This window comes from Carassius carassius, chromosome 46 (genome assembly GCF_963082965.1).
Source record: "Carassius carassius chromosome 46, fCarCar2.1, whole genome shotgun sequence".
NCBI lineage: Eukaryota > Metazoa > Chordata > Actinopteri > Cypriniformes > Cyprinidae > Carassius > Carassius carassius.
The window spans coordinates 8,544,901-8,689,079 of record NC_081800.1 but is presented as its reverse complement, the minus strand read 5'-3'; the positions used below and the strand labels follow the sequence as shown (position 1 = coordinate 8,689,079).

The following is a 144,179-nucleotide window of genomic DNA, read 5'->3' as shown; positions in this document are numbered from 1 at the left end:
AGATTCAGATTCAGAGTATGTCTCGTAGTCTACTTCGCCTGGTTGCAATATCTACAGTGCACAGTTTAATTCAACAATTTTTCAGTCATTGCATAATGACAGTTTTAATCATGAGACTGGGCTTGGGACTGGAGAGGGCTTGTTTGCTTACATCCTACTGAGGATTTGCAATCAGTTAGTACTCGTGTAGACAATGGCTAAGAAGACAGAGTTATCTGAGCGGACGGGACGGAGACCTGTCGAGACTTACTGCAGGGGGTTCAAAGTGTAAATGAGGTGCCAAAGCAGCTGACTGCAGCAGAAGGATTCGCTCTGTTCTGAGGAGATAGAGCCACAGGAATTAAAAGAGCATCTGTCAGACTGAATGAGACCCGACAGAAAGCTCTTAAAGCTGGCAGATGATTATAAAAATCCATGCGAGTTTATGCCACCCTGGGCATTTTAACCCAAACTTTTAAACCTGGATATACAGAAAGTTCAGCTGTGTGCTTTGGACATCAATGTGGAACATTGAGGATGAGTCAGTACTGAACAATATCGCAACATACAGTAAATATCATGCAATATGTGATAATGTCAGAAAAAAGGAATACAGTGACAACATGTATCTCTTTTGTTTCGTTTGTAAGACTTTTCTTCATAATTAATCACAATTTAGCAGTGACATTAAGTGTAGCTGTAAATATATTTATTGGGGCATTAGCACTGAAAGTGAACGAATAAGCTAAATGAGTTGAGATGCATGTTAATTAGAGATATGTTCATTCTGGGTTTCTTGATAACATTGCTACTCCTTTTCTTAAAATCATCTTCACTAAATATGTGTGTTATTTTACTGTTTTCCCAAAACAACACTAAAATAAGGTTGTTATACATGAGCTGATTTCAGGTCTGAACTAAGAGCAAGGTTTCAATGGAAATCTCAAATAGTTTGTCTCCTAAAAAATAGAGAATAAATCTGTCAAACATGGAATTTGCATATCATAATTTTGATTACAAGTTATATAAGAAAATAATTTTAGTAGAAATGTTCCAAGGTCATATTATTGGAAAATATATGAATAAATATATATAAGAATTATATAAAATATGAATATATTTTTGTAATATTATTACTATTAAGAATATCATATGTGTTGTAATTATGCTAATCAAAGTAGGCCATAAACATATGTACTTTTGATTGTAATATAAATTAAAGCCTATGGTATTATATCCACAGACAATGGCTTTGATAAAATAAAATTAATAATTTATTTGTGTCCTTTGAAAGAAAGTGGAATGATCTATTTAATTTGTTTTGAGTGGAAGTTGAGTTGAGCGGCTTGATTTGCTCTTACTAAGGATGCTTTGCAAATTGTGTCCTGGGGTTAGAGCTCAATGGTACAAGATTCAAAAGTCACATTTATAGACAACATCTATCTATATAAATCCTATACACATCCTTTATTTTGAGCCGAATTCTAACTCAAATCCATCCCAAACCAACACAATAGCTGACCTTCCTTTACTGTTGCTTTTTTAGTATATAGTCTGAGTGGATTCACTCTGTTTTATTCCCCACAGAGATATCTGCAGATAATGTCAACTGTCTTGTGTGAACATCTCACCATAAGTGACACATCTATATCAAGATGTTGTTGTTGGCAGTGATTCCTTTTTTAACACCAACACAGGCTCTGTGATAGTCGTAAGACTCTGATCTCAGTGTGTCTAAACATTTAAACAGGATTGTCAGACCAGTAGCCCATAAGCGCTCCTAAATGGGTAATGGGTAATAAAGTCTCATAGAAGTGATTCAAAATACTCAGAATCCTCCAGGCAGTTTTTAACACCCTGCCTGTATTAACTCTTATGACCGTACACTCAGCAGAAGCACACTAAACCGCTGATGACACTGCAGTTATCGTCCACAATAATGACAAACACCATGAGATAAGTAGTCAGCAGATTTGACCGCGAGGTACAATTGTGCAAATGGAGAATAAAGTTTTTGGAATCTGATTACATTGGATGTGATGTACAGCAGTAAACTTGCAATGAGTTTAAGGACACAAGTTGAGCCTTGGCCTGAAGGAAGGTGCTCTTCAGTCCTAGTGGCTGTGATCAGTGGGATGGGGAGGGGGACTGTTTGGACAATTGAATATCGGTGTAAGTGCAATTTCATTCATGAAATATTCATCAGCAGTATTGGAAAGAATGTACAAGTGTTGGATGATTTATACTCCCAAGCAAAATGGTAATGCGACTCCCAGCATGTCTGTGACGCCCCAGAGGAAAGTATCATTTTGGTACAAAACAAAGCCTTTTCATTGATTATGCTTAAAGCAGTAGAACTTCAAAAAGGTTGCTAACATGGAGGCAAGATATGAATTTTCATCAGCTAGCTCTATGTGAAATATTTTTCCAATATACTGTATCCCATTTTATCTCAAACAAATTGAGATCTTTTCATGTTCTTGTTAGCAGACCCAAGAAAGAGTAAAGTAGTGAATTATACCAGTTTTTAAAATTCAGCTGCAGTTCATTTCTGTGAATAATATTATTCAAGCCTGTTTATGATGAAAAAAATCCTGGCAGGTATCCATGACAGAAAAACAGTTATTCGAGATTAATTGTCTAAAACCTTGCAGGGAAATGTGTTAAAGTAGTCATGAAATGCATTTTTTAAATTATTTTATTTTTAATGAAGTGCACTCATAATCTGTAAAAAAAAATGTTCATAATTAAAATATGAATGGTAATTTTCTACCCTGAATTAAACTTCAGATTTGAACGCTCTGTTGGAAGAGGCGTGTCTGCCGAGACTTCAGTGTAAACACCCACTGCTATGATAGGCTAACATCTTTTCATGATATGAGCATTAAGATCTTCTCCATGATATGAGCATTACTGTATTTTCACTTTTAACACTTGCCACACTTAACTGATCGTGTTGATTGTAGCACTATATTTAGAGCTACTCCCATTGCATCTAAGGTTGTATAATCTCAATTACAGAGACTACAACTATGTTAAGAATGTTTTTGAGTCTTTACTGATCACAGGTCATGATGACAATGGTATGCAGTTTCAGTTTCAACGTTTTTTGCACCAAAAAGGTCTCTGTTTATCTGGCAGTATCACTCTTGTGATCGATCGACCGTTACACCTTCTTGATTACACATGACAATGACGCATGTTTGTGCTGATTACAGTGATATTAGACTTTAGCCATTTAGATTCTTATAAGCAACTGGAAAAAGCACAAATGTCAGGGCATGACAAAACGTCTCCAGGCCCCAAAAATACCCTTAGACCTGTCTCGGTTCTCCCAATTTCTAATTCTGACATATCAGAAGGGTAGAAAAGAATAATTAATATTTTCCTGCTAAAATCGAATATTAAAAATAGCCTGTCTTGTCACATATACATATACATATACATATAAATACTTCATTCATTGAAATAGCTTTGGAGTGAAGGAAAAGTGGAGTGACTTCACATTAAACATTTTTGAAACAGGCAGAACAAATAAACTAATTTGAGCAGCACAGCATGAAAATGCCTACTGTGCTTTGGTACTCACTAGTCTGTAAAACTACCCTCACAGTTAGTCTTTGTTGCTACTGCAAAGCATAACACATCTATCAGAAGTAATATCCACATTATAAACAGAGCACAAATGCACCTACTAGAATTAAGCAGGCCAATGAAATGAGCTGACACTAAGGAAGACACAAACATACAGTATTAACCCAGCGCAGGATACTGCAGTATAAATGCCATTACTGCACAAAGCCCTGCAAGTGCCATTTCTACTTTCACGGTAAGTCAGCTCTGCTGTCTGTCGAGGTTGAGTCACAGCTCCTTAGAGTCTGTGAATGAGAGCGAGCTGCACTTAAGTACAAATAAGACTGATGTCTATGTACACAAACGGTGGACTAAAGATGTTTCATACCACTATGAAATGCACAGTCCAGCACAAATGCAGCACACATGCTTCTAGTGGCTTCTGGTCTTTAAACATCTATAAAAGCACATTTCAAACCAGCTGTTTCAGTAAACCATAACAGTTTTAAACTTGTAAATGAAGACATATAAATGTTGTTTAAAATGATGAATACTGTACCACGGTTGGGCAAAATACATTTTTTATTTAATTATTTAATTTTTAATTTAGAATTTAAAAAGAACTATTTAGTTTAAGATATAATAAGATAATTATTATATTTTAATACATGTTATATCATTTATTTGAAATATTTAGAAAATAATTTCCAGATAACTTTATAAAAATAAGTTAAAAGTAAAATTATTCAAAGTTATAAGTAAAACAAAGATTACAGGAATGCGTTTCACTATTTCAGACTTTCTACTTCAAAATGTCATATTTAATTCAGTGTGTCTCTAGAAATTTACTAGAAATTCATGAATTCAATTTATTTCTTAATTTTTTTTTAGTGCAGTAAGTTTCCATTAGTTAATTTAGTTAATGCATTAACTAACATTAACTATCAATGAGCAATACATTTTTTACAATATTTAAATCCATTAAGTATTTACAGACATAACTTTTGACTTTAATAATACATTAGTCAACTTTAAGAAATTAACATTAACTAAGATTAAAAACCTTAATTGGAAATAAACTGTTCTTTAAATGTAATATTAAAATCTAAATTTATATCAGTTTTATGACTTTTCTATATATTACTTTTTTATATTTAATTCTACTTTCTTACCTTTAAAATTTATTCTGCAAACTGCTAAATTCAGTTCAAAGTCTAAATTAAAAAATATAATTCAATTAATTCAAATTCTCAATCTTAATTCAACCCTGTGCTGCATTACAAATATTGGATACTGTTGGTAAATTTGTTGTTAAAGCTGGTAATCTAAAAAGTTCAGAATCCAGAAAGAATTATCCATGAATTTGAGTCTGTTAGTTTCCCATTACGATCATCATTGTGCCCTTAAGTAAAGGACTTAAAAGCAGGCTGCTTTGGGAGAAATGTACCTCTAATCAATAAAGAATTACCCACTAAATTAAGAAAAACCAGTTTAATCAGCATATCATTACATACTGCACATAATGCTCATTACTAGTACATTAATTAATATAATATACAGATGTTCATTTCAGAAAGATCTGTAGTTTTGAATTCGGACTGAATTTTAAAGGTCATATGGGCATTGTGAATGTAAGAAATATGGTTTTACATGTCTATGAAAAGGTTCATATTAAATTAGAGTGAGTCAATACCACAAACGCTGTAAAAAGAGGGCACCGGGGTGATCTATTGTAAGAAAGCACTTGAGTGAGGAAGCTACGACAATATTTCACTGGAGCGTGAGATAAGTGTTCACTCTTGGGGCCCTCTTTCACCGTGCATCAGCTAAAATGCTCGGCAGATGCGATAAGCTACTTAAGTGCTATCAATGTTTAACCCTGCCCCCATTCTCTCAATGCACCATGAGATCTTCTTACAACAAAGGGCCAGATACATTCTCAATCACTGCCAACAAAAACTCAGCAGAGCCTTCACTCTGGGGAGCCATCACTGTCCATCAGATGCCCTCAGCTCAGTTCATCATTACCGCCCTTCAATTTATAAACCTAATGTGCCGTATCTGCTTCTCAATGCTTATTTAGCTCCTTTCACTGCATCCCATCATAGCGAGCGAATGACTGCATCAGGTAGGGCCTTTAAAATGCCATGCTGTAATCTGCTCCAATACTGCCAGTTAAGTGAAGAGCCCATTATGGACCAATTCGTGATTGTACCGCACACAGGTCAGTTATCATTGATTACATGGAAGGAAAAGCCCACACCCACACCCACTCTTATTATGGCTATAATTCCAAAAGGACCAGTAGGATTGGATGTGCTGGCCATATAAAGTTATGATAGATCTACAAATAAGACTTCTACTCATTCACACAAATATTGCCATAAGCAAGGAGAAAACACTAGGCAGGGCAGCCGTTTGCGAGCGATTCATGTGTCCCAGGGGTCTTGGTTTGAGTCGAGTTGATTTGTATGTGTGTTTGTTCTATGAGCACTGCGGGGTAGGATGCTGGGATTTTTTTCCCCTTGCTGGTTTGCATGTTGCCGAAGATCAGTAGATCTCAACGTGACGTGTCCCTGGAGGCCATGACAAAGATACGAAAGACTCCAGAGCTTAAGATGATTTAAAATTGGCCATTTCAAAACAATGGTTTTTGTTTATTTAGGTTAATAATAGAAAACGTAATCTGAATTCTGAACTTGTGACCAAAAATAGGTTGGAATTACCTTTGTTAGGAAACTTAAGTCAAATGAACTGGGAAAAACAAAAAGTGACATTCAGAAAGAACATCAGAAAAGGAACCTGTCATGCTTTATTGCTCGTAATGAGGTAAATGTGCAGCGCACCCAAAGGTTAATTAAGTCTGAGAATGATACTTTTGTTTCTTCAAAGAAGAGCTAGGCTGAGTCATGTACTATAATTACATAGTGAAATATCAAAGCCACATGTCCTTGAGCAATGCAGAGACCTTTTTGACACAAGGGATGGAGAAGAGGGCATGTTGTCATCATCATTTCTGTTATGGTTTGATAGCCTATGAAACTGTTTTAATGGTAACAATGGTAATGGTAAGCATCCCAAAGCCCCCTTTTGCATATGGAACAACTATCTTATACCACTGATTCAGGATCAAGCCTCAGTTACAGGGATGCAAACTCATGATCTGTGAAAAGGTAAAACAATTACAGATCCGGGGGAATTTTAATAGATGAATAAGCTTTAAGTTCATATTTGTATAGGATTTAATAATGCATGTTTTTCATTTGTTTCACTGGCTCATTTTTGTTCCCTTTCGAGAGTACTCTCGTACTGCGTAAGCTAGCTTACGCTATGGGAAAAGGTCCCCTTTTCTCGAGAATATGAAGCCAAAAATTATCCTTAATTTTTAAATAATGTAAAACACAGTGCTGCAGCACAGCAGACCCAAGCGAAGCGGCTCGCGCGCTTATTGGCTGTGCTGCGGCAACTGCAGCAACCTATGGTGAGGCGGCGGAGAGTAACGAACCAATGGGGGCGCTTCGCGCCCATTGGACGTCAGAGCGCGCCAAAATAGGCGTGGCTGGAACTATATAAGCCACCGCTTCACCATAGGGATCAGATTTCATCTCCTTCAGCGATCTCACCTGCACTTCGCTGTCTTCTCCGGAGAAGCCTCTACACGCCGTCGAAAAGCCTCTCAGCGGGATAGCACTGCAACGCAGATCTGAGGACGCCGGCTCGTGCTTCATCTCGACGCCGCCTTCAGCACTCGCTTCCTGCTGCGCCATCCGGCGTGACTATATCCTTTTCAAAGCTAGTGTGTTTGCTGCTGCATCACACTTTTTTTCCTCCAGAATTCGAGGCGTTGTTTCAAATGCCTCTGGCCTGCGCTTCCTGCCGAGGCCCTCTGCCCAGCGAGAACCGCCACATCATCTGTGTCTCCTGCCTGGGCCGCGAGCATGCTGAGAGCGCACTCTTCAAGGGCGGCTGCCCTGAGTGCGACGACATGGCTATATCGACCCTGCGGGCTCGATTAGCTCAAACCAGCCACGATGCTCCACCCGCTCCGCCTCTTCTCTCTCAAGTGCCGCGTAAGAAACGCCGCGATCAGAGAATGCCTGAGCATACTGCTACACGCGAGCTCACGCCGGAACACTCCCCGCGTGCCTCGCCCGCTCTCTCTACTTCGCCTGTCCTCTTCGTGGACGAGCAGCGCCAGTCCCTGCTCACCAGCGCCCCCTTCTCCTTCGGAGCGCCTGAGGCGGAAGAGGACAGACACGACAGCCTTTCTCTCGCCGCGTCCAGTAGTGAGGAATGGTCGGGCTCCATTGCGGACCCCCCCCCCCCCTCTACAGCACCCAGCTGCACCGGACAACGCGCCGATATCGACGCGGAGCTTACTCGCGTGCTTACAAGGGCTGTCAGCGACCTTCAGCTCGACTGGTCTCCTCCAGACGAGCCCGCTAAAAGCAGGCTGGATGAATGGTTCCTGCAGGGGCGCCCTTCGGCCCCTCCGCAAAGAAATGCCCCCTTCTTCCCGGAAGTTCACAATGAACTCACGAAGTCGTGGAAAGCCCCATTCTCCGCACGCTTGAAGACTTCTGTCTCGTCAGCGCTCTCCTCTGTCGACGGCGCCCGAAACCACGGTTACGAGAGCCTCCCCCCTCTCGAGGAGGCTATTGCTGCACACCTCTGCCCGCCCTCAGCCGCTGGATGGCGGTTGAAGCCTGTGCATCCATCCAAGCCGTGCCGCACCACCTCAGCTCTCGCTGGCCGAGCTTACACCTCCGCTGGTCAAGCTGCTTCGGCTCTACACACCATGGCTGTGCTGCAGGTTTTTCAGGCCAGACTTCTCCGTAACCTGGACGAGTCTGCCCCAGATACCTATGACTTTAAAGGTCTCCGCAGCGCTACTGATCTAGCCCTGCGTGCGACAAAGACCACAGCACAAGCGATCGGCCGAAGCATGGCAAGCCTCGCTGTTTTAGAGCGACACCTCTGGCTCACGCTCACGGAGATGAAAGACGCCGACAAATCCGCCTTTCTCGACTCTCCTATCTCGCCTTCCGGCCTCTTTGGCCAGTTGGTTAAGGGTTTCGCTGAACGCTTCACTGAGGCTCAGAAAACGTCACAGGCAATGAGACACTTCCTGCCGAAACGCTCTAGCTCTGCTGCGGGACGCCGTAGAAATGCGCCGCCCCCTCAGACCTCGAAGCCATCGCAGCCAGACTTACAGTCTCGCCCAGCGACCAAAACCCAGCACCGCTCTCGCTCTACGAGCCGCAAACCGCCAGAGAGACGGGGACCTCGGCCCAGGATTGTGCTGAACCCCGAGCCTCCGAAGCCCTCCTGACCTTCGGGCTGAAAAGACCGTGGTTAAGTCCCGCTGCGGCCGGACCACCACACAAGAAACCTCACATGCTTCCTCCAATCCCCTCACTAAAGGCGGTTGGAGATGTCTATACTGCAGTAAACGAGCCTGTTACAATGCACGCACGCCTGCACACAAACGCCGTTTTCACGGCGACCTCAATAAAGCACAAAAAGAGCTTTTTCTATGTAGGCAGTGTGCCCACTACACAGTACGCACCCCTACATGTATACACACTCCCCCAAGTGTCACAAAGACTCACTCGGGTCTCCTTTCATGCCCACCTTCCCGCTCGCGCCGGAGGTGCTCTAAATGTAGCGCGCGTGCCCACTTCTCAGTGCGCAACCCTACAAATAAGCGCTGTCACCACAGTGTCACAAGCACAGCATACTCGAGCTACTGGTCCCCTCATAACAGGCGGCCAGTGCCCGAAGCACATTCAACCCATAGCCGCACGAGCCGCTGCATGGCAGGCCATCCCCGGCATATCAAATTGGGTTTTGAATATAATAAAACGAGGTTACTCGCTCCAGTTCGCTCGCAGACCGCCGCGCTTTTGCGCCGTGGTCGAAACAAAAGTGAAAAGCGAAATGACACACGTCCTTCGCGCCGAACTGATAAACCTTCTTGCAAAAGGGGCGATAGAAACTGTCCCCCCTGCGCAGCGCGAGTCAGGCTTTTACAGCCGCTACTTCCTCGTACCAAAAAAGGATGGCGGTCTCAGACCCATCCTAGATCTCAGACGTTTGAACAAAGCGCTTATGACGCGATCGTTCAAAATGTTAACTACCAAACAAATACTCGCGCAAATTCGCCCGAGGGGATTGGTTTTTCTCAGTGGATCTGAAAGACGCTTACTTTCACATTCAAATAGCACCCCATCACAGGCCATTCTTGAGATTCGCCTTCGAGGGGCAGACTTATCAGTACATGGTTCTTCCATTCGGCCTCTCCGTAGCGCCCCGTACGTTTACACGGTGCATGGATGCCACTCTCGCACCCCTGAGAATGCGGGGAGTGCGAGTATTGAACTACCTCGACGACTGGCTAGTTTTAGCCCATTCCGAGGAACTACTGACGACACACAGATCCTGGATCCTCAGCCATTTAGAATGCCTGGGTCTCACGATCAACACTGTCAAGAGCGCTCTGTCTCCCAGCCAGAGGATTTCCTTTTTGGGGATAGACATAGACTCTGTGACATGTACAGCGCGTCTGACGTCACAGCGCGCTCTCACTATTCAGCATTTAGCTGTGTCGTTCAAAGCCGGGTCTCTTTACCCGCTCAAACGATTTCAGGAAATGCTAGGTCTGATGGCATCAGCCTCTGCGGTTCTCAAACTGGGCCTGCTGCGCATGCGCCCACTACAGCGCTGGCTGAGAGACCGTGTTCCAGTGCGCGCCTGGATTTCCGGCCGCGCGCGCATCAGGGTGACCCACGGCTGCATCACAGCTCTGGCCCCTTGGAAAATAGCCAACTGGTATCAGTTAGGCGTAAGCACGGGCGCTGTCTCGAAATGGAAAGTAGTCTCGACAGATGCATCCAACCTCGGTTGGGGCGCCCTGTACGAGGGCAGGTCTGCCTCCGGCCTCTGGTCGAGCCCGGAGCGACTGTTACACATAAACTGTCTGGAGATGATAGCGGTCGAACTATCCCTGAAAGCTTTCCTCCCATTTTTAAAGGGCCACCACGTTCTGGTCAGATCAGACAGCATGTCAGTGGTGGCCTACATAAATCGCCAGGGTGGTGTCAGGTCAGAAACCTTGCACACCCTGACCGAACGTCTTCTGACATGGGCACATTACAATCTGCGCTCGCTAAAGGCAGCGCATGTACCTGGCATCCTGAACCGGGGCCCGGACATGCTTTCCAGGGCGATTGTTCCCCCTGGGGAGTGGTCTCTTCACCCACAGACGGTTCAGTTGATGTGGAGCATCTTCGGCAGGGCAGAGGTCGACCTCTTCGCCTCAGAAGACAACGCTCATTGCCCAATATATTTTTCAAAGAGCAGGGACGCGCTGGCCCTCGATTGGCCCAGACGCCCGCTTTATGCCTTCCCACTGGTCGCGATGCTACCGCAGGTCATCGATCAGGTCAGGAAGAGCAGATGTGCTATGCTGCTAGTAGCCCCACTCTGGACGACCCAACCTTGGTTCTCCGAGCTGATGCAGCTGTCCAGTACAGCCCCATGGCCAATACCGCTGCGGAAAGATCTCCTCACGCAGCTGAAGGGCGCGCTCTGGCATCCCCACCCCAAACTTTGGGCCCTTCATGTATGGCCCCTCAACGGGTACCCGGGAACCTCCCTGAGGGAGTGTTAAGGACCATTACGGAAGCCAGAGCGCCCTCAACCAGGCGCCTATACGCGCAGAAATGGTCAGTGTTCTCCACCTGGTGCGGGACACGGAACCTAGACCCTCACTTATGTGATGTGACGGAGATACTCTCCTTCCTACAGGAGCGTTTAGATGCGGGCAGATCCCCGTCTACGCTCAAAGTGTATGTGGCAGCCATTGCAGCTTCTCATGCTCCGGTGGCCGGCCTATCACTGGGAAAAAACGAACTGGTCATTCGTTTCCTTAAGGGAGCTCGTCGGATGAACCCTCCCCGACCCCCTTCAATCCCTTCCTGGGACCTGTCTACGGTCCTAGAGGCCTTAAAGGGCCCCCCTTTTGAACCGCTTCAGTCTGTCGATATGAAGCTTCTTTCGTTCAAAACCGCTTTTCTACTGGCTCTGGCCTCAGTCAAGCGAGTGGGGGATTTACATGCGCTATCTGTAAGCGCTGACTGTCTCGAGTTTGGGCCTAATGACTCCAGAGTCATTCTCAGACCAAGACACGGCTATGTCCCCAAGGTGCTCTCAACACCGTTCAGAGCGCAGGTCATCTCGCTGTCAGCCCTTTCCTCGCAAAGCGACGAAAGCAACGCGAGCTTCATCTGCCCCGTCAGGGCTCTTAAAACCTATATTGCGCACTCCGCCTTATTCAGGAGGTCGGACCAGCTCTTCATATGCTTTGGTGGGCGCACCCGAGGTCTCGCCACCACGAAGCAAAGCCTATCGCGATGGATAGTAGACACTATCTCGCTGGCTTACAAATCTAAGGGCCTTCACTGCCCGTTCGGCATCAGAGCCCATTCCACCCGAGGTATGGCCTCGTCATGGGCGTGGTCCTGCGGGATACCACTGGATGATATCTGTGCGGCGGCAGGCTGGGCCTCTCCGTCCACATTTATTAGATTCTATAATCTGCAAGTCCCTGCCCTGCAGGCCAGGGTACTTTCTATATAGACGTGCTAAGCCTTATCACGTCCCCCTTTTTTCGTTCCATATATAAAGCTCACTAAGGTTGGCTGTTGGGACTGGGATTTCTCCTGCTATAAAGCCCCGAGCTCTCGCCTCGGGCTGTGACAGGTCGAAGTTCCCGAGCACGCACAGCGTTTTACATTGTGTTCCCATAGCGTAAGCTAGCTTACGCAGTACGAGAGTACTCTCGAAAGGGAACGTACTCGGTTACTAACGTAACCTCGGTTCCCTGAGATGAGGGAACGAGTACTGCGTAACCTGCCGTGCTATGTGCTCGGACCGGGTGATCGCTTCAGTCGATTTAAAACCTGATCCCTATGGTGAAGTGGTGGCTTATATAGTTCCAGCCACGCCTATTTTGGCGCGCTCTGACGTCCAATGGGCGCGAAGCGCCCCCATTGGTTCGTTACTCTCCGCCGCCTCACCATAGGTTGCTGCAGTTGCCGCAGCACAGCCAATAAGCGCGCGAGCCGCTTCGCTTGGGTCTGCTGTGCTGCAGCACTGCGTTTTACATTATTTAAAAATTAAGGATAATTTTTGGCTTCATATTCTCGAGAAAAGGGGACCTTTTCCCATAGCGTAAGCTAGCTTACGCAGTACTCGTTCCCTCATCTCAGGGAACCGAGGTTACGTTAATAACCGAGTACGTTTTCACACATTGGGGAAACAAAGAAGAAAAGGGTCAATTATTGAAGCAATTTTTAATGAATTACAATTATGGTAATATTTTATGTAATATTTTAGCGCAATTTAATTTGGAAGTGTTTTCAAAAGTAAACCACTTAATAATAGCATTAGAGAATTTTAGAGAAATGTAACCCATTTCACTGTGGTTATCAACCAACTTTATGTTTGTTTATGTGCATGTTGTATAATATATTAATATCTTCTAAACGTAATTCATATATTAATCAAGAAGAAAAGCTTCTGGAGTTATTGATTTTGCAGCTTGTCACTTGTTTCTTTTCTAAATGAGTCTGCATTTTTTAATGAACCAGTTGAGTGAATGAGTCAAAAGACTCCCCACTGCCTTACCAATGTAACCAATGCATCACTGAAAAATCCCCACCTCTAATATACATTCCAGCATGAAGCATGTCAGTTGCTGTTTATTAGGCATGTGGTTTACTTTTATTTTTGGTTTTGTGCCCAATGAACCACAAGCATTTCTCCATCAAATGCATTTATCACATGAGCCGTTGTTATTTACAGCAGAAAAGCAAGGCTATCCAAACCACTGTGAATTTGGGTAATTGATGCAAGCCCATTAGTAAGTGAGCAGGGTAGGTGTGTGAGCACAGCTGGACATTTCAGATGATCATCCCTGGTGGAACCATGCTGGTTCCTCTGTTCTAGGATGCCTTCTTTTTATGAACACTTCAATCTAAAAAAAAAAGAAAACTGGCACAAAAAGAACATAAACAATTCCCAAGAGTGAGTGTAAATACAGAAAGAGTGCAAGAAAAAAAGAGATTGTTATTGCATGCACCTTGCAACATTTTTACAGTGAAATCATGTTACATTTTGAAAATAAACATTAAACATGTTGCACAATATAAAAGTGCCATATATGGTTACCTTATTAGACATAATTTGTTTATAATTTAGCAGAACTGGTAGATTTAGTTGTGCATGCTTGTTATTGTTCATTTTTAAAATTATATTTTTATTACAAGTTTGTAGTTATCTAATGCTCACAATCACTAAAACACTAATAATTTAATAACACTGTTAAATGTAATCTTTAACAAAATTTTATATTTAGCTACTCTTAAAATGAAAATCCATTTTCATACTCTTTTCATACTGTAAATTCTTCCCCCACACACACTCAAGTGTGTGTGTTCACATAGAGGTTTTCAAGGGCCACAGTGTGAATAAATCTATATTTAAATTCAAACCGAAAAGATTTTTGAATGCATGTCTCTCATGCATTGTATGTTTCATTCATACTCTGAGCCGGAGGACACGCTTGCACAGAAAGGCCAAAACTGACTCATAAAAGTTATAATTTCTTATGATGTGCCAGGAAATCGCTAATATGGACAAAATCATCCAACTATCACTTTAGCTGAGGCTGAATAAATAGAAGGAACATTTTGACATGAAGACAATAAATTTTAAACGATTGTGACAATATATGGTTTATATGCAGGGTGCAGGATGCAGGGCTAATTGACATATAATTTATAACAGTAAAGAAACTATAAAATATATTCTCTGCCTTATTCTGTGATAAAAGTTTTAAAGTATATGTAGTTTATTAACCAATCAGAAAATTGTCTTAAGGAAAATATAGACAAAAATATTATAGAATGAAAAAATTATTATTATTATCATTTAGATAAAATCGAAGTTTCGAACTGTTTCTATTCTTTAAGTATGCAAATATGGAACTAGTGGTGTGTCTATGTTGCTTCTGTTTAATGCATTATAGAAAAACGTGTTTGAGATATTTCATGCTTTGTTCAGCTCTGAGCCATCTGTCCCAGTTAATTCATCCTAAAAAAATGGCTCTGAGATGTATCCTACAAAGTCATCTGGACAATTTCTATTATTGTACAATGTTCTGTAGTCTGATTTTTATATGCAATTTAGTATTTATTTATTTTCTCTTACTTTGAAAGCTTAGGCTCATCATGATTTTGACAGACAATCCAAGGCCAACCCCTTTATCATAATTCATAATTTTTCCTTTATATTTATCTGATATTCAAGACAACAGCGACCCGTTTGGGGAATATCAAACTCCCTCCTCTTGTTTCACATTCATGATGACTATGTTTCCTCTTTATCTGACATAATTCCACTCATTGTATTTTCTGTATTTTCAGTTTTTCTTTCATTGTTCATTTTGATAAGCACATGGTGATTTCTCCAGGACACTAATTGACTTGCCGGAACTAATTAAATGTGGGTTGCAAGGTTGCGATAACTTGTGTAATGGGAGGGGAATGTGAGGAAGACACTGAAAATTGCTGTGCTAAAATTAGACCCGATTAGATGTTCAACACATTGTCTAAGGGGAAATCACATTTAAAAGTATTTTGATGAACAGATGGTGACACTGACGGTGCAAATAAATTACAGCCTTATGTGTGTTATCCTTGATTTTTGGGTCAAATTATTGACATAGCCAAAAGTTTTGTTTGTACATTTAAACTTTGTACAGTTTTTTTTTCTATATATATATATATATATATATTTTTTTTTTTTTTTTGATACTTTTTGAGTTAGACTGTAAATATAATTTGCATGCTTTTGGAAAATCTTTGTTTTTCACATTTTGGAATAAACACCAACTTTTTGACTTCATCAGCACATCACTTCATTTTTTTTCACGTCTCCATGGGGCCGCGGCCACATTTCAAAGGATGATGGATAAAATCCTCCATGGTACAGAGGACTATGCTGCAGCTTACCTTGATGACATCATAATATTCAGCCAAACCTGGGAAGAGCATCTGGAACACCTTAAGGAGGTGTTGAATCGTATCAAGCCTGCAGGACTAACCATCCGCCCTGATAAATGTGCCCTCGCCAAGCCAGAAACCCAATACCTGGGATTTGTACTGGGACACGGTGTGATCCGACCTCAAGAGGGGAAGGTGGAGGCCATTAAAGGAGCAGGACGGCCTGTGACAAAGAAGCAGGTTAGAGCGTTTCTTGGACTTGTTGGCTGGTATAGGAAATTTATTCCAAATTTCTCAGCCAGGGCAATAAACCTAACAAACTTGACAAAAAAGAGCCAACCCAACAATGTAGTATGGACTGAGGACTGTGAAAAAGCCTTTGAAGACTTAAAGAATGCACTATGTCAGGAACCAGTTCTTCAGAGTCCTGACTTTGGGAAACCATTCACAGTACAGACTGATGCCTCACAACATGGCGTTGGTGCTGTACTCCTTCAAGAGGAAGAAGGTCAACTCAAGCCGATTGTATACATCAGTAGGAAACTCCTGCCCAGAGAGGTAAACTATTCCACTGTTGAAAAGGAGTGCCTTGCTGTTAAGTGGGCCCTGGACACTTTAAGGTATTATTTGCTTGGACGAAAATTCCGGTTGGAGACTGATCACAGAGCATTGGCCTGGTTAGCCCGCATGAGAGACACTAATGCTCGCATTACTAGGTGGTTTCTGGCCATGCAGCCGTTTGACTTTGAGGAGTTGTATAGATCAGGGTCACAGAATTACACTGCAGACTTTCTCTCGAGGACACCACAGTCGGTGTCTGGAGAGGGAGGGGTAAATATCACAGTGGGCCACTGTGACTAGAGACTTTGACACTAGACTTAGAACACAACACACTAGGCATACATACACTTTTCATACAACAACACATATTTGTTTTGCGCAATGTAACATCAGTTAACACTAGGTATGTGTGTGTGTAATTGATTGTGTATTGTTTAAGTGTTGATCCTGTTCTCACCATTTTTTTTTAAGTTAAGACTTTGTGAGTCAATAAGTTTATTATGTTCATTTGTGTATTGTTGAGAATACAAACAAGACCGGTTGGCATGTTAAACGTTTATTGTTTTCAATCATCCACTTACATAAAGTAAACAGTCATACTTACGTACTGGAACATTTCCTCATAACAAACAGAAGAAACCCGGGCACCACATTGCCACCATTTATAAATACCTGTTTCCCGCCAAAAGAAGGCACACTTAATTGGTCTCATACCGGAGGGGGAGATTGGTGTTTGTTTGATGCTTTGGTAAACCGTAATAATGAATTTAGCTGGTGTTGTTTGAAATGGTTGTATATTTCTGTATATTTTTTGGTTCTAATATTTATGCCTTTGTTACAGTTAAATCGCTATTTAATTGTTTTGTCTTTCGTGAACTTATTTGTTACCATCAGTTATTTAATGGTTTAGTCCTAGTGGGAGGGGCTTATACTTTTTAAGTGTTTCTCTCAAGCGTGCCGCACAAGCCCTGAAAAGTGAAGCCAAAACGTCTCGATCGCCCCCTGGTGAGTGGTCCTAGTATAGGTCATAAACCCCGCCTCCCCATGTTATTCAATGGGACGCGAGACCAACTAAACAATTAAATTACCCTTCAAATATCTTTTTTCCGAAGCTGTTTTTTGTCATTTACTGTAGTTTGTATCACGCTTATGTAAATTCAAGTGTTCGTTTTTAAAATAAGTTGTTTTTAGATAGTTATTTAATGCTCTAAAAACGGTGGTGTGATGTCGTGATTGACAGCTGTGATTGACAGCTCTCTGAGCCGGAGGCACTGAAGCGTCAACAGGCTTTTTTCATGATCTTCGGAGGACTGAGGAGATTGTATTTACCTTATTTTAATGAGATTGGAGTGGAACGGAGCAGACAGAGTTCACAGGAGCAGGACTCCACTTCCAAAACAGTGCAGATTACGGTATGTGCATTCTGCGAGGGAGAGTGAGGGCGGGGCACAGGGGCGGGGCCGTTGATTTCGCGGCTTTAAGGCTTTACTTCCTGCTTGCTACTGCGCATAGCTACTGCGCAGAACTGGTCCCTAGATCGCTATCTGCGCAGGCGCAAGTCCAAGATGTCCGCGCCATATCGGGACACTGGCGGCTTCAGTTTTGACCAATGGAAGAGAGCGAAGGTGAGTCGTCCATCTTTTTTTACAGTCTATGGTTTCTCTCAGTCTGGTAAAGGGGGGCTCGTAGAGTGAGTCGGTGAAGTTGCTTGCTTGATTTTTGGGTCAAATTATTGACATAGCCAAAAGTTTTGTTTGTACATTTAAACTTTGTACAGTTTTTTTACTATAGTTTTTTTAGTAATATATATATATTATTATTATTATTATTATTATTTTTATTTTTATTTTTTTTATACTTTTTGAGTTACACTGTAAATATCATTTGCATGCTTTTGGAAAATCTTTGTTTTTCACATTTTGGAATAAACACCAACTTTTTGACTTCATCAGCACGTCACTTCATTTTTTTTCACGCCTCCATAGGCCGGTACATCCAGAGCAGGGGTGCCGCCACTGCTTGAACACCTTGTAGCAGTTGGCACACCACTGTCTCTATTACACATATCACATGAAAATGTGTGATAAATAGAAGATTGATACGTCACAGCATGACCTCGTATCTGAATTAAAAGATAAATTTAAAACAAAGTGGAGAAGATTGTATGTATTTCCATTTAGGGTGTGTTATGTATTATTATTTACATTTCTTATGTGTTGAATTTAAGTTTTTAAAAGACTCTGCAGAACGTGATATCATATCACGCTAGTCGCAGAATCTGAATAAATTTTGCATGCTGAATGTCTAGTGTGAAAAAAACACACCTGTCTCCACTTTCTGATTTAATTATTCAACCTACAAAAAGAGTCACAAAAAAAAAGTCTGCAAAGTCAAAAAACAAGTGGAGTCATACAAACAATGAGTGCTAATGGACTGTACCTGCAGTTGTATAGACCAATCAGATCTGAGGAACAGAACTAACTTTTTAAATGATTATCTCTGCATTTGAGCACATGTTGCAAGTGAAAAGACTTGATGGTGCTTAGATCGAGTAATTATGCATTTAAGTTAAAATAGTTAATCTCTTTTTATATGTGCATAAAAGGATGTGAGTGGGTGTATTTTAATTATTGAAATTTTTTATGTAATTAACCATAGAAGGTGTGAGATCTTCAGTAGCATGCATGAGTAATCTAAGCATTGTCTCTATATCAACAGCTGTGGCGGCACACTTGATTAAAAATATGTTACATTTGGTGTCAAGAAAATAGAATTTATTCCATTTTTTGGAAAAAGTATTTGAAAAAATGAAGGAAATGTTAACTTTCCAAAAGGTTTCCTAAAGAGCTTTTACATAATTCCCAAAACTATACTGAGCATGCAAATGCAATCTAGGCTACTTAATGCAATAAAGTGAAAAGGTTTAGAGAAAATCAAATGTTTAAACTGTTTTCAGATGCCAGGCATGACCAGATGTTTTCTGCAGAGTGCTTATGTCAAACAGAATTGAAGATTGTATGAGCAATTAAGGATAACTGTGCATGTATAAGAACTGTGTACTTGAAGATGATACTTTACCTCAATGGAACATGCTAGACATATGGATTAATGCATTTCCTGTGATAGGGAGAAATGTTACTCGTGGAGCTGCAGATGGGGGCTTATGGAGTACTCTACACTAAGAAGGCTTAGTCAAACATGGATTTAACATGGAGATTTTCAATACATGTTAAAATAGACTGGGACTTCCAGCTCTTTCCAGAGTGAGATGTCAGATTACACACTATTTTAAGAAACTTAAATTGGAAACCTTAATAAGATGAAATGTCATTTTACTTACTTATTGAACATCTAAATGTGAAATAAGTCAAAAAGCATTTTTTTTTCAGCAAACGGTCCACCATTTCAGCAAAAATGGTCAAAAAGGAGATCTTACTGATAATCATACTGAGTGGCTACATGGAATCTGCATATACACCCTGGTCTCATTGTTCATTAAAGATAAACATGCTACACAAATACAGACATACCACAATTTTGAAAAACAGTATAAGCCTATACACAACTAACATACTGACAGATTTTGACTATATCTATCTATCTATCTATCTATCTATCTATATATATATATATATATATATATATATATATATATATAATGTTTACCTATACGTAAGCTAAAAATTTGGCATTTGGCACAATGTTCAGGCAGAAAAATCTCTTGTTTTCACAAGGAACACACTGCCATTCAAATATGCACACTGACTCATCACATGGGCAAACACCTGTCACACATTTTAAGAATTAGCAAACAAAGCTTTAGCATAAAAGGGCAACAGGTGAGCTCTTCTGTTTTGGAGCAATGGATGCCAACAATGGAAACAGAGGCAGATCCAGAGCCAGAAGAGTAAGAGTAAGAGTAAGAGAATGAGGAAGGCCAAGGACCGTAATCTCTAATGAGATCCGAGCCACTTTGGTTGACCAGCGCGGAGACCTGGACAGCGCGGAGGGAACATCACAATGTGTGCAGCGATTACCCACCACGGTGTCATCCATCACCATGCTACCCTTGGCCCCTACAACACTGCCCATCTGATCACATTCCTGGACACTCTACACAACACACTCATTCCCCCAGATCAGATAGACAGCCCAGAGCAGCTCAGGTAGGTTGTCAATTGGGACAACGTAAGTTTCCACCGGGCTGCTGTGGTTCATAACTGGTTCACTGCCCACCCACGCTTTTTAGTTGTTTATCTCCTTCCATATTCCCCATTCCTCAATCCCATTGAGGAATTTTTTTCTGCCTGGAGATGGAAAGTGTATGGCCGAAATCCTCCAAGCTATGGAAGACGCATGTGGAGATATAGCAGTTGATGTTTTCATGGCTGGACTCGCCATGCTAGGTGATATTTCCCCCGCTGCTTGGCCAGGGAAAACATTGCATGTGATGTGGATGAGGTGCTGTGGCCAGACCGAAACCGAAGAGAGGATGCAGCATAGTATTTTTTTTTTTACTGTAACTGGATACCGTAAATTCTTCTGTTGTTTTTTATGTCGACCACTGTATGTGCAACTTTGCGTCGGTTGGGATGTACATTGTAAAAACACTGTACATAGTTTTTGTTGGAAAAATAAAATATATTTGTTACCTTGTGTGACGAGTGGGGCGGGGCCGAGGGATGTGGGAACGAGCGAGGCCGGTGGAGTGATTGGGAAATGAGCGACACCTGCGACCCACCACTGGTCTCGAGTCCCACAGAGGAGATGGAAGTATATAAAACTGGAGCGACGACAGTGAAGGACAAGGAGGACCAGGCCAGGGCTTTATTTTATGTTTTGGTTTTTATTTGTGCGCATCAGTCGTCCGTGAGGGGCTGATGCGCTGTTTTGTTTTTATTTTGTTATTAAAATCTTTGTTTGATTGTCCGCCGGTTCCCGCCTCCTTCTTCCAGATGAATATGAAGGTTTTATTATTACAGTGGTGCCGAAGCCCGGGAGAAGGAGGGACGTGCTGCTGAAGATCCCTCGCCGCTGTGGTGAATCCGCGGTGCCATCGAGCAGGCGAGGAAGTGTGCCGCCATGGACGCTTGAGGCGGTGGGCTGGAGTGAGTTGCCGGGGACTGGCGAGCTCGCTACCGGCCGCCCTTGATGTGGAGGGGCGGCTGCCGTCCGTGAGAGAGTGAAGGAGTCGGCGCCGTTCGCCAGGGGGCCGGAGCCTGCTGCCTCTGTGAAGGTATCCGGAGGAGCCATCCACCGGGCGGCGGAGGAGTGTCGTGCCATCCGCCAAGGGCTGTCCAGTGCCACCACCAGGCACCGCAGAGGAGATCACCCAGCTGGTGGAGGGCCGAGGAGTAGTGCGTCGGGGAACCGGAATTTTTTTTTTTCCTCTCTCTTCTCTCTCGTCTCTGTCGCTCCTCCTTCCATCTCCTTTTCTCTCGCCTCGTCTGTCCTACCCCCAGGTTCCTGCAGGTCCCCATGAGCGGGGGGGGTAGAGCGCAGTCTCGGGAGTATCCCCTGGCCTGCGAGGGGCGATGGGGGTATGTGCCGAGTGGGGCAGGGCCGAGGGTTGTGGGAACGAGCGAGGCCGGTGGAGTGATTGGGAAATGAGCGACACCTGCGACCCACCACCGGTCTCGAGTCCCACAGAGGAGATGGAAGGATATAAAACTGGAGCGACGACAGTGACGGACGAGAGAGGACCAGGCCTGGGCTTTAATTTATGTTTGCTTTTTATTTGTGTGTTTTGTGTTTATTTTGTTATTAAAGTCTTTATTTGATTGTCCGCCGGTTCCCGCCTCCTTCTTCCGGATGAATATGAAGGTTTTATTATTACACCTAGTATTTGTGTGTTCTGATTATAAAAACTATTATATTTTATATATATACTACAAATATTTTACAACACACTTATGTATGTACTGCCTGTAGTAAGTGTAACACTGAATCAAATGGTTTGTGTGTGTCATTTGAAAACAAAATACCATTTTGAGAAAGAAAATTGTTTTGAATGTAAAGGTTCATTTTGCAGGAGAACTGAGGGGTTTTGGCCATTGTGTTTTTTTTTTTGTTTTTTGTTTTTTTGTGAAGAGTTCTGAGAGTATGAGGCATGCTTTCAGAAAATGTGTGTAAACAATCAAGAAGAACTGTAAATATACTATATATATGTTTACCTATACATAAACTAAAAAATACAAACTATACAAATGCTACACATAAACAGTTAGGTCACAGGCCTCCTCCATGGCTTGAATGAGGGGTATCCTGACACAGGGCTGGAAATCTTTCACCTCCATGCCGAAAAAAAAACTCTTTGATGGGGTTGAGGAAGGGAGAGTATGGTGGGAGGTATTGGAGTGAAAATTGTGGATGATCATGAAACTTTTGAACCAGAGCAGACAAAGTGAGATGATACATTGTCCCAGATGACAATGTATCTCATCTGCTTTGCATCCATTTGTTTTTCTGCTATGACAATGTTGTGAAGACTGTCTAAAAATGTGAGAATGTGGGCCGTGTTGTAAGGTCCTAATTTGGCATGGTGGTGGAAGATCCCATTCTATGTGACTGCAGCAGACATTGTGATGTTGCCTCCACGTTGGCCCAGGAGATTCAAAATAGCTTGATGGCCATCGATGTTTCTCCCTCTTCTTCTTACTTTAGTCAGGTTTAACCCAGCCTTATCTATGAAGGTAAATTCATGTGGGATTGGATAAGCAAATGGCACTCAATAGAGTGGTTTCATCTGTATGTGATGTTTTTTAAGGATTCGCCCCAGTGTTGGATGGACATTATTGAAAACTGTGCAGTCATTCAGGATGTTTGTCTGAATTTCTCGGCGATGCATCGCATTATTGGCCAAAACCATGTTTATGATAGCTCTCACTTGTTCCTCTGTGAATATGGGGATCCTTCCTCCTCTACGTTCTCGATCCTCAATCCTATGTAGAATAATTACAGTTTTTCTCGATTGCTTAAACACTATAAGCAGGCTTTTGAGCTTAAATTTCCAAGATCCTAACGCCATTTTTCAGAAAGCACACCCATTTCTCTGAACTATAAACACTATTCCCCTGCTTTAACACATGAGTCAGATTTGATGAACTCTTACTGCAAAACTCTACACACAAATCTCTACTTTTGGAACAATGGATCCAGAGAGACATGATTGACAAGGTCGAGGACATCAGAGAGGAGGAAGAGGGTGAGAAGGAACAGTAAGGAGTGGAGGAAGAGGTGAAGGAAGAGAAAGAGGAGGAGGAACGAGGAGGAGGATGATGGGCAAGGAGACAAGGAGTCTCAGATGAAATTCGTGCCACTAGTGGACCATGTCCTTGTCCATGGTATGACTATGAGGGAGGCTGGGCAATGAGTCCAGCCAAACTTAAGTTGCTTCACCGTCCCCTTGATCATAGAAACATTCAGGGAGGAAAACAGGTAGTTGTACCTCAGTGTACTCTACTGTAACTTTTGAAAGCTTTCCTCTGTTAAAACACATTCATCAAATTGCCTTACATGTACAGTAGAGGGTTTCTGTCTGCTTCCATTTTGTAAAAAGGATGTGTTCCATTTACAGTAATCAGTATTTTTATTTTTGTAGGACACAGAGACGATGGAACGGAAGAAACCTGACTATACATTACAGTTGATGTGTGACAGGGGTGGATCAGTCATGCAAGAAGGTTTTACCCCCGCTGCCTGGCTAGGTCCAGTATAGCCTGTTTCTCCAGTCTGTCCCAGACCAAAGGTGTGATGCTGGGGTAGAATGTTTGTTGTTGTTTGGTGTGTTGTACTGTGAAAATTATCATGTGAAAAATTCCTTGAGGGGGAGAACCACAAGGAACACAACTTATTACTGGTTTTGTTTTTGGAGTATTGTTTTGAATTTATCTCACCAGTGTGTAAGACAATGTTGTAGTGTGTGTGTTTTTGAGGGTTTGTGTTTGATGTTTGTGTTTTATTGTCTGAGGGCAAAGTTTGGTTTTTCAGCAAGAGTGAATAGTTTTGTGTGTAGAGCTTCATTTATACCTGAAAATAGGTTGTTTGGGGAATTGGGTGAGAAGTTATGTATTTGTGTTTACTGTTTTGAGAATATGAGGCATAGTTTCAAGAAATGTTTAAGCAATCGAGAAAAACTGTAAAATACATGTTACAGTAAATGTCACAAGACAGCATGCAAGACATCTTCTAAAACATGGAACACAGTGAATGGTACCAAACAGTACTGATGGAGGTCATATAGTAGGATATATTGCACTGTAGACAGCAGAGAAAAGTAGTTTTTTTACCTGTGCTCTTGTATAATGCCTGAATTACTGTAGCAACAGTATATCTGCTGAGGTTGGGCTGAACTCTCTGTTCAGTCTCTCTCAATGTCAACCCATGGTTTACAACATGGTCAACCAAGGTTGCTCGAATACCATCTGATAAATTTGGTCCCAGTCTTCTTTGTCCACATCCTCCAGTTCTACCTTTTCCTCTCCCTCTCTATACCCACCTTTCTCCATGGGCTGCCCCTATCATCCTAATGCTTCCTCTTCCTCTTCCTCTTGCTGCGACATTGCCTTCATGACATTTTTGTTGAAGAGAGGTAAATTCACCTGTTACCTTTTCATAGTGCTTACACCTGATCGTTGAGATTACAGTTAAGCACCTAAGTGTCTTCACACCTGACGGCCATGTTTAATTAATAGGTTTATGGGGTGGTATTTTGGAAAGCAGTGTTTTGAAAAGGCAATGAAGAGACATTATGTTAGATTTCTGTGTGTAATATAGAGAAGTCCATTTAGTGTTTTGCAAAACAATGTGTGTAGTGACACTGAGAATGTTTTTATAGTTGTGCAGATCTGGGCTGAGGTCTTTCTCCTTGAGTGTAAGGTTTTAGCAACTGTGTGTTATTTTCAATTTTAGTGTGTAAGCAATCCTAAAAAACTGTAATGAGCTGTTGAGTACTGAATTTATGGATCACATATAAATGATATCTATACCCAACACAGAACTAAAATCAATTATTAGATTCTTAATTTGTTTAAGGTTTCTAATTTGGCTAGCACTTAGCCAACCAAGTGACGGATGAATTTGCACAGATGTTAAATAAATAAATAAATACATAGAATAAACTCAAGGTTTGACTGGATATATAACTTTAGATTTTAACAATGAAAGATTTTGGCATCATGTTTTTTTTTTTTGTCTGCTTGTTTTAAAGTCATAATGACAACATTTACATTTGCATTCTGCACACATCTGTTTACATTTGGTTTCCTTTACTTTTATTGAATGTGTACGTGCATGTGTGCACTTTTGAATGAGAAAGCCACATTTCGTTCTACAGCCTCCATGGAACTCCTCCACACTAACACAATCAAACTGTCAAACAGAAATATGATGTGCTGTCACCTCTGGTGTCAAATAAGGGAACTTCGTGGTGGAATAAGCCCTACATCTGTCATCTGACTTCACAATCAAAATCGTCATCTGATGAGTTTGTGAAATAAGCATAAGACAAGATGAGACAAAGAGATGTGACTCACTAACAATTGGAGATTGGTAAAACCCCTGTCCATCACAACCTGTAGAAATATATCTGCTTCTGGAATTGCACTAAAAGTGTTTGTCTGTAAAAAATAGTTCAATTAGATTAGAATTAAAATTTGTTAATTCATAAATAGAATAATGGATAAAGTGTACTCAACACCTGTTGAGTAAAAATAAAAGCCTTCACTTTCATTTAATGACATTTTACCTTTTCAGTAAACATGTGCCATTTTATGTTTAACCATTGGTTGTTGCATGAATATTTCATTGTTTAGACATTTTGCTTGACATAACATTTACAGACAATGACAATATAATTTACAGACAATGTCATAGTTGTAAATGAGGACACACAATGAACTGAACAAATAAGCTGAAAATAAACCAAAGCAGTCACAATGACTTGCATATTTCTATCTTCAGGAACAGTGTGTAAATGACAGATATAATAATGAAGCAGTTTGAGTGTGTTTTCTTTTTTTACTTGTGTGGCTTAGTAATTCTCTATCTTGTTTTATCTGATTTAATCAGAGGTGGGAGCAGAGAAGTCAAAGAGGAGGACTGGCACAGCAAGTTTTTGCTGAACAAACAAATTCAGCCTGTTTCCGCCTCTTTTACTCTGAGCAAATGCAGTCACTTGACCACTGGCACAAATCGAAGGATAAGAAAGAGAAAAATGGATTTGTGATTTTAACCATTTGACTGACTGGCTGCAGAGAGCTTTTCATTTGCCTGAGACCGCATCCAATAAAAACAGTAAGACAAATGTTTTATTGGGAAATCGATAGACATTCATCATTTTTATAGATGTTATTGTATGGATAAATCTTAACAGAATGTTACGATTTTTTTGCAGGTTTGTCTATGCAAAACATCTTCAATGCTGTGGGTTGGTCCATGTCCCTTCATCAGGTTCTGTTGCCTATATGCAAGCCACTCCTATCTTTTTTTCTCTCCTGTACTCTTCCACACCAGGCAGGCATTTGTATGTCTTGCGGCGTTGGCATACTCGTTCCCATAGCGTTTAGACCAGGTGTGCCCAACCCTGCTCCTGGCGATCGACTGTCCTGCAAAGTTTAGCTACAATCCTAATCAAACACACCTGAAGCAACTAATTAAGGTCTTCAGGCTCACTTAAAAATTAAAAGGCAGGTGTGTTTGATTAGGGTTGGAGCCAAACTTTGCAGGACAGTCGATCGCCAAGAGCAGGGTTGGGCACCCCTGGTTTAGATGCAGCTCGAGTTACTGAAGGGAATGTCTCCAGGTTATGTATGTTATCATGGTTTCCAGAGGGAATGACATGCTACGTCTCAGTGCCATACTTCCGGCAATCCTGCCAGTGACGTTTCGCCCCTTCCATTGGTCTGATTACACAGATGATTCAGTGCCTGGTCATGCTGAAAGTGTTCCCATAGCATTTTAATGCAGCGTCTCTTTCCCTTGGGGGACCATGGTTATATGCGTAACCTGGACACGTTCTTCATGGTCAAAGTAGCGGTGCATAACTAGTTATTGGTATATTTCACATCACCCTCCGTTGGTGAAAGTAATCATTGTTTTGAATGTGCTGTAAAATGGGGACATTTCTGGGGACAGCTCCAGTCAGGGTCAGGACTCCAAAAAACAGGACTGTGCCTTGGAAACGGGGATGTCTGGTCACCATACTATACACTCACCTAAAGGATTATTAGCAACACCTGTTCAATTTCTCATTAATGCAATTATCTAATCAACCAATCACATGGCAGTTGCTTCAATGCATTTAGGGGTGTGGTCCTGGTCAAGACAATCTCCTGAACTCTCAACTGAATGTTAGAATGGGAAAGAAAGGTGATTTAAGCAATTTTGAGTGTGGCATGGTTGTTGGTGCCAGAGGGGCTGGTCTGAGTATTTCACAAGCTCCTCAGTTACTAGGATTTTGTAACGACTGGGTGAAGGAGTGGCAGGAAGCAAGTGCGAGACAATGAGACAATACAAAACTGAGACACAAATAACGCTGGGAGGAATGCACAGTCCAAGATGGTGGTGAGGAATGACGAATCCGGAAGGCGGAGGTGAGTTGGCAGCAGGAGAGGGTGACACAGGAACTGTGGGGAAGCGAGTCGAAGGTAAGTGGTGTTGCTTGGTGGTGGGTTGCGTAAAGTGGACGGGGTTCCGGGGAGACATGGACATCCAACGCAGAAACACACAAGAAAGCAAGGCATAGGTTACAAACATGAAACAACGCTCTCACGAACACAAGACGCTAGACAAGCCAATATATAGGGATGAGTAATGAGTTACAGCTGTTGCTGATGACAATTAACGGAGACGCCCACAAACTAATCAGTGCTGACTCGTAACACACAGACTTCACCTACAAAGTGCAAAAACCCAGAGATCACGGTTTACTACCCCCCCCCCCCTTCCCTCTCTAAGAATGCCTTCTGGAGTTCCCAGAAGGGCCTACCTGCTGATTGTAATCATCAATTAGGGAGTGATCCAGTATGTCCCTAGCAGGTACCCAACTCCTCTCCTCCGGACCGTAACCTTCCCAGTCCACCAAGTACTGGAATCCTCGTCCCCTCCATCTCGAGTCCAGTATACGATTAACCAAATAGGTCGGTTCCCCATCTACGAGACACAGCGGCGTGGGAACCGGGGTAGGCGGATTAATATGTGAATACAACACGGGTTTAATTTTGGCCACATGGAAGGCGGGATGTATCCTCCTGTACGCTGGAGGTTGTTTGAGGCGGATTGTCACCGGACTAATGTTCGTAGAAAGCCACACCTTTTGACCCACGACGTAAACGGAAGGCTTTGACCGGTGGCGATCGGCCTTGGCATTAGTCTCGCGGGCTCTTGTCCAGGTGCGGTGGCACCTTTGGACAAATGCGGAGGGGACCGCGACTTCCGATTCCAGGCTAGGAAAAGCTGGTAACCTAAGCTGCACTGAAACGGAGAGAGGCTGACACTGGTAACGAATTGTGAGCGTACTCCACCATAGAGAGTTGTTGGCTCCAGGAAGAAGGATTCTTGGAGACCAAACATCGCAACGTTCTCTCTAAATCTTGGTTGGCTCGCTCAGACTGCCCGTTACTCTGGGGATGATAACCCGAAGACAGACTAACCGTCGCTCCTAGCAATTTACAAAATTCCTTCCAAAATTTGGATATGAATTGGGATCCCCTGTCAGAAACCACGTCTACCGGGAGGCCATTTAACCGAAAGACGTGATCTAGGACAGTGACCACTGTCTCCTAGGACTACCTACGCTGTAGGTAATTTGGGCAAGGGAATGAAATGTGTCACCTTCGAGAACCTGTCCACTATGGTCAAAACGACTGTCATGCCATTAGAGGGTGGCAGGGCAGTAACAAAATCTAGTGCGATATGTGACCAGGGTCTTGAAGGGACAGACAGTGGTTGAAGAAGCCCATCAAGAGGCCGGCTAGACGACTTACCACTGGCGCAAACTGAGCAAGCCAAAACAAAATCGTGGACGTCACGAGCCATAAGTGGCCACCAGAATCATTGTTTAACTAACCCCTTGGTTCGGCTTATCCCTGGATGACAAGCAACGTTAGAGCAGTGACCCCACTGAATAACTTCGGACCGTAACTCTTCCGGCAAAAATAAACGATTTAGTGAGCAACCGGGCGGAGGCGTTACCCCTTCTAAGGCCGTCTTGACCTTCGATTCGACCTCCCATACGAGTGCTGAGACGACTATTTTCTCAGGTAAAATACACCCGGGAGTCACCGGGCGGGCGGAGGGATCAAAAAGACCTGACAAAGAATCGGGTATGACATTCTTGGAACCCGGGCGGTACGACAGAGTAAAATCAAAACGACCGAAAAAAAGTGCCCACCGAGCCTGCCTGAAATTGAGTCTTTTGGCAGTTCTAATGTACTCTTAATTCTTGTGATCGATCCAAACAATGAAAGGTACCCCTGACCCTTCCAACCAGTGACGCCACTCCTCTAAAGCTAATTTGATGGCCAACAATTCTCTGTTACCAATGTCATAATTGCGTTCAGCAGGAGATAAACGATGAGAGAAAAACGCGCAGGGATGCATCTTATCGTCTGAGGCAGCACGTTGGGAAAGAACTGCTCCTACCCCCACCTCTGATGCGTCGACCTCCACCACGAACTGCCGTGTGGGATCAGGGGCTACAAGGATGGGAGCCGAAACGAAGCGGCTCTTGAGGTTGGTAAATGCAGTTTCGGCTGCATCCGACCACCTGAACAGAGTACTGGGGGAGGTCAAGGCAAACCCCAGAAACCGCTGTAGGGCCTTACGGGAATCTGGAGATGGCCAATCTATCACAGCCTTAACCTTGTCAGGATCCATACGTATTTCCTCGGACGAGTCGATATACCCTAGGAAGGGGACAGACTGTGCATGGAATACGCATTTCTCCGCCTTGACAAAAAGCCCATTCTCGAGTAATCTCTAGAGCACTCGTCTGACGTGTTGAACATGTTCCTGGAGAGATGAAGAAAAAATCAGTATGTCATCCAGGTAAACATATATAAACTGATCTACCATGTCTCTCAACACATCATTAACGAGTGCTTGGAAAACCCCTGGTGAGTTGGAGAGCCCGAACGGCATCACAATATTCAAAGTGCCCTCTAGGGGTGTTAAAGGCGGTTTTCCATTCATCCCCCTTCCTGATGCGGACCAAATGATAAGCGTTACGTAATTCCAATTTTGTGAATACGGATGCTCCCTTTAACCTCTCGAAAGCTGAAGACATCAATGGTAACGGATAGGTGTTCTTTATCGTGATGTTGTTCAGCTCTTGGTAGTCAATACAAGGTCGCAAAGAACCATCCTTCTTACCCACAAAAAAGAATCCTGCCCCCGCTGGAGAAGAGGAAGGGCGGATGAACCTCGATGCCAAGGAATCAGAAATGTATTTCTCCATGGCCTCCCTCTCCGGAATAGAAAGAGAGTAAAGCTTGCCTTTAGGACGGAGACTTACCTGACACTAAATCTATAGCACAGTCGTAGGGACGATGCAGAGGAAGAGAAGTAGCATGGGACTTACTGAACACCTCCTTCAGGTTCAAGTCCTCTGCGGGCACGTTTGATAACACCATGGTCTCTTTCTGAAAGACAGAAACAGGCACAACAGGACAAGCAGAAACCAGACAAGACTCATGACAACTTTCACTCCACAAGGTGACTGTGTTCGAACCCCAATCCACTCGTGGATTATGTTTGATTAACCAGGGGTGTCCTAAAACAATGGTAGCTACAGGGGAGTCCATGAGGTAAAAGGATATGGTTTCACTGTTGTTGCCTGAGGTGAGCAGAGTTATGGGTTCAGTGTAGTGGGTGACGTGGCAGTTCCGGGCCATTGAGTGCGGTGACATGGATGGGATGAGACACAGGAAGGACTGGAAGGGTCAGGTGACGTGCAAGGAGAGAGTCAATGAAATTACCTTCGGCCCCAGGGTCCAGAAGGGCGTGACAGCCATGAGTGTGGTTCTCCCACCGCAGTTTCACCGGAAGGAGAGTCGATGATGTGGTTGAGGACTTCCCAGCAGAGATCCCACCCGATAGTAGTCTCAAACTTACTACCTGGCTGGCTCTTTTTACCGGGCAGGAATGGATGGAATGCTCCGAGCCACCACAATATAAGCATAGTCCTTGGGACCTCTGCCGCTCTCTCTCCCTCCGGGTAAGCCGAGCTCTACCCACCTGCATGGGTTCGTGATCGTAGATGGGACCATGTTCTGACCATGAGACACAAGTGGTGTTGCTTGGTGGTGGGTTGCGTAAAGTGGACGGGGTTCCGGGGAGACATGGACATCCAACGCAGAAACACACAAGAAAGCAAGGCATAGGTTACAAACATGAAATAACGCTCTCACAAACACAAGACACTAGACAAGCCAATATATAGGGATGAGTAATGAGTTACAGCTGTTGCTGATGACAATTAACGGAGACACCCACAAACTAATCAGGGCTGACGCTTAACACACAGACTTCACCCACAAAGTGCAAAAACCCAGAGATCACGGTTTACCAACCGTGACAGATTTTCACACACAACCATTTCTAGGGTTTACAAAGAATGGTGTGAAAAGGGAAAAACATCCAGTATGCGGCAGTCCTGTGGGTGAAAATGCCTTGTTGATGCTAGAGGTCAGAGGAGAATGGGCCGACTGATTCAAGCTGATAGAAGAGTAACTTTGACTGGTATTCGGCAAAGCATTTGTGAAGCCACAACACGCACAACCTTGAGGCGGATGGGCTACAACAGCAGAAGACCCCACCAGGTACCACTCATCTCCACTACAAATAGGAAAAAGAGGCTACAATTTGCACGAGCTCATCAAAATTGGACAGTTGAAGACTGGAAAAATGTTGCCTGGTCTGATGATTCTCAATTTCTGTTGAGACATTCAGATGGTAGAGTCAGAATTTGGCATAAACAGAATAAGAACATGGATTCATCATGCCTTGTTACCACTGTGCAGGCTGGTGGTGGTGGTGTAATGGTGTGGGGGATGTTTTCTTGGCACACTTTAGGCCCCTTAGTGCCAATTGGCCATTGTTTAAATGCCACGGCCTACCTGAGCATTGTTTCTGACCATGTCCATCCCTTTATGACCCCCATGTACCCATCCTCTGATGGCTACTTCCAGCAGGATAATGCACCATGTCACAAAGCTTGAATCATTTCAAATTGGTTTCTTGACCATGACAATGAGTTCACTGTACTAAAATGGCCCCCACAGTCACCAGATCTCAACCCAATAGAGCATCTTTGGGATGTGGTGGAACGGGAGCTTCGTGCCCTGGATGTGCATCCCACAAATCTCCATCAAATGCAAGATGCTATCCTATCAATATGGGCCAACATTTCGAAAGAATGCTTTCAGCACTTTGTTGAATCAATGCCACGTAGAATTAAGGCAGTTCTGAAGGCGAAAGGGGGTCAAACACAGTATTAGTATGGTGTTCCTAATAATCCTTTAGGTGAGTGTATATGCAGTTCATTCACTCAGTAGCTGTCTCCAAAATGTCGTTTCTACATGTTAAGTGGGAGTGTAGTATTTTGTGTGGTTCATGGGGAATATGTGCATTCGAGGTCTAGGTTTCCCTGGCGTGTTTTTATTTCTTTTTCTTTTGTTACACTCAGTGTAATGACTGCTAACGAGTTACCTGATTGGTGACTGGAGTGATTGGCGCTGTATTTAAGTCTCCTGAACCATGGATCTATGGCTCCCTGCTCTCATGGCTTCCTTGATTGAAAGACAGATGTGTTCTTTATGTAGCATTGTGCCCATAGTATTTGTTAAATGATTGCTATGAGACATTTGATGTAAACCACTATCTTTTGCTTAGTTATGATTATTTTTGTTAAATCCTGATCCTTATCTAATTGGGGCATTGTAGGGAGGTGGGTGCCTTTTTAATTTATTATCCATTTTCTCCTGGTTATGATAATTAGGGAGGGAAGTTTTTATACTTTTTTTCCATTTATTTTAATTCTAGGTTAGTATCTTTTAAATCAGTTAGCTCTGTTTTGTTATTTGTTTTGGCTTTTCCCCCATCTGAAGCTTATGTTGCTCCTTATCTACTTCTGTTTAATATATTTACCTTTTCACTTTAAAGCATGTTTTTGGTGTTTTGACGTCTTGGGAGAGAAAGCGGGGACTTCAGGGAGTCTGTTTATTGGCTCCCTGTTTATTGTTATGAATGTTCAACGGGTCAACGTCATACTAATTTAAATATGCTGCTAACCACAGGTTGAGAACTGTAGTTCCAACCACAAAACTTTACAATCCTGTTTACAAATGTTTGTTAGAACAAAACCCCTTAAATATGTTGATAATGACAGAACTTGCAACCTGGCTAACTATGCTTTTGGGTGCATTTCCCAAAAGCATAGTTAGCCAGGTTGCAAGTTCTGTCATTATCAACATATTTAAGGGGTTTTGTTCTAACAAACATTTGTAAACAGGATTGTAAAGTTTTGTGGTTGGAACTACAGTTCTCAACCTGTGGTTAGAGAGCAACACTGACCCAACCAATGGACTGAGCTTTTGGTAGGGCCTGTTTGTTGACCAATGACAGATTAGAATCAGTGTTCAGGAAACCCGAAAAAATTGCTAGTTTACTTTATATAAATTGTTAAAGATTTCACGAACCACAACCTGAAGGTGAATGTTTTTATAGTTACAATAAAAGGCTGTTTACTTGGTAAAAAAAGTCTAAACTACTAATCAGATGACAATAAACGTAATAAAGTGTGTACACCACGGGTTTCAGCCATTGCAAATTTACTACAAACAGTAGGCTTTGTAGGTTTAATAAGTTAAATTGTAGTTCAAGCATCTTGCATTTATCTCATGCGCAAACTTAAAGGGTTAGTTCACTCAAATATTAGAATTATGTCATTAATAACTTACCCTCATGTCGTTCCAAACCCGCAAGACCTCCGTTCATCTTCGGAACACAGTTTAAGATATTTTAGATTTAGTCAGAATTCTCAGTCCCTCCATTGAAAATGTATGTACGGTCTACTGTCCATGTCCAGAAAGTTAATAAAAACATCTTCAAAGTAGTCCATGTGACATCAGAGGGTGAGTTAGAATTTTTTGAAGCATCGAAAATACATTTTGGTCCAAAAATAGCAAAAACTATGACTTTATTCAGCATTGTCTTCTCTTCCGGTCTGTTGTGAGCACGTTCGCTGCAGTGTAGTGATATCCAGTTTGCGAACGAATCACTCGATGTAACCGGATCTTCTTGAACCAATTCACCAAATCGAACTGAATCGTTTGAAATGGTTCGTGTCTGCAATAAGCATTAATCCACAAATGACTTAAGATGTTAATTGGCCTGATCAATTACTTCAATGTTTCACCTAACCTGAGCACTCCATTAGGACACATCACACTTTTATCTTTTCTAAAACATCACAATGCTCAAACTCTTTAAAAATTCATGGGGCAAATGATGCCAGTAATTGGCACCTAAGCTTCTTAACAATAAACTTTACCTGCTGCTTTTCGATTTTAGGTGGGAGCTTTTGCCTTTTTATCAGACTGATGTAATTGAAAGAGACAGAACATGAGAGAGAGGGATTGGGATGGGGACTCGACACATGACACTGACGTGCACTACAGTTTAATGTTTTAATCTCACTAACTGCTGCAACACTTTCTGTGTTTTTAAGTGTAACATAGATAAAGGCAACAACATTAAAAGCACATAAAATGTATATGTTAGTCCAACACACTTTATAGACAACAATAGTTAAATTTTTATTTTGGATGCAGTATTAAAATGAATAAAACAACAGCTTTAAACTGATTAAAAGCCACTGTGGCAGTACAATTGTTAAGCTATAATAAAAAAAAGTTTCTTCAAGTAACTTTTGACATTCTGCCTAACTCATGCTCTCACTAAAGTGCATATCAAATTAACCTTATTGTCCTCATTATGTCATCTCTGACGTTCCTAAACCCTTCTGCACGTTGTTGTTCACAAGTTGTCTTTTTATTGTGGCCTCTTTCTCACATGCCACCCAGTGGAAGGAGGATCATTTGAGTTTGTCACTATCAAAGCTTACTGTCATAGCGCTCTGACACACATCAAAGGTAAAGCTCACAACCTTGGGCTGCCCCGCTCTTCATCATGCACAACAAATCATGGATGCATTTGTTTAATTCTGTGAGAACAGCATGTCGTATTACAACAAAAAAAACTGGCTTTGTGTTTTAGTTATTTTACCAAGGTAAAGTATGCATGCTCCAAGGAACAGTGTAAAATGAATAAACCCCCTTATCCATAGTGTGCCATCAGAATGAGAGTCTAAACAGCTGTTTGTAAGAAACAAATCAATCATTAAAATGTTTTGATTTCAAACCACTGCCTCTGGGTGTCACGATTCACTACGTGCAGGAGTGAACAACAATATAATCCAACACAAGGGAACCACAAAAACACACATAGCTGATAAAGTTCAGATAGATAGAATACCAGACACTGAAATCAGAACAGGACTAACTATAAATACACAAGAACTAATGGGACACACCTGGGAGCCAATAAAACTAAAGGAGGGAACACAGCTGACAACAATGGAACATAATGGGAACAGGAAGGACCAAATAAGGGCATGGAACCACATGAACTAAAACACACACAAAACATGGAACGTCTGAAAACATGGAACATCTGAAAGTCTGACACTGGGTAAAATATGAGTCACTGAAAAAAAGCAGAACAAAAGAGGTATCTCAATAAAATTTGTTTTTATTATACATATACAAAAGTGAAAAAGTGCAAAATATTAAAAACAGACCAAAGACCAGGGATGTATTCCAGAAAGCACGGTTAACTATACCCTGTACAGTTAACTATATGGTCAGTTATACCCTGAACCTTGCTAACTCAAGGTATGTGTACGTAACAACAAAAGTAAGTTAATTCAACTCAAAATATGTTCCTGGCTTCTCAAGACATTCTCAACAGAGAGAGGAATCTACAAATCACTTTGGAAACGGATACTAAGAAAAAGTGTGCCATGCTGTTTCTTATTTTGTTCAGTGGTCATTTATATGCTTGGTGCATATTGCCACCTAATTGATGGTTGTGCAATAATAGATTTTTTCGTTTACTCTTTAATCCTTGAGAATAAGTGTTATATTGTTTGTTTGATGCTAATTATATATTAAGTCATTTCACATATGTATTTATTATATAGATACATTATAGAAAATGCTGATCCATGTGTGAGATGATAATATACAATGTACTGTAATATATATTAGTTAATTAAACATTACCTTGTCATAATAGTGTTTTATAATTTATACAGATGATAAAATTTATACAAACTGATATGCCAATAAAATATAATAACCATATGAGTTCGGTACAATACAGTTATTTTATATTGTACTAATATATTGTACCAATATATATATATATATTAGCTGTATTGTACTAATATATAATATTGTGTGCTATCTGTCATGCCCACTGAAGGCTCGTCAGTAGATCATGTGCTGATCATGCATGCGCTGATAGTGCTGAAGTGAACCAACCCTGCAACACAGCCTGCTCTGGAGCAGGTTATCTTCAGAGAGCTAGTTGCTATGGTTACTTACATAGCCTGAAAGTTACCACCAATTTTGGAACCGTTACCGATGGTAGCTGAACAAATTTTAGAGTTACAGGATTAGTTATGAGATGACAAAGCCAAACCTCTCCAATCCACCTTTGCTGGTACCATGATGCTGATCATCAACTTTCTTTGTCAACTCAGGCTTTGATCCAGAGTTTGTGGAGCATGTGCACATGAATGTGTGACATCAATGGCGAACAGCAAATCATGAGCCTTGCAACTCAAAGCAAGTTTGATTTACTTCTTGCGAGAGACCCAGCGAGATTCAAAACTAAAGGTTAAAGGTTTTGCTAAAGGTTAAGAGATTAGATTAGATTAGATTAGATTCAACTTTATTGTCATTATGCAGAGTACAAGTACAGAGCTAATAAAATGCAGTTAGCATCTAACCAGAAGTGCAAGAATATAGTGTTATATATACATATAAGTGCAGAGTAAGAGAAGCTATGATTTATAGAATGTACAGTGGAGTTGCTATATATGGTATTAGGCAAAGTATGTACACAATATAAATAGGAATGCAATGTAGGATTATATACATTATGAACAGCAGCAATGTAAGAAGAGTGGTAATAAATACAGTTGGTTGAGTGTACAATAGTATTGTTAAACAATGTATTCTATGCAAAATAACAGTAGTGCAATGATATTTTTTATAGAAATAGTTTACAGTGCTTTGTACAGTAACAACTTTAGACAGTTTACAGTGTAATAGCTTGAACAATGTGCAGTCTGTGCAAAATATGAGTAGTGCAATACATATACAGTATGTAAAGTATGTATGTTTAATTTAAGATTGAAGAATATGACAAATTAAACGTTATATGAAACATGAAAGAGGACAAATAAAACACATGATCTTGCTCTATCAGTGCAGTCACAAGTGAAACTTTAAAAAAGTTAGTTTATACATTTGAAAATATATAACAATAGAGACTCGAACATGGCTATGTTCTAGGGTTAGTTGACCTTAGCGCTATCAGCACATCCATGATCAGTGCTTGATCTACTGACAAGCCTTCAGTGGGTGTGACATATAGCACAGAATGGTACAGGCCATTGATCTTAATCAATGAGGGATAATTGCCATACCAACCATTTTCCTTTACAAAAAAAAAAAAACATAAAACATACAATATCCATCTTTTCATTTAATCCAGTCGTAGTTAATGATTTCTACTCAAAAATCCCCAAAACCTGGGGTCATGGAATGTCATGATTCATGATGTCGCTGTCTCTCTCGGCTTGTTTAGTGTGCAGGTGTGTGTCTGTGGGCATGATCCTTGATCACGTCTGATTACAGCACCACCTGCGTCCCATTGTGTGTGTCTATTTAAGTGCAGTTACTGGTGTCTCATGTTGTCAGATCGTTGTGGTTCTTCCCTGTGTTCCGTTCTGTCCCCTGGCTGTGTTGGATTGTGGATTCCCCCTGTTGTTCTTCGTCGTGTCTTCTTGTTCCCTTCACCGGAATCACGAGCACCTTCAGTGGGAATTCAGCACTGGATCACCGAGGATTATCACTGTTGTCCACAGAGGTCCCTGCATCATCCACCATCAGAGCTTGTGATCGTTGCCAATCTCCATCTGTGTTCCTCATTCATTGTAGTCTGTTTGTCTGACCTATTACATATCTTGTCATTAAATCGCCTTGCACTTGCATCCTGCCTCTGTGTCATTATAGAATGATCTGACCACACCATGGATGCAGCAGGCGCTACTAGCTGGAACGATTTCGCTTCTCGCAGCATGGCGAGGATGGATAAACAAGAGGAAGGCATCGCCAACACAGGTCGGGCGATCCAAGCTCTTGTGGCGCAGGTGTCCGAGCTCACCCTACAACTCCAACATCTGAGAATCCCCACTGCGCCACCCCCACCACCAATTCTACCAGTTTCCCCTGAGCCTCCTCATCAGCAAGAGCCCCGTTTACCCACACCAGAGGGATACTCAGGTGAGCCCGAGTATTGCAGAGCATTCCTTACCCATTGCTCGATGTATTTCTCATTGCAGCCTCAGACATTTCGTCAGGAGCAAACCAAGGTGGCGTTTGTCCTCACCCTTCTCCCGGGCAAGGCGGCTCTTTTAGGCAAGGCAGTGTGGGGAAATCAGGATCCATGCTGCACCTCGTTCCAGGCACTCTCATAAGAGATAGAGATGAGGAGGGTTTTTGATCGTGCGGTGGGCGGTTAGGGAGGCAGCCAAACTACTCCCCGATCTTCGCCAGGGGGAGAGCTCTGTGTCGGAATACTCCATCCAGTTCCGCACCCTGGCTGCAGAGTGCCATTGGAACGAGGAGACGCAGTGGGACCCGTTCCTCTATGGGTTGGCTGACCGTGTCCAGAGGGAAATCTACATGCTGGACCTTCCGCTCAAACTTAACGGTCTCTTTGAACTGGCATTAAGAGTCGACACGTCCATCAGCGAATCCATTCTCGTAGCGCAGAGGACTCACGCATGGACAGAGAGGACACGGTCAGCCCCGTCTCTGATCCCTAGCCTATGCAGGCAGGTAGAGCTCGACTTTCCCAGGAGGAGAAGGAGAAATCCCTAGGACTTTGCCTCTACTGCGGGGGGCCACTTCATCCACTTCTGCCTGATAAAGGGATCAGTCCCAGTCAATACTAGGAGACTACTATCGGGTGGGATCTCTGCCGAGAAGACCTCATCCACACGCCTCCCGGTAAGACTAAGGTGGGCAACCCATACGCACGACACCAAGGCACTACTGGACTTTGGGGAGGAGGGTAACTTTTTGGATTTTAAACTGGCTCAACAACTCCACATACCCATATTCCCCCTCACTCACAAGATATACATCAATGCTCTTAATGGACAGCAACTCCCCTACATTTCTCATGTCACCGGATCCATAAACCTCATTACTTCTGGCAACTACTCCAAGAACATTACATTCCTCCTCATGGACTCACCTGGCACACATAGTTCCTGGTCACCCCTGGCCCACTCTGCACAATCCCAGTGTCGATTGGGTACACAATTCCGTGTCTGCTTGGAGTACCCCATGTCATAAGTCTTGTCTTGTGTCTGCTTGTTCGTCTGTGCCGGTTTCTGTGTTCCAGGAAAAGGCAATGAAATGGTCTAACGTGCCCGAGGAGTACCAGAACTTGAGGGAAGTGTTCAGTAAGTCCCAGGCTGCTTCTCTACCTCTGCATCATCCTTACGACTGTGCAATATACTTAGTACCAGGTAAGACTCCGCCTAAAGGCAAGTTATATTCACTTTCTGTTCCAGAGAGGGAGGCTATGGAGAAATATATTTCTGATTCTCTGGTATCCAAGTTCATTCGTCTTTCCTTATCTCCGGCGGTGGCGAGGTTCTTTTTTGTGGAGAAGAAGGATGGATCTCTGCGACCGTGTATCAATTACCGGGGGCTGAACTACATCACGGTAAAGAATACTTATCCTTTGCCGTTGATGTCTTCAGCCTTCGAACGGTTACAGGGAGCATCCATTTTCACAAAATTGGATTTACGTAATGCTTATCATTTGGTCAACATAAGGGAGGGCGATGAATGGAAGACCGTGTTTAATACCCCTAGGGGGCACGTTGAATACTTGGTCATGCCCATCGGGCTGTCTAACTCCAGCGGTCTTCCAAGCACTCATCAATGACGTGCTGAGAGATATGGTTGACCAGTTCATATATGTTTACCTGGATGACATATAGATTTTTTTATCTTCTCTCCAGGATCTTGTTCAGCATGTCACATGAGTGCTTCAGAGGTTGGTAGAGAATGGGCTTTTTGTCAAGGTGGAGAAATGCGTTTTTAATGCACAGTCTGTTCCTTTCCTAGGGTATATCGTCTCGTCTGAGGGAGTGCGTATGGATCCTGACAAGGTTAGGGCTGTGATAGATTGGCCAAGTCCAGATTCCCGTAAGGCCCTACAGAGGTTTCCGGGGTTTCCAATTTCTATCTGCATTTTATTCGCAACTACAACCAACTAGCCGCACCTCTGAACGCCTTGACCTCCCTCAAAATGAAGTTCAGGTGGTCCGATACAGCAGAGGCTGTATTTTCCAAACTCAGTAGTCTTTTCGTTTCAGCTCCCATCCTCGTTGCCCCTGATCCATCGTGTCAGTTCGTGGTGGAGGTCGACGCATCGGAGGTGGGGTAGGTGCAGTACTTTCCCGATGTTCTCCCGCAGAAGACAAGATGCATCACTGCACGTTTTTTCTCATGGTTTATCACCTGCCAAACATAACTATGACATTGGTAACAGTTGGCAGTCAAGTTAGCGCTGGAGGAATGGCAACATTGGTTAGAAGGCTCAGGGGTACCTTTTACTGTATGGACCGATCACAAGAACTTAGAATATATCAGAACTGCCAAAAGACTCAACCTTAGGCAGGCTCGGTGGGCACTTTTTTTTGGTCATTTTGATTTGTCTCTTTTGTACTGCACGGGTTCCAAGAACATCAAACCCGACTCTTTATCTCGTATTTTTGATCGTTCCGAGCCCACATCTACTCCAGAGTGTATTTTACCCGAGACTCTAATTGTCTCCACTCTCAAGTGGGAGGTCGAATCGAAGGTCATGACGGCCTTAGAAGGGGTAATGCCTTCACCCGAGTGTCCACCGAATCGGTTGTTTGTGCCACAGGGGTATCAGTCCGATCTTGGCATGAAATTTGTAAATTACGGGGGGCGAGTGTCTGTTCATCTTCAGGGGTTTCATCCCCAAAGCAATGGACAAAGTGAGAGAGCCAACCAGGATTTGGAGAGAGTGTTGCGATGTTTGGTTTCCAAGAATCCTTCCTCTTGGAGTCAACAACTCTCGATGGTGGAGTATGCCCACAATGCGTTACCAGTGTCATCCACGGGCCTTTCTCCATTTGAATGTAGTTTAGGTTACCAGCCACCAATTTTTCCCAGTATGGAATACGAAGTCGCGGTCCCCTCCGATCATTAGTCCAGTGGCAGTCCGCCTCAGTCTTCCTCCTGCATACATGAGAATTCATCCCGCCTTCCATGTATCAAAAATAAAACTTCCATTCACATATTAACCCGCCGGTCCAGGTTCCTCCCCCGCCGCATCTCGTAGATGGAGAACCCACTTATTTGGTTATCTGTATTCTGGATTCGAGAAGGAGGGGATGCGGAGTCAAATACTTGGTGAACTGGGAGGGTTACGGTCCAGAGGAGAGAAGTTGGGTTCCTGCTAGGGACATTCTGGATCACTCCCTGATCGATGATTACAATCGACAGGCAAGTCCGTCGAGGAAGGCGTTCCTAGGGGAGGGGGTACTGTCATGGTTCACGAATTCGCTGTCTCTCTCTTGGCTTGTTTAGTATGCAGGTGTGTGTCTGTGGGCGTGGTCCTTGATCACGTCTGATTACAGCACCACCTGCGTCCCATTGTGTGTGTCTATTTAAGTGCAGTTAATGGTGTCTCATGTTGTCAGATCGTTGTGGTTCTTCCCTGTGTTCCATTCTGTCCCCTGGCTTTGTTCGATCGTGGATTTTCCCCCTGTTGTTCTTTGTCGTGTCTTCTTGTTCCCTGCACCGGAATCACAATCACCTTCACTGGGATTACAGCACTGGATGACAGAGGATTATCACCGTTGTCCACCGGGGTCCCTGCATCATCCACCATCAGAGCTTGTGATCGTCGCCAATCTCCATCTTTGTTCACCATTCATTGTAGTCTGTCTGTCTGGCCTATTATATATCTTGTCATTAAATCACCTTGCACTTGCATCCTGTTTCTGTGCCGTGATAATGAAGGCTTTGCAGACTCAAAATGATGAAAAACTGGAGAACTTTGATCTTGTCTCCTGATAGCACTCATATGTTCAACAATTCTAGTGCAATGCACATTTTTTTTTACCTAATACAGTAAAGGGCAAGTTATGTATCACATGTAAAACAACTCATTTTTGTAAAGGGAAATTATTTGCATGACAATTATCCCTCATTGATTAATTCCTCATGAGCACTGAAGAAAGCATGGGTTGAAACGTTGTTTTTTTAATATTTTGCACTTTTGTCACTTTTTCACTTTTGTTTATGGATAATAAAAACTACATTTTTGAAATAAATTTTCTGGTCTGATTTGATTGTTATTTTTTTCAGTGTGCAGACAAATTCAGTGACTTGTTGGACTAAAGATTTTTCCTTTTTTGCTCTACGCACCTGAGAACTCATTGATCTTTGTGAGCACACACAATTGTTTGATAAAATGGGTCCTCCATTCATAGAAATGATGTTCTCATTAACAAGGTTCGGGAGGAGCGCGACAGATATTTAGCCAACACAGGTGGACCACAACACAGGTGGACCACAATCTAGTAATCAATCCCACAGTATAAATATCGCTGACTTACCTCTATCCATTGACGGTTAATCAGCATTCGATTCGCTCTGTCTGTCATCTTATCACAGACCCAGTCTTCCTTCCAACGAAGAGATCTGTACCGGGGATTTTTCAGATCTGCCACTTTTTCTGGACCCACGATCACTCCTACCTCGCCAAACACGGCCGCCGAACACCATTAAGCGTTATCGCGACAGCTGCTCTTCTCCCAAAGCCACACGTTGTGGCCAATAGGCCTTGCAAAGCCACGAGCCTGAGCTCGCCTCGCTCCCGCTCAAGACCAGGCTCTCCTCGAGCGCTGGATCGCAGCAGCAGGCATTCAACCAGCCAGGGCCGCACCCCAGTTCTCACCGCAGCAAGTCTCTCTCGCTTCCCGTCGCGGCTCAGCCTTTTCACCGCGGCTTTTCCGGCCGTAGCGCAGTTTGAGGCTGCCTCCTCTAGCAGCGCAGACCGCCGGTTGTAAATCAATACATTCTTCAGGTGAAGACCTGCACATTTCGTACACAATAGTAATTCAAAATGCTTAACATAAAACAAATTGAAATAATTATGAAGGGAAAAAATATAATATATTTAATATAATATAATAAATAAAACAAGCAATTTTTTTACTTTTTACAAATTATTTAAAAAAAAAAGTACTTATTTAAAATGATTTTAAAAACTGTTAGAAACAGAAAATGATTTTGCCAAAAAAAAAAAAAAAATGTGGAAAAGGCTTGAGGTATTTTCAAACCAGGCAACCATTTGCTAAGCTGGCAACACAGTAGGCTACCCAGGCACTTTTTATTTATTTATTTATTTATTTATTCATGCCCCATCAATTGTTACTAACCCTTCTACTTTTCCTTCAGCCAACAACTACAGCAGCCAAAGCAAGCTCAAGCCACAGGCAGCTCAAGAAGCTATCCCTCCCCACTGCCACAGAAGTGTCTGCTCCCGCAGGAGCCTCTATCCACATTTCTCCACTGCCGCAGCAGTGTCTGCTCCTGCAGGAGCCTCTATCCATATTTCTCCACTGCTGCAGCAGTGTCTGCTCCCGCAGGAGCCTCTATCCATATTTCTCCACTGCCGCAGCAGTGTCTGCTCCCGCAGGAGCCTCTAAATAAATTCTCCACCGCTGCAGCAGCGTCTGCTCCCGCAGGAGCCTCTATCTATATTTATCCACCGCCGCAGCAGCGTCTGCTCCCGCAGGAGCCTCTATTTATATTTATCCACCGCCGCAGCAGCGTCTGCTCCCGCAGGAGCCTATCTATATCTTCCACCGCCGCAGCAGCGTCTGCTCCCACAGGAGCCTCTATCCACATTTCTCCACTGCCGCAGCAGTGTCTGCTCCCGCAGGAGCCTCTATCCATATTTCTCCACTGCCGCAGCAGTGTTTGATCCCACAGGAGCCTCTATCCATATTTCTCCACTGCCGCAGCAGTGTCTGCTCCCGCAGGAGCCTCTATCCACATTTCTCCACTGCCGCAGCAGTGTCTGCTCCTGCAGGAGCCTCTATCCATATTTCTCCACTGCCGCAGCAGCGTCTGCTCCCGAAGGAGCCTCTATCTATATTTATCCACCGCCGCCCGCAGCAGCGTCTGCTCCCGCAGGAGCCTATCTATATTTATCCACCGCCACAGCAGCGTCTGCTCCCGCAGTAACCTCTATCTATATTATCCACCACCGCAGAAGCATCTGCTCCTGCAGGAGCCTATCTATATCCTCCACAGCCGCAGCAGAGTCTGCTCTCGCAGGAGCCTCTATACACATTTCTCCACCGCCGCAGCGTGTCTGCTCCCGCAGGAGCCTCTATCTATATTTCTCCACCGCCGCAGCAGCGTCTGCTCCCACAGGAGCCTCTATCTATATTTCTCCACTGCCGCAGCCCGCAGGAGCCTCTATCTATATTTCTCCACTGCCGGAGCCCACAGGAGCCTCTATCTATATTTATCCACTGCTGCAGTAGCATCTGTATCTCTTTTCTGTATTTTCCCTACTGTCATAGCAGTTCTCGCTCCCGCAGCAGCTTTAAAATAAAAAATAAAAAAATTAATCATACTGTTCCATAGAACAAACTTAACGTAACGCATCGCTAACAATTTAACGTACATGCTAATCATATCAAAAGCCTTCAAGGGCCCAAACGTTCCCGACAATAGTTTCTACACGTCACTGTACAACTTAGTCCTCGTTTTGCTAAACATCTAATTCAAATGTACACCATTTAATATTGGACAATTCTTTACAACAGGCATGCTACAGCAATCATAAGTCGTGACCTCAAATGTTGCTATATACGTTTCAGCTATTCTCCGAAATAATCTGTTCAGATTTCCCCTATAGGTGGCGCAAAAAAAAAGCTGCTCTCGTTTTCTCATTAACCCACTTGAGTGGTTAATCTGAAAATTCTTAACCAAGAATTTGAAAACTCTTAATCAATCTGTCAGCTCCATATAATTTGCCTTTTAAAAACACAATCACCTCGATGGCTCTTGATGAATTCTCTCTCACAACCATAGAACAATGATCAAGCAATCAATATGGAGAGAGAGAGAGAGAGAAAAAAAATAATAATAATAAATAAATAAATAATAATTCTCAAGCTCTGGGCTGGGAAGGATGACATCACCTCTGCTTAATCTATGCCCATGCATCCAGATTCATGGCACTTATTCGAGGTACACTGACCGGACAGGGAATTCCATTTTGTCATACGCCTAACTTGGAATGCAAGCCAATCAAAGATTTTCTGACATTATCAGAAGCAGCGTATGGATTTGCTAATCCACTATGCAAGTAACTGTCATAGCATCCCCTTTAGACAACTCAAATTGCTCTGAGTATTGAACTCTCCGCCAGGTGCTGCAAAGCGCACCCAGAAAAAAAAAAAAAATAATAATAATAATAATAAAACAAAATAAATACATTCTCCAACTACCGGCAAGGCTCACCCATCCAATACATTGACTATTGAATTCCCGCCAGATTGCCTCCCGGTCAAACAAACCTTGCCTTTTCCGACAAACTACCGGAGCAGTTACCCGTATGATGCCGCGAGTATTTAAATCCCGTCAGATGCTGCAAGAGATGTCCCGGTCGAGTGGATGTTTCCCTCCAACTAACGGCGTTGCTTACACGTCCGTGCGCGAATATTGAACTCTCGCCAAAGGCTGCAAGAGCTTTGGTCAAGCATCCTTTGCCTTCACTTCTGACTACAGGTGTACCCATTCAGTGCCGCAAACATTGATCTCCCACTAACTCCTCCCTTACGGTCGTCGAGACTTACCCATCTGGTGCGGGTGAGTTTTGAGCTCCCACCAGGTGCCGGCGAGAGCCTCCCGGCTAGACAACCTTACATCTTCTATTTTATGGCCAGCAAGGCTTACTCGTCCGATGCAATGTGCTCCCATCGTATGTCAGAGAGCCCACCAGCTACATCCTTAACTTCCTCTTTACAGTCGTTGAGACTTACCTATCTGGTGCCGCGAGTATAGAGCTACCACCAGATGCGGGCGAGACTTTCTACTCTACAGCCAGCAAGGCTACCCATTCGATGTATGTGCTCCCTTCGGACGTCGGCGAGAGTCTCCAGGCTAGGTAAACCTTACCTTTTCTTCCTACGGCTGGTGAGACTTACCCGTTCGATGCACGTGCTCCTATCGAATGCCGGCGAGATGCTGGTGAGAGCCTCCTGACCACACTACTTTACCTAGTCGGAGGCTTCATGGGCCCTCTTAGTCAGCCACTTGCCCATCGGTCTCTGAATAGCAGGGGCTTATCAGCCAGTAGGGCCCATATGCCGACACCGTGACCTATTCCAGTCGAGGCAACTTGGGCCCTCCCGGTTGGGCTATACAACCACGCCGCTCCTCCTCATCGGCCGGTAGGACTCACTGTTCCAACGCTCCCCGCCAGTACTCAATTCTATTTTGGGGGGCGTCCTTAATCTGGCGGCTGTCCTCTTGTCCATTTGCTTTTTGGGGGGTACCCTAGGTTCGGGCCATTCTCGAGCTTGGAGCCCTTCCCCGGACAGCACGCCAAATACGCATACCATACCTAAGCTAATTATATGTAAGAGTGAACTCATGAAATGATGCTCTCGTTAACAAGGTTCGGGAGGAGCGCGTCAGATACTTAGCCTAATAAACACAGGTGGACCACAATCTAGTAATCAATCCCACAGTATAAATATCGCTGACTTACCTCTTTCCATTGACGGTTAATCAGCATCCCTCCTCCACCCCATCTCCTCACTTTGAGTTCACTTTATAATTAGACGGGGAAGGGGGGGTACTCTAGGTTCGGGCCATTCCCGAGCTCGGAGCCCTTCCCCGGACAGCACGCCAAATACGCATACCATACCTAAGCTAATTATATGTAAGCGTGAACTCATGAATTGCTTTCTCTAGTGAAAAAGTTGTCTGCATCAGAAGAGAAATATACACAGATCAAGCATCGTTTACAAGCGAAAACAGTCCCAAACAGTTCTAAGCAAATATGTTGTTTGAATTTGATATGAGAGGACAACAGGGGATGCATTTTTTACAGTAGAGGAAGCGATTATTGATTTGAATTTTGGCCAGAAGCAACAGTTTACTTTAAATGCCATAATGATGTGCAGCCCCACACTGCTGATGGCTTTGAATGTGAAAATGCCAGAGTCAGAATTATCCACCTTATTTAAAAAGAAATGATCCACTCGTTTGGGAAAAACCAGAGTGAGCTGAAATATTTAAAAGTTCTGAAAATGCACCCAAGTAGTTTGCTTTATTACTAACTTTTAGAGAAAGATGTGAGATTTGAGATCCCACTTGACCCTGTGATGTGCCTATATGACATCAGCAGGGATGTAATCACTTACATAAAGGAACTGTAGAGAGATGTCATATCCAAGATTAATGTCAATCAAACATTATTTTAGCTCATGAAACAGGTTTACCTCCCATTTGGTATCTGGTTATGTAACATACTATTTCAATAGGAGTTGAAAGGTGCAATTTTGAAACTTCTGTACATTTGCTTAAGTGTAAAGGTAAACTTGCATGGGCTTGTCACATGCAATGAATGATCTGTTAAATATGATTTAACATGGATTCACAAAGTCACTTTCAAAGCTGTTCCCACAATTTTATTTCCCTTCTGTTTTCTTCATTCCTTTTTTTCATATAGTGATTTTTTATTTCCATCTCTATATGTTGTAGTGACTAGCAATAGAGAACAAAAACCTTATAAATGTGCAAAGCACAGGAGCAGAATGACTTTTCTTACGCTAAAAAGAGAAAGCATACAATACACCTATATAAACCTAAATTGATAGTCCTGGTTGATTGGAATGCTGTTCCAGGACAAAGTGTGTTTTTTTTACCCAATAACATACTGTACATTGCCTCACAAATAAATGGAAAAGCTATTATTCAAATAATCAATTACTGGTATACAATATTCTGGTCCACTAAATGGCTCTTTGCTGTAAGAAATGTCTGGCCTTCAGACGCCACAGAATTTGGCCAATAATAACGTTTTTCAACCACTTCTTCAAATGTACTCTTAAGCTTTATTTAACATTGCACTATAGTGTAAGAAGATGTGAGTGTTGCAAATTCATGATAAGAATTACAAATGTTTAATGAAAATGAATCACAAGGGTAATGTAAAACCTGGGGCGGAATGGGAGTGGAGAACACTTATAGAACGTTATAGAACACTTTAAAACTGCGGTCATTTCACTCAAAAATCTCTGCTGGATGTGTGAGTGCATCTTTACTGGCAATAGTGATTACCTGTTCTTAAGTGAAAGATAATAAAAAAACCTCTGAGCCAAAAACTCTGAAGACACTGAAACAGCCCCAAAAATTTATATGAGCCATTACTTTATTGATATTATTCACCCATGTGCACAAAACATGTAACACTCTTATGCCAATACACTTATTTCTAATGATTCATCATTAGCAGAATCTAGAAACAAATTAGCGCATTATTATTTATCACAAGCTCCAGATGGAGTGCCCATAAACTCCATTAAAAGGGCACTCTATCCCTGACTCTTGCCACTCTCACAGACTACATTTCTTATAATCATTTGTCGGACTCAGCATCTCTGACTGCATTCACCTGTGTCTTGTTATCTCATCAGTTTCACCCTATGTTTAGCCTGGTTACCCATTCATTCACTGCTCAGTATTGTCTAGCCTGTTCCAGTGTTTTTCCTTCTTCCTTGTTACCATGCTGTGCCTTGCCTAGTTTTTGACCATGGACTTTTATTTGGTTTTGTGATTGTTTTGCTGACTGCCCTGACCATTGCTTTTTTATTGGAATCCTCTTTTGGATTCCAATTGGATTGTACCTGTATGCTGCTGTTTGACCCACCTGTTTTGTCCCATCTTCTAAAAAAAAAAAAAAAAAAAAAAGCTTGCACTTGAATTCTCAACTATGTTTTTCACGTCTCCACAATGTTACATTATTTCTGTCATGGATAAAAATATAAAAAAGGTTACTGAAGTTTATGTCTCACAATTATATCTCACAATTTTTCCTCTTGGGATTATGACTTCATATATGACATTGTCATTATATATATATATATATATATATATATATATATATATATATATATATATATATATATATATATATATATATATATATATATATACAGTGTTGGGAAGGTTACTCTGGAAATGTAATAGGTTACAGATTACAAGTTACCCTGTTTAAAATGTAATAGTAGTGTAACTTTTTCAATTACTTTATTAAAGTAATGTAACTAATTACTTTTGAGTACTTTTTGATTACTTTTCTAAATTTGTGAAAATTAAAGAATAATAAATAAAAGCATATACATCAACTTAAATACAGTTATCTAATAAGCATGTGACGTATTCTGTGTAATAAACTCCTAAACATTGGTGTTTTTTTTAAACTGCTGTCTCTGTATATGATAGTTTTCTCAAAATAAGTAAAATGCACATGAAGTGACACAGAGCAGTTCTAGAAATTATGTTTATGTGCTCGTGTACTCCTATATTGAGGCGGCAGAGGTTGAAAACACTGCAAGCTTCAGTAGGCCTATGTGTAGAAAATAAAACCATGTCTTTGCCATTAATTTACAGGAGGGGCGGACTGGAAAAAAAATTCGGACTGGAAAATTCAAACTCATACAAACAAATTCATGGACATACTATTTTTTATCTATTTTAAATCTTTAATTTGGGGACATGCAAAATAATTAAAAGTTCTCTCCTGAACTGCACCTTCACTTCCATTTTTCTCTTCAGTTTCTTTATATTGCCCTGTTATGCATCTCTCTCATGACTTTAATACTCAAGATTGAACAAAACTATACTTTACAATACAATACTCTACAATACTACAATATCTTTATAGAAAAATCCTAATACTGTACACGAGTCATATTTTTCCCTTACAAAAATTAACCATGCCTTTATTAGCCTATATAAAAGTCAAATAACCTTGTTTATTTTTTATATTTATATATATATATATATATATATATATATATATATATATATATTTTGCAAATGGATTTGTATTTATTTTTAAATAAATACATTTGTAAAATAATTTTACATTTTTGGTTATCACAGTTAAACAATAGTAAAAATTTTCTCTGGATTTATAGTTAAATATTAAAATGTTAATTTTCGTAAGGGTTGTGTTGTTGTTTGTCGTAGCTCCCCCTAAACCTATAAAAAAAATCTGAATTTTTTTCAGCTAAATTACTACTGTAACATTACAACAGATAATAATGATGTCCTTTATATAGTATTTTGAGTGATGACTGATGAGCAACGTGCTGCTGCTTGATTAAATTTAAAAAAAAAACAAAGACAAAAAAGCAGATTAAACTGACCTGAAACCCTGAACAGTAGTTCTGCTTCTCTGCTCCAGCTGTGCGCTTCCATAGTCTCTCTCTCTCTCTCTCTCTCTCTCTCTCTCTCTCTCTCTCTCTCTCTCTCTCTCTCTCTCTCTCTCTCTCTCTCTCTCTCTCTCTCTCGCATTGATTACTCTGAGTCTGATCCAAACCGTTTGGCGAAGGCGCGGAGAGCGCGCGAGTCACGACTAACACTTCATGACTTATTAGAGATTTAATTATCAAATGGCGGATTCGCAAATGATCGCTTTAGTACATTCGGCAGGCAATTATACAATAATGATATTACATAGTGGGGCAAAATCGGCTGCCAGGTCACCGGTAATTGTCCCGGTTCTCCCGGTGTCCAGTCCTTGCCTGATTTCCACAGACACGCGGAATGTGCAGGAGTCATACTGTATATTGCATTTTTGGGGCTTAATATTCACAGACACTAGTCGATGTCATGTTTTGATTCAAGTGTACTACTGACCTACTTTTGATTTAGTCATCCAAAATGTGGCATATTCCGTCCGCGTTAGGCATTTCGTTTTTATGACTGGATTCTACGAACCAGACTGTATTTCCGCATCCCGGAAATTATTAGGGCGGTATGTCTCAGAATAATCAGTGCAATTTGGGAAAGAAATCAGTTAAAACTGTATGTGGATGTGTGTAAATATTCAAATGTAATCCCATTTGTAATCGTAAAAAATTTCATAAATAACTGTAATTTAATTACTCATTTTTTCGTAGTAACTGTAACTAATTACAGTTAGCTACTATAATTTTGTAATTAAATTACGTAACGCCGTTACATGTAACTAGTTACTCCCCAACACTGTATATATATATATATATATATATATATATATATATATATATATATATATATATATATGATATGATATGATATGATATGTATATAATGTTTCCAGATGATCCTACATGCATTTTTCTCAAATTCTTTTTTTCTTCTTTTTTTTCTTTGTCATCTTGTCCTACTCTTGGCTTTGCTTCAGGGCATTTTGCTTTTTTTGTGTTTTATTTCCGTTACAGAACCTTTGCCTAATTGAGCGTCACAAGCATTTTCATACATTTGCTGGGCTGGGACTGACAGAGCTCTGTTCATCTGAAGCATTTTCCTTTAGCGTCCATGGCCTCAGGCTAAGCCCTTCCTCAGGAGATGCTTTGCACAGCTATGACCTATAAAGAGATTTACTTGACCCACATCTCCTTTGAACTCTTTAAAGAGCTCTTTTTTGACAAAGCGACCCTGTCAAACCTCATTTGATACGGGTTTGATGCACATGCATAATGGCTAAGTTTATTCGTTTTTTTTCTCAGGACTTTGACCTTGTCCAGGGGTGTCCAAACTCGGTCCTGGAGGGTCAATGTCCTGCAGAGTTCAGCACCAACCCAAATTAAACACACCTATACCAGCTTTTTAAGGTCTTTTTAGGCATACTGCAAACTTCCAGGCAAGTTGAGGCTGAACTCTGCAGGACACTGACACTCCAGGACTAGCCTAAAGGATGCCACCACACCATAGAACACTGTTTGTTAAATTACATTAATTAATTCATACAGTATATTTATATCCAACTGAGTTCTTCATTAATTGTAATTCCTGTAATATATAGGTTAGAATGTGAATGTGGACATTTCTACATTGGTCAAACCAAAATGAAATTAAGTTTTAGAATGTCTGAACATTAATATGCTATTCATTCAAAAAAAAAAAAACTTTTTGTATCCTATGGCGAAGCATTATAATGAAGTTATAAAGTGATCTTTTAAAGTGATCGTAATTGAATCTATGCTATATTAAAGAGGGAGAAATAAACATAAATGGCTTTTACAATGAGAAACTTTCTGGATTTATACACATATTTATACACTTTTTACCTTGATGATGATTTGATGATCAATTAACATTTCTTATTTACTATATACTAATGTTGAAATCAATTACGCTGCTTAATATTTTTTTTACACATTTTTTTTATTTAAAGAAAAATATTTATTTAATCAACGTATCAGTGTAAAAGTATTTACTGGCATTCATTTAATGCATCTTTACTGAAAACAAGTATTAATTTATTTCGTTTTCATCTGTCACCCTACCATAGAACACAATTTAAATATTTAATTGTTTAATTAAAGGTATTTATTTATTCTATTAAATTTATGTATTCATTTGAATTTGTTTCTTCTTGTTCTGTAAGTGTTTAGTGTCATTATTTTAAGATGTTATTTCATTATAATATTATTATGCATAATCTGGTATTTTGTAAAGATTTGTAGGTCTGGAATTATCCTAAACAATTAAAATTATTTACAATGGAAACAATGTCTAAGACATTGGAGACTTGATACATGCACTCAGCTCTGCATGTTTAAGTCTTCTTCTCCAGTGTGAAGTACTTCAGTCTGTCACATTCATAAATTATTAATCCCACTGTTATTAGAACATGTGGTCAGTTTGTCTACAAGAGCCCAGCTATTAATATGATAAAAGGGAGTTATTAGGGGACAGCAGATCACGAAGTTCCCAGTTGATTATGGGATGATAATATTCTGAGGATGGAGATAATGTCATAAAATCCATGTGATGTTATCTTCCAACTCACTAAACTCACACTGAAATTTTCATTAACATATATTGTTTTCTAGCCTTCATTGTTACTTATTTCCAAAAACCTGCATGTCAATTATTTCAGTATGCCATTTGCTCCTCTCGATTAAATGGTTTAGAAATCCCACACAACGCTCCAAGAGACATGTTTCCTCACATATTGCAGTCCTGACCTTTTCTTCCTTTAGTCTGACAGCATGCCTCTGCCAGGACTTACTGTGATCCAAGCTGCCAACATCCCCTTTCAGCCATACAAAGCCAACAGTCTATTCAATCCATTTGGAAATCAACAAAGTTAGAATTTGCAGGGGTTAAGAAACACAATTTTACTGAAAATAGCTGACATAATTTAATCGGTCCACCAAAAATTTGGATTTAGCTCAAACTAAACCACTCACTCAACCGAACACACACACACAATATGCAACTTATCATTTAAGATTTTTTAAGATTTTTTTGTTTCTATTGTTTCTATCTGTTTCCCTGGTTATGCAGCTCCTGAAGATCATTGACATTACATTGTTTGGCTGTTGCATGTCCACATTGCATTTTAATAATTTGCTGAGATCTTGAACATTTTAATAGCAGGTCATGCGTTATCTGTTGGTCATAACAACATAAAGGCAATCGCTCAATGGACACTGAATTCAGAAACTCATTGCACAGGAAGAAGTGTATCGCTGAGCCATGCTTAAGATGTGGTAGCTGCCAGTGGAGTATCCTGCAGTGTAGCCTCCATTAGCTTACAGAGAGCCCATTACCCTGACTCTGTTATCACACAGGGGACACATCAGGAGACAGCAGAATGAGAGAAAAGCATCAGAGAAGGAAAAAAAGCGCTCACAATTATTCTGTCTTCTGTAGTAAGCATGTTGACATACCAGTCATAGCTCTGGTGAATATTTTCCCACTCCCTCACTGAAGTTTTATTTTGTTGCAAGCACACCTTGGCCATTATACACATATTATACATTCTGCAGCTAAGAGGGAGCTGAATATTTGCTGTCACTGTATAATATTTTCCTCTTTGGAACTATTTTGCTCTGTCACTGCACATTTGAATGTGGTTTTGAGGCTTTAATGACAGTGAAAGTAAATATATTGTATTGTGAAGTCTACACAATCTTGCTTTGATTAAATATTGATTTTTCTTTTTCGTTCGAGAGCCGAGATGAAAAATGCTGTCATATTACTGTCGCTAGGCTGGGTGTCCTTCTCTGACTCACAGAGAGAAAAACATAAAAACACACAAACACTATGATGGGTAGAGATGCACAAGTAGAGTATCTCATTAGGAAGAGAAGCAAAATGAGTCAAACATTTCAAGCATGTCTTTGCATACAGTACCTACTTTATATATTTTTTTAAATCTCAAAAAAAAAATGCAGGCTAACTATACATACAATTCACTGATTAAATTAGCAGTAAAACGCTAACCAATGTATATATTTTTGCACAAATTAAAGTGTGAACCGGCAGATAAAAGGTAGTAAAATGTTTGGTCGCTCACCTGGTACAGTTCAGCATTGTGCTTGCAATGTTGTATAAAATCTATATTAATATCAATGCAACAGGTCAGTTTTCAGAATGTCTTGAATATCTTGAATAAGCAGAATTTTACCTGAGGGCCCCTCAGTGCCACCAATATGTAAATAATGTTAAACTGTTATCAGCCTCAAGTTTATGAAACAGAAGCTTGTTTTTATTATATACCCTTGAAAGTAATTTTTCACACAAAATAGAAAAACCTTTAATCACAAACTAGCTAAATAAAATATTATAATGTATTAAGATGTAAAGGCTATTTATAGATGAACCAAGTAAGTTACACTGTCAAAGTCCAGAAAAGTACGAAAGACGTCGTCAATATCCAGTCTACTACCAGCAAAAAGATGGTTGGTGACAGCAAACAGCCCCATCTCACTCCAGTCCACACTTCAAAAGGTTCTGTAAGTTTTCCTTGGAAACATGACCTGGGATGTAGAGTAGCTGTACAACTGCTAATGGAGACAAACTTTGGTGGAAACCCATAGTATGCCATTAGCTTCCAGACAGCTTCCTTGCCCACACTGTCGAAGGCCTTTTCAAAGTCCACAAAGACTGTGTAGAGTGGAGACTACCATTCCGAGACCTGTTTGATGATAATGCGCAGGGTGGCAATGTGGTCTGTGCAAGACTTATCTAGTCTGAACCCTGCCTGTTTATCTCTCAATTGCTTGTCTAGGGCCTCCTTTAATCTTTTAAGCATGATGCGTGTCAGGATCTTGCTGGGGATAGATAAAAGCATGATGAAGCTTTCTTGGGGAGTTTTACTAGACGTCATTGCCTCCATTCTATGGGTAGCAGATGGAGAAGCATGTTGGTTGTTATTAAAACTTCTGCTTTTAAGGCCTCTGGTGGTATGCCGTCTGGACTTATGTCCATCGAAATAATATATAAAAATAATATATTTCACAAAATAATATATTTCATGTACTCTTGGGCTCACTAAGGAGCCGCTTATTTCACTTGTGCCTTGGGCTGGTGTCCTGACATTTTATCCTACCCGTCAGATTTTCCTACCAGGGTTTACTATCAATATTGTATACTTTTTCTCATGCTGAACAACATTATTTAATGTATCTGCATTACTGTAAAGGTAGCTTTAGTGTTGAGGTAGGTGTAGACATTAATAAAACACAATCTAAAAGGGAGACAAAAATATTTATTGTTGGTTTCCTATAGCTGTATCCCTTCTAGCTACAACCGTGAATATAACACATAATTATTGTATTTGCATTACTGTAAGGGTAGGTTTAATAATTTTACAGTAGCATTTTTCGTTGTCGAATTGTACTACCCACTGTTTTAATAGGAGGTACAGTAGCAAAATCTGACAGGGTAGGACAAATCGACAGAACACCGGCTGTGCTTTTTGTGGCTGGTTGCAATACACTGCCATTATATGAAGGAGTTCAAACAGGATATTTTCCCTCAATTTTCTCCTTTGATTGTATTTTCATTTTGGTGTGAACTATCCTTTTAATTACAATAGTCGTAAAAAAGTTGTGAGTTTGAGAAGTTTCATCTAGTGCAAAGATGTCCACCAAGCTGCCATTAGGGTCACACTGAGCTGTTCTCTCACACTATGAGTCAAACAATCCATTATTCCCTTGTAATTCAGTTTTTGGACATGTTTATGACTGTAATTGTATGCTGTAGATGTCCTCGTCTTTCATTCTGATTTGCATGAAAACCTAATAACTCCTCACTCTGGTTAAACAATGGGCAACAATGCCATTACAGTACATACCTCTAGCTTAGTTTTTTTTTTTTTTTTAAGTAGCTTTATTCAGTTGCGAATTAGGAAAAGGGATTCTCTTTAATTCAATCTGAAATTGCCAAATAAATGGCAGATGGTGGCTTCAGTTGGAGAGAAGGTTGAAAATTTAATTTCTGTGCAATCTATAATCCCTTTCCCTTCAGTTGCCTCTGCAGCCCTCCACTCTAACCCCTTCCAACTCCATTAAGTTGTGAAGCCACCTAATTCAGCCACACAGAACACAACATAAAAATCAAGGGGAAAGCCTTGGTGCGTCTTATACTGTCAACCCCTTACATAAGCCATCGACTTTTTATGTAATGGCATAATGCTAGGATGATACTAGATTTCTATTCTTGGATCAAAATAGCTTTGGGCATTACAGTGAATTATCTGATTTAAGATTGAACATTTCCTTGAAGACTACAAGGTGAGCAATGCATTTTCAAAAGAAGTTATACAAGCTGTAGTAGCTTAGTTTCCACTTCAACCAGACCTATTATATCCTAATAGACTTATTTTAGTCCCAATATAATCATGCAGCTCATGCATAAGTCAGTCTTGCATTCTTTATGACTAACAAGGGGAACATTCGCAAATTGTATTCTTCTTATTTTCAAGCATTTAGTGAAATCAACCTTTTTTGTGAAAGCAAGGTGAAAGAAATGTTGATACGCCTTTTTTCTGCTTGTTCTTGAAGTGCTGACACATGACAATTGATAGTCATGCTGTATACCTATAGGGAACCTTATTGTTGTTGAGTGCAGGTGGTTTTAATATCTCATCTTTTTGCAACCCACATGCTCTTATTAAAATAGATGTAACGTTTCCCCAGGGGTAATTGATGTTCTTCACTCTAATGTATAAGTGTTTACACAGGTGCGTAATGTAAGATGTAATAATCTTTCTGTGATCCTCACTGGCAGAGGTTATTAATAGTGCATCAGAGAATATTAATCGAGATGAATAAGTTTTAGAAGTATATTGTTGTTATAATCATGTTCCATGACAGCGACGGCAAGTTTTTAATGTTTTATTTTGTTTTACAAGAATAGAATGATTGACAATATTGTGTTTGATTTGACTTTCTTTGTTTTGATTACTGATAACTAATGACTAACTGGTTAATTATTTTCTGTTTGTTATTTTCCAACAATACTTTTACAATATGTTTTGTGTGTGTGCACACGCACACTACATGAGTATAAATACATTATACACATGCAAATTAATTTAATATTTTTACTGTCATTCATACAGATACATATACAGTTTGGAAGTTTATTTATAAATGCTTCTCAGATGCCTAACCCTCGGAGAATAAGCACTGATATTGAGGATGTATTTTCTTTATTTCCCCTTAGATGTTTTTAGAAACTGGTTATAAAAAAAACATGTTTATGCACATTTTTGAGGGAAAACATTGCACCAATGCAATCTCAAGGTAGTAATGAAGTACAGGCATCAGCTTTGAATTTCTTGTGAGTCTTTCTCTGCAAGCCAGGAGCCTGAAATATTAATATATTCATGTCAGAGAAGTCATCTGACACTCTCTGAAGTTTCATGATTCTGGTCTATTCCTACACATCACTGACCCCCTGCAAAGTATTTGAAATGTAAATTTATATTGGTCTACACTACAGGTGCTTTGACCATTATAAAACCCTGCACTAAAATTCCTCTGAGACTCTTTAAAATTTCATTACACTTTATTGAAAATAATTTGGAATATTTATGTGTGATTTACTGAATGCTCTGAATGACAATTGATGGCAAAGGTCCACCATTGCATTTTTGCAACATTCAGTTTGTATTTATAAGCTTATATATATATATATATTGTATCTACTAACATGTTGAGAATAGTGTGTGAGGGGGAACATAAATTCGTAAATAAAGAAGTGGTGTCACGAAGCAGTTACCATATTTTTTTACTTCGGCATGCAGGCAGATTCAGTTTGTAAATAAGTTCCTGCCAAACCTTCTTTTGGCATTCAGAAACTTCAGTTTTCTGATTTAGACATTTTATATGTGTATATTTTTTTATGTGTATATCTCTACAGCACCAGAAAGATAGACGAGGGAGGAAATCAACGCTGTTGAACAAGGGTTTTATCAGCAGGAGTTGAGGGTCTCTCTGAGTGGATTATTCAAAGGCAGCTACAGACGTGCACTCTGAAGGAGGGGTCAGTGCTGTGAAATGCCTGCCTTATCACCCAGCTTCTCAAACACCTCTCCAGCCCTCTGATACTTGGATTTAGACCTGGTGGAAAAAGAGGCCAAGGTACATATCATGACAGCCTCAAAGACTGAAACAGAGATGTAGAACACACATTGGTGGGGGAGATAAACTACTGTAAGAGGAAGAGAGAAAACTTCTCATTCTTTTGCAAAGGTGCAATGTGATGCAATGTTAAGTGTGTGTGTTTTTTAATATGGATCACCAGAAGTATTTCTTATGATACTTAATGCAATTCATGACATGTTCATTAAGATCATTATTTTAAATTGAACTGAACTCATTGTCTTCCAGTGCACTCCTCACTGCTATCTATTCATCATTACCTTTAGGAATCAATCAATTTCAAGAATAACACATATCATAAAAGCCCATTTTTTAATAATTTCATAATAATGGATTATATTGATGATAGTCAGTGATTAATTTGTGTGAATGAATTGCTACTGGGCTTGTTCCAAAAATACAGTTAAACCTTAGACAAAACATGACAAGAAATTACACAATCAACCAAAAATTGCTTTCAAAGCTGGTTCATAACAAAGAGGCTAAATCAGACTTATGCCAGAGCTGCACATGGCCTCTTCATATTGAACTTCTTCAATACAGCTTGGTGTTGTTACATAATAAACACAGTGGTTGAGAACTACTGTATTCGCTTGCATGAACAAGTACTTGTCAGTCCATTCTATTTGGAGCTGATGGTTTTCACAGTCTGTTTGCGATTTGGACCTTTTTCTGGTTTGGAGAATGAAAAGAAAATGTAAAAAGCACCACAATGATTTTAAAACTGAATGATAGACATGTGAAACCCTCCACAGTAGGCTTGGTGTTTGAGTTGTCAGTAATGCATATATAATACTGACTATTTGGAATATTCTCTTACTGTAAACACTTGTTTTAGCACGATGCTTCCCCCACACTGCTGCCAGTATATTCCCACATTCATAAAATACTGATTTCAACAAGTGTCAGATAATGACAGGGTTCCTCACAGCCTTATGGAACCTCCCCAACACATGATCTTTAGTACAATACAACAAATTACAACTATATAGATCTAAATGTTGATACTAATAGTTAAATAAAATGAAACTAAAGAAAGAAAGAAAGAAAGAAAGAAATAAATAACTTTTTCCTAGTCTTTTGAAAGCTACCATCTCTGACAAAATGAAAAATAAATTGCAATCACATTGTGAGAACATTTTATTGCAGTGACATAAAAATGATGTATTCTCCCTGTCAAAAAGAACAAATAAAATCCTTATTCAATGTAATGAATGCATTAAAGTGGTGCAAGATCATGTCATGTTGCAAAGTGCTTTAACCTTGTGCTGTGTGCTGACATGACATACAATTGTTGTGTCATCCTCAGGGAAGTTCTTTTATTTACTTTTATAAAAGATATTGCGATACATTTTGATCTTTAACTACTGTTTCAACTGACAACATTGAGAAACATTGCAGAAGCTGCTATTTATAGAAATTCAAGCTTTCAGACTTTTGGAATGCATAATGCAAAATCTATAACAGTTTATACAAACGTAAATAATTCTAGTGATGTTACATGATTTAAAAACCATGAGCTATATTTCCCCTTTTCAAAGACACAGCTCTGATGTTCATTAGCAGGCTCATGTGGAATCTGTACAAACAGAAATCTATAGAAGATTCCTCAGATTTCCAAAGATTCAGTATAGTTCAAAACGTTCTAAACATTTCTTGCCCTTATTTTGACATAACTACTATACTAATAAATGTATAGTACTCAGTTTAACACATTTTAACTTTTGAATTCAGTTAATCAAAATTGAATAAAATATCATAGAAAATACTTTTAAAAAACTTGTATTAGTAATTGACAAACAGTGTGTGCGGTGTGGTTTTTGACTTTAATGTCTGAAGAAAATAATATACTAAAGACCTCCAACACTTCATCTCAACAGAGCCATCTTGGAATGTTTTTGAAACTTTTGCCAAAATGTGACATTCCATTTCTCTGTAATGAAACATGATGCGCTGATTAAGCAGGTCTAAATGAGAATGGAAAGGTGTAAAGTCGAGGAACAGCTGCTAAAAGGCTGAGGCAGCCTCTGATTTTGATCTCTGATGGCTTGCTGAATATCAGTTTATTCCTGAAATTGAAGTGAGGATGCATTCAGGATGCAGAATAGTATTTTGAAAGTAGATTTAAAATGGAGTGAAATTAAAAGTATAGTTTACCCCCTCATAACACACTGCTGAGTGACTTTCATAATACAGCACAGCCTTGAGCCTTATTGCTTATATAAAATTATTATAATATAATACAATAATTGAGGATTGAATAAGGCTCAATAAGTATGCAAGTTACGGAGTCAGTGGTTTATGAATAGAAGTGTGAATGCAAGCAGATTTCTATTCAGTGTTTATAGCTAAATAAACAGCTGTGAAAATTGTTTTAAAGGACAGAGCTTAGTTATTCAACATATCAGGAAATAAATAGGCATAATATAGATATAAATATAATTATTTAAGCCGTATTGCACAACCTTCCAAAAATCCTCAATTCAATTCAAATGTACACTCATGAATTGAAAAGGAGCCAATTCTTCAGTTGTGGATTTTGCCTAACGCTGAGGGATATTTTATTTTCTCATTAATTCATGAGATGCTTTAAAATGAATAGGTTTTCTAAATGTTTCTTATTATTATTTTAAAGGAGAATAATACTGCTCTTAGTAGGCACTTTCCCGAGTTTTACCGAACAAGCAATGCTCATATTAGTAAAGGTCTCAAGCACTGAGGACATTTTAAACCTGATATCATGTTTTTAATCCATTATTGATAGAGCTTCTAACACTTTTTACTGCTCAAAACGTCTTTTTATTTCCCTCCCACTCTCTTTCCACGTGCTTTCTTTCATCTTGCTGATGAACTGACAGCAGATCAAGTGATGTGAAGTTTGTGTTGCGTCACAGCGGGGGTGTGAGCGCGAGCGGCTCCACACACGTTGACGCGTGGCGCAGTGTGGAGTGGATCCGCGCATTCACCTCTGTCTGTGTGGGTGAACTGAGGATACTCCATGCGTGACGCGTTTGCTCTACTTCTCATTTGCCGCACAGTAATCCAGCGGGGCATCACCCGCGCGTTTTACCGTCTCTCAAGGAGTATCTTGGATTTCCGGAGGCAGAAAAAAGCAGAAACAATTCCTCTGTGGCAGCTGCACCTGTGAAGAGTGCTCGATCGTCTTTGGCATTTTGGAATGGATAGAGAGATGCTGCTGTTACACTGGCAGACGCGAAGAGGCTGAAAACTGTTTGAAGTCAATAAGGTAAACGAGTTTGAGAAGGAAACAACATTAATAGTTTAGGGCTATTTAAAAGAAGAAGAAGAGATATATGACGCTTTATATTTAGTTGAGATATTATTCTGCAGCTTGGTGTTTTATGGGCTGTGAGAAATGTGCTGGCATTTTTATACTTACAAGAGCTTTATTTTGGTAGACCATTCAAATAAGCAGATTATAAAACAGATAAATGTTATTTGAATTTGTGGTTATAAATAAAAATAAAGGTTGCAATTAGAACCAGAAAGGTTTTTACAGTCTAATGCTATATACACTCATAAAAGGATTCCAAGCTCCATAAAGTAGTTCAATATTCTATATTCTTTAGAAAACCATCTATATAAAGAGCCTATAACCAAAATTGCTCTGAAGAGCTGTTTCAATCTTCAAAAAACCACATAACCGACACAATAACCTGTTGCAAACGCATTATTCAAGATTAATAATTACGTCTACATTCCTCATTTAATTTCATTAATATTGCACAATTCAGTGGTTGTCACTTCCAGTCGTTCCACCGCTCTGCACATTAAGTCTCTCTTATCACTTCAGATGCTTGTTCTATTTGACCGTATAAGTGGACCTCACAGGATACTGCATCATGATTCCATTTCGAAGGGAGTGTATATGTTCCATTCAAATGGCATTTAAGTGTGCGAGACATGAATTTAAATTGTATTTATTTACAGTGGAAATTCACATTCCCATTTCTCTAGTAAGTTTCGTTGGTGTGTGAAGATGCTGCAGGCCATGGCGTATTGAAAATCCATGAATGGATGTTCCAAATTGAAGAAAACTTCAATGGATTTCCAGTACTCAGAGAGTAGGGAGCAAAGAACACTGTAGGGACCATGTCAAGCGGAGCACAGTTCATGCATGGAGCTCTCTTCTAATGAGCTGGAAATCTGAATCAGGTATGTTAAATAGAGAGTCATGCAAAATATGCGCGAGGACTGGACCACTGGCATAATATGTCCACATTTTTAGCTTTCTATTCTCCTTTTTTCCAACCATTTTCGGTCAGTGAACACTGCTGCAGCTTCTGGACCTCTCTCAGTTATCCATCTGTGAATGAATTATAAAATATAGTACTTGGAATAACTGGTTGGAATCAGTTCCAGTCTATCTTACCACTAAAACACTGAAATATATTTATGGAATATTATTAAAAATGTATCCTGTCTGCTAAATTACTATTCCACTTGTGTTTATGATGCCACTAGAGATTTGGGTTGAGAGGAATCATTATTTTAATGATGTGAGTAATTGCAATAAAATAACTTCACAACCCTCTTTGAAGCAATATGGATTGGATGGATTACTTATTGTTTGATTTTTTTTGTTGTTGTTGTTTAAATGGTCTAATTGACGAACGGACTTCCCTCATGGACAAACATGCTGTATTTTGATTCAATGTTTTTGAAACAGATTGATTTATTTCACAAGAGGATTCTCTTATATCAAATTCATATTTTTCTTGACAATGGGCTTGATTTAAGTATTTCGCAATGCCTCTTACTGTGTTGGCCTATGCACCTCTCTCCCATAGTTATTCTGAACATTAGAGAAGCAGTGACATAAGACATCTTACTTATTTAAAAAAAAAAAAATTATAAATAAATCAATCATTTGACATGATGTGGTTTAAGTGTTAAATCTGCATTTTGATCTTTATACAATTAGAATCTCTAATAAAAGTATTTATGTTTTAATGTTTGGTTTTATTTTCTTGAGTATGTTTAAGTCAGACATTGTTTTAAAGAAAGAATAAAATTCCAGACTAAAATTGAGTACTCATTCAAGCAATAATTGGCACTAGAGGTAAAGTTTTTGCTGCACTCTGCTGGCTTGTCAGAGAAAAATAATAATAATAGTAAAAACACTGGATGATTTCTCAAGGCATCATTAGAGAAGCCAGATTGTTTGCACACACCTCTGTGTTGATGCAAGTCAAGGTGGAAGAGACAAGGAGAAAGGCTTGTCTTCTGTGACATATTACATTTCCCTTTTCTCCCAGCATTGCTGGTTGAGTCATAGAGAGCTGATGTTTATATGCAGCAGGTCGAGGCTGATTTGTGAGATGTGCTGTACCTGCTGGATGCATGCTTCAAATCTCTGCACCACCAATTTTACAGCCAAATAATATTTGTCAGAAACTGCATGAATCGTTTCAGTCTGTGCACGCACCTCTGTCATTACAGAGAGAGAATAAACAAATATTCAGGATCCCGTTCCACAGATGCTGCCGAATACTACAGAAAAATACTTTCACTTCATCCCTACTTTGATAACAACAAGCAAAAAAATCTGCTGATGCAAATACATTTACAATGGAAGTCTATGGGGCAAGTTTACTTGCATATAAAAGTTTATAACTATGAGTGACAGTGGTATAATATGAATAGAAGTGTGAATGCAAACCAGTAGATTCTCTGAAGTGCTTCATTCAAAATTCAGTCATATCCAGCTAGATAAATCTGGTAACTGTGGTTTCTTGGCTCTTTTGGATACTGAACATAAATTTTTCATTCACACCCTCTAGATTAAAGTTCAGTCAGAGTGCACAATACCAGCTGGAGAATTTTACACACTCCTCAACCGTGTTGTCAACCGCTACTCTCAAATGTTCATGTCAGTTGAGGTTTTAACAACACCACAGTTCATTTTGCACTCTAAAGGGGCCGGTCGCCTATAGGTGAAATCATGCTTGGGTTTGCAGAGAAACTCTTCTCAAAGATGGTGTTTGTGGATCAAGTGAAGTCCAGGGAACCAGATAAAAGAATAGAGTGTTACTTTCTAACAGAGATCTTGCCAGATTTGGGAAGAGTGGGTGTCTGTCTCATTTTTGTTTAAAAAGTAGAGAGCATGCATACTGTACATTTTGTGTGACTCTCACCGTCTGCACTTTTTTATAATGTCAGCCATTGCATGCTTTCCGGAGTCTTGCTCTTAGGCGTGTTTTTGTGGTGTACAAACGGGAGTTATGTGCCTTATTCTTGCTCTCGTTTGTCCTATTGCAGTGCAAATGTGAATGTCTGCAAATATTCCAGACAGATCCCCTTTTAAAGCATAAAACATGCCATATTTTGCCTTTTATTATGGCATCAAGCAGAATTTAAAGGACAGAGAAATTTTCTGTGGGCTCATTTTCAGCTCAGATTGTGGGCTGTGAGCACTCAGTCTGCAGAGAGACATAAATTGTATGTCATGTTCACAGCTTTGAAATGCATCCACAAGCCGTAATGGATGAACTGCCAATCACACAAACAAAGCAAACATTTAAAAAGCCAATAGCATGCATAGATCCTGATAGTAAAGACATGTTTTTACAAAGGTGTGTGATAGTTATGCTGTCATTTTCTAGGTTTATGTTAGACCCATTTATTGATTTCATGTGAACACACAATAGATGGTTAATGATGCTTTTCTTGTTTTTGTGTGCACAGATTTGTAATGTGTCAAAGTGTTATTTAATTTCTCCAGCAGCTCCAAATTTGGTCTGATCAATTTACCCCTGCTGTTAGGAAATGGCATTTGGCAACCGTATGTGTGTCCATTGCCAGCTACTGAAAAGTATTTTAGCAAAATAAGATTTTGGCAACATATGATTTGCAACTGTCTGAGATCAATAGCAATGCTAATGGCTAACTCTCTCGAGGAATTGTATGCTTGTTTGGATGTGATCGATGAAGGATGTTTTATTTATGTCCTCCCAAAAGACTTCATTGGGTTAGGTAATGTTGTGTCGATATCATGGCACTTGTTGGCTGAAAACTAGTTTTAATATATCCTTCATTTTAGTTTCTGCTAATAAGTCTGCACTTGGTACGCATTCAAGTATTTGATATTTGTATGGGTAATAAATTCATATTCGTTGTGCTGCGTAAAGCACCTGCTTATTGGATGACCATTGTGAGGTGAAGCCCCATTAACCATAGTCATTTTCAGCCCTTACCACTTGCACTTGTAAGGGCTATGGTAAAATAAATAGTAATGTTGCCATATGATAATCAAGAATATCCTTTTAGAAATTATATCATGGATAAAACAACCTATTAAAATACCACATAAAATTAGAGACAGTTTCCAAAACAGTGTTCAGTGGATTAATAAAGTACACCAAAGCTGTTTCAATGTATACATGTGTATGTTACTGTTGTTATGAGTTGTTTGAAAAGCGCTGATGTGCTTTAGTAATATGCAGTTTATGTCTCTTTCACTTTTTTATATAACAGACATGGTCATATACATTGATCCACATTTTTCTTGCTTATACTGTTCATGTGCTATTGCATTCAATCCCTTAGTTAGGAATTTTCGTAAAAGTGTACTATGAAAGTCACATGACATTCCACTGTTTGTTTTACTCTACCTGATAAGTTCTGGATCATGTTGTCACGAACGTACACACAGACAGAGAGATCCAATAGCAGTGTTTAATAGGGAGAATCCAAAAATCGTAATCCAGACAGGCAAGAGGTCGATAATAACAAAAGCAGTCCAAAGACAAGAAACACGAAAAACACTAGGGAACACGAGAAAGCAGGGTGACATAAACCAAGGACTCCTTGAAACAGATAGAAACAGACTGGGTATATATGGAAAGGTGAAAATGACAACAGCTGAGTGCAATTAACAGGTGTGCAATTAACAGTGATGAATCGGACAAAGGCTTGTAGGAAATGTAGTGCCTGCAGTTGGGTGACTATGGGGAAGTGAGACCACTAGTGGACTCCCAGGGATACACAGACCAGACACTTTGACAGTACCCCTCCCTCTAAGGAGCAGCTACCAGATGCTCCTCAGAACACAAAAACAAACCAAAGAACAAAGAGACCAGGACAGAGGTGGACTGGTGGAGGATCAGGGGGAGGGATGGAGGGCCAGGTCCATAGAGGGGAACAGAAACAGGAAGTAAAAAAAATAAAAACAAAGAGACCAGGGTGGATCGGAAAGTTCAGGGGCCCAGGGCAGTGCCGACAGAGCAGGAATCCAGGGTGGAGGACCACCACAGCAGAGTAGATGAGACAGAAGCCCCCCAGGGTGGAGCAGAGGACCACCACAGCCGTGCGGATGAGACAGAATCCCACCTGGGCGGCGCAGAGGACCACCACAGCCGTGCGGTCGAGACATAGGCCCACCAGGGCGGCGCAGAGGACCACCACAGCCGAGCAGACGAGACAGAAGCCCCCTAGAGCGGAGCAGAGGACCACCACAGCTGTATGGACGAGACAGAAGCCCCCCAGGGTGGAGCAGAGGACCACCACAGCCATGCGGACGAGACAGAAGCCCACAAAGGTGGCGCAGAGGACCACCATAGTGGGATCGATAGCACAGGAGAGCAAGTCTGGTCAGGTAAGGCTGAAATAGAGAACATGAACAGGTTAAGGGTGGCCTCCGTGGCCATGATGAGATGGTAGATAGCCTCCATGGCCATGACAGAGCAGGTGGTGAGTTCATGGATGGCCTCCATGGCCATGACAAGATAGGACGAGCACTCTGGAAGTTCAGCTGAGATGTGACGAGGTTTGGAAGTTCAACTGAGACGTGACAAGGCTCTGGTAGATCCGTGGTGATTTGAATGGGTTCAGGAATATCAACTGTGGCTTGACTTCATTCAGGAAGATCAACTGTGTCTTGACTTGACTCATGAAGATCAGTGGTGACTTGACTTTGCTCATGGAGATCATTGGTGACTTGACTTTGCTCATGAAGATCATTGGTGACTTGAATTTGCTCATGAAGATCATTGGTGATTTGACTTTGCACATGAAGATCATTGGTGACTTGACTTTGCCCATGAAGATCAAGAGTGACTTGACTTTGCCCATGAAGATCAAGAGTGACTTGACTTTGCCCATGAAGACCAAGAGTGACTTGACTTTGCCCATGAAGACCAAGAGTGACTTGACTTTGCCCATGAAGATCAAGAGTGACTTGACTTGACTCATGAGGTCTAACTGTGGTTTTGCTTGACTCATGGGTGTTAATGGTGACTTGACCTGACTCTGGAGGGTCAATGGGGGACCTGACCCGACTTTGGAGGGTCAACGGGGACCTGGTCAGTGGGGACCTGACTCGACTCTGGAGGGTCAACGGGGACCTGACTTGACTCTGGAGGGTCAACAGTGATCTGACTAGACTCTGTGAAATCAGCAGGGACCGGGTCAACGGGGACCTGACCCGACTCTGGAGGGACCACAGGGACCTGACCCGACACTGGAGGGACCACGGGGACCTAACCCAACTCCGGAGGGACCACTGGGACCTGACCCGACTCCGGAGGGACCACGGGGACCTGACCCGACTCTGGAGGGTCAACGGTGATCTGGCTCAACTCTGGAAAGTCTCCTGTGGCCGCCATCTTGTGCAGTGACGCCTTGCCGGCAGCCATCTGGTGTAGTGGCACTGGGCCGGCGGCCATCTTGTGCAGTGGCGCTGGGCTGGCAGCCATCTTGTGCAGTGGCGCTGGGCTGGTGGCCATCTTGTGCTGTGACTCTGGGTTGGCGACCCTCTTGTGCCGTGGCGTTGGGCTGGCGGCTATCTTGTGTGGAGACTCAGGCCTAGAGTCAGCCATCGTGTCTGGAGAGACAGGTGTGGCTGGGGTATACCATTGAGAACGATGGTGTAGATACCTGGTGAACCCCCAAATGTCCAGGATCTCCAGCCCCTTCATCTCCCACTCAGGCACAGAATCCCACACCGCTGGATCTGGGCATGATGGAGTCCTTCTGCCACGAACGTGCACACATACAGAGAGATCCAATAGCAGTGTTTAATAGGGAGAATCCAAAAATCGTAGTCCAGGCAGGCAAGAGGTCAATAATAACAAAAGCAGTCCAAAAACAAGAGCAAAACAAAAACAACAACTGCCTGCAGTTGGGTGACTATGGGGAAGTGAGAGCACTAGTGACTCCCAGGGATACACAGACCAGACACTGTGACAGTAGCCCTCCCTCTAAGGAGCAGCTACCAGATGCTCCTCAGAACACAAAAACATGGACAGGTGAAAATGATGAAAGTGGAAGAAGCTGAGTGCAATTGACAGGTGTGCAATTAACAGTGATGAATCGGACAAAGGCTTGTGGGAAATGTAGTGCCTGCAGTGGGGTGACTATGGGGAAGTGAGACCACTAGTGGACACCCAGGGATACACAGACCAGACACTGTGACACATGTGCATTATTTTGGGAGATTTTCAGAGAGTCTCTCTGCAGGTTAAGTTGTTGCACCAGCAGATGGTGATAAGTGACTTTGTCAAGTGTCTTTATGAGTGAGTCATTGAATTGTTCACTTAAACAATTCATTCAAAACACCTATACCCTCATTCCCTATCGCCTACATTACTTCACTGGTATAGTCGACTGAATGAGTGACAATAAACGTGGACCAATTTAGACACTGAGTGTGCTAAAAGTGCTGTGGATGCCATACTCTAGCGAGACTTCATAAATCATTCAGCGTGACACACAGTACATGAATTCTTGAGTGACTGAGTGTACATTGGTTATACACTCGTTATCGCAGTGCATTGTAGGAGTAAAGCCTACAAAAGGAGTTAATAACTTATACATTAACTTCTTGTTTATTGAACTAATACAAGCAACATCTCTATTGGAATGGTTCGCTGAAACTCTCTGTGAGTCTGTATTCTATTTTTCCTGCTTTTGGAACTATTTTGTTGACAAAACAAAATGAAACAAAACAGATAGTAATTTTATCATAGGTACTTGATGTAGAGTACTGCAGGGATTGTGTATTTTGTTGGCAAGAAACTGAAATGGTTAGCATTTTAACACTTCCGGTTCCATCTTTCTGAAGTCAATTACTTTTTTGGTTAAATGCCTGAAATTAGATCTGTGGTTAACTCATACTCAATATATGTTATGTTTTATTTGTAAATTTTTATTTGTCTTGAAAACAGCTATTGTAAAAAAAAAAAAAAAAAAGTTAAATGGTACATAGGTTGCCAGGTTGAACAGGTAAAGCCATCTAGGTTGTGTTCATTTGTGAAGATTATCATGATAAACAAAATGTTTAAAAAATGTTTTAAAATCACAGAGCTTATTGTCTGCAGGTTTTTCTCAAGGAAACCAGTGTGATGCTAACTTTCTGTATAAAAATACTGTACATCATCACTGCAGCACTCTTCTGGTTTGCAGAGCTGTTTAACATCACACTTGCAATTTTGCTGTTGTACTTACAAAATCTGATTTTAATTTCACCTTCAAAGAATATAGCCTACTGTACAAAAAACAAAAAAAAAATGAAATACTTGTGATTTCACTGAGTGTGTGTACTGGAGCGCTTGAGTAATCTTGTGTTAGAGCAGATGTGTGAGAGCCAGTTGCCTGAAGTGTCCCCTCTAGATGATCAGAGCTGTGGAGGCCAGATAATGGCATAAGGGGATTTGTAATTTGGGCCAAGTTCTTAACTCTCCTAAAAGCCTTGTGTGATGTTGGCAGAAAGGGTTGATTTAAGTAAAGGCTCTAATTATAGCCGTGAGTAATATAATTGTAGATATGCCACATTCTCTGTCAGCTTTTATTTTTTATGATCAAAGATTAACAAGATTTTTCACAGTACCTGCAATAAAGTATGTCTAAGACATTGCTTAGACTTTTCAAGGTTCGTTTGATGGGTATTGATCTAAACACTAAAACATTTTTTTATTTTTTTTATTTTACATTTACATTAAAGTAATAGCTCAACCAAAAATGATAATTTGTGGAAAATGTTGTGGGTTATCCAAGATGGAGTCTGTTTCTCTTTATCAGAACAGGACATTCTAAAACGCTTAATGTGAAAAATGCTTAAAGTGACTTAATGTACTAATACAGTGATATTAACAGACCAAACTCACTAAACATCATACTAATAAAGTATACTATCTACAAAAAATCAGATGAGCCATGAATATGAATGCGTTTTCTTATAATGATTTTCTATGGGAGGTAAAGGCTTAACGTGTTATTAAATGCGTTGCTTTTATATTCAGGGCTTATCTGATTTTTTTTATAGATAGTATACTTTATTATTATGATGTTTAGTGAGTTTGGTTTTATAAAATCACTGTCTTAGTACATTAAGCCACGTTAAGCGTTTTCTTCTAATGGTTTTCTATGGGAGGAAAAGGCTTAGCGTGTTATTAAACGCATTGCTTTCATATTCAGGGCTCATCTGATTTTTTGTAGATAGTATACTTTATTAGTATGATGTTTAGTGAATTTGGTCTTTTAATATCACTGTCTTAGTACATTAAACCATGTTTATGTTAAAGCCATTTATTTTGCGTTTTTCACGTTAAGCATTTTAAAATCTCCCATCAGAACAGATTTGGAGAAATAGCATTACATCACTTGCTCACCAATGGTTCCTCTGCAGTGAATGGGTGCCATCAGAATGAGAGTCCAAACAACTGATAAAAACATCACAATAATCCACAAGTAATCCACACCACGCCACTCCATCAATTAATGTCTTCTGAAGGCAAAAGTTGCATGTTTATTAGAAATAAATTAATTATTTTTAAGATGTTCTTAACTTCAAACTCTTGCTTCCTCTATCCATTAGGGATGTAACGATTCACTCAACTCATGATTCAATTTGATTCATCATACAGATTTCACAATATGATTTTCTCACGATTCTTTTTAAACAAAATTACATTTAAGACAAATTATAAATGAAAAGGTGTCCTTTTATTATTTCTTGGACAAATTGATGCACATTTCTTTCTGAAACAGAAATATGTCAAATAACAAAACTAAATTGACATTTTAAAACAAACCCCAAATCAAATCAAATAAATAAGACAAAAAAAATTCTCTACATATAAACAAAGGCCACCTATGCTTTTTCCATTCAAAATCAGAGACAACCATTGCATTTGAATCACAACCCAAAAAAAGATGCTGAATACATGCAGCATGAGCAGTTTTTAAAATCTAAATGAAATTGTATAATTTGACATTTTTAAACAAAAACAGAATGCTCTGACTTTAGTTTTGTGAAACTATACTAGATAAAACATTTGCACGAAACAAAAAGCAGAAGCTCTGAACGAGATGCAGACTCACTCTCTGACAGCAGGAGATGCTTATGGAACAACAGTGATACAATGTTTCTTTGGTTATTGCTGTAAAGAAAGCAGCGCAGAGCTTCTGAACGCTGCTTTAATATCAAAGTCCCTTTAAGGCAAGTCATTTCACTTGGCGGCCATCTTTGAAATGCCTCTCTGGTAATGCAAGTGCAACTCTTATCTTTCTAAATGGGGCAACATCGAATTCTCCAAAACTGTTCATCCAGATTATGATTTAATTTCAAATTTGAAATCACCAATTAATTCCGACAATAGTTGTGTAATAAATGTTGTTTCTTATGCCACAATAGCATTTTCTTTTTTTTTCTTTTTTTAAGTGTATTATACGTGTAGACCAGCCAGCGTGCATGCGCAGTCTCAGAACGCTGATTCCCTTACGAAAATTAACCATGGTTTTACTACAAATAAAACGAAAACCATGGTTACTATAGTTAAACCATGTTTACCACAAATTAACCATGGTTTTGCTATATTAACCATAGTTTAACTGAGATACATTTATATAAACTCCTGCCCCCAAACGTATCTCCATTCGTTTAACATCTCAACTGATTTGAATCATCACGTACCTGTATTTGTATTGATTTTCAACCGGCTCGTGGTGCATCGTTACATCCCTACTATCCATGTTATTGCTTTCTCCAGTGAAAAAGTTATCTCGTCTGAATCAGGAGAGAAATATGCAGAGATCAAGCACTGTTTACAAGCGATAACGGTCTAAAACAGTTCTTAAGAAAAAAGTCAGTGAATTTTAATATGAGAACAGAGGATGGACTTTTTCGAAAGAGGAAGTGTTATTACTGATTATGGAATCCTGTTTTGGCAGTTAATACACCTTACAGTTACTCAATACAGTTAAAACGTTAAAACGAGATGTTAATTGATGTACAGGAGTGGTGTGAATTACTTGTGGATTGCTGTGATGTTTTTATCCGCTGTTTGGTCTCTCATTCTGATGGCACCCATTTAACTGGAATTGGTAAGCAAGTGATGTAATGCAAAGTTTTCTCCAAATCTGTTTTCATGAAGAAGCAAACTAATTTACCTGACACACAGCTAGGAAATGTTGCTGAACATGGCTGCTTTAGTCTGGCTAACTCTTTCTAACTCTTCTCATCTTGTCTTTTGATTTCAGGACACAGAGGATCAAGTCTGGACAAAGACGGCATTCTATTTATCCTCAATTGAATGTGAGCTCTCGCTGACCTCCAAATATTTAAAATGGGGTTGTCATGGAAACTGCTGGTGCTGCAATTATTCATAGGATGCCTTTCAGGTAGGCATCCTAATAACCTCCTCAATAGACTTTCCTGTCTGTTTCTTTGGCATACATTTGTCCTTGTCATTTACTATTATGGGCAGACCTCTCATTCAGGGATGTCTCTTATCTTCTGGAACCAATTAAAGGTTTCAATTTGTTTGTGAAAGCTAAAGCCATCCAACTCTTCCGGATGGGCGCAGTGGTGAGATGAGCAAAGACACAATATGTGTGACAGTCATGCCATGGGGTGGCGGTTTTATATTAAGCAATATGTATTACATCATATAAAGAAGGAAGAATAGGTGCTTTTGCATTTATGGCAGCGGTAAGGAGGTGTTCTCCGTGGCAACACTTTATTCCTTTCTGGAATTATGGGATTCGATGCTTAGGCTTTATACTCATCCATCTTGGGTAGAATATACATTAGACATATTTCCATCGTCACTGGACTATGCCTCTTATACTCAGAGCATTATACCATGGCGGCAGACTTCTTGATTTAAAGGCCACACTGCTTTGTGTCAAAGTTGGAGAAAAGAGGTGATAGTATGTAATTTAACCAGCCCTTTGAAAGACATGAAAAGGTTAATTTGCAAATGAATCTACCAGCCATTATTTTATTGGAGAGCACAATTTATGTTCTCATTTAGCCTAGTGGAAGCACAAAAGCCCCTTTATTGATCTCTTTTTGATGAAGCAGTTACATTGTCTTTCAGTCACTGGGAGGGTAAGACTTAATCCTCTCACTTTTAAGTCTTTGATTTAAAAAGGCTGTTTGCTCTTTTGCATGATCCCTGTGAGGGAACTCCTGCTGTGAGGGATTTTTGAAAGCACTCTTTTCTCCGCTACCAGGTTGTGTTATGTTGTGGAATTATTCTGAAAAAGAGGTTCAGTTCATTATAACAGTAGCCTGGTGTGTTCACCCAATAGCGGGGCATGTTGTCACACTATTATGTTTAGGTTAAGACATCATAACGCATTTTATAGTTGACTCTTGTCTGCATGTATGCAAACTAGGTTTGAAAAACATACAGCTCACTGCTAGAGAACACATATGTTTGACATTTGATTGAAAACCTTTTAGTTACTGAGCTATAGCCCTTGTGACAACTAGCCCTACTCCTCTTTATTTAAACAATACTAAGTAGTACATAGTGTAGAGAAAGGAAAAACACAAGTAGTAAAGTATGCTCTAATGAATACTGAAATACATTTCATTAAATGTCAGTTTTATATTTTTCAGTCTGTTCAAAGACACTTCTGCCAGTGGTGTTCATGATTTAAAAAAAAACATTAATAAACGTTAATTGTCAATAATTGATACTGATAAAAGAAGATCTTGCAGGATTATGAAATGGTAATGTTATTCATCCACTCCAAACTAATACTAATTACATTAACAGCAAACCCACTAGAAATGATTATGTGTGATTTAATTGCCAGCACTCTATACACTCTTGAAAGTAAAAAAATAATAATAAAATAATACAAATGTATTCTAGATGTTAAAATAACTGCATTCATTTGCTTTGTCTTTTTGAAAGTTGACTAAAAACCAGTGAACAGTTACACCAGTTAAACAGTTTGTTTCATTTCTGTCTTTTGAGCATATGGCGGCAGGTAATTGCAACTGCAGTAGAATATAATAGGCGCAGGATATAATTGTGCTTGATTAAATGTGCTTTGATTGGGGAGTAGAGACACAAAACACAAACTACACAATCAAGGGAAAGTACTAACACATCCAATTGTTGGTTAATTCAGCTTCAATTCAAAATAGGCACAAGTTTTGTTTCTCAAAAGCTGCTAACTGAATTAGATTGTTAATGATTTTTACTCAATTTTGGGAAGCTAATTCCCTTTAATTTTTATCTGGGATCAGATATATTAAAGAGTGTCAGGAAGATAATGATGCAGGTGAAGGGAAATCTCGACTCCACAGCTCTACATTACATAAAAACATATGTCAAAGCTCTTACAAATTAAAATCATAGTGAAACCATATACAAAAATATGTATTAGATAACAGAGGACCCTAAGAAGTACACTCCAGCATTCATTTTAAAAGTGTACTTAATAAAAATAAATTAAAAATGGCTTTGAAAAAATACACTGAATATAATGTTCAAAGCACTTAACTTTAGAGTGCTTAAGTAGGTCTTGGGACTAAGTGCATTCTTATATGAAATATCATAATTACTTTTATTGTTTTTGCATAATGCACTGACCAGCATTTATGGTAAACTAAAATATACTTTTTTTTTCTATCAAAATTTGTATGGCATGCAAATATATATTTGTACACTAATTACATTCTAAATGCTAAAGTTTGAATTAAGTACATTGTAAATAGGCTACAGTATATTATCTTTAAATGTAATGTTGAATATCACTATTATTAATTAAATCAAGTACTTTACATGTGTTTTAGTATTTTAGTCAACAACAAAAATTTAAAATTTGCTTTGCCGTTTAACTTAATTTGACGTTTTTAAAAAGCACATTTTTGTAAAAGTGTACTTAAGTGTGTTAAGAAAGTCATGAAAGTGAACTCTAAGTACACCTAAGAGCCATTTTATTAAATTAATATCTCAATAATAATCTGCAAGTACATTTTTTAAAGAATACTTGATATGATGGTTAGGTTATACTTATGATCCACGATGGTACAGTACAATGTTGCCTAAGAGCAACAGCTGGATATGAAATGTTACTTTTTATTAAATAGGAGATGTGTAATACATTATAAACTCGATACTTTTTTAGCTGGAAAAACATCACAAATACTGTTTTCCTCATTGATATCATATTCCGTATCATACAGGCTTAAGATTTGATGTACACTACAACTGCACATTGAATAAAGTTTAGCGCACTTCTTTTTGACAAGGGTATGTATTTAAACAATCATTACATTTTATTTTTGACTGTTTTTGACACATAATTGATACATTATTTGTCTTTCAGGGACAGCATTGAAGAACATTTTTTTAATTTGAAAAAGACCAAATTCATAAATACACTTATATTTATACATATAAATATGCAGCATAATTGATCCATTGTGATATATTTCTTTAACTTCCTTCAAGTCTGTTACAGTTAGCAGCAAAGTTAACCAAATTAGCTGCATTTAATTCATGGTTCTCTACACTTCAGGGCTCGTTGCTTGTGCACGTATGTGTGTGTGTATTTGTTTGCGTGGGTGAGTACAGGTGTGTATTTTAACTTACCAAGATTGGCTTTTTCATTTGATGAATAAAACCCTTGATTCAGAATCAAATGAATTGGAGGGCACACGGACACCTAAACCCTTTCCCTCCCTCCCTCCCTGTGCGCCCTGTCTGTTCCTGGATATTCATGCTGAGGTAAGCTGGTCGAATTCATTGGCTTGTCAGATGGTATTGAATTTGAGATTAGTTTTTATTTGGGCCTCCAAATTGCTCTTTGGCTTTTCCCTCCAGCTCTGGTGCTGCTCCAGGGGGCAACACTGCCATATACATTTCCCCCCTCAGGTAGAAAGAGAGAGAGAGAGAGAGAGAGAGAGAGAGAGAGAGACCTGCTTTCTCCAACTTCCTTCATAATGACCTCCCTTTTCACAAAGGTGGGCTTTTGTGTTGTAGTATTCTGCGCTGAAAAAGGGATAGATAATTTCTCAGCGACTGTGTGTCTCTTTGGACACCTGTGGTCTGTTGACAGAAATTGCAGCACCAGTAAAGCCCTAAAGCAAAATCTTCGCAACATAATATCAAACCGTAGGCAACAACATGGTTTCAGATTACTCCCCATCAATATTTTAATAACATATTGTAATATTTGCAGCATCACCAAAGCTTGTAATTACATGGTGTTTCTGAAATAGACAGTTCCGTCCTCGTATCCTCTGGCAAATATGAACTGTGATTGCAGCATTAATTCCTCGCATGATAGAAATTCACTCTCGGCTGCATTTCTCAGGTTTGCATCAGCTCCAAGCTTAACCTGACATTTTGAAATCTTTCCCACCCCTGTCTTTATTTACATACGCCTTATGTCTTTTGGTACCAGATTTTTGGTATGGATATCTCATTTAGCTGTTCTGTGGAAAATTGTTCATGTTGATTTTGAACAGCTTGATCGGATACAGACAGATGCTTTAGTGCAGTGTTAATACTGACGCCCACACTTGACGTGTTCCAGAGCCTTGATTATGAGAGCGCTCTTTGTTTAGCGTGAGTGAGTCACTTGATAATTAATGCGTTTTAGCCTTTGATAGCATCTCAGCGGGCTGACTTTCATGTCCATGTGCATCAGAAGATTGCATAAGAAGTTTTTGGCAGGTACATGTGGAACACACTATATCTACTAATCCCATGGGCGTCACTTTAGTTTAAAAAGTAGTCGGGTGGTGGGAGGTTATGAAGTCATTAATTTTTTTTTATTACAAATTAAAGGTAAATTCTAAGAAGTTCTCAAATATTTTCTTAAGAAAATCTTGGGGGTTAAAACTCACTGTTGACTCTCTCACTGATCAATGAAAAAGTGTGTTTTTGTGCTACTTGCAGATTAAAGGGATAGTTCACCCATAAATGAAAATTACCCCATGATTTACTTACTCTTAAAACATCCTAGGTGTATAAGACTTGCTTCTTTCAGACGAATACAATCAGAGTTGTATTAAAATAATGTCCTGCACCTTCCAAGCTTTATAATGGCAGTGAATGAGGAGTCCAGATTTTGAAGCCCATAAAAGTGCATCCATCCATCATAAAAATGTACTCCATACACCTCTGGGGGCTTAATAAAGGCCTCCTGAAGCAAATCAATGAATTTGTGTAAGAAAATATCCATTTTAACAAATGAGATAAGGACATTATTAAGGTTTTTTTTTTCAGTAGTATTTGCTCATTGTCAAGTCAAAAATCATTGAAACTATTGGGTGACCACCTGGTTATTGCTGTGTTGCAGAACAGCAGATATGATGTTGTGGGAGAATGTGGGACACGTGTGAGAGAGATAAAATTACTACTAGACTATGTCGAGTCAAGTCAAATCACCTTTATCAATATTTCACTTTATACAATACTGATTGTGTCAAAGCAGCTTTACAGTGTCAAACAGGAAAATAATTTGTCAATAATGCAAGAAGACAACAACAAAGTCATTTTTCCAGCTAAAGTCAGTTCACTGATGATTCAGTGATGTCATCATCCAGTTCAGATCTCTTCCAGTAGTGTCTGTGCAGTCAGTCAAGCGTACACAACTGAGCAAGCCAAAGGCAATAGTGGCAAGGAACCAAAACTCTAACGTTGACAGAAATGAAGAAAAAACCTTGGGAGAAACCAGGCTCACTCAGGGGTGGGGGGTGGTGGGGGGTATGGGCAGTTCTCCTCTGGCCGGATGAAAGAGACTTAGGTCCCTGCAGAACAAAAGTGGGCGTTTATCACCATGTGGGTGTTTTTAAACTGCTCGGTGTTTCTAAATCATGCAATCTAAATGATCCCCCTTACCCAACCCCACCCCTAAACCTAACGTCACTATTACGTCAACCAATCAGGTATCATGGTGTAAAAACACCCTGATCAGGTAACTCCCATTACTTTCCTGCAGAGACCTATACTTGAGATGAAACAAACACAACGTGGTTTATTTCCAGGCTACAACACAGATCAGGTTGTGCAGTGTCAGACTATGTCAATATTGATTTACAGTATTTGGAAAGCAACAACAATAAATTCTAGTTTAAGTGATGCAGTGCAATGAACTGATTAACAGTAGGTGACTAGTAGGTGAAATAACATTTTTAATCCTTTGTTAGACTATATATAACCTCTCACCCACACGGCCCTACCAGCTCTGAGGCAGACTCGAAGCCAGATCGCCAGCATTAATCTTTTGTTGCATCTAACAACATTTAGCATGATGTTCTTATCCAGCCTGTGTGTATAATAAACCTGGCTGCTGTAGCTGAACAGCCTTCACCTGGAGTTCACTTTTTTAGGTCTACGCTGATTCCTTTGCTCTGTGGTCATTGGCTGGAAAAAGAACCTCTCTACAGATTCATTGGTTGACAGCTGTGCAAACTGATTTTTTCATGTCAATAACACTACAAATACATTTTGTAAAATAAATAAATAAATAAATAAAACATTCCTGTGGACCCCTGGGGGTTCTTGAACCCTTGTTTTAATAGCACAAGTTGCTATTTTATTTATTTATTCAACATTTTACACTTAACTATATTGATCTAAGGCAACAATCAGAACTTGGGCATATCATTAGAAAACCTCCTTCCCTATCTTTTTTGCTCCTTATGAACTTTTAAATGTAATTAACTGATAACATGTAACATGTTTGCTGCTTATTATCACAGAACTGAATATGTCGCCTCTGTATTAGCTTTGGAAAAACATGTAAATTACATCTTTACTGAATTCTACTAATGGGGATGAGTTTATAATTTCGTTTTTAAGTTAAAAATATCACTGCATGTATGTCAGTAATTGTAGTAAGTGCTACAGATGTTTTGTTCAGCTGCACTCTTTTTTTTTGTAATAGCATCAGCACAGTCTGCACATTTTAATCTAAAAATAAAATCATACCAGAACTGACAATGGCAGGAGGCCGGGCTTTTGGAAATATGGATCAGCTAAACAGTGGAAAGCAATGTGGTAGCTAATGGGAAATCTGAGTCAATATTATGGTTGTGAAGTATCAATTTATCATTTGCTCTCACTCACGTCTTTTCATCTTCTCATGTTTCCTTTTGCATTTAAGAGTTAAAGCCCTTGTTGACAGTGAGATTGAAATTAGCCCTGGTGCAGTGTACAGTATTCCCCATTTAATAGATTTCAGACACCTCCGCTGAGAGCTCTTCTGTGCTCTATTATCACCCAGAATCACAATGAACCCCGCCTCTCCTTCATTAGTGAGATTCTAATTGAAGACTAGGTAGACCAATTTAGAGTTTCTGGCATGGAAAAAAAAACCTGTTAGTTCAGAATTTTCAGATGCATTAATTCAGTTTGCACCCCTCTGGAACTTGATATCTGCACAAAGTAAATAAACAACCAGCAGTATGTGCTTAACATGAACTAATTTCTCAAGAGGATGGTTTCCTCTAAAAAGTTAAAAAAGTACTTGGTGAGCCGTGACTGCTGCCTCAGATTGTATTGAAGAAAGAGATTTCTGTAGTGCGTCTGAATGCATCGGGGTCAGAAATTAACTTTTCAATATAAGGAAAAAACTGATTTGAAGAAATGTAGCATTACATCACTTGCTCACCAATGGATCATCTGCAGTGAATGGGTGCCGTCAGAATGAGAATGAGTCCAAACAGTTGATAGAAACAGTATCTCAGATATATGTATTTCAAATATTACAAAACACAAGTACATAGCAAATAAAGGCAATAACCTCCAGTGAAAAAGTCCATCAAAATCCATTTGTTTAAAACCATTTTGGACTATTTTTGCTTGTAAATAGTGCTTGTTATGTGCATGTTTCTCTCCTGATTCAGATGAACTGACTTTTTCACTGGACAAGAGGATATTATGAAAGGAGGACTCGTATGTTAGAAGCAACGGTTTGAAGTTAAAAATTCCTCAGTGGATTTTTTTATTATTATTTATTTTTTATTTTTGTATTGTTATTACAAACACAGCTTTTTTGCTTCACAAGGTGTTAATTGATGTACTGGAGACGTCTAAGGGTGGGTAAATGTTCATTTTGGGGTGAACTATTGGTATTGCCCATTGGTATTGATTAAATAGGGGAAGTTTTTTTTTTACTTTTGTATGGACAGTTTTTATAATTCCCTATTATATGTACCTGTGTTGTCTTTTAGGCAAAATTTTAAAATTTATCCAATTACTTTAATCATTCAGATTATTTTATTAACATCCACAAAAGCCATCTTCACACTTCAAATGTGGAACAGAACATTTGACAAAAATTATTGTTAATTATGGATCTTGATAAAATTATTAATGTTGATTAATAAAATATATATATTTTTAAATTGTTTGGGGAAATTGCATGTCATATTTAGGCTACACAGACAAAGACTAAGAACTGTATATAAATTAGTTTACTTGCTAGAAAATCTAGATGTGACACTGGTTACTTTAGTAGAATGAAAAAACTAAATTAACTACTAATATCTCTGCATAACATGTTTTCAAGGTTATGAAAGTCATGCAGTATCATTTAAATACCCCAAAATTATGTTTATCGACATTTTTTAAACAAAACATGGAGATTTTTTTTGGTGTATTGGGCACACTGCGTAACATTAGGCTCTATGTTGTGTTAATCTGCACACAATGAGTTTTAGATTATGCAAATTGCCTTCACCCTCGCATTAAAAACTCTCTATTCTGCTCATTGTTGGGTGGATGTCTCATCTTGCTGAAGGCCATTTGTGCTTAATAAGACAGGACAAGTGGTTTGCACTAACCATCAACATGTAATTACGAAGAATAATAAACCACAAAATTTCTAGACTTTTAAGTGTTTACACGATACACACAATTAAGCTACTTTACAGCAAGTTAGTGTCTTTGGTATGATGAAATCACATTAGCGAGCTTAATGGGTCACCATGTGCTTCTTGGAAACTGAATAAGCTCTTATTTCATCTGACTTGATTAGTCAAGATAAGTACTAGATGGTACTAGATAAGGAGTACACAGTAAGCTATTTAAAGAAATTTACTGTCTCAAATCAATAATTAAGCTCAAAAATTTTGTATTTTAACTTATGTGTTGCTCTTTTGGTGTTTGTGATCTCAGCATCTTGAACTTATCATAGCTAACATCCTGACAACAATATTTTCAAGTGTTGCACGCCAAATTTACTCTACCCACTTGACAGCTATTGAATGACAGCTAGGCTTTCATCCAATGAACAGACGGATCCCTTTCACAACAGCTTTGCTCTAAAAGGTAAGCAGTGCTAATTTTAGCATTGACTAACAGTGTATTTTTGTTCTTTTCCTCCTCACCTTTAGAAGGCAGTGGTCCTCTGAGGCCAGTATTCACCAAACAGCCAGGAAGTATTGTATTCCCTCTTCATCTTAATGAGCCCAGCAGGGAGGTCACTTTCAGCTGTGAAGCCCAGGGACATCCGCCCCCGTCCTACAGGTGAGATCCCAGTGTAACAGTGACAAGCTTTATTTGAACTTATTTTGTCAGTGGCAAAGACAAATAGACAATCAAAAATACCTGATTAACCTGTTCAGTCTAGGCTCGAGTTTGAGTGTAAGAATCTTGGAAATTCTCCTGAGCTCTCAGCACATGTTGGGTATTTCTAACATGAAGGGAACTCTTTTTCAAACCGCAAGGACACATTAATTTATCACAGAGGGAAGCTCTCCATTGCCGCCATTACAGAGAGCCCTTTATATTGTTGCTACAGTCCTTGATTTGACTCATCTTGAGTCAAAACCAATCTGAATAGTATCAGCTGGTTTGGCCTTTCTGTTTTATTTATTTATTTATTTTATTTTTTTATTTTATTTTTTTGTGGGAGTCCCATACTGAGTCTAATTGGATTTAATTTGTCTTTGAAAAACTGTTCTCTTCAGCCACTTATTTTCTGTGGCTGCGCTCTTTCTTTGACTCCCTCCTGTTTTTGTTTGATCTCTGTGAGTTTAATTGAACTTAATCTTATTTTAACTGCAGTATATGTATCAAACAAAATATTGGATGTTAAACAAGGTGGCAAAGTAATTTTAAGGCTTTTTTACAATGACCATAAAAGTATATATATATATATATATATATATATATATATATATATATATATATATATATATATATATATATGTTACAGGTCCCGGGCAGTCGGGAAGACTGTAAGCAGTAATCAACTTGACATTAAATGAGAGAGAGAGACAAGAATTAGTTGTTTCCTTAATGGTCCTCTTTGTTGTCTTTTAATACGCATACACATTTGTATTTCAGAGTCAGTAAGACTCTTTGAATCACAAAATTATTCAGAAACATGTTGGTAAAAAATAATACACACTGTATAGATCAAATAAACAATAAATAAATGAAAGCGACCTTACCCGAATGTACAGAAATGCCCTAATTCTTACTTCTGGTCTGAATTCAGGTAAGTATCTTAAGAAAACAACTTAAGTAAGTATTTCAGGTAAGTGATACATGAGTAAACTTTTCTATGACATACTGTAAGTGTCTTAAAATTATTAATAAAATAAATAATAACAAATTGTTTGAACATTAAAACATGTAAATTACAGTTTGGTATGACAATTAATTAATTTAACTAACCTTGACATTAAATGAGAGAGAGAGACAAGAATTAGTTGTTTCCTTAACGGTCCTCTTTGTTGTCTGAGGATGCGCTGCAATCGTCATGGTAACTCTACTCTCTCAACTGTCACCCAGAGTTCAGAAAATGCAGCTGAACTACATAGTGCAAACTCATCATATATTTAAGTAATTAAAATAAAACTTATATACATACATGTAAATAGAAAGTAATGTGTAAACATAAAAATGAAATATATATAAATAATTTAATTTGTGACCCAAACTATATGTAGGTGTGTATATATATATATACACACACATATAAACATACAGGTGCTGGTCATATATTTAGAATATCATCCGCAAGTTGATTTATTTCACTAACTCCTTTCAAAAAGTTAAATTTGTATATTGCATTAATTCATTACACACAGTCTGATTTATTTCAAATGTTTTTTTCTTTTAATTTTGATGATTATAACTGACAACTAAGGATAATCCCAAATTCAGTATCTCAGAAAATTGGAATACTGTGAAAAGTTTCAATATTGAAGACCCCTAGTTCTGTAGGCTACACAATCATTGGGAAGACTGCTGACTTGACAGTTGTCCAAAAGACGACCGTTGACACCTTTGACAAGGACGGCAAGACACAAAAGGTCATTGCAAAGAGGCTGGCTGTTCACAGAGCTCTGTGTCCAAGCACATTAATAGAGAGGCGAAGGGAAGGAAAAGATGTGGTAGAAAAAAGTGTACAAGTAATAGGGATAACCGCACCATGGAGAGGATTGTGAAACAAAACCCATTCAAAAATGTGGGGGAGATTCACAAAGAGTGGACTGCAGCTGGAGTCAGTGCTTCAAGAACCACTACGCACAGACGTATGCAAGACATGGGTTTCAATGTCAATGTCACCTTTATTTATATAGCGCTTTAAACAAAATACATTGCGTCAAAGCAACTGAACAACATTCATTAGGAAAACAGTGTCAATAATGCAAAGATGATAGTTAAAGGCAGGTTTCAGCTGTCGCATTCCTTGTGTCAAGCCACTCTTGAACAACAGACAGCATCAGAAGTGTCTAAAGACAAAAAGGACTGGACTGCTGCTGAGTGGTCCAAAGTTATGTTCTCTGATGAAAGTAAATTTAGCATTTCCTTTGGAAATCAGGTTCCCAGAGTCTGGAGCAAGAGAGGAGAGGCATACAATCCATGTTGCTTGAGGTCCAGTGTAAAGTTTCCACAGTCAGTGATGGTTTGCCGTGCCATGTCATCTGCTGGTGTTGGTCCACTGGGTTTTCTGAGGTCCAATGTCAACGCAGCCGTATACCAGTAAGTTTTAGAGCACTTCATGCTTCCTGCTGCTCACCAACTTTATGGAGATGCAGATTTCATTTTCCAACAGGACTTGGCAACTGCACACAGTGCCAAAGCTACCAGTGCCTGGTTTAAGGACCATGGTATCCCTGTTCTTAATTGGCCAGCAAACTCGCCTGACCTTAACCCCACAGAAAATGTATGGGGTATTGTGAAGAGGAAGATGCGATATGCCAGACCCAACAATGCAGATGAGCTGAAGGCCAGTATCAGAGTAACCTGGGCTCTCATAACACCTGAGCAGTGCCACAGACTGATCGACTCCATGACACGCCGAATTGCTTCAGTAATTCAGGCAAGAGGAGCCCCAACTAAGCATTGAGTGCTGTACATGCTCTTCATGTTCATACTTTTCAACTTTTCATGTTCATACTTTTCAGTTGGCCAAGATTTCTAAAAATCCTTTCTTTGTATTGGTCTTAAAGGGTTAGTTCACCCAAAAAGGAAAATTATGTCATTAATAACTCCCTCATGTCGTTCCAAAGCTGTAAGACCTCTGTTCATCTTCGGAACACAAAGGCAATAAAAACATCATCAAAGTAGTCCATGTGACATCAGAGGGTCAGTTAGAATTTGTTGAAGCAGCGAAAATACATTTTGGTCCAAAAATAACAAAAACTATGACATTATTCAGCATTGTTTTCTCTTCCGGGTCTGTTGTGAGAGCTGTTTGGATGTTTCAAAAAATTCTAACGGACCCTCTGATGTCACATGGACTACTTTGAAGATGTTTTTCTTACCTTTCTGGACATGGAAAGTAGACCGTACACACAGCTTCAATGGAGGGACTGAGAGCTCTCGGACTAAATCTAAAATAGCTTAAACTGTGTTCCGAAGATGAACGGAGGTCTTAAGGGTTTGGAACGACATGAGGGTGAGTTATTAATGACATTTTAATATATGGGTGAACTAACCCTTTAAGTAATATTCACATTTTCTGAGATACTGAATTTGGGATGTGTAATGAATGAATATAATATACAAGTTTCACTTTTTGAATGGAATTAGTGAAATTAATCAACTTTTTCATGATATTCTAATTATATGAACCGCAAAGGAAATCTGCTGCGAACAGAGAGATTCGCGCTGGTGCATTATTTTAATGTGCTTTCGCGTTACAATAACGCGCTCTCGCTGCTGCTTTTGCACCACTAACACATACTGTATACACACTGCTAACGGAGTACATGTGAACCTGTATAATGTATAACAAATCTATTTCAACACCTGAGGCACCGCATGGCAAAAAAGAAAAAAAAGTCCCTGGACACGGTATTTATTTATTTATATTAATATTTATTTGGGTGGGGTTTGGGGGCAGTAAAAGCTTTTAATGTTATAAAAGACTTCCATTACAAATAAATGCTGTTCTTTCGAACTTTCTATTCTTCATAGATTTCTGTTCTATTTTGAACACTGATAATGACATTTAGCTTTGCATCACAGGAGTAAATTACATGTTACTATATATGTAAAATATAATTACTAAGCAGTTCTTTTAAATGTTAGTAATTTCACAATATTATTGTTTTTGCTTTATTATAAATGAAATAAATGAAAATTAAAATGAAAGGCTTTAATAAGAGCGTAGTCAAACAGGCATGGTCAACAACAGCAAACAACGATGGCAGTGGCAAGGCAAAAGAGTAATCTAGAGAATCCGGCAATGGTCAGGGCAGGCAGCAAGACCATCATAAACAAGAAAACAGTCCAGGAATCAAAGCACAAAGGCAAGGAAACAGAGAAACTAGCATCATGGAATCTTAGAAACCACAGGAGAGCAATACAACATTCAGTCACCAGCGAAGACAGAGAGTGTGTGTGTGCTATTGTTATAGCCCTACTAATGTGAGACAGGTGTGAACTGATAATGAGATATGATGAGAGACAGGCGATGCACTTGATGATTCTGGGCAAAGGATTATCAGAAATTGAGTCCCGAGTGAATGGCAAGGTACAGAATAGAGTGCCCTCTAGAGCTCATGGGCACTCCAGATTGAGATTTATTACAGGGTAAGTGGCCATAAGAAATGACCTTCTTAGCTGTAACAGGATAGGCAGAGAATTCACAGACAGCCTCCATAGCCGTGACAGGACAGACAGAAAGTTCAAAGACAGCCTCCATAGACGTGACAGGACAGACTGAGGGTTCAGAAACAGCCTCCTTAGCCATAATAGGACAGGCAAAGAGTTTACAGACGGCATCCATAGCTGTGACAGGACAGGAAGAGTTTACAGATGGCCTCCATAGAGGTGACAGGACAGGCAGAGAGTTCACAGATGACCTTCTTGGTTATGACAGGGCAAACGGAGAGTTCAGGAGAGTCCTCTTTGACTGGGACTGCATTGAGTGAAATCAGAGGCTTAGCAAACGTAATAGGCAGGGCTGAGAATTCATGATTGGCTTCTAAGGCTGAGACTGGTATAACAGGGCATTCACTGATGGTCTCCATGACCTCGTCAGTACAGACAAAAAGGGTTCATCAGTGGGCACCCCTGTCTTAAGAGGAGCTGAAGCAAACACCCTTGCCAACTCTGGAGTTTCTGCAGGGGATGCTGGGACCTCTGGAGGTTATACAGCAGTAGCAACATGAGCATCTACAGACACAGATAGTTCAGAAACGGCATTTGTGGCCATAATGAAGGCATCAGGTAACAGGGAGAGTTCGATAATAGTGTCCGTGGAAGAGTCAGAGGTGACAGGGAACATCATGAGCTCGAGAACAAGTCCTGCTTTTGTCAGAAGAGGTTCTGCAATGGAAGTTGCCACCTTGGAAGGAACAGGAGCGAACTCTTGGACAGTTTCAAGGACTGGAGTGAACTCTGGGGCAAACTCTGCAACTAAAGTCATCTTTGTACTGTGCTCAGGGGCTGAAGGCCTCAATAGACTAAGGTCAAAATTTTTGTCATTCTGTTCAGCTGATAAATTTGTAAAACTGAAATTCTTTCAGCATTAGTAAGCATAGTAAGCCAGTTTATTTATTTATTTATTTATTTATTTATTTATTTATTTATTATTTCTTAAAGGGCATCGTTGAGTTTGAGTGACAGGTAGAGCTAACAGTGGGCTGTTCATGCAAACACAGTATCTCTCCCAAGTACCATGCATTAACTTGTGCAGCAAGGTACAGATTTCTATCAATATGGAAAGGTCATAGACGTGGCCTTTAGTGTATGGTGGGGAAACGTATCATCATAGTATCTTCAGTTTTTTGTGCGTTATATTGATTTCCATTGTGCATATAATCAGACAGGTAATTGATGTGGATCATGTCTTTCTCCACATTATAAAACCAGATGGCCATTATAGTGCCCTTCTCTGTTTTCTCCAGTCCGTCAATTAAAATGGTCCTTATTTGCTGAGGGATTCACACAACAGACTCATTTGTTCTCATTTGTATGCCACATTGACAGAGAGGTCTGTTTTTTTCAGTGATTACAATTTAATAATGAGATAAGGCAGTGATTACATTTCCTAAATGTATTGATTAATTGTGTGATGACGTAAAGACGAGACTTTTCTATGTGCGTCTCTTGGGTTTTGTGGTTTCTGAAATCATGGGGTGACTGGTATGGGCCATCGATCTGTTGTTAAAGTCCTGTCTTTCTACTTAATGGCTTTCTACTTTGTTATTGCTGGTGTTTTTGTCATGTGGCACTCACTGTATGTCCATGCTCAGAACTATAGTATTATTTTTAAATAGACTAAAATAATTTTATTTTATTTTGGATTTTGTTCATGTTTGACTAATGTTGATTATGACAAATAATAATAAACGATAAAATACAATTTTTTAATTATTCTTATGTAATGTCTTTGCTAGAAAATCATAAAAGTTATGGAGTTGCAAAACTTTCAGACATCTTGAATGAATGAATAACAAAACATGATTCGAAATATAAAATATCTAATTTCTAATTTTCTAGCTAGATTGTTATTTTAGCATTATTTATATTCAATTACAATATTTATTAATAATTTGAATTAACATTTATTTCTATATTTTCCGTTTTCGTTTTTAGTTCAGGTTTTAGTAATTTTAGCTTTAGTTTTTTTTTCAGTTTAGTTTTATACTTCAATTTAAACTTTATTTATTTCATTATTTCAGTTAGTTCCCAAGACAACATTTCTAATTTGTAATTTTTTTGGCTTTAATTTATTTTAATTTTGCTTTATTTCAATTAACAATAACAGTTTTTAGTAGACTTAGTTAAACAACACTGCTTTAGATGGACAGTCAGAATTTCTTTTCACTGACCATTTTTTAAAGATTCAGATCTTATTTTGTATTCTATATGTGCAAAGTCCCATGTACAATATATTACAAATAACAAACAAATGTATTTCACTATGTTTCAATTTGAATGAAGAGAAAAATATCTTCTAGTATGCCAGAATCTCCTTTCACTCTCTGCTAACTATGCCTGTATTTTATAGGTGGAAAATTAATGACAGCTTCATTCCCCCTCAACCTGGCTCTCGATACAGCATCTCAGGAGGAACCCTTCGAATCAGCCAGCTCAATAAGGAAGAGGATGCTGGTATCTACCAGTGTCTGGCCTCCAACTCGTTCGGGACTATTCTCAGCAGAGAAGCAAGTCTTCACATTGCTTGTGAGTCTGTTTAAATCATTTCTCATATGAAAAACTCAAGCACTTGAAAGTATGAGTGTCTATAGATCTAAACCTGAGATCAGTGATGCTTGGTTAGTCTTTTCCACATCATTTGAGGTGGTTTTAGTGGTTTTTCATGACACCTTTGTGAAATTGTACTTCAAAGTGGATACATATGCAGTGCATTGGCTCAGAATGTAGTCTGAGTTAATATTGCGGACTGCACTGCATACAGCAGATGATCCATATTGCATAAAAATGACTCATTAATGATGACTCAAATTAACCATAAACTAAATGGTTTATATTTCTTGAATTAAAAAGCATTTGCTCTGTATCTTATGGTAAAAAGCTCAAGTCATGATGAATCACATTTTCCTTGGTCTTCTTAGTTAAAATAACCATTAATGAAAGCTAAACATATTTTTCTGAACTTCTACCACTTTCTAAAAAGTTTCAAAACATTTTGTGATCAGATAAATCAAACCCCATTTAGAAGTAGTCAAAATGCATGTAAACACACTGACTTTTAGTATAAATGCTAAATCTGCCTTACATTTTAAAATAATCTAATCTAATCTGTTTAACATTTCAAAATATATTATCATACACAATAAGCGTAGCTATAGTGAGCATCATAAGAGATTTCTTTCAAAAACATTGAAAAAGCATCTCAGAGACCCATACCTTTAAATGATAGTGTAGTTCCAGACTAAACTAATAGATTAAATATCTCAACAAATTAGAATACTTCATAAGACCAATAAAAAAATAGATTTTTTTTTTAGTGAATTGTTGGCCTTCTGGAAAGTATGTTCATTTACTGTACATGTACTCAATACTTGTTAGGTGCTCCTAATGCTTCAATTACTGCCTCAATTCAGCGTGGCATGGAGGTGATCAGTTTGTGGCAGTGCTGAGTTGGTATGGAAGCCCAAGTTTCTTTGACAGTGGCCTTCAGCTCATCTGCATTTTTTGGTATCTTGTTTCTCATCTTCCTCTTGACAATACCCCATAGATTCTGTACGGGGTTCAGGTCTGGTGAGTTTGCTGGCCAGTCAATCACACCAACACCATGGACATTTAACCAACTTTTTGGTGCTTTTGGCAGTGTGGGCAGGTGGCAAATCCTGCTGGAAAATGAAATCAGCATTTTCAAAAAGCTGGACAGCAGAAGGAAGCATGACATGCTCCAAAATGTCTTGGTAAATGGGTACAGTGACTTTGGTTTAAAAAAAACACTGGACTTGGGCTATGAGTTTCTGCAACCTTCCTCCAGACTCTTGGACCCTGGTTTTACAAATGAAATATAAAACGTGCTCTCATCTGAAAAGAGGACTTTGAATGTCATGGACTTTGAATGCCAGTTCTTCTTCTCCTTGGCCCAGGTAAGATGTCTCTGACATTGTCTGTGGTTCAGGAGTGGCTTAACAAGACGAATACCACAACTTTAGCCAAATTCCTTGACACATCTGTATGCCTTGAACCCAGCCTCAGTCCAATCTTTGTGAAGTTCACTCAAATTCTTGAATCAATTTTGTTTGACAATCCTCATAAGGCTGTGAGAATGGTTGTGCATCTTTTTCTTTCACACTTTTTCCTTCCACTCAACTTTCTGTTAACATGCTTGGATACAGCACTCTGTGAACTGCCAGCTTCTTTGGCAATGAATGGGTTGAGCACGATGAAATGAAATTCAGAGCACAAATTCTGAGTATGGATCACCATTCTTGGCTGAATGTCAGGTCACTGAATGTCACATCACTTGTGGTTTACCCTCGCTGTGAAGGGTGTCAATGATTGTCTTCTGGACAACTGTCAGATCAGAAGTCTTCCCCATGATTGTGTAGCCTAGTGAACCAAACTGAGAGACTATTTTGAAGGCTCAGGAATCCTTTGCATGTGTTTTGAGTTGATTAGCTGATTGGCATGTAACCATATTTTAATTTGTTGAGATGGTTTGTTTTTGTTAAATGTGAGCCAAAATCATCACAATTAAAAGTACCAAAGACTTTCGGTCTGTGTGCATTTAATTTATTTAATGCACAAGTTTCACAATTTGAGTTGAATTACTGAAATAAATGAACTTTTCCATGACATTGTAATTTATTGAGATGCACCTGTATAGAAATTGTATGATAAGATTCATTAGTAAAAGCAAGCAGAGCAAAAGTTTGTTTTATTGTATCGAATTTCGAGTGTCCAGACATCATGATCCACGTCATATTCATATAAACTGATGAGATCTTAGCAGGGCTTCTGAAACATTTTTGTGAAAAGCAATGTAAAATCAGTTCTGCATTTTGTACACAGAATTCTAACCTCAAAACTAACAAAAGCTACTTCGATTTGTGCACAAGAGTGAATGTACTTTTTTATTTTGTGTATAACAGAAAACACTTTTCATGAACAAAATGAAATGAGGATGTCACAAAATGCCTTTGTCCACCAAACACAGAATATCTGAATGAGATACATAATATATTTTGTTCACGAAAGAGCAAACACAATGCACATTTTGTTTGTAATTCCTTCTATCCAAGATAGTAGTAGCCTAAGAGTTGCCAAGGGTTATATTGGGCCAGAATGGCTATCTGCCACCTTTTAAAAGTAGGAAAAATACTGGGTGCCTGGGAACTGTGTGTGCAGGGCATTTAGGATTCCCCAACCTCCAAAATCTCAGCTCAGCCTCAGATGACGGTATATCTACATTAAATAACACACCGAAGTTGCTGTTATGGTTTAATTATATATATATATATATAGATGTGCAGATTGTGGCTTCCTTTTGCTGGATTACTTTGCACATGCTCCAGATGCAGTATTTGTGCTAATCTAGAATGTTCTAATAGCCATTAATGTTATCTTAATTAGATATTTTAAGCACTCTTAGACACTTGGTGCAGTGTAGCCATTCTTATTTCGCCTAATCGTGTTGATCTTTTGTGTTTTCAGCTTCATTTGGTTTGACATCTGTATCTATGGTTGCTAGCAAGCTTTGGTTGTTAAAATGCTTCACAAGCTGATGATTCCCTGGTGAATCTGCTTAATAATTTGAGACACAAATGTTTGCATCTGCATATCTTATTATGGTACACTAGTACTCTTATAATTCATTTTGTCATGATCGTTCATGCACAACCTGAGAATGCATTGAGGAAAAACTCAAGGCAAGAGAGGGAGATTATATGGTACAGTAGAAAATGCTTTTGTGGACCATTTTTAAATCATTATAAGCTTATGGTGGAAATGGAAGGCTATGGCGTTTGAGCCACAGCGATCCATGCTTTCTACATTACAACTGCTCTAAATGTTAAATGTAGATGTTTACTTGAGGAATATACATTTTAAGACTGATAAATCTAAAACTAAAACATTAAAGTGTTAAATCACTTAAGCTGCAGTGCATTTCCACAGCTACTCTAGAGACAATCTCCTGCATGGGCCACCATAGCTCATTGACTCAATATATATATATATATAATTTTTTTTTTTTTTTTTTTTTTTTTTTTTTTGGTGTCTGGAAACAGCAGAGGAAAATCTGTGAAGGACTAAAGCTTCTTCAGGGTGCAGATATAAATTCTGGTTGTTTTAAAATATTTTTTGCATGCCCAATCTTCAGTATAACAAATTTTAATTTGGAAATGGTGTCAACTTGAGTGACATACATTGAAACATATATTACTTAATAATTTACTTAATTTTTTTTTTTTTCAATTTACTTACATTTCACAAAATATTTAAGTAACATTGTGAAATACTGAATAGTATTTTCTGTATTTATTTTTTTACTTATTCACACTAAAAAAAAAACGGAAATTGGTAATAAACTTATTAATTTCACAGAAACTGCCAGCAACACACTGAATTACATCTGAAATGTTGAAGTACAAAGACTCAAATAGTATATTCTCTTGTAAAACATACAATGATAATATTTGTTTTAATTATTTATTTATTTATTTTTCATAATGTTCAAATAATGTGGTGATCCATAAAATACCTTTAATGATTTAAGATTATTAGCTTACTGTTATTGGCCAGAATTTTTATATCAGTACATCTTCAGTTACCTAAGATGTTTCATATGTCAGTGCACTGGAACCTTAGAGACAACTTTGAAACATTTCCAATGAATGTTTTAGAGTTCCTGTGAAATCAGATTCTCTACTTTGAAACTGATTTAGCCATAGTCTATTTATAGTAAAGATTTGGCTTTTTTTTTTCTCGAGTAGTGCATTGAATGAGAGGCCTGAATAATAATCAAAAGAGATACTTCTCCTGCTGCATATTTTTCAGTATGCCTAAGGCTGGTTTAATCTGAAGATTATGGCTCTTATAAATGACTATGAATGTTTAAACCAAAAAATGGCCTCCTGTGGCCAAGAACTATGTTCCCAAATTTGCTTATTTTATTGCGGTATAAGTAGAATTTGTTTTTCTTATGCATTAGAACGCTTTTAGATCATTTTGTAAGGTTTTAAAAGAGATATAACCTCAAAGTTAACTATGCACATTTATTAGATGATTTATTTATACTATCCAAAAATAATTTCCTATCCTGATAACTGTAACTGAAACATCCCATCAGCAGCACTGGCCTCTGTCTGTGTACTGTTGATTTAATGCATTTCCAGAAGCATGCAAAGATAATCTTAAAGGGTTAGTTCACCCAAGAATAAAAATTCATCAGTCTTCTACTGACCCTCAAAGCATCCTAGGTGTATGTGACTTTCTTCTTTCAGAATAATCCAATCAAAGTTACATAAAAAAATTGTCCTTGCTCTTCCCAGTTTTTCAATGCGGGTAAACGGTTGTTGGTTGTCAACAGTTCAGAAGACATGAAATAAAGTTCGCGCATCTGTAATAAAACATTCCTAACTCCTAACTCCGGGGGGTTAATAAAGGCCCCCTGTAATGAATCCATGTGTTTTTGTAAGATAAATATCCAGATTTCAAACGTTATAAACACTTTTTTTCACATCTGTTGACTGTTTGGAACCGGAAGATGTGCAGGCGGAAGATGGAAGACGTATGCATCACTCACGCGCCTCTGGGAAATGTAGGAGCAAAGGAAACAAAGTCTCCTCTCGGCTTATTTCGAAATTCTATGACATTTTTCTTTACAAATCCTCGTTTTGTGCTTCTAATTCGTGACCAGCATTTTATTTTGTTCTCTCTCTGTGCTAGTCACCCACACAGAGCTAACAAACTATGAAATCTGCCTGCATGTCTTCCGGTTCTTAACAGTCAGCAGAAGTGAGTGTTTATTACATTTGAAATCTGGATTTTTATCTTACAAAATCGCATGGATTCACTACAGAGGGCATTTGTTCACCCCCCGGAGTCGTGTGAGGGATGTTTTATTACAAATGCGCGCACTTTATTTCACGTCTTCTGAACTGTTGACACCAAACACCCGCTTAACCCCATTGAAAGACTTAGAAGAGCAAGGACAATTTTTTACGTAACTTCGATTGGATTATTCTAAAAGAAGAAAGTCACATACACCTGGGATGCTTCGAGGATGGGTAGAAGATGGACAAATTTTCATTCTTGGGTTAACTAACCCTTTAAGATTTAACTTTACTTAAATATGTTTTTAATTTGTGCTGAATTGTTTTCTATTAAACCTATTTGAAATGTTGAAGGAATACTGTGGCACCTTTGACCGCTTGGTTTTCTCAAATTCATTGTTAACATATAATTATGGGGATGCTAGAAAAAGCATTTTCCTTCACCCTATCTTTTACAAGTCACAAATTCATTACTTTCAATACAATACGGTATTCAATCTCAGCAGCTTCACAAGGGCTTATGGTGTTTACTTTGCCGAGAGCAATGAATAGAACACAACGTATAGTTGATAACCGAGAAGCCAATTAGAGGCAGTGGAGTGTGTCTTTCTCTTGATGAATGCTTTATATGTACAGTATCGAAGAGCAGATGATTGTATTGCATATGTATAGAAGAGAGTTGTCGGTTTATTTATTTTGGCCTTATAGAAATGTCGTGTAAGGACTCTGTAATGAGATATTATGTGAACTGAAAAAATTGTCTACAGAACATTCTGGAAGAAAACCTTTCCTGATGTGGGTAGTTCAGAGGAACTTATGTGCAGAGCACAAAAAGTACCCCTCTCACAGACACATGCTTTAAAGCCTGATCAAACCCCTGCTTTGTGGATGGTGTCGAAATAGTTTGTATCATGGAGGCGTGTGGGGATTGTCGTGTTTTGAGTGGATGTGTTGTTCATGCATATTCTGTTTGAATTTGCCATTCTCTAGACACAACCCTCTCACTGAATTCAGTGCAGGTGAGGTAAACGCAACCTCCATCAACTTCAATTTTTGTTGCTGTCACAGAATAAAGTTAATGATTCACAAATGAAAGTATGCAGTTTATTTTATTTGTTGGTTTATTTTTCATTATTTTAAATCCTCGTGATTTTTAAAATCAATGAAGGAAAAAAGATGAGTTTATCTTTTTATTATAAATTTAATAATTTACGCAAAATTAAAAATTCTGCTTAACACAAAAGCAGAATTTAGGCATGATGTTAATGCTGCCCTTTATCATACAATGAAAGTGAATGAAGGTGACCATGGGACTGCCAAAACACTCACACACACACAATGACAATATGGAAATGGGCAGCATGAACATTCTGCTAAACATTTCCTTTAGTTTTCCGCAAAAGAAAGAAAGTCTGGAACATCATGAAGACAAGCAAACAATGAAATCTTTTTTTGTGTAAACCATTTTTGTTCTAGACTCCATGATATATTATTCTCTTTTTGTTTAAAACAGTACACAATGTCATTAAATTTAACTATTATTAAAGAGTACTCAAGATTAAATTGTTATGTATGACCAAGATTGCTCATTTCTGTCTTTTTTTCTTATATTTGACATTTTTCAACAGATCTGGAGGAGTTTAAAACCCAGAGGAGAAGTCCAGTGAGTGTCAGAGAGGGGCAAGGTGTGGTTCTTCTCTGTGGCCCTCCAGCGCATATGGGAGGTGAGGCATTTTATTGTCTATTTTTTGGCTGACTAATGAGTTTTTCAGTGGTCAATGGCAATCCTGAGAGAGAAACAAAAAGTTGGACATGGCAAATGAAATGACAAAATATATTACATGGCTCGTTGGAATACCTGATTCTGATTTGTAAGTTGTGAGATTTTTCAGTCTAAACCAGGGGCGATTCTTATTTTTATTTTAGCAGGGCTCAGCCTCCAATAAGGGTATGATTAAAAAAATATTATTTGACCATTAGGGTAGGGTTGTTTACTACTAACCTTATTGCAATCCACTATTCCATTGTATTCCCTGTATTTCATATATGGGAGTAGGAGTACTGACTGAGCCATATACAACACTGTAAAAAAAAAAAATATATATATATATATATATATTTTTTTTTTTTTTTTTTTAAATTTAGATGTGACCAGTCACTAGAAAATTGGGAATGTAGAATTTTTTTTTTTCCTTTTTTTTTTTTTTTACAATGAAGACTTCCTGATTCATTATTAGGACATTCATGTTTAGCCTTTGACAATACCACTGCTTTTTCTTATGAAATGTATGTGGACATTGGCAGACAATTAAAACAACATAAGGGTTCAATGACTGCAATGAATTTTGGGAACACAGTGGTATTGTGTGAGAGGCTGTCTATGTTCTATTCTTACCTGATTGTTGCTCATTTGAAGACCTACTCCCACACAACAAGAAAAAAAAAATGTATATCCATCTACAATTATATATATATATATATATATATATATATATATATATATATATATATATATATATATATATATATATATATATATATATAATTTTGTTTTAGCTTTTTAGCCTTTCTAATCAACAATATGGTTGGTTATACATCAAGCTGCACCCTGAAAATTTTATTTCAAATCATTTAACTAACCAGCTAATATTCATTAAGAATATCGACAAAACATGTATTAATGTAATTGTCTATTGGCGATATATTTATTCTGTTCTATATTTATTTATATTTATTAAAAATAACAACATGAATTATCAATTTGCCACTTCTATAAATCAACTATTTAAAAAATTACAAATCCCTTTACTCTTACTCTAATATATGTATCATGATACACTAATGATTCATTATCACTAAATACAAACAAAATAACTCCATGATGTTTCTCTCTCTGTGCCATTTAGTGCTTTCAGACAATGTGTGTCTTTATTTATTTCCATGCATGGCTGCATAATGTAATGCCGAAATACACAATAATATGTTTTAAATCTTAAAAAGTTAATTAAAATAAATCATGATCGTTTTCTAAAGTATGTTTTCATGGGTATTAATTGGTTCATTTTTGTTGGAAGAAAAAACCGAGGTGAACCTGAAGGTGAACGCAGCGAAGACATACAGTATTGGTATTGGATGAGAAACCGAACCATATATTGGTCCAGTAACATTATGCAAACTGCAATTACAAGAACTGCACCGATGCAGATGTCATATCATAGCAATCTATCAATAAATGCACACACAGACCTTGTACTCTCTGATGTTCACAGAAGCTGAAGCCCCCCTTAAAAGGGCCTAGTGATGCCCCGGTCTAAACTTCATTCTTTCTTGAATGACCGCTAAACTGTAACAGACAACCAGTTTTCATCTTACAGTATGTGTGCTACTGTTATACAGTTTTCATTCGGTTGTCTAATTATTTTCACACAATAAATAATTTCAAAACAAATAAATATGTCCATTCATTTATTTATTTAGCAAGTAGCCATGTAATAGCAGGATAATGAACACCCAGCCAGTTATTATTGCTAAATAAAACCTTTCATGGTTATATAAGGTCTGATAATAATTACTGCCTGACTGTACATTACCTCTCATGTCTATGATATAATTCTACTTAATGATAGAAAATAGGACAATAATGTTTAATTTCTGCCAACATATAATTTCATCTGCTGGGATAGGCTTCTCTGTGACTCTACATACTGTAGGATAAGCGGTTTGGAGAATGGATGGATGAATTGCATTCCATAGTCTTTATTAGAGTGGCAAAGTAAAAATGAAGATCAATGACAATTTAGTATGTTTATTAATAATCTTATTCCTAAACTTTATGTTGCGCCTTATGAGAGTCTCATTCAAAGTTATCATATGTGCAGATGTTACCTGTTCAGAGAGATTTTGCTCTAGGCAGTTTCTACTGTTTGTTCCTATTAACCGCCTCTCAACCAGCAATTATGGTTCACTGTAATTAGCTTAAAGCATAAAGGCTTTTCAACCTCACTGCCCATATAACAGCATAAACACATATTACCTCCTTTTTGCACTGTTGTTAGTTCCCTTAAGTGGCTTACTACAGAGCACAAGTTAAATGTTATGTGAACCAAACTTTTTGTATTTGCTCTTTGCTGTTAATTCAGTGAGTGCCACACTTAAGAAACCCTGAATAGGCTGATTACTAGACCTTTCTTATGTCATCACTTAGATTGTTGACACTTTCAGAACAGAACATGTTGAACTTGGAAAAAACAGGGCATTTTTAAAAAGGGCCACAGGAAAGGTTATTACATTGATGTGCATTGTGATCCCCCCCCCCCCCCATACTAAGTCAATGGGGACCAGCAGTCCCTTTAAGTATAAAAGTGGTTTATTCTCAGCTGGTCTGTACTTTCTCATCAGTAAGCGTTGCCTGAGATGAGTAGTATAGCACAGCTGTGCTACATTAGTGTTGTTCTTGTCTGTCCCCTGCAGTCTTGATTACTGTTTTTAGTGTTGGGCTGACAAACACATCAGACCTTATTGCTTTAATGGAGACAAACCTTTTAAAACTTACCAAAGGCTAAAATCACTTGTTTTTTCTGGATCCATCATCAAAAAAAACAGAAAAAAAACAGGACTTAACCTGGATTCTACAAAGATCAGATCCTTTTTTAATTAAGCACTCAAGTTTTATTTTTCCAGTCTTTTTATTGGTTTAAAGATGCTCACACCTCATAACATAGACAGCCAGTGTGTCCTTTTATATTCCTGTGTTGTCCTGAGTTTCTTGTGTAAATAAATTACAAAGGTGGATTTGAGTTAAAAGACCATGCCATAACATGTATTATAATATATTATTACAGTTATGATAAAAGTTAACTTTTGATTAACTGGATGGATGGATGGATGGATGGAAAATTAGGGTGGCTATGCATTCCATTTTTACTGGACACATCCTGGCCAGGATTTCTATATTTGGCTTTGTTTTCCTGTTTTCATTCAAGCTGAAGGTACTGATAGAAAACTAGCGTGACCAGTAATGTGCAGGCATTGTACATAATCAGCCAATCTTGGCACGTGAGAAGGTGGGATTTACAGAGAACGGTCAAAGCAATGCAAATACGGATTAATATTATGTGTGTTCATTCAACTTGAAGTAGCGCTGCGCAGACCAATCAGTGTTTGACATCAAAGTACTGCAAGAGCGATTCGGAAGCATAAGGAGCTTCTGCTCTCTATAGCTATCACAGATGTCATAACCGATAGATCTGCGCAGCGCAAACAGCCAAAACCTGGATATTTTAGGCAATATACATCCTGGCCAGGATCCATCTATGTAAGATCGATGGAAGAACCAATGGATGGGTAGATGTAAATTGGAAGGTTAGATTGATTGATGGATGATGGATGGATGGATAGGGGGATGGACAGAAACAACTTTTTGTTTTAATAATCTATTTCTAAGTATTGAACGTAACATTAACCACTGAGATGAATTAATCATTTAAAAGTTAATGTTAACTAAATTAGTTAACAAGTATTAATAAATGGAACCTTATTGTAAAGAGTTACCACTTTATCATGTACAATGAAAATCATGCTTAAGGTTGTGTGATTGTTTACTCAAATCGCTGGATTTCTGAAATGGAATAGTATTATATTCACTTAAAGTTTTTGAAAACTTCAAAGCATGTAGTGCAGTAGAGGCAAGTCTCATCTCTTGATTTTCCTACAGAGTTGACCTTTTCCTGGATCTTCAATGAATACCCCTCATTCGTGAAGCAAGACACACGGCGCTTTGTGTCACAGAAAACAGGCAACCTGTACATCGCTAAAGTAGAGCCATCAGACGTGGGAAACTACACCTGTGTCGTGACTAACACTGTGACCCAAAGCAGAGTTCAGGGACCTCCCACGCCACTTGTACTCCGCAGTGATGGTGATGGTCTTACAATATGTATTCAGCTCATAAAAATGACTCATATGTTGTTTTTAAACATGTTTTAATAGGAAATAATCACCCTTTTTTGTGTTAAAGGCATTATGGGAGAATATGAGCCAAAAATTGAGATCCAGTTTCCAGAAGTTTTGGCTGTTGCCAAAGGGTTGACAGTCAAACTGGAGTGCTTTGCTTTGGGAAAGTAAATATTAAAGTTAATATTTTCTGTAAGAGTCTGCTTACACAATATACTAAAAGCAGCTCACTGATATAGAAACTGGGTTTCTTTTGCAGTTATTATTTAAAGAGAAATATAGCTCATTAAACAATCAACTTTACCTTTTGCTTACAGTCCAGTACCTGCTATCACTTGGAGAAGACCAGACGGAGTTCCTTTTCCCAGAAAAGTGGATGTTAACAAATCCAGTGGTGTGTTGGAGATCCCTTATTTCCAACAGGAAGACGCAGGGCCATTCGAATGCATGGCTGAGAACTCCAGAGGCAAAAACACAGTGAAGGGGCGACTCTCCTTCTATGGTAGGGCAGAAATGTTTCAAGGATGAAATAAATTTACTTTTCTTTTGAAGGAACAGTTTAGCCAAGTTTGAAAATCTTCAAAACCTGAATGGTTTATTTTATTTATTTATTTTTTCTTTGCATGGAATAAAAAGGATATACTTGTTCAACTACTTGTAGATATACTATTATAGTTTTTGTTAATATTTTTATTTTTTAGATTTCGAGTTTAGTAAAGTTTTAGTCATTTTGTGTTTCCATGTTGTGTTTTTGACATTTTTTAATCTATATGGTTTTTATAGATTAAGTTTTAACTTAAATATGTAAGTTTTACATTTCAGTTTTATTTTGTGTGCTTTGTAATGAAGTTTATTTCTGCCACAGATTGAAAAAAAACACTTAACAACAAAAAACTTTTTAATCTCACAATTCAGATTTTTTTTTCTCTCAAAATTTAGTCTTTTCAGAATCAGAACTGTGATTTATAAATTGCAAAACAAAATTTTGAAGTGCAAGATATAGACTCAGAATTGCAAGATGTGAATTTATTTTTTGCAATTCTGAGAAGAAAAGTGTATGAAAAAAAAGTAAAATATATTTTATTACGTGGCGGATAAAAAGTGAACTCAGAATTGTTTGGGGGAAAAAAGTTAGAATTGTGAGACAAAAAGTAGCAATACATTTTTTTCCAATGTTTTTGTAAATTTTTCAAACTTAAAAAAAATTTACAAATAAGAAAATAAATAAAAACATGAATACATAAAAATGGCACAAACACAAAAGAATTACTATATATATATATATATACACACACACTGTACTGTATATTCAATGATATAGAATGGTGAACGCTTTTTGATTTTACACACTTTCCATAATCAGACATATACACAATCAATATGCTTTTAGGAATGCTTATATATTTGAGTTTATCACTGATCAATACTGTTTGTTTAATTTATAACCCCATGATGTTTTATAACCGGTATGTAAGATTTTCATGAGTATCCCTGTATGTGGTAATTATTTGTCATTACAATTATTTGACAGGTAAAAATCTATAACCTCCCATGGACTTTACTGTCCATCTATCACTGCTGCTGGAGCTATAGAATAATCAATGTGGGTCACTGTTGTTTATAACATAATGGCCAAAATCAAAACTTTGAGCTCCAGCAGTGTGACTGATACATATAAAGCATGCTATTTTGTCCACGTTTGCACTATATGATGTGATTTATTCTCCTTTCTCTCTCATTTTAAAAGACAAGTTAAGCCTTGGCAAGTCACACTGAATAAGTCACATTGAGTAATTTGTGCATGTTTGGGAAGGGTGTGTGATGTTCCTCAAAGCAGTATTCAAATTAAAACAATATACCAAATACAGGCTAAAGATCAATCAAATCTGACCCTCATTTAACAAAAGCTATGTGCTCAGTGTGACTGCGGTTTACTAAATGTCTTTGTAAATTATTCATACAGTATTGTGCTTTTTCTCTCATTCTAATGCCATGTTGATTGATGAATAACGGGATTTGTTCCTTAATTGGCTCATAAACTACTTGGTTGGTTTACTGATTCCTACCAGTGGCTAATCAATAACCAACTCTAAGTGTGTCTGGGATTCTGGGAGCTGTGGAAAATTCATTTTTATCAGCAGCTCTTTGTGAGGTTATGATATCTCGCTGTGTGTGATTGTGTTTATTGATGGATCTCAGCGCCCCCTCATCTGGTGGAGAAGCCTCAGGACGTGCAGAAAGCTATTGATGAATCTCTACTGTTGGAGTGTAAGGCGAGCGCCAAACCCAAACCTTCCTATAGGTGGCTGAAGAACGGAGAGCCGCTTGAGTCCTTTGAGGTGGGTGATGCAGTTTGCTTTATCTTTAGTGCAGCTGAAGAGCAAGTTAGCAGATTCGGGAAGCTTAGAAGGAAATCCCAACAGAACAGAATATATTTCTTTAAAAAAATATACTTAAGTTCTGAATTTTTCTTCTCCCCATTAAGTCTCATGCAAGACATGCTGAGAACTACAGTTTCAATTATTTCAACGTCAAAAATAATTTTAGAGTTCTTGATTGGTTCACGTAATCGAAAGCATATAAATCAAGTTAAGCAGACAAACACAATATTGTTTAGATCATAAATGATAAGTAAATCGGACAATCTGTGTTTTGTCCATTAATTTATTTATTTTGACCTAATTAGTAGGGGTGAGGGGAAAAATCGATCTTGATTTTTTTCTGTGGCAATACTGTATCGATACACAGATGCCAAGTATCGACGTTTGATTATAGCTACTATTTGGTAGAATAATAAAATCAGCAAAAACAATAAATAAAAAATTTGGCAGCGAAAAAATTTCAGCCGAAAGAGAAAAACGGCTGAAAATGCGAAGCGAATATAGGCTACATAATAATAATATGTGGTTTTATTAACAAAGTTCGGGAGGAGCACGATCAGATAATCATCCAATTTGGCACAGGTGCATCTCGTTTAGCTAATCATCTTAACTAGCACACAAGCGTATATATATCCAGTCTTCCTACCTCCTCTCCCACAACAGTTTTTCAGCGTTGGACGGTTTGTCAGCATTCTGTTCGCTCTGTCTGTCATCTTATCACAGGCCCAATCTTCCTTCCGATGAAGATATCTATACCGGGGATTTTTTTCAGATATGGCGCTTTTTGCACTCCTACCCCTCCAATCACGGCCGCTGAACACCAACAAGCATCATCGCGTCAGCTGCTCTTCTCACCAAGCCACACGTTGTGGCCAAAAGATCGTGCTAATCCCCGAGCTTGCCTCACTCGACAACACAATTGTCCCACCAGGACCGGGCTCTCTTATAATGCTGGATCGCACCAGCAGCAGGCTTTCAAACAGCCCGGGCCGTGCCCCAGTTCTCACCGCAGCAAGACTCTCTCGCTTTTTCGGCCGTGGCGCAGTTCGATGCTGCCTCCACTAGCAGCGAAGACCGTGCGTTGTAGTGATGTGTCGTTTATGAAAGAATCATTTTTTTGAACGAATCTTTTAGGCGAACGAATCGTTCTCGGTTTACTCTCATTTATGAAGAGTTTTCCAGAGTTGTCATCCACACTGAGCGAGTTTCATATGAGTCTCAAAGAGATAGAGAGCTCTCATTCGTGAACAAAAGGACTAAACCGGTATACATATTGAGTTGATTAAACGGATACATGTCGTTTGTAAACGCCATGAACTCGTACATATCTTATCATATCTTATATTATCTTTAAATTGATGAGAGTAAACCGGGTCAGTTAGCCATTTAGCATGTCAATATTGCAAAATGCAAAGCGCAGTTATAGGTACTGTGCACACATGCTTGTTTACATATTTAGCATACAAAACATAATTCCACGTTTAATCCCCGATTTATGAACGTGAATATATAGACCAATATATGAACTGTCTGACAAAACAATTAAAATGCTAATTATGCAAGAAAACCTCGTGCTTTGCTCATCTGAACAATTTAAATAGACTTTATATATAGAATGCGATTATGAAGATGCTAAAGATTGTTAAACGACGTTATGACTTAACTCGGATGACGATGCCAATTTTTAACCACGAAGCAAAGGCATTTTTCCAGAGTTGTCATCCACACTGAAATGTCTAAAGACATTACATTTGCTTTACTGTGCATGTTTAAACCTCACGCAGATGATACAGACATAAGTTTCATGCAATTATTCTGGCAGGATCAATTATTTAGGGACATATTTCACCATTTACTGGCATGATTACTCAGAATTTTTCAAAAAACGCAACTACCCTCGTGTTTGGCCGCAGGACAGCAAGTGTGAGTAAATTTTATATTGTCTTTTTAGGACTGTAATATGAAAAGCATGCAAAGTAAATATCTTTAGAAACCGCTTGAATTTGAATATCACATTACTGCAATTAACGTTACTGCTATGGACATGTCTATTGGTACAATGGTTTACAAAACTAAACATGCTACATCGTTTCAAAAGCCTCTGTTTCCACAGTCCATACTACAACGGGAAAACAGCATCCCAAATTTATTTGCTCTGGAGGCCGTTTAAAAAAGGCCTGAAGGCCAAAACGAGAGGAAAAGATGATTTTCCAACAGGATCGTATTAATTCAGACATGGTTTGAGCAATTGTCAAATTAGCCAACAACTACAGCAGCCGAAGCAAGCACGAAGCTACTTTTACTTGCAACATGGGCCTGCACATCCCAGTATTTCCATCCTGTTACTTCTAACCCCCTTTTCTTTTCAGCGTCCTCCAGCTCACGTAGCAGCCATTAGCATAAGGCTGCCTCTGCTAGCAGTGCAGGCTACAAAGGTTCTTCAAAACATCACACACCCCAGCCCCTTCCCACGACCCACAGCTACAGCAGCTGAAGCAAACGTGAGGCCGCCTCCATTTGTAAATGCGCCCTCAACTCTTCCGCTCCCTCATGCTACCAACCATTTTTCTGTTCAGTGGCCTCCAGCTCCAGATTTGCCAGAAGGCAGAGGGTACCAAGACCTATTAGTGGTCAGACCGAATATATATAAAAAAAAATAAATAAAAATTAACCAAACCCTCTTCAGCCAACCCCTCTAACGCCAGCCCATCCCCTTTCACTCAAACTCCTTATCTACCATAGCTAACTCTCCTAACATGCCCTATCTATCTCTAACGGTCAATCCTCACTTCAGCCATCCCAGCAGTGCCCGCCCCTGCAGGAGCCTTTTTTCCATATCTCTCCACTGCCGCAGCAGTGTCCCCTTCCGCAGGAGCCTTATCTGTATCTCCCCACCGCTGCAGCATTGCCCGCTCCCGCAGGAGCCTTTTCTGTTTTTTCCTCACTGCCGTAGCAGTGTCCGCTCCCGCAGGAGCCTCTACCTATATTTCACCACTGCCGCAGCAGTGTCTGCTCCCGCAGGATCCTCTACCTATATTTCACCACTGCCGCAGCAGTGTCTGCTCCCGCAGGAGCCCTTTCCATCCTTCCCTACTGCCGCAGCAGTTCTCGCTCCTGCAGGAGCCTCAAAAAAAAAAAAAAATAAATAAATAAAATAAAATAAAAATAATAATAATTTTATGTCCATTCTCCAATTCAACCTCATCAGGCTCGCTTTTACACAGCAAATATTGGTCCGACGGCGACGGTAGGATAAAAAATAGTCGCGGTAGGACGGCATAAATCGGTAGAAATATGTAACACAGAACATTTCCTAAAAATGCATTCAGATATGTTTGTACATGTCTATAGTTCTATGGGGTTGCATGTATAATTGTTACTTTGACTTTTAGCTGCGTGTAGTTCAATATTTACCCGTGTTGTGAATCGGTTGTGAGAGGACGTCACTATTTGACGTCTTTTACACGTGCATTACACGTCCATCGTGACCCTCTATGAAATCCTTGTGGAATATGCAAAAGCTGTGCTTACACCTTGATTAATACTGCAATAATTAATTTAAGTGCACCAAGTAGTTTTTAAGAGGTTTTAAAGAGGTTGTGAATAGACGTCCATTGACGTCTTTTACACGTCTTGTCACGGTTGTGAAAAGACTCCAAGCAAGACTAGCAGGAAAACATTTTTTTTTTAATACAAAGTAAATATATTTACTTTATCTTGTTTAAATAAATTATAATCACAAACTGCCCAGTGTGGTCAAGTGATTGCCATGCTACAATTTAGTCATCATTTCAACCTGTTTTATGTATTCGTTGTTATTATTTTTATGGAATCTATGCATATACATGTAAAACAGATATATATCCGGTCACCATTTCGGTCTGAGTTCTATATAATTGCCAAAACGGTGCTGCCAAGATGTAGACACAAAACATAGTAATATATTTTTATCTTTTGTATTTGTAATGTCTATGAATCTTTTGTGAATTGTTTTTTTTTAGTAGACTATCCCTTATCTACTGCCTTGCTTTACTCTGAGTGTACTGTATTATTTTTTATTTTTTGTGCTTGATTCTGTATCCCCTGTGCATTTTGTTAAATAAAATTTAAAAAAAAAGTCAAAAAAAAAAAAAAAAAAAAGATATTACACAATCCCGCGATAGGATAGATTATCTCGCGAGATCTCTGGAACATCCAGCAGGCAACCACGAGGAGAGGACTCGAAGAGGACTAGAGGAGGGAGATGTATCGATATATATTATATAAAATCTACTGTTGGGTAAGTTTGTATTATTTGATTAACGTGCTTGAGTTTTACTTGTTTGACACGAAGGAACCGAGAGAAATGATGCCCACGTTGTCAACTGAAATTCACTGAGTATGGCTAAAATTCGCTTACGTTAGTAGGCTAAAAGTTATGTCCTGTTCACTTTCTCACAGTTACACACCCAGTTAAGGGTGTTTCTCAACGGCAACACATTAAAACACAACATCTTTTATACAATAAAAATAAAATCTAATGCATGTTGATTACCCTTTTCTAATGTTTCATTCATGATTCATTCATCTTGTTCCAAGGTTTTTTATTTATTTTATTATAATTTTTTTTAGCTGTAGACCATAAAGATATTTTGAAAATAAGTGCATGTCATTTATCTCAAATTTTTTATTTTATTTATTTTAAAAATAAATATATTCTCTTCCCTCAGATGCTGTGAAGAGGTAGAGTCTCTGAGACTGATGCAGCGATGGCAGAACACATGAAGCTCGCTCCAGGAAGAGCTGAGGGTGGAGGTTACAAGAAATGAGCCAAACAACTGTAATGTGTTAGTTCATATCAGGGATAGTTCATCCAAAAATGAAAATTGTCATAATTTTCTCACCCTCATGTTACGATCATAATAATTTTTTCTTCAATGGCAGTTAATGGATTGTGAGATCTGCTTGGTTACAAATATTCTTCCAAATATCTTTGTGTTTATAAGACAACTGTGTAAGTCAATGACAAGATTAATAAAGACATGATAAAAAGAAATCATCTTTTAACATTTTAGTCGAAAACAAGTGAACACATTCTCAGAAATGTAATATTTGAATTCATGTCAGTTCTATACAGTTTAACATCATTTACGCTACTTTGATTTTATAAATAGCAATGATTTCAAACATATTTTATGATGAGGGTCTTCTATGTTTTATGATTTTCTTGTCACATGACAACAATGGCTCCTGCAAGGTGGTTATGCCACGTTCAAATATAATATTCTTAATCTTATTTATATGATTAAAGTATTTAAAAATAAATGCAATTAATAAATACATTAATAAACAAATTCTGCGAAAATATAAATTTTTGACAATAATAATGGACTTCAAGATTGAGTATTTCAGCACTTTTTATTCAGTGATGACCCTCATTAAATCATATTTCTGACGAAAATGGTAGGCCTGAAAACAAAATGGATACAAAGATTACATTGAAAAACTAATTTTTTAAATAGATTTTAATCATCTTGAAGATTCTTATTTGTCATTGACCCAGTAAAGCAAACGTGAAAACAATATCGTCAGAACATAGAAAGGTATACAGGTTTGAAACATGAGGGTGAGTAAGTGACAGAATTTTCATTTTTGGGTAAACTATCCCTTTATATAATAATTCAGTATTTTGTAATTGGTATAGTTTGGTTAACAGATGCTAAACTGTTCAAAAACAATAAAATGTGCTAAATCAGAACATGCTTCTTTTTTGCATATGTCCACAAATAATGTGTTATTGTTTGTGATGTACACTTGATTAAGATGTTTTATGGACGTTCAGGTCTGACTGGACCGATCTAGAACTTTTGTCAAGATGTGTTAAACCTCAAGACATAATTGATTGCCTTTCACGATGTTACACAGTGGGTGTGTGATTATTTTATATGCAGGCTTATATATACATACACTTAAACTATGCAGCAACGCATTTAAACATTTAAACGACGACGTCCAGAAATCGACGCATTTGGACGTCCAGAAGACAACGCATTTAGACGTCCAGGAGACGTGCAGAAAAGACGTGCAGTTCACGTCCAGAAGACGTCAAAGACATCGGTTCAACTTTCATTTTGGAACTATTTTTCAACCATGACGGGACGTGTCGGACGGACGTCTTTTCAACGGTCAAAAGACGTCCAAATGTTTGCTGGGTATCTCCAATTCCGGAACGCTCAATCTAAATTCGCACTGGACCCTCTCTTCATCAACGACTTTGGTTCAAAAAATGTAGTAATCGAATATTCTACCAAAAATTCCATCGATTAATCGAGTAATAGGATAAAATGTTTTTGCTTAATTATATTGATGCGATTTTGATGTGCGCATGCGCAGTAAATTTGACAGGTAGGATAAAATGTCAGGACACCGGACTTTTATTTTGATGGGTTGACGTACCTTTTCAGTTCTGTGTATGTGATGTAATGCTAGTTTTACTTAAATCAAATGGTCAAATGCTCATGAAGTGACTGTCAGAGCAGTTCTGGAGATGTTGTTTATGTGTTCAAGTCCTTATTTAGTGAGACAGCAGACGCACAAATTAGCGCGAGCGTCACGCACTCTTCAGTGTGTGTGATAAAGGAAGTCGCGCTTCTGCTCCATTCATTAACAGAGACACACAGAACATGCAGGATTTACATTTAAATAGACTGTTCCGGCTTAATATTTACAGATATTAGTCCATATCATGATTTGATGTAAGTGCAATGACCTATTTTGATTAATTCATTAAAAAAATTGGCAAATTCCGTGCCATTCCGCGTTAAACTGGAAATTCCGTTTTTATGACCTAGTCGTGGTATGCCAGCTCTATCTTGCAATGGACACATGCCACGACGTTCTCTTTACACCTTCAAATCAAAATAATGCTGAATCTTTGCAGTATGCGATTTCGAACGCAGCGCTTGTCTCCTTCCGCCAACAAAAATGCGTTGTCACATTTAAAAAAAATAAATAAATAAATAATAATAATAATCATTGCAAAAGAACCTGATGTGAGATTTAAAATAAATTAAAAGAGGCTTCGAGGCAGAGGAATTTGCCTACATCATTTTTTCTAATCGAGTTACTCGAGGAATTGTTTCAGCCCTAAACTTAAGCAGCTCAAAAGGGGCCTCTCACATAATCAGATAGAGGCCCTCGGTTGTTGTTCATCAGACATTTAAAAAAAAAAATCTCCTTGCCTATTCAGCATCGGACAGGGCTCTCCCTTCCGGTGCAGCAGGGCAGTGGCTCCCTTCGGTCGCAGTGTGAGCCTTTCTTCTGTCATTGAGTTGCGCTGCGTGCTCAGCGGCGGACAGGGTTCTCCCTCCCGATGCAGCAGAGCCACAGGCCCCCTTCGGTCATTGTGACAACCCTCCAACCGATGCATCAAATTATGCCTCGTATACAGTCGCAAGGGAGACTCTCCCTTCCGGTGCAGCAGAGCCGCAGCTCCCTTCGGACGCAGCGAGAGTCCCTCCATCAGTCGCGTTTTCTTGCCTACTCCACATCGGACAGGGCTCCCCTACCAGTGCAGCAGACCCATCGGCTCCCTTCGGTTGCAGTGTCATTCTTCAGTCTGTCGTTCTGAGTATGATGCATGCTCGGCGGTGGACGGGGGATCTCCCTCCAGGTGCAGCAGAGCCGTTGGCTCCCTTCGGTCACAGAGGGAGCCCTCCATCCGATGCATCAAACCACGCCTCTTATTCAGTCGAAAGGGGGACTTTCCCTTTCAGTGCAGCAGAGCCGCAGCTCCCTTCGGACGCAGCGAGAGTCCCTCAATCTGTCGCGTTTTTTCTGCTTGTTCAGGATTGGACAGGGCTCTCCCGTCAGCAGGAACGTGGCCCCCTCTAGTCGCTGTGAGAACCCTCCATCCGACGCTTAAAATCATGCCTCATATCCAGAGTTATGTTGCATGCTCAACGGTGGCTAGGGATCTCCCTCCCGATGGGGTACAGCCGCTGGCTCCCTTCGGTTGCATTAGGAGCCCTTCATCCGACGCGCCAAAGGCGGCTTGAATCTCATTGCCTATTCAGCATCTGACAGGGCTCTCCCTTCTGGTGCAGCAGACCAACGGCTCCCTTCGGTCGCAGTGTGAACCCCCCGTCCGAGTTATGTTGCATACTCGATGGCAGCCAGGGATCTCCCTCCCGATGGGGTACAGCCGCTGGCTCCCTTCAGTCGCAGTGAGAGCCCTCCATCAGATGCAACAAACCGCGCCTCGTACTCAGCCACAAGAGGAACTCTCCCTTCCGGTGCAGCAGAGCCGCAGCTCCCTTCGGAGGCAGCAAGAGTCCTTCATTTTTTGATATCCGGCATCGTGCTCCTCTCATAAGCGGCACGGTGGGCTTGCCGGTAAGACATTGCGAGCCGCAGCTCTCGTCGAAAACTGCACGGGCTCTCCCGGTCGCTCTGCATTTTTCCTCCCCGCATATAACACGCATATTTTGGGGGGAAGCTCTCTGGCTGCTGTCCTATGCCTTTAAGCTTCTTTTGGGGAGTTATTTGGGTTCGGGCTATGCTCCGGGCCCGGACCCCTCCCCCAGGACAGCACGCCAAAATATGCCTAATATTCGCCTTCAGATTAGATGTAAGGGTGAACTCGTGAAATGTGGTTTTATTAACAAAGTTCGGGAGGAGCACGATCAGATAATCATCCAATTTGGCACAGGTGCATCTCGTTTAGCTAATCATCTTAACTAGCACACAAACGTATATATATCCAGTCTTCCTACCTCCTGTCCCACAACAGTTTTTCGGGATCCCTCCTCCACCCCAACTCCTCACTTCTAATCTATTTATCCCAAATTAGGGATAGGGGGAGTTATTCGGGTTCGGGCTATGCTCCGGGCCTGGACCACTCCCCCAGGACAGCACGCCAAAATATGCCTACTATTCGCCTTTAGATTAGATGTAAGGGTGAACTCGTGATATATATATATATATATATTGCATGCGCCCCGCCCGGCAGTGTTCAGCGAGCATGTGTCATTCTCCTCGTCACTGCGCAGTTTGACGCTCCACTCAGTATTCTGCTCTATAATGCTCACCGAGAAAACAGAGTCCGCTCAAATAACGCTGACAGGATATTTCTATGCAGTATACTTGCTCCTGTTAGAGTAGTGCTACTGTGATGTAGCATGGTGTAGAGCTGAACTGGGCAACGCTGGTAAAATGATGCCACCTTCAATGACGCTGTGCTCATATGCTCTGATAATAATAGCTTTGTAGGACAATACATTATTTGGATAATTTGTCCAAAAAAAAAAAAAACGTATATCTGATTCTGTTACATATAAGTGAATATATATAATATTAATAATATTATATTTAAAAGTTTTGATATTTAATATTAAGGTAACACTTTTCAATAAGGTTCCATTAGTTAATGTAAGTTAATGTATTAACTAAAATAAACGAACATTGAACAATACATTTATTACAGTATTCTTAATGTTAATACAGTTAATGGAACTTAATACAGTTGTTCACTGTTAGTTCATGTTAATTCAGAGTGCATTAACTGTTAACGAGCACAACTGTTGATAATGCATTAATATTGTTGAAATTAACATGAACTTAGATTAATAAATGCTGATAATGTACCGTATTGTAAAGTTACCAATATTAATATAATATCTGTCCAGTTTTATTGTTACTTTCAGTAAAAGTGTGGTTATTTTATTGGCTTGTTTTTTCTTTTCTTCTTTTTTCAGTATCATTAAAATGTAGTTAAATTTAAAAAGTCTTACCAAATTACTTTAAATTATTTAATAAAATTATAAATAATCATTACAAAGCATTTTCATTTTTGGCCAAGCAATCCAGAATTTTTAGTTTCTGTTTCGGCCCAGAATTTTCATTTCGGTGCATCTCGAGATGTAAGACTTCATGTTTGATTTCATTTAAATTGAACAGTAATTTACTTTCAAATGCACCAATTGCTGGAGGGCCTGCACAACTTTTAAGTACAAGTTCAAGTAGGATGTTCCAAAATACCTGTAGTAGCACAACAGTCTATACCTGTTTACATTTAAGGTGGACTAGACTAGACTGTAATACAAATAGTTGAGTTTGCCAGGTGCAAACATATCTGCCAGGTTTTCATGAAAGGGTTGGTCAGTTTGTCTGGTTGACCATAACATTTTGCACTGCAGCAATAAAACTTAAGAGAGATAAACAAACTGAGAAATGTTTATTTTTAGTTGTTGCCAAAATTTTCCTTTGGGGACATAATTTGAAGTTGGAGGAGTGAGGAGTGTTATGTGCTTTTAAGCAAACAGAACAAAACAGAAAACAACATAAACCGGGGAATTTTTTTTTTTTTACGTGTTTTGTAATTTTTATTTGTTTATTTATTTTTGTTTTAAAAAGCTTAGTTGTTAAACTGTTTTCAGGTGGCTGCCAATGAAACATTTATTTTTTTCAATAACAGCACTTCATCAACCTGACTGTTGAAGTACATTACGGCAACATCATATGTTTACAACAATTCTAAATACAAGACGTGAATAAAAATAAAAAGTGACATTCTATTTCCTCTTTCAGGATTATGTTGTGATTCTGCATGTGTATTTCCAGAGCTCTGGTTTAGGTTTGTCTCAGAGCAGTTCTGTGCTGTGTTAGTGTCAGGGGCGGACTGGCCATCTGGAGGTTCTGGAGAAGTCCATCCGACAGCCATGCCCTGGCTGGTTCATCATCAAAGAAAAAGTGTCAGATTAAGTGACATTGACAGCCAGCAAAAGCGGTGCTAATGCAATCTATTTTTGCTTATGAGAAACCAAAACTGACGTGAAGGAGAGTGGGCTGATGGCAAGCAAAAGACATGAAGATAAATGCAGTTGGGAGAAGCAAAAAGGAAAAAATAAGCAAAAATATACACCAGGTTACCTCTCACTTTACAGAGCATGAAGCATATAGCATTATAGTAAAATCCCAGGTCCGTTTGTCCACTGCTATTTATCATTCCACATCGTCTGGAATGAATATCCATTAATTCATAAAGAGACAGCAGTGATTCTACAACGGGTTACATTTGAGAGCCATTGAGTTAGAAAATAGAGTAAATGAAGTAGCCTATAAGGTGATTCGTCTGATTAACATGACTCACACAGAGAAAGAGACAGAGAGACACATGAATACTCAAATAGAAGAAATCTGTTGTTTCAGGTTTCTAGATTCTAGGTTTATGTTTATCATTGTATTTTGCATTCTGCTCTATTTCAAGTATTTTAGTTAATACAATTATATATTTATTTAAATCCTCTGTTTAAAAAAAAAAAAAGAAACCACATAATTTGTAATGGTTTTACTGGTTGTAATGAAAATGATTGGAGTAAAGTATTGGTTTTAATGAAAACTGTAATGGCGCCTGTTGGGCTCTACTGGTAAATGGTCACCTTCCATTGGTGACTTTTGTTAAAGCCACTAAATCATAATGTAATATGTCCCAAAACTAACTACAGGAAAGTAGTTTCTGTGATGGTTCTATTGTTTTTTGTCAGCAGAGTCAACATGAGTTTTGTGATGTTATTTGCCATAAATACAATAGTGTTAATTTGCTCAATAATGTGAGATATTAGTGACTGTTTGTAGATGTGGTGGGCCTATCTGGGAGAAAATCCAGTGTTGTTTTTACTCCCAGTCCGTCCCTGGTGTCATGTAGCCTATAACAGCGCTTGTTTCATCACTCTGAGAGATAGTGAACACAATCTCAGCGTGTGAGGCTGCACTCTTAATGAGCTGAGGTGTTACCGTTTTGTAAATGTCACCATTGGCTACCTCAGCATTTGATCAATCTCCAGACCAAAGGTCATCCATGTAGTCAGAGGACGAGAAGAAGAGTGTCGTTTGTTATTTGATGATTACAATGAACAGAAAAAGCCATTTCCTTATACTATCCACCATCACATGAATGCAGTATTGAGAGCACATCACAGAAGCTCCATATATCATCAGGGAGTAACCCGTAGAGCTAGTAATTTAATAATAGCTTTCAGTATTTCTATTTTTCAAAATACAGTAATATGTTATTTTTTCTCAGTGGTGTAGCATGACAGAATTATGTCACATTGTGTTCCACATAAGTGAGCTGCAGCAGAAATCAAATATGCCCTTCTAGGTTTAAATATATGTCCCTAAAGCAGCACTGAGAAGTCATTCATTGATTCATTGTAGTACAACAGTTTGTTTATTTCAAGTCCATTTGATTTGTTTGAGTTATTATTAAATAGCATTAAGTTATTGCTCAATAATTTACTTAGCATTTTCTTATTATAAACAAGACAGTTTTACATTCAATTAGCTATACTGTATTTAGATTTTTTTTATAGTTAAAATAATCACATTTTGTTGCTTTGCAGCCTGAAATAAAGACAGACAAAGTTTTAATTTCATCCCGCTGTATTTACTCATTGCAACTTATAAAATCCAATTGTAAGATGAAACACCAACATTTTAAGAAATGTATGTATATATATATATATGTGTGTGTGTGTGTGTGTGTGTGTGTGTGTGTGTGTGTGTGTGTGTGTGTGTGTGTGTGTAAATAGAATCACTGAGTTGGAAAAAGGATCAATTGCAAAATAACTTGTAAATGACTTGTAAACTCAATCAGGTGTAGCTGATAACCTTCTCAATGACACAAAAAGCCATTTGATTTTCATCTGTGATCAGCTGTGCTCATTTTGCCAAGCATGAAAAGAGCCTTCCTTGAGCATTTCAGTCCTTGGTAGTCAGACATGGGGACTTGTGACTTGGTGACTTGGACTCGAGTCGACTCGAGTCGCTATTTTTATGACTTGTGACTTGACTTGACAAAAAATAAAATACTTGAGACTTGACTCGGACTTGGAAGTTAAAGACTCGGGACTTGACTTGACTTGAGACAGGATGACTTGAATGACTTGAGTGTTAATCACATTATGTTTTCAGTTTGAATATAAAATATATAAATTATTTTTAAAAAATAAAATTGATTACTCAGCTGGAGCGCAGGCTGAGAATCGCGTTGTCATGTCATGACATCATCAGTCATGCCCTCTCTGCCTTACGCAGACCACGCCCACTTAGATCAGATATCACATCACATCAACATCTCAGCTTGAGGGGTACTGAGGGTCATCGCTTTTGTCGTCAATAATTCGCGCCTAAAAACGCGTGGAAATCGCTAGTCGCGCCGCTTTCTCATTGTTTCCAAAGCGCTCGGGCAGTTGCGCCCCCGTGCGCGTCGCGACCGCGTTGCTTCCATTATGAGCGCGCATACCGGTGGCGCATGTGGTGGGATAGGCCACATCGTGCTCGGCTTGCAGACAAGACTCTCGAATCTTATATTTTGCAAGTGCAATACCTTGTAATAGAGGTAATGACTCACGGATGTACTCTGAGAGAGAGATTGTTCAGAGAGGAGTCTGTTGGATGTTTAGCTGTTATTTGTTTTATGGACTCAATGTTGAAAATGTAAAACATTTCTGTTGGCAGAAGTGAAAAATAAATAATTTTATGAAGTTACAATTTTGTTTGATTCCATGATGTATTTTACCTAACATGAGTATTTACAATGCAAATCCAAATTATTTTAATTTACTGTTACTTATATCTTGTCTTTAACTTTATTAAGATCAGATTCTGCAGGTAAAATTACAATAATAAGGTGACTTTACTTGGACTTGACTTGACTTACTACAGGACTTGACTTGACATAACTTGTGACTTGACTTGACTTGACTTGCCCAAGAAAAAAATACTTGGGACTTACTTGAGGCTTGAAGGTTAAGACTTGAGACTTACTTGAGACTTGCACATGTGTGACTTGGTCCCATCTCTGTTGGTAGTGCAACTGAAGCAAATGATCAACTATGGGAGGCAAGGCACTGTCATAAGATCTCCATGATAAAGTTGTTGTGGACAGGCACAAGTCAGGAGATGGATACATATATATATATATATATATATATATATATATATATATATATATATATATATATATATATATATATATATATATATTCAAAGACCTTGAAGCACAGAGAAGTCTATTTTAAGAAGTGGAGGGTATTTGGTAAAACACAGACCCTCCCTGGATCAGGACGTCGCTCCAAACTGGATGAAAGAGAAATCTGGTCAGAGAGGTGACCAAGAGGCCTACAGCAACTCTGAAGCAGCTGAAGGAATTTATGACAAAGATGGTCATTGTGTGCATGTGACAACAATATATTTTTATTTATTTATTTATTTTTGGTATGGGAGGGTTGCAAGAAAAAAGCAACTCTTCAAGAAAGGCCATATGCATCACCAAAACACCTTGCTTTGCCAAAACACTTTGAAGATTTTGAGGCAGATGAGACTAAAATTGAAAAAATTGTCAGGCAGAAATCGAATCCAGCTCACCTTTCAAATAACAGCATTCCTCCAGTAAAGCATGGAGGTGGTAATGTACTGTTATGGGGTGTTTCACTGCAGCAGGGACTGGAGCTCTTGTTAGGATAGAAGGAAAAAGATTTTGCAAATTCTATGCCGTTTTAGCATTAGCATTTTCCTAGGAGTAAAATGTTATATATACTGTATATAAAATTAATTATTAACTTAACCTACATTTAAATCATTAACTGCTTCAGAATGCATGCAGTTAACAAAATCATTGAAAAAATTGCTGTTAGCCTACAGCACGAATAAAAACATAAAATTACATAAACAGTAAATTACTGTACATGGCGAATTAAAGTATATGTCTATACAAAGCATTTTTATTCAGATTTCAGAATGAGTACTTTGTCATTTGTTACACATATGTTGAGCGTTCAAGGTTTATAATATTCATCTGATGTTCGCTACTGTAATGTATATGAACGTAGCCTAACTTTTTAATATGCAGGGCAAATTCGCGACATTAAGCAAATAACCGCTTTCATACACAGGACGTTTTCATTGTAAGAATGTACAGGAATACTTCAGATATAAAAACACTGACTTGTTAGGTAATGTTTTCGCATTAAAATTTTATGATTTCATATCAATTCAATATAATTTATGGGATAACCAATATGGCAGTGCGGTGGCTTCACTTTTATGATGTCATGAAAGGCACTTTAGTTGTTCTGGGCATGAGGCCAAATAGACATTTCAGACAAAATATAGGCAGGTATTATATTTTCAAGTTTTGCTCCACCAACAAAATAGTTCAGTCACAATACTGCAAACCACAGAAGTGAAAGTGTATGTATCAAACTGACAGAGTGACACAAACAGTGAAATGTTCAGTGCTGCTATACGAAATATCATCAATGTCATTCTTATTCAATCACATGAGTACACTAACTGTTGTATAATCTATATTTCTTTTATGTACTTTTAAAATGATCTATTTAAAGGATTGCAGCTCTCCTACGTTTTGTTTAGATTTTCTTCCTGGTCCACGCCAAATATTCATATGCTTGTGTAAATGTTTACCTCAGCAACAATATCACACGTCAAGCCAATACCCATAATGTTGGGGCAATCTTTGCGATGTCTATTCAGGTGGGCAACTTAATCAGTCTGGTGCAGCACAGCCCACTCAAACGGCGCTCTCCCGTCGAGGGGGAAAGTGCTGATTTCAGTAGAATGTCACCCCTAATTAATTACCCCCATAAAGCTGATTTATGCCACCATTTGTCTTTGCTGCTAGTGGCTGTACTGATTTCTCTAGTGTACCCCAGTCAACACGGCACACATATGAAGCGGTCTGGTTATGATATCAGTTAGACTGTGATGCTCCATGTCAGGGCGGATCATGTGGCCAGAGGGTTACACCGTTTTCCAGCTGTATTGGAACAATGAAATTCAAGTGGCATAAAGCTAATGCCACCAGACTCTGAAGAGCCCGCATACAGAGAGCGGGTGCAGATATCTGACCCCTTTAAATCTCATGTTCATTCAACCTGAATGCACCATTCAAATTTTTCACACTCAAGTGAGTGCAATGGCAGCATAACAGGGGCTTTACGAGTAAGTGTTTGGCCAGGATAAAAAAAAAGAATTATAGACCGCCCATCAGCAGCAATCCACTGCTACTGTGGGATTAGATTCATCCTCCGTTCTGCTCCCTTCACATCTGTCATTTTATTATTTTATAGCAGGCACTTTTCGTGAATATGGTAGGCCTAATACTTTAGCGGTGTCCCATTCCTTTCACAAATCCCATGTTCTGTTTTTGTGATAGTTTTATCTAAAATAAAATATAACCTAACATTATCTATGAGGTAGCATTGAGAAGTATGCATATTTCTTTGTAAATCACTTTGTATGGATGGTTCATTTCCATTTGAGTGAGTTATCACTCTTGCCAGATATCCATGCAATTCATCATAGTTTTGTTGTTGTTATTGTTTAATTTTTTATGTTTTAGTTTTGTGGAATTTAAGTTAACGAAGCAAATCTTAAGATACCATTGTTGTCAGATTTTATTGTTCATTTAATTATTGAAACAATCTTGAAAAAAGGGTTTTAGAGATTTCTGTATTTGCCACTAGCATTAAATGTAAATTCTATGTCATTTTAACACATGAAATGTGTGTGTCAACTGTTCATAATGATGATAACATAATATAATTAATATAAAGCTGCGCTCAAGGGCACATATAAAGCAAAAGTAACTTTGAATGTGTCTGGAAAAAATATCATGGAGACATTTTTATAATTTAGTCAGTGTCTGCTGTAAAGATACTGACTCGCCATCTCCACATGGACGCGCCTTTAGAGCAATGCTTTCATATGGATTACATAATCAGAGAGTATTTGTTTTCGATTTGAATTGGTTTTGATTTGATTTCTCATATATGTGAGACAAGAAGCCTGTAAACTGAGATTCATTCCTCTTTGTGACGCGCTCTAGTTCACGGAGACCGAGACGGCAGAAAGTGCACTCCGTTTGTTTCCTTTTTTTTTTGATAGCTGAGCCTAAGCCTCTTTTATCAGCTAGAGTTTAATTGACAATTAAGAGGGCAGCCCTTCTTTTTTCATTGACTCTTTGTTGAAACAGACCAGAAAAAAAGTCTTATTCATCGAAAGTTTCAGTAGCTTTCTCATTTTCACTGATCAAAGCTATCAAAACAGTATGAGTATGATTTTGCTATTTTTTAGACAAGTTGCATATTTAATGTTTAAATATGTGTAACGCTTATGCAAGGACAGAAAAGAGGAAAACATTACATTACATGGATTTGATATGGTTTTCTATAGAGAATGTGTCTAATATGTAAAACAATACTGGAGTTAAATTTCATTATGTAACTCAAGTCAATTTAATTGTTTTAAGTTGAACTGTGGGATTGTTGTTATGTTTCCAGGACAGAATCCAGGTGGTAAACGGGGCGTTATCCATCAGCAGTCTGACCCTGTCAGATACTGGGATGTACCAGTGTATCGCTGAGAACCGGCATGGCCGAGTGTTTGCCAACGCTGAACTCAGAGTCATTGGTAAGGAATCATTCAATTCACAGTTACTAAAGATAAGGTCAGATGCAGTTCATGTTTACAAATTTGTCTAAGATATGAAGTTTGTTGTGTTTTGGTGCAGCAGTGCTATTTATCAGTACTTAGCTTTTGTTTTCCTCATAAGCTCATTCTAACCACATTGTCAGCAAACGCTAGCACTCATTAGTCTTACTACACCCCTTTTGGCTGCATTTAAAAACAGTTGACCTGCTATTATGAGGAGGAGAATAACTTTCGACGGGATCAATGATCGAACCCATCTCGGCACTGAAGATTAAAGGAGTTGACGTTCAAGGCCATTTTATCATGCGACAGATGAGAAAAGTGCTCTGTTGCTTGGTCCTGTCATTTGTCAGCACAATGGGTGCTTTGATGCTGTCAGTGCTGAGTGCAGATGGATGCCAAACAGGCAGGAAAGTCTAGTATGCTGAAATTGCTGCCTGGGGGAGATGTGAGGTAGACAGTCTTCGCACTTTAGAGCCTTTAGATTTGTGCTGGCTGGCTTGACTCGGTTTGACTTAGTTTTGTGCGGGGGATAGCATGAGCTCTTGAGTGTGCTCTTAAGTGAGGATATCGCATTAAAAACATCCTCCTCGCATGCCTCTGGAAAACGATACAGTGACGAGATTTAGCAAAGAGGGTACCAGATAAATATGTAGCAGGTTGACAGGTTGTGTGGAAGAAAATGGATTTAACACTGATTGTTCAGTCTTATCCATTAATTCATTAAATTTTATTTCATATGATAATATTTGAATTTTTTTATACAGTAACTTTCAGCATCTTGGGGTCTTTTTTTATCGCTCAAAAGTGACAGTAAAGACATACTTTCTTACAAAACAATTCTATTTAAAATTTCTATGAATAAAAGAATCCTGAAAGTATATTTTATCATAGTTTCCACAAAAAAAAAAAAAAAAAAAACAAAAAAAAAAAATATATATATATATATATATATATATATATATATTAATAATAATAATCAGCCCAACTATTCTCAACATTGCTAATAATAAGAAATGTTTCAAATGATCGTATTAGACTGATTTCTGAAGGATCATGTGACACTGGAGACTGGAGTAATGATGCTGAAAATTCAGCTTTGCATCACATGAATAAACGACATTTTAAAATATATACAAATAGAAAACATTATCTAATAACATAAACATAATCTCACAATATTAATGTTGTAATTGCATTTTTGATCAAATTCATGCAGCCTAGGTGAGCGTAAGATACTTTTTTCTAAAACATTAACTAATTAAAGGCAGGGTAGGTAAAAAATGTATAAACAACTTTCTTCCAAATTTGTTTAAACTTTCTATATATATCAATGCATAATTAAAATGTAAGTACTCTGATAAAAAGAGTATAAAAATCGAGTGACCCTAGACAGTTTAATCTGTATTAAACACAGCTTATTATTTCCAATCGGGACGAAACATAGGATTGGCTTAGGCGACTGTCACTCTCTCGCAACCATGGCAACCACCCTTTTGCCACACATGACCTGCCCACTTGCGCGTGCACGTTTGATTTGAGGAATTCAACAGGCAAGGATCCTAGGAATACCAAAACAATGGCAGAGAAAAATTTTTTTGTTTATTTTTCATGAAGCATGTGTCATTAGCACACGTAGCTGCGTAATATAGCTAACATAACATTACTTAGCGAGCCGTAGTAGAGACGATAAATAATCTATAGGAGCCCAGAAGGGAGGGGGTGGAGTGAATGGAAATAATGAGCAACAGTCGTGAGAGGTCTACAGACACTCGATTTTTATACTTTCTTTTTCAGAGTACTAACATTTTAATTATGTATTGATATATAAATAAAGTTTAAACAAATTTGGAAAAAAAGTTTTTATACATTTTTTACCTACCCTGACTTTAACTAATTTTTGGAATGGTATTGTATATGAAAAATGCAATTCATACATCAGTTACTTGAATAAACCTCTTCAAAGAAGAACGTTTTACTTTTCTGAATTAAAATGTTATATTATTTGGGACATGAAAGCTCAAATGTCAATGTGAATGCAAATGTCCTGATGTTAGAAGAACAGAATTTTTGATAAGTAAATCTTATTAAATTATTAGCTGTAATCTTTTATTTATGTTTTATTGTTTACATTTACATCTGTATTTATTCCACATATTATATTATATATAAAATGTCCTTTTTCTTCAAAACAATTGACACTTTTTGATATACTGCTATCTAAAGCAATGACATTTTTTTTTTCTTCTCAGATACTTTTAAGAGTCAGTCGGTCTGTCCTTCTGTCAGTTTTGTAAGATGCTTGTTTTTCTCTTCACATCAGCAGTGGCACCAGATTTCTCCAATAGTGTGCTAAAGGCACAGACACTGGCTCGGCAGGGTGGAGATGTTTTGATTGAGTGCAGGCCCCGCATGTCCCCGCGTGGGATGATCTCCTGGAGGAAGGGCAAAGAAGCCCTGCGAGAGAGCCACAGGTATTTTTACCAACCCATTTCCCTTTGTCTGCCAAGAACCTGTTTATTAAAGTGATACAGACAGAGCAATATGGTTCAGGTCAGGCAGAGGGTTTTTACTGATCAAAGGCTTGATTATTCACATCAAAACGTCTCAACAACAACAGCCACTGCATTTGCATTTACTTGATCTAGAAAAATAAAAACTCTTTCAGGTCACAGAATAGCATCAACAGCACTTGAACAATCAGCCAATCACTGATTACTGAATCTGTAGTTCCATAAACGATTTTTATTTTGTTATAATGTAAAATCTAGCATTGTAAAAGTTCATTTGGACCTTTCTTTTGTTGACTAGAACATTCATTTTCATATTTATGTATACAGTAGATTTAGGTGGTTGGTTTAAATGTGTTTGATACAAAATTATCAAATCACAAATAGATTCATGTATTTTACAGAAAATAAGTATATAAGCATTCAATGTTTTTATTTATTTTACAAGATTCTGTCCACTACTGCATTTAGGCTCATAATATAAATCAGTCATCCAAGATGGTCATTTCTTTCTGTCTTCAGTCACAAAGAAATGTAGGTTTTTGAAGAAAACATTTCATGATTTTTTTTTTCATATAATGGACTTCAATGGTGGCCAACGGGCTGAAGGTCCAAACTGCAGTTTCAGTGCAGCTTTAAAGGGCTCTACATGATCCCAGCTGAGGAATAAGGGTCTTATCTAGCGTCATTTAAAAAAAAAAAACATAAAATTATATGCTTTTTTACCACAAATGCAAATCTTGGACTATAGCTCGTTGGAAAGCTCGGGAATGACAGGTGGAAGTAATCTAATCCTTTAAGTCATTATCCTATAATACATTTAATAAAATAACAGAAAATAATGGGGATCTCTCCCTACAAAGATCATTATTTTAAAACATTATTTATTTTATTTTAAATATTCTTAGAAATATTTTTGTCAGTCATTTATGTATGAATTTATATACTGTATAAACAAAATACTAGAATTCAAAAGATTTTTTAAAGAAATGAACACTGTTATTTAGCAATGAAGAAATGGATCAAAAATGACAATAAATAAAAAACACTTTTCAAATAAACATTGTTCTTTTAAACTTTCTGTTCATCAAAGAATCAAAAGAAAGTAACTGTAATGGTGCTAACAATTCTGCTTTGCCATTACAGGAATAAATTACATTTTATACTACAGTATATTCAAATAGAAAATAGTTAATTTCAATTCTAATAATATTTTACATTATTGCTTTTTTTTTACTATATTTATAATCAAATAAATGAAGCACTGGGGAGCATAAGAGACTTATTTAAAAAACAACCCCAAACTTTTGATTGATATTATATTAAGCAGACCATCATATAGAGTTCTGGATATTCCATCTGAATGATTAAAATGGCTTAAAGGTCACCTCCCCTGACATGGATAGCATCCATTGGAGAATTAAGTATGACTGAGTACAGAATAAGAAAGAAAATTAACATCAAAGAAATCTAGTCACATTAGATTTAAGGATTATGCAAATGCATTCACATTGACTATTATTAATATTTGCATATAGAATTTCTAACTTGTCTGACCAAGAGTTAAATTCAGCAAGCATCTAAGTGATTCAAAATCGGGTCTGTTTGTAAGCCTGAACCTGGAAACAGCTCTGAACCAACCTCCAGACCAAGGACTCATGTTTGAATAGGTTTTTATAGTGCATATAAGGCAGTGCATCACAGATTTCTCATTAGCTTACACTTTAGATAAATCCATGGATGAATTAAGCAGAATGGCACTGTGCCTCTAAGGAGAGAGTACCACTGAGCTCTTCAGTCTGAAGCTGCTGTAAGAAAATCATTAGTAGCCATCACTGTCTATCAACCTTGTGCTAACATCCACCCACAACCTAGAGCTGGAGGTTTGGAGAGGGAAAGGGTCTCTCATTAAACACTGCTGCACTACTGGGAATGTGTTTATGAGAGCCAGAGAAGAAGAAAACCAAAGAACAGCTTTTCAGACTTCTATAATGATCATGTGGAAAGGGAAAAGGTTGCTTTCACTTCTTTATGTCCAATTTTGCACTAACAATGTAGTGCTTGTTGGAAATCTGCTGACTGTATGCAAATACGATTGTAGTCTTTTACAGTTTCCAGCTTTTCCATGTTTGTGCATAAATAAGTAAAAGTTGCACAAATTTATTCATGCATAATTATACACCTGACAGGTTTTGTAAAATGTGTTAAAGACATAGTGAAGTTGCTGGTAACATATTACAATAGTGACAATCAACAACAATTATTACTGCATTTTTATAAATGTTCATTCATAATACATAACAAGAAAAGGTATTATTTATTATTTCATGTTAGCTATCGCATATTGCAAATGGTGATAGAATATATAGAAGCTTAATGTAATGTGTTACCAAATTGCTTGACCTGCTCAGTTTTCCTCCCTGTGTGAAGTATTTGCTTTAAATGTTGGGCATAGCATTCAAGAAGAGTTAGAATGTAAATCTCCTAAAAAATATATATATAAATAAATAAATAAGTATTGGCAAATGTATGCTAACAGAAGTAAACGAAAATCCACAAAACTCAACTCAACTCATTAGGCAAAGCGAGTTACGGTATACTGAATGTGTTCTCTTTGACTTATTCCCCCACCCGCTATCATCCACCCGATGGAAGTGTAATTTTGGCCTCAGCTAGAGTAGAACCATTGATGATAATTCCACAAGACTTGAGGATGACATGCCTGCTGAAAGCTCTCATATCAACATGCCTTCATTTCTAAAATTTCCACTTACTAAATTCTTGCAAACATTGGCATATCTATAAAAGAAGGCTGTTTACATTGGTGGTGGGAGCAGATCTTTTTCTCTTCGCAGTGCTGTGATGAAGACCACTGCATACTGAAAGGTCACGGTGTAAATGAAGCACATCCTGCACACTGCTCTTCAACATTTTTCATTGCTGGGGCCCCTGCACTACAATTAATAAAAGCAGCATACAACTAATTTTCTATTTTTTTCTGCACTTGTGGAACATGGAAATGTAGTTTTTTGATTAAGCTTAAAATGTAATTTCAGACACAAAACTCTGTCTTGACTTAATCAGCGTCTTATATAGCCCCACCAAAAGAATTCTGCTTCAATATACAGTATACATAGCATGCTCATATAGACAGACTTGTTAATATGACATTGCACTGTGGTTACCATCACAGGAAATAATGTGTTATGTTCAGAAGCTGAATGTTGATTCCAGTGTAATAATTTACAGGACACGCAAATATGATGTTCTTTAAATATTTGAACACCAAATTTATGAAAGTATATTTTATTGGAATATAAAGTGATTTTAAACCATCTGTATTACTTAAAACAGCATGTGTAATTGAAAATTGTTTCTTAAGTCTATAAAAAGTGCAACTTTAAAAGTGTACAACATTAACCTTGAATTATTGCTTCACCTAATTCACACCATGCCATCAAAATCTCTCTCCAAAATCTCAAAGCAGGTATTATCTTTCTACTTCTCCCTCAAACTCTCAGTTTTATTATTCTTTTATGGTGCTTTTGTCATTTTGGAGCTTGACAGTTCCAGTTCCCGTTTATTTTACAAGACAAAGCCTTTTGTGTTTCACAGAATAAAGAAAGCCTTAAGGGTTTAGAAGACAAGAAGGTGATTAAATAATGACAGAACATTTTATTTTTGGCTGAACTGTTGAAAACCAGAAACCATGGCCAAAATGTTGTTGTTTTGTGATGTGGAAAGTCTTGCTAGTAATAGCTGCAGAAGACTACTACTTAAAAAGAAAAAAAAGAAAAGAAACTTTAAATAGAGAGCTTATATCATCTATTGAAAGTGAATATATCAGAGCTGGTTTATCAGCAAGGAAATTTTCAAAGAAGAGTTTCATTTTTGTGTGTTTGGCTTTTAAATGTTTTATTTTCACATGTATATAAAAGATTCTGCCTATCGATCTCTGTGGCCAGACTGAAGTTCATTGATCTTCAGTGTAATATAATAACTCGTTTTAAAGCTTGTTTATCTGGATGAATGGTGTTGCAAGGCTTTCATCGTTTCACTTTGTTGTCTAGAGTCTCTGTTCTGGATAATGGCAGTCTCCGGATATCCAATGTCTCCAAACTAGACGCAGGTCTTTACACCTGTGTTGCGAGAAACCAGTTCGGAGTGGCAAGCAGTGCAGGCACACTAGTGGTAAAAGGTATGCTGGGACATTCTAGTATTTAGTACATGAATTATACTCTTGGACACTTCTGTACATGCATGCATGTAACATGATGATGACAATATGTTTTTATTTATAATCACTAAATGCGTTAAATATATATTAATAAAAAAAATATACAGGTATATATATATATATATATATATATATATATATATATATATATATATATATAAGAAAATTCTACTTCTGTCCAGTGGATGAAAAATAAAATTGATCAAAGGTTATAGTAAAGACATTTATAATGTTACAAAACAGAATTGATAAGAATAAGAAATGTTAAGCTGCAAATCAGCATATTATAATTATTTTGAAGCATCATGTGACACTAAAGACTGTAATGATACTGAAAATTCAGCTCTACATCACAGGAATGAATTTCATTTTTTATATGTATTCAAATAGAAAAGTTGTTTAAAGAAAATTTCGCAATATTCCTGTTTTTACTGTTTTTGATCAATGAAATTCAGCCTTGGTGAGACTAAAAGAAAAGTACAGATCACAAATGTTTTAAAAATGTGTACTGTATGTAAGATATTGTGTTGCAAAACAATATTTTGTATGATATAAATAACTATATAAATGGAAATACATAAATAACTATTTACTATCAACCTACAGTCTTTGCCAGTGTAAGAGTAAAGCACAAGCTCCTTTTCTCCACACTCTCTAGAATAACTGTGCTTGTGGTTCATGCAAAATTGATTTATTTCCTAAGCATTAGAGATGCATGATATGTGTGGAAATAACCATGCTGTGTTTCATTAGGGCTTAAATTCATCTAAAACAACCTTTTTTGCAACTCTGTGAATTCTTCACCCATTTGACAAGGCGACATGGACAATACCAGATATCTGTTACAGCAGCGGTTCGGTGGTCCTTCTTGTTTTTAAAACTGGTTTCTATAGAAACTCTCTGGTTTCTTCTCCTGTTCTCATTTTCACATGAAAGCCTGGATCCCGAATACATGTTCATTTGACATGTTAATTTGCAAACAGTGTAAATAAAATTGCTCCAGCAAAATTGACGTGTTTGCTGTATTAAAGAGACATCTCTGCAAGAAGTGCGTGATAAAGCATGAATAATTCAGCACAAGGGAATCCAGAGATTACTAATCAGTAATGATTCATCCCGTAAATTAAAGCTGAACCAGCTGTTTAATTAATATGAAATATAGCAAGGTTTTTTTTTTCATCCTGACCCTCTTCTCTGACATCCCCTATTTCAACCTCATCTGAGGAATATCAAACATTATTTTATTGTTTATTGTTTTTATTTATTTATTTTTGTCAAGAAACAATGAAAAAGAGGTGGCTGATAATTACATGATAGATAGATAGATAGATAGATAGATAGATAGATAGATAGATAGATAGATAGATAGATAGATAGATAGATAGATAGATAGATAGATAGATAGATAGATGTTTGACGTACTTACTGACTCGTTGAAATTAAAACCTTTTGAAAGGTTGAATATATCTGAGATTTTTAGGAGAAATAGAGAATTTACCTCTATAAGACTTGTTTCAGATGAAAATCTAACAGGATATTGACATCTAGTGGTGATAGAAGTGTAATGCTTAAACCACTCTTGCCTCAGCTCAAATGTAATATTGTTAATAATAATATAATACATTATTCTGTGTAGGGCCTTTAACAATTGTTTTCTTAAAGCATTTTACAAAAAAAAAAAACACAAGGACAATGTAAAAGAATGCATTTTAAATACAAGAAAAACAACAATGACAACTAGGAATATTAACACATAATTATTAAATAATCACATATAGAACAGATAATCAAGTAAAAGCAACCCTGTTCAGCCAAATACTGTGGAGCCAAATAATGCAAAGCCTTATACATTAGCAAAAGGATTTTTGAAATCTATACCTGTACCTGACAGGGAGCAAAAGACTCCAAAATAGGGGTTATATACCAACCCTGCCCCCATATAGAATTCTAGATGCCAAATTTTGCACATATTGTGGTTTGTTAGGAGGATTCACAAACTCCAACAAGGAGAGCATTACAGTACACAAGAAAACAAAAGAGTAAATCAGCCTTTCAGTAAAAGATTAAAGAAGGAGGTCTTGACAGTGTTCTGTAAAAAAGGCTTGAATGACAGGTTGGCATTAAAGATGACTCCAACACAGCACCATCAAATGACAAAGTTAGAGCCAGTATTACACAATTGATGGGGAGAGCCGAGGAGCATGACTTCACAACTATGTAAACATAAAATGATTAGACATCCATATCTTAATCTCAGAAATACAGTTGGAAAAATGACATTCTGGTTTTGAATTAATATAAATCAAAAATGTATCAGGCTAACTAAAGGTCAACATGTCTCATCTTAAGCTACTAGTAGATCCTGGTCATAATGTGCACACGTATATCCAAGTGCTGTTTTATGCACCAAGCTACTGATGACTAGTAATGTACAGTTATAAATGTATTTGCTACTGACCACCTCATTCTTATTTCAGAGCCAACAATCATTACTTCTAAAGCCACCCAGCTGGATGTTACAGTGGGAGAGAGCGTTGTTATTCCATGCCAGGTATCTCGTGACCCTACCCTGGACGTGAGATTCACCTGGTTTTTCAACGAGCAGCTGATCAATTTTGGAAGCCATGGGGGATATTTTGAAAAAGTTGGTGGGGTACGTGTCGTTCTTTTAGCACTGCTTTCTGATATTCATGTTTGTTGATTTGAAAAGACACCAGAAAATCGAAATCTAACAGAATCTGTACATGAATCTGTAAATATCATTGGGGTTTTTGCTCTCAGACATCTGCTGGTGACATTATGATTCGTAACATTCAGCTAAGGCATGCAGGAAGATACACATGTGCCGTCCAGACTAAAGTGGACAGTGCGTCTATAGCGACAGATGTTGTGGTACGAGGTAATGTTTTTCCAAACACAAAACCCCGCTAGGTTGAAACCTACCAAGACTAAAAATATGTTAAAACATATATATCTAGATAAAGTTTTATCATTATTTCCTCACAGGTCCCCCTGACCCACCACTAGACATCAAAGTTGATGAAGTGACAGAGACAACGTCCTTTGTGTCCTGGAGTCCAGGCCCTGATAACCACAGTCCCGTCTTTGCTTACAACATTCAGATCCGAAGCCCTTTCTCTCTCGGTTGGCAGGCAGCCAAAACAGGTGTGCATTGCTTTTATGATACCAGTATTTCATAAACACATCTTTATCCTATGTTCAGACCTCTCATGTCAATGAAACTGAACACCAACTATCAGTTCACTGCAACAGTTGTTGAAGTTTGCAAGCTGGTCCAATCAAAAGTTTCAGAAATACTCAGTGTTTAGTAGTCAGCTTTGTTTTCTGGCCACAGTGTATACACACATTTTCTGCTCATTTATTGGGAAATTTCTGTACAATCTTAAGGAGATAAGCATTGCATGTCCATGCATTATTTCCACACTGTATAATTTAAGAATCGTTGTTTTCATATTTTCCCAGGTGTAATGTTTTCTAATAGATAGCTGCTTGTTAATTGCAATGAAATGAAAATGTATTACTTGAACTGATGCTAAATTTAGTTTATATTTATATAAGGTTTATATTACATGCAATTAGTCAAATTAACTTTTTGACCCATTTAAGACTCCAGTACTTTATATGTCATCTCATAATTGTGTTGTCTTTTAATTATTAAAATAATGATGACGTTGTAAATTATGAATGTAAAACAAATTAATGTAAAATTATAATCAAGTACTTTGTACGTTTAAGTATGTTAGTCAACACATCAAAATATTTGTTCCTTTTTAAGCACACACACAAAAAAAGATTAAACAATGATTTAAATTAACTTCAAAACTTTTCATTTGATATTTATTACAAAGTGCAAGAAAATATACTCTCTTTACGTACACTGAATTGGTCTTTTATTTCATTAATATTATATTATCTTCAAGTACAGTTAAATATGCATTTAAGATTAGAAGTTCACTAAAAGTTTGCATTAATTCTTTTTCACAAGGGTACAAGCAGGTTGTTGCTTTTAATGCCAATCACTTGGTCACATCCTGACTGTCCATGTGTGGTTCCGAAAAAGCTGCATACTGGACCAGACCAGACCCTGTCTCTCCAGTCTCTAGCTCATTTTCCAAGTGATTATTTTGTTTCTGGAAATAGATATTTTGAATATATTGAAATATCTCTTCTTGTCTCAGTGCCAGCGTCTCTGGGAGGGCAGCAGTTGACAGCCCGTGTGGTTGAGTTGAGTCCATGGGTTGAATATGAGTTCAGAGTGCTGGCCACTAACTCTGTAGGCACCGGGGAACCCAGCAAACCCTCACAAAAAATCAGGACCAAGGACACATGTATGTATATAGTTATATGTTTGATTTCCAACCAAAAAAGGCAAATCCTAAGCACTAATTACACATTAAATACAACACCTCAAGGTCAGACGCAAGTAAAAACATTCAACTGGAAAGCTGCTTTATAGAAGAATTTAAAATTGGTTAGTGTTTCATGTTTAATATTGTAAAGCTGCTTGCTTTAAAGCAATCTATTTTATTAAGTGTTATAAATAAATGTGACGTGACTGGAGTGCTGAATTGCAAAGCTCATGCAAACATCCACATAGCAATGATCAGATAACTGCTTTTTCACCACTCATTTTTGTTGTGAGTATATTTTGTTATTGAGAGGAAAGTTTGCAGAACATATTAACATATTCACTGAAATTATATTTGATAACAGTATACCTCTGCAAAGATATTTCCAAAAAAAAAAAAACTTTGCTGTGAGTATACTGGAGACTTCATAAGTTTTGGGAAAGTTAACAGAATTGTTAAAATAAAACAAGGCACTTCTACAAGATTTGATTAGAGTTCTCTTCCAACCATACTGCTTATTAAACCCTTACGCTCAGAACCAGGAAGCTGTCTCTGTGGTATCATGCTCAACAAATGGAGGTGAAAAATGCCCCGTCTGCACTTCTGGGGTTTCTCTTCTTGTGAAAGTATTTTTCTTTTAATACTGCAGTGCCAAGGACGACCCCAGCCAGAGTCAGTGGAGGAGGTGGCAGTCGCTCGGAGCTTGTCATCACTTGGGAGGTAACAAAGCAGGCTCTCACTTGCACATTTAAGTGCACAAAATGTAGCTGTCAGTGGTGGGCTGACCACTGGCCTGTTTCAAAAACAGGCCCATCATGCTGTCAAATTGTCTGGTCTGTGATGTAAACAGCATAAAATAGGCAGATACTCTTCAGTGAAGCAGACAAAATGTTTAAGGATTTTAGCAATTATGTTTCAAAATGTGAAAAGCAAAAAATATGTTCAAGGACCGTTAAAGGGATTTTCCATTGCCTACTGAGACAAAACCTCTTGTATAACACTGCTGTGGTATAAAGATAAATCAGTCTTTCCCTTGCTCATTCTCTCACCCTTTTTCATCTTGTGTCTGTGGATACTTGTGGTGCTTTCCAGCCAGTCCCAGAAGAGCTACAGTGCGGTCCAGGGTTCGGCTATGTGGTTGCTTTTCGCCCTCTTGGTGGTCAAAGCTGGATGCAGGCGGCCGTGACGTCTCCTGATGCATCCCGATACATCTTCAAAAACGAGAGCATCCCTCCATTCTCTCCATTTCATGTGAAAGTGGGAGTTTACAACAACAAAGGGGAAGGTCCTTTTGGATCTGCGACCACTATATACTCAGCAGAAGAGGGTAAACCAATTTAACAATCTTAATTTAATATGCAGAGACATCTATAAATAAGCCATTCACAAGTCCAGTTCCTCAAAATGTTTAAAGGGGACACCAGATTAAACTTTTTTGCATTTCGTTGCGTTTTTGGCATATCTGCCAGCTCAGAAAAGATGAACCAATCATTACAGTAGACTCTACTGAACACACTGTACTTCTGTCCCTCACAGCCTTGTCTTTATCCCTTTCAAAAATGAAATGTTTGGTGCTACCACTACCCTAAGGTCTACTGGCTCAATCAGTGACATTTGTTTGTTTGTACAATTGAAGATAGTGCAAGTATATGGGGCGCCGTTTGTAAAGCGGCTCATGCTGAAAATAACAGCAACATTTTGTCACATTTAGCTTCAAACAATGTTTAAAAAACTGGTATGAAATTTTGACGGTCACTTTTTAGCACATTTACAACAATATTTGTCAACTTAGAGATATTTTAAATAGTTAAATATGAATATTAAATGTTACACCTAAATGTTAAATGTTAAATCTAAATGCTAAATCTAAATGTTAAATCTAAATCTAAATGTTAAATCTAAATGTTAAATCTAAATATAAATGTAAAATCTAAATGTTAAATCTAAATCTAAATGTTAAATATAAATATAAATGCTAAATATAAATATAAATCTAAATGTTAAATATAAATTTAAATCTAAATGTTAAATATAAATCTAAATGTTAAATATAAATATAAATGTTAAATATAAATATAAATGTTGAATCTAAATGTTTCGGGTGAAACTAAATATTTAGCTAATATGCAAATTCAAAATGTCGCAAATGCCAAAATAAAAGCTCGATGAGGTCAGTGTGTGTACATCGTGTCAAATAAGTAACAAATAAAAACCATCTCATCCGAGGAAATTGACTCTTGGACATGGATTATCGTGATAATGACTACCTAAAATAATAAGCAAGTTTGGAGAAAATGTATTTGAAGAGTAGGCTAGTGTCACCTTTATGAAAAGTGGGGGACTTATGATGACCTGTAGCCATAATAGCCAGCCGCGAAGGGTCTCACTTTGACTGAATGTTATGTCCTCACCATAGACTGTATCACTCATCATGTCATCACTCTCTGTCATGTTCACATGCTTAAACGCCATGAAGAGCCTATTTCCCCGCCCACCCCTGACCAGGTACGGTAACTATTGACGCTACTGTCATTCAAAATGTCCAACGAATCAGGGTTAGCTGAGAGAATAGGCTCTTGCTAGCATTTAAGCATGCAAACATTTTCATATATGTGACACTAGCCTACTCTTCAAATACAGTTTCTCCAAACGTGTTTATTATTTTAGGTAGTCATTATCACGATAATCCATGTCCAAGAGTCAATTTCCTCAGATCAGATGGTTTTTATTTGTTACTTATTTGACACGATGCTATAAACACACACTGACCTCATCGAGCTTTTATCTTGGCACTTCCGGTTATTGGCATTTTGAATTTGCATATTAGCTAAATATTTAGTTTCTACCGAAACATTTAGATTCAACATTTAGATTTAGATTTTAAATTTAGATTTAGATTTAGATTTAGATTTAACATTTAGATTTAACATTTAGATTTATATTTAACATTTAGATTTAGATTTAACATTTAGATTTAACATTTAGATTTAAATTCAGATTTAACATTTAGATTTAAATTTAGATTTAAATTTAGATTTAACATTTAGATTTTACATTTATATTTAGATTTACCATTTAGATTTAGATTTAACATTTAGATTTAACATTTAGATTTAACATTTAGATTTAACATTTAGATTTAGCATTTAGATTTAACATTTAACGTTTATGTGTAACATTTAATATTTATATTTAACTATTTAAAATATCTCTAAGTTGACAAATATTGTTGTAAATGTGCTAAAAAGTGACCGTCAAAAATTCATACCAGTTTTTAAACATTGTTTGAAGCTAAATGTGACAAAATGTTGCTGTTATTTTCAGCATGAGCCACTTTACAAACGGAGCCCCACACAAGTGGAGCAGAAATTACCTTTAGGTATATATACAGGTATCTGAAATGCTCAGAATGTTATGTTGCTACAGAGTTGCTTTGTTTGGTTAGGGTAAATAGAATGTGCTAAACATTTGCTAGTGCATCAGTGCTATAATAATGAGCTTAAAGATGCCGAAACATTACAGTAATGATTCTGACCATAGAGCCCAGTCGTGCCCCCAGTCGCGTCCGTGCCAAGAGCCTGTCAGCCTCAGAAGTGGAGGTCAGCTGGAAGCCTTTACCATGGAGCACCAGTAGGACACGCATAATGGGCTATGAGGTGAGGACAACACAACTAAAGCTAGCTAATGAATCATACTGGGTTTGTTCTACATGGCTGTGTAAGTAATGTGTTGTTATAACAATTCTCACATCCAGTATTCTTAACGCAGTAACTACCAATAAACAATGCTATAAAAATTTATATGTTGGGGGGTAATGTCAGATGTTTTGTTTGCGGTAGGGGGATTTTTGCTTTATTAGAAACAGAATATCAGTAGGCAAGACTGACTTAAATACTGTATATTCACACAATGACTCACACATGAGCACCTGAGCTCAGTGTGCTGACTACTGCACCACAGCTCCAATAAAGTTTAATCAATGAACGACACTTTGTGATGCTGATTATGACAGCTAGTTGACTGTGAATTTTAGCTGAGGTACTGGAGTACAAAGGACAGACCGGACACAGCCAGTGTGATGAGGACAGTGGGAAACCGGACATCTGCTGTCATTCGTGGACTGGACCCCAGCAGTACATACTACATCAAACTCAAAGCCTACAACAGTGCTGGGGTTGGACCTGATAGTGTTGTTGTGAATGTCACCACTAAAAGGCCCCGTAAGTGTGACATGGCCCCTGGCCTTTGTGTGTTATTGTATATAACCATAACCGTGTTATTGTTTCCATTTTATCATTAGTTTAAAAGTTAGAGTATCTGCAAAAGATTTTGCATTTGTTTTTGACAGTTTATAGTCTTATTAAGGAAAGTTGAGGGGTTGGTTCACACAACATGAATTCATATTCACCAAAAACATTCAAAAAGCATATAATTTTTTTTTTAAGTAATCAATATGATTACCAAGTTTATAAAGTGATTATCAAGTTGTTTAATCCAGTCAAACTGCTAGATTCAAATTAATTTATTTTGCATTGTCTTTTGCAATTACCACATACGCACATTCGAGAAGTTATCATATGTCAAACGTAGGATGGTATCTATGCAACATTTTATAAATGTAGCCTCAGCTCTTAACAGCAAAGTAGTTGTAAACTGAATATGTAGGTCTGAAATGTGACGTTTAGCTCTTTAAATGTATTTTATCAGCACCGAGTCAGTCTCCAGTGAAAGTCATATGGAATGCTACAGACTCTAAACTCATCCTCAAGTGGGATCATGTCAAGGCTCTGGAAAATGAGTCCGAAGTTATGGGCTATAAGGTATGAACATACAACCATCACTGCCTCTGGTATAAACATATCTGATGTTTATACCGCAACATTGTTAAATGTTTGATTCTGATTCTGGTTGACAGATTACAGTTCTGTAAATTGAAAAATGCACACCATGAATTGAACGGCTAATGGTCTGTTTCATATAAATTGAGATTTAAACCAGCTGTCTTGTTTTCAAGGTAATGTACAAGCAAAGCAGACAGAGTCGGCCCAGTGTGGTGGAGACTAACAGCACATCTCTTGAGCTCTCTCTGCCTGTTGATGAAGATTACATCATCCAGATTAAACCAGTCAGTGAAGGTGGAGAGGGGAGCAGCAGCAAACAGATCACCATCCCCAGGATAGCAGGTCTGAACTTATAGCCCTTATGGAATTTATAACTGTTACCCTTCAGTATGCTGAACACGTGGTTGTTGTTTTCTTAGGCTATCACATCAATAATGTCATTTTTGGTAATTATATAAATAACATGAGTGAAAATCTTTTATTGAAGGAGAACCAGAATACCTATCGCAACTGTAAAAATCTTTTTTGTTGTTACAGTTTTTAGTTGTTTGTTGGCTATCTGAAATGTGATATTTTTAAAATTTTCCTATTTATATTTTGCAGTTGCACATGTGGTTGGATTTGCCCCAGAGAGGAAAGCACTATCAGTGCTCGTAACACTATCACTCTACTGTACAGTCAGGACTTTCTTATGACAGATGAACTGAACTCTACAGCGGAGAGAACAGTACAAACATCTACAAGTGGAACCACTTGTCTTTTTCCAGTATGTTTTACAAATGAGACTCTTCAGAAGGAAAGTTTTCCTCTCGCTTTTTAAAGGAGGAAGTTTGCTAATCTGGTTTTGATCACTGACACCAAAGCTGTCGAGACAGTGGAGTAGGTTCTATCGCATTTTTGGGGGGATAAATGTGTCGACAGATGTTACCCACGTGGTTTCCAACCAGGAATGGGATATTCAAGGGCATAAAATGTCATACTGTTCACATACAAGGACATCTGTTTGAATAAGATGAATCCAGATTCATCCATTGGACGGTTGGCAGTGGAGAAACACACATATGCCTTTTCCATAGGAAGGTGGGAATACTTCTTTGAAGATAATCTCTACTGCCATACCAAACAGACACATTCATTATAAGACCATCAACCCATTTAATCAGCTGTCCTCAAATTAAACAGTTTACAGTCCCCCGGTGTTGACATGCCCATCCGTCTGTTTGAAAGACAAAGCTAATGCTGCTGGCCTTACTTATACAGTGAAAGAGCTCGAGCTGGTTGTTCCTTCAGTCATGCACTGAGATCTTTGTTTTGCTAATGTGTGTGACTCTTTAATGAGAAACAGTATGTTAAATATCCTCAGGACCAGAACAGCCTTAAATAGTTGTCTTGCTATCTTTTCTGGCTTAGTATGTTCATTTACAATTCCGTTATTTGATGAGTACAACAGATATTTTGATTGTAAAAGACCAGCTTTTTGTTTTCCGTTAAGGTGATTTCTATAGGTTATAGCTGTGATCATTGAAATACCTAGAACACAATGCCTATGTTCCATTTTCAAGCTGTTTAGCATGAATTGGCTCAGTAGTGGCTTTAAATACAGTATTTGAATGGACTGTCTGCTTTTAATAAATGAAGGAACACAAGTAATGTTCTTTAAGATATCTGTGAGTTAGTCATAATCATTTATACTGTCATAGAATGCAAAATGTATACCTTCAGGGATGCAAATTCACGAATTGTGGAAAAGGTGAGAAGGTCAGAGGGCCTCCTGACGAGTTTAACATGCTTAATTAAATTATTCAAATATTGACAAATTTAAACCTAGCTCTGGCTAATTAACTTCAAAAACCAGTAGCATCTGGCTCAAACACATTAGAAAGTGATAGAGTCAGCATGAAATGAAAATCTTATATATTTTATGTTATGATCTTAAATAATTAATCTGTGCATGACCGTATGTATGTATGTATGTATATATATATATATATATATATATATATATATATACATATATACACACACATATGTATACAGTACAGACCAAAAGTTTGGAAACATTACTATTTTTAATGTTTTTGAAAGAAGTTTCTTTTGCTCATCATGTCAGGGTTCGGGGCTAATCACCTGCCTTTTGGGGTTGTGAATGTGTGTTTTGATGGTTTGACAGCTCACTGCGTCTACCTGTTTGATTTGAGTTTTGCCCGCCCTCCTTGTTTCTCCGTTGTTAACCTTAATTGTTCGCCACCTGTTCTCAATGTTCTTCTAATTTCTTCCCTTTATAATTCCCTGTGTTTCTCTGTCCATGGCCAGACTGTTGTAACTCTTACCAATAGCTCGAGCTGGTCTGTGTACTCCCCTTGTGTTGTCTTCAGGCTCCAGTGTCTTTTGCTGTATTGCTCTGCCTCTTGTTCTCACAAATGCAGTACTCCAAGAAGATTCCAGCGCTCATGTCTCTGTTATTTGGCTGTCAAACCAGCTAAACTGTAGAACGATACTCATCTGCCTTGTCTCATCTGCTTTCAATAAAGCTCAGTGTAACCCGCAACTGAATCCAGCTCGTTTCTCCGGACAGAACAGTCTGGCCAATTATGGATTCAGCGGGATCTGATCCACTTCGCTCGGCTCTCATACAGCAGGGAGTTTGGTTGGGTCAGCATGCCATCCAGCTCAACACCATTGCGCAGGATGGGGACGCTCTTAAGGCCCGAGTCTTCGAACTCCTCACACGATTGGATAGCCTTCAGCGAGAGGTGACGAGCCACACTGATGTTGTCAAGTGTCCAGAGGTCACTCCTGTCATGTCCACAGATGTTGTCAAGTGTCCAGAAGATGTTGTCAAGTGTCCAGAGATCTCTCCTGTCATGTCCACAGATGTTGTCAAGTGTCCAGAGATCACTCGTGTCATGTCCACAGACGTTGTCAAGTGTCCAGAGATCACTCGTGTCATGTCCACAGATGTTGTCAATTGTCCAGAGACCACACCTTCAGAGGTTGCCCCTACCTACTTTGTCTGTTTGGCCATAGAGTTTGTTCCTGTCTTGTCAAGTCCTCAAGTGTTGTTCCTACCGGTCACATCAGGGCCATGTAAAGTGTTCCTGCCTGTCCTGTCAGACCTACAGAGGCCATTCCTGCCAGTTGGGTCAAGGCCTTAGACGGTGTTCCTGCCTGTCAAGCTATGGTCATGTAAAATGTTCCTGTTGGTCCGGTTATGTCCTGAGGTCGTCTTTGCCAGTTGGGTCATGGCTGTGGAGATGTGTTCCTGTTTGCCTTGTAAAGCCCGCGAAGGTCATTCCTGCTAGAGGTTGCGACCACAAGATCATACCAGACCAGCTGTCTGCTGCTTCTGACGAGTCCCTCGGAGGATGCTCCTGCTAATTGTCAGCCATCTGAAGGGGCTAACTTTTTTTTTTTTCCTGTCCTTAAAGATTGTTTATGTTTGTCTTGTCAAACTCACAGAGGTAGGCCTCTTCCTGGAGCGTCAGGTGACGCTCCTGGGAGGGGGAGGGGGAGGGGGAGGGGGGGGGGGGGGGTACTGTCAGGAATCTGGGCTAATCACCTGCCTTTTGGGGTTGTGAATGTGTGTTTGGATGGTTTGACAGCTGACTGCGTCTGCCTGTTTGATTTGAGTTTTCCCCGCCTTCCTTGTTTCTCCGTTGTTAACCTTAATTGTTCACCACCTGTTCTCAATGTTCTTCTAATTTCTTCCCTTTATAATTCCCTGTGTTTCTCTGTCCATGACTGTTGTAACTCTTACCAATAGCTCGAGCTGGTCTGTGTACTCACCTTGTCTTCAGGCTCCAGTGTCTTTTGCTGTTTTGCTCTGCCTCTTGTTCTCACGAATGCAGTACTCCAAGAAGATTCCAGCGCTCATGTCTCTGGTATTCGGCTGTCGAACGAGCTAAACTGTGGAACGATACTCATCTGCCTTGTCTTATCTGCTTTCAATAAAGCTCAGTGTAACCCGAAACTGAATCCAGCTCGGTTCTCCTGACACATCAAGCCTGCATTTATTTGATCAAAAATACAGAAAAAACAGAAGAAAGAAAAAAAAAATTACTGACCCCAAATTAATGACCAGTAGTGTATATTGTTATTACAAAATATTTATATTTTAAAAACGTAGCTTTTTTTTTTTTTTTTTTTTTTTCATCAAAGTATCCTAAAAAAGTATCACATGTTCTGAAAAAATATTAAGCAGCAGAACGGTTTCCAACTTTGATAATGAACCATCATATTAGAATAATTTCTAAAGGATCATGTGATAATGATCCTAAAAACTCAGCTTTGCATCACAGAAATAAATGATAATTTAAAGTATAATAAATTTAAAAATAATTATTTTAGATTGTAATATATCACAATATTACATTTTGTTTTCTGTATTTTTGATCAAATAAATGCAGGCTTGATGAGCAGAAGAAACTTCTTATAAAAACATTTAAAATAGTAATGTTTCCAAACTTTTGGTCTGTACTGTGTATATATATATATATATATATATACAGTACAGACCAAAAGTTTGGACACACCTTCTCATTCAAAGAGTTTTCTTTATTTTCATGACTAGGAAAAATGTAGATTCACACTGAAGGCATCAAAACTATGAATTAACACATGTGGAATTATATACATAACAAAAAAGTGTGAAACAACTGAAAATATGTCATAGTCTAGGTTCTTCAAAGTAGCCACCTTTTGCTTTGATTACTGCTTTGCACACTCTTGGCATTCTCTTGATGAGCTTCAAGAGGTAGTCACCTGAAATGGTCTTCCAACAGTCTTGAAGGAGTTCCCCGAGAGATGCTTAGCACTTGTTGGCCCTTTTGCCTTCAGTCTGCGGTGCAGCTCACCCCTAAACCATCTCCATTGGGTTCAGGTCCGGTGACTCTGGAGGCCAGGTCATCTGGCGCAGCACCCCATCACTCTCCTTCTTGGTCAAATAGCCCTTGATGCCTTCAGTGTGACTCTACAATTTTCATAGTCATGAAAATAAAGCAAACTGTTTGAATGAGAAGGTGTGTCCAAACTTTTGGTCTGTACTATAGGAGTACAGTATATATATATATATATATATATATATATATATATATACTGTATATATATAGTCTGCTTAAACTTTTTTGTTTACTTATATAATCTGTTTCACTTACGTACATCACAATATTAAAGACAAGATCTGCTGCTACGACCCTTTCATCACAACTTTGATATTACCAACACATCGTCTTTTATATTATATTTTATTGTTGCCTAAACTGACTGAGAAGGTTTTGAGTCTATTAGCCTTCAAATGAATATTCCAAGTTAATTGGAACTTTTAGAGACGTCATTTATGGCATGCTCTCAGTTAAAACTGAAAATAACTTTGACTTGCCCAAAAGTGGGCTATAGCCATAACACTCAGGCTAAACATGTTTTAGTGAGACTAGTGTGATGGCCATTCTCACGGTCACCGTGATTTTGCAAAGACATGTTCCTGGATCAACATTAGGCCTACTGTCCAAAAATATAGACTTGACCTGGTCCCTACCTGCTGGATCCCAGGCCGGCTTTTTTGTTCTCAGATGCGGCCTCGGTTGCTGTGTCAGTATCAGCAGTGGAATTGATGGTTGAACTCCACACTTTTACTAGTGGGTTTATTAAAAAACGACGAATGTCCATTTTGTTTATTTAGCATGTAGACTAAAGCGGGAACAGAACGAGAAGAGAGTCCACTCACGGAACTTACCGCGATACTTTGAAGTCCGCCAAAATGAGCTTCTTTTTCAATATAGTAATTAAAAATAATTCATTCTAAACTTACTCATTATATCCACAAAAATTATAAGATAGGACAAATAAAATGAGAAAATATGAATTCTGTATTTTTTTTTTATTTTTCAAAGCACAAGACAGTCATTAATTGACACCCCTCCCCCCCCAAACTCCGCCCATGATGTTGTTCCAGAGAAGCAGGGAGAAGCCGCGAAGCTGCAAGCATTTTTAGTTGATAACGTTTCACGAAAATGTATATTGACAGTTAACCCTAACGTGAAACTGGTCAACTATCCTCCAGAAGAACTCATCAATCACATTATTCACTTAAGTTGAGTAGAATTTGTTCGGTGTCCATTTTGTTTAGCTGTTTCTTGCACCTTAAAAACTACTTTTGCTTCGTTTTTGCTAGTCAATTCTTATAAGTGATATCATGTTAAACTTAATGGTGCTGATGAATCAAGATAAATGATAATATAAAAGTGTTAATTTGAGGAACAATTATACTCTCCCTTGTGCTTAAAGTCAGAAGTGTTCTCTTGTGTATGTAATTACAGAGATATGATACTGTACATGGAGACCTATTCGCGATTTGATGTATGTTCTTCAGTAAAGCACAAGAGGGCAGTGCAACAGAACTAATGCAACCATTTCGTGAACAAAATGGAAAATATTTGTACCTAAACCTTATAGGGGAGAGTGGGGTGATTTGTGCCAGGGGGGAAGTAGTTCCACCTCTTGTTTCTGGAAAACCATTGAAGAAATTGTTCATGTGACCACATAATTTTAAAAAGCCATCCATTTTACTCATCCTCCAAAGAAGAGAGACACTTGGCATGAGAGGTAATCACAATTTAGCTCAAAAAACTGTTTTTTTTTCCTTTCAAAGTAAAATTTCTATGATCAAGGTTTTTTGATTGTAGCGTCTGAATAATTCTAGAAAAGTCTGAAAACATTTCACACGTGTTTTAGTGCTTTACCAGGCTACACAATGAGTCCATATAGTTAGCATGATGTTAGCTCTTAACTGCTGGATCATGCTAGTTTTGCTAGGATCTAAACTATGTGGCATTCTTAATTTTAGACGAAAACCCATTATGCCACGCACTTATAAACGGAAGACTGACAGGGCTTCAACTGCTCTTGTGGAGTTGGACAGAGCAGT

General features: G+C 38.6%; 1 protein-coding gene across 3 annotated transcripts; it reads left to right on the top strand.

The window, feature by feature from the left end:
- Positions 1-62,201: 62,201 nt before the first annotated feature.
- Positions 62,202-138,917, top strand: LOC132128944 (contactin-4-like). 3 transcript variants are annotated; one of them, XM_059540356.1, is made up of 23 exons: positions 62,202-62,548; positions 73,801-73,941; positions 82,916-83,048; positions 90,001-90,176; positions 97,102-97,197; positions 101,187-101,390; positions 101,490-101,592; positions 101,743-101,927; positions 103,625-103,764; positions 121,149-121,278; positions 123,623-123,773; positions 127,880-128,007; positions 130,524-130,699; positions 130,828-130,945; positions 131,053-131,211; positions 132,246-132,395; positions 133,066-133,136; positions 133,509-133,743; positions 135,957-136,072; positions 136,450-136,636; positions 137,124-137,236; positions 137,431-137,599; positions 137,861-138,917. In XM_059540356.1, exons 2-23 carry the CDS (start codon positions 73,887-73,889, stop codon positions 137,950-137,952), a joined length of 3,087 nt encoding a protein of 1,028 aa, XP_059396339.1. In that variant the 5' UTR covers positions 62,202-62,548; positions 73,801-73,886; the 3' UTR covers positions 137,953-138,917. The 3 variants fall into 3 exon arrangements, with proteins under 3 accessions (XP_059396339.1, XP_059396340.1, XP_059396338.1); XM_059540357.1 differs by having other exon boundaries at positions 62,202-62,556; positions 73,808-73,941; positions 82,919-83,048; XM_059540355.1 differs by having other exon boundaries at positions 62,202-62,556; positions 73,808-73,941.
- Positions 138,918-144,179: the final 5,262 nt, after the last annotated feature.

Bases quoted from the DNA above. Each gene is read 5' to 3' on its own strand.
- LOC132128944 (XM_059540356.1), top strand. From the start codon at position 73,887: ATGGGGTTGTCATGGAAACTGCTGGTGCTGCAATTATTCATAGGATGC. The intron at 103,765-121,148 runs GTGGGTGATGCA...TTATGTTTCCAG, and splicing joins AGCCGCTTGAGTCCTTTGAG to GACAGAATCCAGGTGGTAAA. The intron at 130,946-131,052 runs GTAATGTTTTTC...ATTTCCTCACAG, and splicing joins GACAGATGTTGTGGTACGAG to GTCCCCCTGACCCACCACTA.